At 44.6% G+C, this 141183-nt stretch overlaps 10 protein-coding genes across 18 annotated transcripts in view; 4 read left to right on the top strand and 6 right to left on the bottom strand.

Annotated features, from left to right (window-relative positions):
- The window catches only part of LOC307083896 (bactericidal permeability-increasing protein-like), a 7557-nt gene extending 6601 nt beyond the window's left edge, over positions 1 to 956 (top strand). Inside the window, exons 15-16 of the mRNA XM_079747924.1 lie at positions 270 to 346; positions 627 to 956. Coding sequence (XP_079604050.1) covers positions 270 to 346; positions 627 to 668 — 119 coding nt within the window. The 3' untranslated portion in view covers positions 669 to 956. The remainder of the gene's footprint in view (positions 1 to 269; positions 347 to 626) is intronic.
- Positions 957 to 35546: 34590 nt separating this feature from the next.
- LOC307083898 (bactericidal permeability-increasing protein-like) lies at positions 35547 to 43976 on the top strand. Its single transcript, XM_079747927.1, has 16 exons — positions 35547 to 35605; positions 36920 to 37030; positions 37129 to 37243; positions 37551 to 37682; positions 39049 to 39204; positions 40115 to 40178; positions 40577 to 40637; positions 40725 to 40816; positions 41104 to 41280; positions 41424 to 41483; positions 41829 to 41996; positions 42614 to 42681; positions 42778 to 42820; positions 43190 to 43253; positions 43498 to 43574; positions 43856 to 43976. Exons 2-16 carry the CDS (start codon positions 36928 to 36930, stop codon positions 43895 to 43897), a joined length of 1422 nt encoding a protein of 473 aa, XP_079604053.1. The 5' UTR covers positions 35547 to 35605; positions 36920 to 36927; the 3' UTR covers positions 43898 to 43976.
- A 139-nt stretch (positions 43977 to 44115) lies between these two features.
- cdk5rap1 (CDK5 regulatory subunit associated protein 1) lies at positions 44116 to 49499 on the bottom strand. Its single transcript, XM_079747923.1, has 13 exons — positions 49011 to 49499; positions 48826 to 48929; positions 48701 to 48735; positions 48423 to 48523; positions 48108 to 48318; positions 47086 to 47206; positions 46624 to 46854; positions 45887 to 45984; positions 45739 to 45794; positions 45508 to 45638; positions 44905 to 45054; positions 44539 to 44676; positions 44116 to 44347 (listed from the first exon to the last, which is right to left on the bottom strand). The coding sequence occupies exons 1-13, from the start codon at positions 49291 to 49293 to the stop codon at positions 44219 to 44221; spliced, it is 1788 nt and encodes a 595-aa protein (XP_079604049.1). The 5' UTR covers positions 49294 to 49499; the 3' UTR covers positions 44116 to 44218.
- Positions 49500 to 52972: 3473 nt separating this feature from the next.
- rpn2 (ribophorin II) lies at positions 52973 to 63010 on the bottom strand. The gene is made up of 17 exons (XM_079748451.1): positions 62938 to 63010; positions 62446 to 62633; positions 62148 to 62243; positions 61681 to 61856; positions 61113 to 61188; positions 60801 to 60935; positions 60526 to 60702; positions 59659 to 59777; positions 59336 to 59441; positions 58731 to 58822; positions 57100 to 57214; positions 56755 to 56949; positions 56460 to 56546; positions 56246 to 56341; positions 55693 to 55768; positions 54760 to 54889; positions 52973 to 53615 (listed from the first exon to the last, which is right to left on the bottom strand). Exons 1-17 carry the CDS (start codon positions 62948 to 62950, stop codon positions 53600 to 53602), a joined length of 1893 nt encoding a protein of 630 aa, XP_079604577.1. The 5' UTR covers positions 62951 to 63010; the 3' UTR covers positions 52973 to 53599.
- Positions 63011 to 63532: 522 nt separating this feature from the next.
- On the bottom strand, positions 63533 to 76657 carry mybl2b (v-myb avian myeloblastosis viral oncogene homolog-like 2b). 2 transcript variants are annotated; one of them, XM_079748337.1, is made up of 15 exons: positions 75418 to 76657; positions 74880 to 74976; positions 74721 to 74792; positions 74438 to 74530; positions 74038 to 74258; positions 73444 to 73576; positions 73279 to 73332; positions 67223 to 67432; positions 66655 to 66927; positions 66290 to 66432; positions 65926 to 66025; positions 65725 to 65832; positions 64846 to 64962; positions 64613 to 64750; positions 63533 to 64338 (listed from the first exon to the last, which is right to left on the bottom strand). In XM_079748337.1, the coding sequence occupies exons 1-15, from the start codon at positions 75435 to 75437 to the stop codon at positions 64210 to 64212; spliced, it is 1908 nt and encodes a 635-aa protein (XP_079604463.1). In that variant the 5' UTR covers positions 75438 to 76657; the 3' UTR covers positions 63533 to 64209. The 2 variants fall into 2 exon arrangements, with proteins under 2 accessions (XP_079604463.1, XP_079604464.1); XM_079748338.1 differs by having other exon boundaries at positions 76139 to 76657.
- A 319-nt stretch (positions 76658 to 76976) lies between these two features.
- Positions 76977 to 80720, bottom strand: ift52 (intraflagellar transport 52 homolog (Chlamydomonas)). 3 transcript variants are annotated; one of them, XM_079748588.1, is made up of 14 exons: positions 80675 to 80720; positions 80360 to 80487; positions 80153 to 80240; positions 79788 to 79917; positions 79616 to 79691; positions 79413 to 79484; positions 78949 to 79075; positions 78756 to 78839; positions 78571 to 78639; positions 78346 to 78500; positions 78170 to 78257; positions 77634 to 77742; positions 77397 to 77545; positions 76977 to 77309 (listed from the first exon to the last, which is right to left on the bottom strand). In XM_079748588.1, the coding sequence occupies exons 1-14, from the start codon at positions 80684 to 80686 to the stop codon at positions 77271 to 77273; spliced, it is 1326 nt and encodes a 441-aa protein (XP_079604714.1). In that variant the 5' UTR covers positions 80687 to 80720; the 3' UTR covers positions 76977 to 77270. The 3 variants fall into 3 exon arrangements, with proteins under 3 accessions (XP_079604714.1, XP_079604715.1, XP_079604716.1); XM_079748589.1 differs by having other exon boundaries at positions 78756 to 78836; XM_079748590.1 differs by having other exon boundaries at positions 80360 to 80696.
- Positions 80721 to 80985: 265 nt separating this feature from the next.
- srsf6b (serine and arginine rich splicing factor 6b) lies at positions 80986 to 87218 on the bottom strand. 2 transcript variants are annotated; one of them, XM_079747907.1, is made up of 7 exons: positions 86975 to 87218; positions 86309 to 86496; positions 84396 to 84443; positions 83484 to 83614; positions 83009 to 83211; positions 82684 to 82761; positions 80986 to 82112 (listed from the first exon to the last, which is right to left on the bottom strand). In XM_079747907.1, the coding sequence occupies exons 1-7, from the start codon at positions 87079 to 87081 to the stop codon at positions 81575 to 81577; spliced, it is 1293 nt and encodes a 430-aa protein (XP_079604033.1). In that variant the 5' UTR covers positions 87082 to 87218; the 3' UTR covers positions 80986 to 81574. The 2 variants fall into 2 exon arrangements, with proteins under 2 accessions (XP_079604033.1, XP_079604034.1); XM_079747908.1 differs by lacking the exon at positions 84396 to 84443.
- A 316-nt stretch (positions 87219 to 87534) lies between these two features.
- Positions 87535 to 90535, bottom strand: acot8 (acyl-CoA thioesterase 8). Of its 2 annotated transcripts, none has more exons than XM_079748406.1 (6): positions 90347 to 90535; positions 90027 to 90163; positions 89439 to 89664; positions 88792 to 88949; positions 88254 to 88445; positions 87535 to 88077 (listed from the first exon to the last, which is right to left on the bottom strand). In XM_079748406.1, exons 1-6 carry the CDS (start codon positions 90481 to 90483, stop codon positions 87959 to 87961), a joined length of 969 nt encoding a protein of 322 aa, XP_079604532.1. In that variant the 5' UTR covers positions 90484 to 90535; the 3' UTR covers positions 87535 to 87958. The 2 variants fall into 2 exon arrangements, with proteins under 2 accessions (XP_079604532.1, XP_079604533.1); XM_079748407.1 differs by having other exon boundaries at positions 88254 to 88397.
- A 1998-nt stretch (positions 90536 to 92533) lies between these two features.
- Positions 92534 to 105349, top strand: eif4ba (eukaryotic translation initiation factor 4Ba). Of its 4 annotated transcripts, none has more exons than XM_079748560.1 (15): positions 92534 to 92553; positions 94234 to 94407; positions 94673 to 94875; positions 96124 to 96240; positions 97579 to 97633; positions 97928 to 98071; positions 98477 to 98614; positions 100458 to 100637; positions 100916 to 101201; positions 101465 to 101553; positions 101976 to 102237; positions 103143 to 103180; positions 103596 to 103725; positions 104343 to 104415; positions 104794 to 105349. In XM_079748560.1, the coding sequence occupies exons 1-15, from the start codon at positions 92541 to 92543 to the stop codon at positions 104863 to 104865; spliced, it is 1974 nt and encodes a 657-aa protein (XP_079604686.1). In that variant the 5' UTR covers positions 92534 to 92540; the 3' UTR covers positions 104866 to 105349. The 4 variants fall into 4 exon arrangements, with proteins under 4 accessions (XP_079604686.1, XP_079604685.1, XP_079604687.1 ...); XM_079748559.1 differs by having other exon boundaries at positions 101952 to 102237; XM_079748561.1 differs by lacking the exon at positions 103596 to 103725 and having other exon boundaries at positions 101952 to 102237.
- Positions 105350 to 108346: 2997 nt separating this feature from the next.
- LOC307083960 (tensin-2-like) lies at positions 108347 to 140418 on the top strand. The gene is made up of 24 exons (XM_079748040.1): positions 108347 to 108581; positions 124883 to 124929; positions 125041 to 125224; positions 126719 to 126769; positions 127349 to 127471; positions 127733 to 127797; positions 128248 to 128331; positions 128959 to 129071; positions 129556 to 129616; positions 130065 to 130140; positions 131445 to 131574; positions 132482 to 132547; positions 132869 to 132985; positions 133499 to 134863; positions 135002 to 135134; positions 135532 to 136508; positions 136676 to 136807; positions 137142 to 137234; positions 137382 to 137459; positions 137715 to 137792; positions 138002 to 138170; positions 138607 to 138675; positions 139081 to 139110; positions 139318 to 140418. The coding sequence occupies exons 1-24, from the start codon at positions 108468 to 108470 to the stop codon at positions 139460 to 139462; spliced, it is 4500 nt and encodes a 1499-aa protein (XP_079604166.1). The 5' UTR covers positions 108347 to 108467; the 3' UTR covers positions 139463 to 140418.
- Positions 140419 to 141183: the final 765 nt, after the last annotated feature.

Raw genomic sequence — 141183 nt, 5'->3', positions numbered from 1 at the left:
TCTACATCATTCATGATCATCTTTATATTTGTATGCATCATATATAGTTAAAGAACACACATTTAATTAATTTAATCAATGTCAAGGAAAAGGGTGTTAAGAATTTTAGAAAACAATAAATACAATTAGAAAATAAAAATATTTCTAGGCTTTATAAATTGATATATAAATTGCACTACATCATACGTGTGAGAGACTATTTTGATGAACAACCTAAAACCCCCAAAAAACAAACTTATTACTGAATGACTGATATTTTTCCTCCACAGAGAGACTTGAGGAGGGATTCCCTCTGCCTAGCCTGGGGAAAATCAACCTGACAAACACCCAGCTGCAAGTCCTGAAGGTCAGACAACCTCCAGCCGATCCTTCACACCACCCCTCATGATCCCACACAACATGGGCTTAATCACCTAGCGTCCATCCTGCTATTAAATGCTGGCTGGGAGGGGGAACTAACTTCCAAATTTCTTCCACATTCGGTTCCCCACCCAGCTACTATTAGAACCGAGATTGGACTAAGCTGGCCACTGTGCCAAGTGCTGGATGTGACGTCATGATCCCGGTGAACACCTGGCTGCTGCGTCACTCTTTGATAACTCTTGCTTTTGTGTGTTTGGGTCCAGGGCTACATACTGATCGGGACAGACCTCCAGATTTCAGGATGAAAGTTCCTGAAAACCAACAGATCACCCCAGACATCTGTCTGAGAACAAGGCAGAAATTAAATTTTTAATTCCGATTTTGTTCTGGGACCAATAGGCATACCATTTTAGGTTTGTAATCACTTCCTTTGATATGGTTTGAGGGCTTGTTTAAAATATGACACAAATTTGTAGTTTTCTATGTTTTTTAATGCACACTGTAAACTCAGACATTCATGTATAAACATAAACACCAACAAAAGCATTTTTCCTTTAAATGTATGAATGCTTCAATAAATTACATTAAATACATTTGCTTTCAACAATGCATTTTTTCCTAAATGGCTGCATCTTGTGTGGATATTAGACAATGGTTCTAGAAGCTTCTGTGTCGAGCTGGCCAATCAGATTATCCCGTTGGTTGGTCACTTAGAGAACCGAGGCTCAGAGGCCGCCCCTGCACACTCAACCTACATTAACAGTCAAAAGAGATATTCAAGAGTTACGTACAGTCTCAAATAAAAAAATGTTGTCAAGTTTAACTTGACAACATGACAAGAAGACTTTTTTAGTGGTATTTCATCAAGAAATAGACATCACTGTGCCATGTGGCTGTGTTTCTATCCACCGTCTGATGTCATGGCACAATGGCGTCGCGTCCATGGACACCCTTATAGAAATGCAGAATAGTATAAAATACATTGTAGTTATAATATGATTGGAGTCACGCATGCATAGTGCTTTCAGGGATCAAGCTATCGAAAGTATATTGTTTCAGTTTCTATCCATGACACAGGAAGCCACCATGGACAACAAAAAATAAATAGGCCTACTATTAATAATAAAAAATAATAGTTGAGATTTGATTAATGGCGGAAACTCACGGTTTAAACTACATGTGAACGGCTTCAAGAACATAAATATAAACAGAACAACGGCCGAAAAACCTTCACATTTTCAAAACAGGACTTCAACGAAGTGGCACTTCAGATGCAGAGAGAGAATTGTCCCTGGCAGGTCAGAGGTCAACGGGCTGCTGGCTATCTCGCTAAGGCGCTGTCTATGCATTCTTGCCTTCTGGCTGTTTATAGCTTTCAGGGCCTCGTCCTCCGGGGCTGAGCGTACACACACTCTTCCACACTGGTCTCCAGCGTCCGCCTGGGGCCTGGAGCCACCCTGACCGACCTGTACTCCACCTCACTCTCCCTCTGCCCTCCCGAGACGTTAATGTACGGCACACAATCATGTACTGCCATGGAGGACAGCGCGATGTCTGAACAAAGAGAACATTAGAAAATGAGAGAACAGCGCGGGAAGTAACGTTTGTGTTTAACAGTTGGCCCACAGAGTTGGTACCTCGGGGTATTGAGGTTTTCTTTTTCTTTAGTGCCCAGTAGACTCCCAATGCTACTAGGAGCAGAACCACCACCGTCAGAGAAAGAGCGATTATTGAGGTGAGCCCTGTCACAAAGAAATGTATGGCACAGAGGACAAACATTTCTGAATTGTCACGTATTTTAAGCACATAAGCTGCCCCACATAGCCACAAGGAAGCAGGATCGAACACACAAGCTGCATTACCTCCACATAGCCGCAAGGAAGCAGGATCAAACATATAAACTGTAAATACTATACATAGCCACAAGGGGAGCAGGACCAACATATAAGCTGCAATAACTACTCCAGCCACAGATGGCTGCATCTTTAGACAGGTGAGGAAGCCGGAGCCAATACGTCACATAGGCCGCGCCTACTTCACATAGGCCACGCCTACTTGATACAAAAGGGGAGCGGGAGTCAGATGAGGTCAGAGACATATGGCAGACCCGTTGAGAGCTCTGCGGTATTTCTCTCCACGCGTGTTAAATACAATTCCCTTCTTTTGCTTCATAGTTACCATACCGAAATACTTTAACAAATAAAGTGAGTTAAAAGCGACCCGGATTGAACTACTTTCTTCAAGAACACGACAGAATACATATTGATATTATGTATGCATATATAAATATATAGGTATGCTTATCCGTTATATTGACAAACTCTAGTCCAGCAGTGACTGCTGCCTCAGGGCACAAGGTATGGTTTTCTCTGTGCACCCACTTGTGTTCCATTAGATGTGCAGTTTGCATATGCTACTGAATCAAAGGTCCATTCATTAATTTCCCTCGTTGTGTTTGTCACTCAGCGTCACACACAGACAAGGTGAAGCCAATCGCTGCTTCGCTCACGTCGTTGCGGGCCGAGCAGGTGAACTGTCCCGACCGGCCCAGCTCCAGAGTGACGTCACTAGCGCTGGGTCCGGAGAGGAGAAGCGGGTCGTTCAGCGGAAGGGGAGAGGAGACCGGGGCTAAGGGAAACCGACTGAGGAGGTGAGTCTCAGTTTGACTGAACAGAAACCTTTTGTTTTTCACTCATAGAAACTTAACTTCATACAATTATAATTAGAGGTGTCCACCTCTTTAACCCCCCTGCTCCTACTCCAAGACTAGCTAGTGTTTACAGTACTTGACATATGTTTTGCCGATATATATAAATTGGGCAGTAAACAGCATTTTCACCCTAAGCACTTCTGTAGCAAAGTAGAGCAACACAGCCACCTCTTTATATCAAATGTTGATGTAGCGTGGCACAGAATGCAAACCCAAAGGCTCAGTCTGGTGCTACACATTTATTATTTGGGTTCCTGCAAAATGCAAGAAAATAAACTTATAAGTGACAATGACTACACAGTACTTCAGTTGTCCTCATCTGCAGGGAATCTCATTGTCTGACGTAATCACGCGAGATTTTCACCGTTACTTTCCAGCAACTCTGCTGCTAATGTAGCGCATTTGCCATCTACTGGCGATTTATAGGTAGTACACCTTCACAATTACACTAACAAATATGAATACTGTACATTGTATTTGAACTCAAAATATTGACTCTCTATCCGTAAACACATATGAACAGGTAGAAAATTTATACACACATTGAATTAAAGAGATACTCATTTAATGAGCGTCAGACTTATTGCGCCACATTGACAGCATTAATAATGGGCAGAGGGACTGTTTAAAGAGTACATAGAAAAGGCCTTAAAAACATTCACAATGTACAGTATAGCATGTGACGTTACCGATCATGTTAACATGGAGCATGAGAGCCAGCAGTGTTTCTATAAGAGCTATGAAGTCAGAGGTTAATGTCTAAATTTTCCTAATTGATTTTAATGAATCTTTAATGATGATGAGATGGAAAGAGCAGCTAAAACCGGCTGTTTCCCTCTTATCCTGGTTACCAATAACTACTGCTACTATAATATAGATGTAGTTACTCACCTTGAATGGTTAAATAACATTTTTTATTTTCTACTTCCTTTCCAGCTGCATCTCGTAAAACCATTTAGTAAGGACCCTTGTCTGACCTGTTGATGTCCTTTATACTAAATATTCCAGTACTGACATTAGATTAATATTGAATGTTTGTTGTCTGACTGCGGTCGGATAAAATCTGGACATTGTTTTTCTTCAGTCTGTAGAAATCATCTTGTGAGGTCTTCTTTTTGGCTCGCTCTGCACGCACAAACACAAACACACACGCACACAAACTTTTTGACATCAACACAGATCAGATCAATAGCGGGTGTTAGGATAGTATATCACACTCACACAATCACTCCAACTTCTCCAACTCCAAGGCTAGACCACAAACGCTACCAAGTGCTAAAGCTCTACAGCTAACAGAACAGATGCTGTAGCTCTACTACAGGCATCTCTTACAATGGCACCACTTACCTCTCCATCTGCTCCCTGCGATGGCTGTTTTCGGCTGAGCCAGAAAGTCACTGAACTCGAGGGAAGAGTCTCTCGCCTCTACCAGATTGGAGAGGACGAGCGGCTCCTCGGCACAATGCTGGAACAAGCGCAGTGTTCCACCAGAACAGCGGCGGCTGCAGCAGGTGAGGCATAGTGGAGACCTCGATGACACGGTGCCGTGTACCAACACCGCCCAGCCCCCGACTGGAGAGCGGTGGACCCAAATGGAAGCGAAACCCAAGGCTCTCCTGTGTTCCACCCCCGGGCAGTCGGCACCATGGACGCAGGTTCATCATCGGGGAAAACACAGCAGTAAACCGGGGAGAACATCGCCCCCATATCCTCCTGCAGTTCAGGATCCATGCCTCTCCAATAAGTTCATTGTGCTGGGTGAACAGGAGTTTCCTCCACTTAATGGATCCACGCAACGGGCCCCAGAACACAGGCTGTCTGCTCTCCCGACCCTCAGCAACAAGGCCACGGCTGGCTCCATGCCAGCAGCTCGGCCCTCTACTCTCCGGAAGGCTGTGTCTGTGTCGTTCGCTTCTCGGCCAGACCCTCCTACAGCCAGTTCATCTGCTCGTCAGGCCTCGAGCACCCTGGCTTCTCCTCCCTCCAGCAGGACCTCCACCCGACCCAGCCCAGTTGCCGCCACCAACGGAGAGTCGCAGCCTGACCGGAGCCTTCAGCAGGGTCCACCTGGCGGGCAGGGTCCTCGGCAGCATCCAGCCGACAGCGGCGCCGGCACGGGTCCTCGTCCTCTGCCCACGACGCTCATCTTCGGGGACTCCATCATCAGGCATGTGAAAACACAATCCTCCACAACTGTGTTTTCCCGGTGCTACTGTAAACGATGTTGCTGATGAAGTCTGCAGCGTTTTGGAGGCACACCCCCCTGTGAACACTGTGGTGGTTCACGTGGGAACCAACGATGCCCAACGGCAACTGTCATGTGCGGAGGCATTAACCATGACTACCGTGTAGATTTCATTAATAGAACAAGTCCTTTATTTCCGGACACATGGATATGACGTCACAGGTATAACAGTACGGTGGCCCATACATTCATATATCACTACATTTCCCCCTTTTAAGTCATTGAGATATCCCATGCATTACCCAAACAGAACAGGCATAATTTCCCATAACGGGGTCACATAGAACTAGGATTTTGGGGTAGACTGCCTGCCATCCACAGCAACGTAGGGATTATTCTGCCCTCAATAGTTGCTGTCCCTATTGCTCTGAAAAAGTCCACGGGTTTCCGACTTCGGCAACAGCCATACAGTCCAAATCCATTTCGTAACTCAAAAGTGCATTTTTTTGTTTATTATTTTTTTTATAACAAATGTATGTCGGCATGAGAACAGTCAAAATCTCAACAATAACATTTCAATAACATTTCAACTTAACTCAACAATAACATTTCAATAACATTTCAACTTAACATAACCAATCCCTGCTTTAATTTGAAGTGTATCATAAGTGTATTAAAGCAGGCCTAAGAGTGAAGTGTCCCTATACCTGTAAGGAAGTCTGACCTCCCGACCTCTGGAAGTCACCTGTACCCCCCCCCGGCGGTGTATGCGGGGATGCATGCCCCACGGCTCGGTCTGGTGACATCTGGTCTGGTGGCTTGTCGCTGAGGGCGGGACTGGCTGCAGGAGAAGACCCGCTTGGCAGTGGTGTAGGTCTCTCAGCCCGCAGCTGCTGTTCTTCAGACGAATCTGCCGACCCCGGCAAGGCCTGTAGGTGTCTCCGGTTGCGACGCAGCACTGCACCGCTGTCCATCTTCACCAGGTACGACCGGGGCTTTTTGCACCGGCCAACGACTGTAGCAGGAGTTTTCCACCCCTTATCACCATCAATCTTGACTCTGACGTCCTGGCCCTGATGAAGTGGTGGAAGTGGACATGCAGAGTGGCGGCGGTCGTAGTAGAACCGGTAGGACGACTTTGTCTGTGTGTCTTTTTTCTGAACCCGTTGTCTGTCAACAGGTGCAGGCTGTAGCTTCTCTTCCAACATAGGAAGTGTAGTCCTGATGCGTCTCCCAGTCATGAGCTGAGCTGGGCTAACACCGGTTGCTGCACTAGGGGTAGCTCTGTAACACAACAGAGCGAGATGTGGATCAGGCTGCTTCAGGATGTGCTTGGCCGTCTGAACAGCCCGTTCTGCTGCACCGTTCGCCTTGGGGTAGTGAGGGCTAGTTGTAGTATGGGCAAAACCATGCTTCTCAAGTCTTTGAACTCCCCAGATGTCAACTGTGGGCCGTTGTCACTCACCAGTTCAAGTGGTATCCCCCATCTCACGAACATGGCTTTGAGCCTGTTGATGACTTGTATGGTGGACGTTGAATAGAGGTGAGCCATTTCAAGGTCCCTTGAGTAATAGTCCGTCACCACGAGGTAACTCTTCTTTTCCAGTTCGCAGAGGTCTGCTGCAATACACTGCCATGGGCCCTCTGGTAGGGCTGTGGTGAGTAGTGGCTCACGTCTCTGAGTGGGTCTGTTTTCGACGCAGAATCGGCATGCTGAGACTTTCTGTGTTATCTCACCACTGATGCGTGGCCACCACACTGACATCCTGGCTCGCGCACGGCACCTTGTCAGGCCCTGATTGCCTCCATGAATCTGCTCCAGTATGGCAGATCTCAGCGCAACAGGGATAACGATCCTATCCTGATAGAGCACCAGCCCATCTGTTTCGGAGAGATGAGCCCTAGCAGAAAAATAAGGCTGTAGAGATGGTAGCATCCGTCACTTGGGTGGCCACTCATTTCTGATAAAGGCTATGATCTGCAGCAGCTCACCGTCCTGTTGAGTAGCTGTGCGGATATCGCTGAGTCTTTGTGATGAGACTGGAGCATTGTACCTCGTGCTCCAGCTCTCCATCACTCACCTCAGACAAGGGCTGTCTGGAGAGCGTGTCGGCGACGACTAACTGTTTCCCTGGAATGTGCTCTGCCACCACATTAAAACGAAGAAGGCGCATGAGAAGCCTCTGACACCTAGGAGGAGCTTTGTCCAGGTCGTAGGTATTGATAAGCGGCACAAGAGGTTTGTGGTCTGTGTGCACGTGAAAACTGTCCATACCTTGTACGTAGTGTGCAAACCTCTCGCAGGCCCACACACACGCCAGGCACTCCTTTTCAATTTGTGAGTACCTTTTCTCGGCCTCCGACAGTGTACGAGAACAGAATGCCACTGGCTTCCACTCGCCGCCATGTTCCTGCATTAATGCAGTCCCTAAGCCGTAGCTGCTCGCGTCTGCACTGACGACAGTCTTCCTGTTAGCTTCGTAGTATGCCAGAGCAGGGGCTGACACAAGCATGGCTTTGACAGTCTCAAACGCTCTTTCCTGTGCCTCACTCCAGACCCAGTCATTTTCCTTCTTCAGCAGATCAGTGATCGGATGCAGTTTGGTGGAGAGATCAGGCAGAAATCTCCCAACATAGTTGATGAGGCCCAGGACCTGACGCAGTTCCTCAACACTTGTTGGACTGGCCATTTGGGTGACTGCCTTCACCTTGCTGGGGTCCGGCCTCAGGCCATCCGCACTGATGAGGTGTCCAAAGTACTGAATTTCTGACTTGCCAAAGTGGCATTTGGCCCTGTTCAATTTCAGTCCACTGTCTTTGACAGTCTTCAAAATTGCATTCAGACTACGGTCATGCTCCTCTGTCGTGGCTCCATACACCAGAATGTCGTCCATGACTACGACAACCCCCTCGTGGTCCTTAAGCAAAGTGGACATCTGTCTTTGAAAAATTTCTGGCGCTGACGTTATCCCAAATGGGAGTCTACGGAAACAGAACCTGCCAATGGGAGTAATGAACGTTGTCAGCTTGGGGCTATTCTCCTCCAACGGGATTTGCCAAAATCCGCATGAAGCGTCGAGAGTGGAGAATATCTTCGCTCCAGCCAGCTTTGGAGCGATGTCTTCAAGCGTTGGTAAAATGTACCTCTCACGCTTTACTGCCTTGTTCAGGCGTTTTAGGTCTACGCACACTCTTACTTCTTTGTTTTTCTTTTCGACAGGGACCATCGGGGCACACCAATCCGTGGGGTCCGTGACCTCCTCGATTATGCCCAGGGACAGCATGCGTCGTAATTCAGCTTCAACTTTTGGCAGGAGAGGAAACGGGATATGGCGCGGCGTTGTCAGGGTGTAGGGCTCTGCATCCGGCTTCAATTCAATCTTCACAGGGTCACACTTGAACAGGCCGATGTCCCCAAACACACCCTTTAGCAGATCTGATGCAACAGCATTGACTCTCATCACCAGGCCCATTCTCTTAGCGACACTGCGTCCCAGTAGATCATGTGAGTATGGCCCCCTTATAACAGTCACCCAGTACTTGTAACGCTGTCCCTTGTATGGAATTGTGGCAAGGAATCCGCCCACACATTGCACTTCACCCCCTGGGCTGGTAACGAGTGGTTTTGGCCCAGTCATGACCAATCGTGGGCTAGCCTATTGAAAGCAGTCTGTGACATTACTGTGATGTCTGCACCAGTGTCTATTTTAAATTCAACAGGACTGCCATTTACACGCAATTCCGCCAGCCACTCATTTTCGGAGTCAGGCTGCTCAATCGGAGTCAGGCTGCTCAATCACGTCAATTGTCGCCTCCATTACAGCACCAACGAAAAATGCATCTTCACTGTACTCCTCCATACAGTCAGACGTGACATTGACTTCTTTTAGTGATTTACTTTGACAGACGGCCTCGAAGTGCCCTGATTTGTTGCATTTCCTGCATCTCTTATCTTTAGCTGGGCAGGGGCGTGCGTTCCCATGCCGACCGTTGCAACGTGAACAGGCAAACCGCCTTGACTCACCCCTGTCGTCCTTTCTCTGCCACTGCGGTCTATCCTTCGCGCCATTTCTTTCATTGGATTGCCATCTTCCTTGTCTCATAGCATCCACTGCACAGTCACTGTCAAAACGCAAGCTCACGTTTTGCTGTTTTATTTGCTCACTCTGACGAGTTATTTGAATCGCTTTCTCAAGCGACAGTTCTGGCTCCAACTGTAACTTTTCTGAAACTCCCGTGCCGGAGATGCCAATCACAATCCTATCCCTGATTTGCTCGTCCTTGGTCACTCCGAACTCACAGTACTGCGCTAGCTCGTACAGGCTTCTGATAAAAGCTTCAACAGGCTCACCGGGCTTTTGAACCCGCTTATGAAAGCATGCCCGTTCGTGTATTACGTTTCTCTTCGGCACAAAATGCTCGTGAAACTTCTTTATAACAATGCCGTAATCATGCTCAGGGCATACTTCGTCATCATCGTCTTCGCTCCGGTCAAACACAAACGAATCGGATATAGCCTCCGCCTCACTTCCCATAGCATAGAGAAGCGTGTTCACCTGCACTACACCACTGTCCCGGTCTAGTTTCGTTGCCACTCGATAGCGATCAAAACGTCGGCGCCACATCGGCCACTCAGCCGGACGGGTGAAATCAAACTTTTCTGGAGGTCCCAACTTCGCTATTGTCACTTAAAAAAAATCGTAAATATCCCACTTCTGACACCATGTCATGTGCGGAGGCATTAACCGTGACTACCGTGTAGATTTCATTAATAGAACAAGTCCTTTATTTCCGGACACATGGATATGACGTCACAGGTATAGCAGTACGGTGGCCCATACATTCATATATCACTACAGCAACAGTCGGAAATTTTAAAACAGGATTTTGTCCGGCTTTTTGGCATCCTGAAGCAGGCCAGAGTGAGAGCCTTTATCTCTGGACCAGTCCCCACCCTCGGCCGCGGAATGGGGCGTTTCACCAGGCTGCTGAGCCTCCACACCTGGCTGTCCACTACCTGCCAGGAGCACGGGGCAGTTTTCATTGATAATTTTAATCTTTTTTGGGAACGCAGGACTCCTTTAGACAGGATGGCCTCCATCTCAATTTCAGGGTATCGTGACTCCTCTCACGCAACATAAACTTCTCCGTCCCACACCACATGAACAATCAACATGCCGCTGAACAGATTGGATCATCTTCATCATCATCATCATCATTCACCTCACCACGTGATTGACTGACAACACATGATTCAGGTACACTCTCCACTACACTCCACCCCTACACATCTGATGGCAATATAGCCACAATTAAGAATGTAATCTCCAATAGAGTAGCGAGGCCAAAGAGTCTTATAAGGTGACAGTTTTATAGAGTTAATGTCCGTCATCAATTGTTTGACTCTTTAGAAAGATCCAGCCATAATAAAAAAAAATAATTTAGCTCTTTTTAATATTAGGGCACTTACAAACAAGACTTTCTCTATCAACGATCTCATCTGTGAGGAAAAGCTGGACTTCATTTTCTTAACAGAAACCTGGCTTGGCCCAGATGGTGCCGCTCTTTTAGCTGAAGCTTCCCCACCAGTCTACTCTTTTATCCACACTATACGTGAAGGAAAGAGAGGAGGAGGACTGCCAGCTATTTTTTCTAATATTTTCAAATGTAAACGTCAACATCTTGGTTGTTATTCATCTTTTGAGTACCAGGCCATCTTGTTAGAAAATCTTTCTTCCCTGCTAATGATCACTATTTATCGGCCTCCAAAGCACACTACCTTATTTGTAACTGAATTTTCAGAACTACTGTCAATTTGCTGTACTAATCATGACAGAGTTCTCATATCTGGGGATTTTTGCTTTCTTTTGACTTCACTCAACATGTTACTGCACCAACCCATAACTGTGGCCACACTCTAGATTTAGTCATCTCTAGAGGCCTGACTCCTACGGTTGATAAAATTGCTGATATTGATCTTTCCGATCACTACTGTCTGTTATTTAATATGACTGTCGCTGATCCAGTTAAATCCGATGCAGAGCGTGTTTTAAAAAAACGTTTTTTTGGCCCATCTGCAGCTATTGATTTCCCCTATCACCTGCAGAGTCTACCTCTCGTGGCTAATGTCTCCTCAGTGCATGAAAAGGTAACTCAATTGAACTTCAAATTAAAATCAGCTGTTGTCATAGTGGACCCTATGAAAACTAAAAAGAAGTCACAGAGCAAAACTATACCATGGAAGAATGAGCAAATACGTTTGCTCAAGAGAAAATGCCGCAGAGCTGAGTGCATATGGAGAAAAAGCAAACTTACAGTTCACAGCGAGATTTTTAGAGATTCTATAATTGTTTATAACAAAGCCTTACGCAGTGCGAGGCAGGCCTATTTCTCTGGCATTATTAATGAAAACAGTAACAACCCGAAAGTCCTATTTTCCACAATCAACTGCCTCATTAACCCTCCCCAGTCTCATAAGCAGCTTTGCCCTTCATCCAAATCTAAGTGCAATGAGTTTGCATCATTCTTTGATGATAAAATAATTGATATCCGGGCTGGTATTGTGAACAATGTTGCAAATTTGAATAATCCAACTGTTAACATTACTCATGGAAATCTTAGTTCCTTCACCAGAACAAGTAAAATAAAACTTCGGAAAACAATCTTGCAGATGAAATCATCAACCTGCTCACTGGATGCGATCCCTACTGCCTTTTTTAAAGATGTTTTAGACAGTTTTCTGGATGATGTACTAGATATTGTTAATTGCTCTCTGGAATCAGATATTTTTCTGGAGTTGCTCAAAACAGCTTCAGTCATGCCCTTACTGAAGAAAAATAATCTTGACCCTTCTGTGCTGAACAATAACAGACCTATATCAAACCTGCCTTTTTTGGGCAAGATTTTGGAGAAAATTGTTTTAAAACAATTAGATGTATTTTTGCATGAGTATAATGTTCATGACAAATTCCAGTCCGGTTTTAGGAAAGGCCACAGCACTGAAGCAGCTTTCATTAAAGTAGTTAATGACCTCAGAGTGAATATGGATCATAAAAACATTTCCATCCTCATACTCCTTGACCTGTCAGCCGCATTTGATACGGTCGATCACAACATACTCCTAGACTGCCTTAATAACTGGATCGGCCTTTCAGCCACAGCCCTATCATGGTTTTACACTTATCTCACAGGCAGAAGTTATTTTATCGCTCTTGCTGACCAAGTCTCGGACACACATGACATATTCTCCGGTGTTCCTCAGGGTTCCATTCTTGGACCCTTATTGTTTTCTTTGCTGCCACTTGGAAAACTCATCTTTGATCACAGAGTTAACTATCTTTTCTATGCTGACGATACTCAATTGTACTTGTCTGTAGCTGCAGACGACCCCAATTCTCTCACTTCTCTCACAAATTGTGTGTCTGCAATTACACCGTGGATGAGTGAAAACTTTCTTAAATTAAACAAGGACAAAACTGATATTCTTATCATTGGTACTGAGGTGCAAAGAGATATAATGTTAAGAAGATCGGGAAGTCTGAGTGTACAAAATAAGAATACAGTAAAAAATCATTATTGACTCTGAGTTGGATTTTAAATCACAAATCAACAATACAACAAAGATTGCCTTTTTTCACCTGAGAAACATTGCCAGAGTCAGACCTTACCTATCCATGGAAGATGCAAAAAAATTGATGCATGCATTTGTATTTTCACTTTTGGATTACTGCAATGCACTAAAGAAAATGCATTAAAGTATAGTTTTGATGATTGTATAGTTTGATATTCCTAAATACTTAAGTAAGGTTTAATAGAGATCATCTGAACTGCTTTTGGAACCAAGGTTTCCTCCACTGCTTCTACACATCCCTACGATCTCTATAAAACCAGTAAATAGAATAGTCTCCAGCATATGTGCCTAAATTAGTCTTGCTTCAGATCTTCATTCATCTTGTTTAGGTGCAAGAGTTGGGTACGGTGACATTGTGACTTTGACCGATTCATAGGTACTCAAATGCTTTGTTTGGAAAGGAATCTGGCCGGGTATCAAGCATCGGCAAGGAAGATGAAGATACATTTATTGCTGATCTTGTCATTGATGTTCTCAGACCGCTAAATACAAAGGGCCTAAGTATATTGTCTGTGCTATTAAAAACAATTGACGGAGGGATGGATAGATGGACAGATGGGTGGATGGATAGATGGATGGATGGATGGAGAGATTGATGGACAGATGGATGTATGGATAGATGTATGGACAGATGTACTGGATGGAGGAACTGTCGGAGGGAGGGCTGGATGGATGGAGATGCGGATGGCTGGACAGATGTATTGGATGGATGGTTGATGGGCAGACTGTTGGATGGAGCAGAGGCCATGGATGTGGGCCCAGCTTCACAGCTGCATGATGCAGGGAGCCTACAGATAGTCCTTGTCTCTGGGCAACATAGCTCCTTTTCATGCCTCTCTTAACACTACACCATTCCTTGAGCTCCACAGTCTCCACTACACCACAACAACTCCTGTGCCTCCCCGATGGAATCGTACTCCAAACACAAAACAAAATCAAAACTTCATACAAAGTTAAATCCCCAACTTCCAAAAAATGCCTGTAAATAAACACAACATAAACTGGAAGAACCTAAACTGGTCAAACTGCAGAGCCCCTATGTTAACAGTATATAATGAGAATACTCCTCATTACGTCAGCCCCCTCATACTATAAAACATTCTCTATATCCACATACACACACACACACACACACACACACACACACACACACACACACACACACACACACACACACACACACACACACACATATATATATATATATATATATATATATATATATATATATGTGTGTGTGAGAGAGACACCTTGGTCATCACCAAGGTGATGACCAATCCATCCATCTGAAAGACCTTTCAGATCAATTGGTTTTAGGTTGCTTGCAACGCAATATGTGTAGTTCTGCAGTTACAAATACAAGGCTGACTAGGCCTTAACTGATTGAGATTTCATAAAACTAAACACAACATTGGAAATCTCAGCTTCCCAGCAACGTTTCAAATTGATTTCCCACACACACAAGAAATGAAGCAACGTGAAACCACTTCTGCCTTTCAGTGTAGAAATAGGTCTAATATTTTACCAATGCATAAACGCCTATCTTGACTCATTGTAGAACACAGACTTCTAGATAGTCTCACTTTATTTATTAGGAGCAGTTGTGTTAGCAACAAACCTAAACGTTTGTACAAATGAATTCATTACACCAGTAATAGACATAACTACTCTACCAGGCAAGTGGTATTGGACCGTTTTAGAGTGCCCATGCCTAAATCTAATGCAATGAAAAAAAAGTTACTTACAGAGCTTTGTCAACATGGAACTCTTTACCTCACACAATCAAAGAAACTAAGGATGGAATACACTTTAAAAAACAGCTTAAATCCATTTGAATAATTTACAATAGTTTATTTAGACTTGTCAATCTAAGTCACTGTGCAGATTATGAGATGTTATTTAAGTGGTGCTATGAAACATAATACTTGCTACCTCACAATTGTACCTACACAGCAAAATCGCTAGTGTTAAATCAACTCTGTGAGTGTCGATTTTAACACTTACAAAGTGTGCATATGCATCCAGTCTTTTCGGTGTTAAAGTGACACTTTTGAAAGTGTTAATGATTTTACACTCACACAGAGTTAAATCGAGTTGAAAATCAACACTGGCCAACACTGAGTAGTGTTAATAATACTCTACACTAGGCTCAGTGTTATAGAATCAACGCTGAGCAGTGTTAATATTACACTAGAAACTACACTGGACTCCAATTTATCAACACTTACAGGTGTAAAAAAATAACACTGAGGGTGTAGAATGTTGTGGACGCCCCCCCCCCAGCCAAAACCACAATACAAAAGACAATACAAGAAAAAAATAATTTCACAAAATAGTGTATTAAAGGCAGGTACAGCACAAATGCAAAACATTCTTAAAAAAGTACAGCATGGAGTCACACGAAAACAGAGTATGGGACAATAAACATTTGGTCGTCAGTGTAATTTGATAATTGCCTGTCATACGGCCTGTAGTACAGCAGATCATCTACACACATCAGTGTAAAGACATTGTTTTTCTCCTCAATTCTAAATGCATTTAAGTGCTCATCAAAATAAATTGTTGAGACAGTACAAGTTAGAAGATAAGCGCTGTCATCTCTTACAATAACACTGACAATCCTGTTGAACAACGGCATCTCATTTTCAACACCAGAACATACATACATCCCAGGCTGATACTCTGTGCCATAGCTTTTGACCCAGGTAGTTGTGGAAACACAAGACAAATTGAAAGTTTCATTCAGCGCCTCACTGCCCTCCAAACTGCTGACCAAGACTTCTGTAATGGGGCCAAATTGGAATCTTTTAAAATAAAAACCTTGAAAATGAAAAGCCAACTGATTCTGATGTCTCTTTGCCAGTGTTTTTGTGATGTTTTTAAAGTTCTTCACAGACCTTTTGAAAAAGTTGTGCTTGCCTTCGAACCTCATGCACCACATGTGTAATAGTGGCCCAATCTTTCTAATACACCTTGGGTAATGTATCATGTGGTGGTGCTTTGGAAGCAGATTTCGCTCTGGAAAGACAGATTTAAAAAGCTTGTGATGATCGAAAATCAGATGTTTCAAATAGCAAGTCATACCATGGGTAACAATTGGTGAAAAGACAATGTTGACGATTTGTATTAAGAGGAGCAGCAAGTTCCAGCAGCTATCATTCCTCTTAACTAAATCTCCAAACATCAATGGGGTATTGCGCAAGAGGCACCATGACTGAACAGCACTAAGGCCAAGATTGTTGCTATCATCGTCCAGTTTTACCCCACTTGGCCTGTTTTTTCTCTGTGTAAATCCATAGTTAAAGCTCATGATTCTTTCTGACAATGAGCTTAATGAGCTTATTGAGTTCTTTATCAAGTACTGAAACACCAGCTTTAACTCGTACTGCACCACTCCTTCCAGTAGATCGTGCATTATATCTACTGCGTAGTTGTCTGACGTATGGAACAGCTGGAGGGAATTGAGAGGACATGCTTTTTTCACACCAAATGTTGAGGCCAAAGCTGGATTTTGTTGAACGGCAGCACAGTGTTCTGAATGAAGGGCTTTAGAACGTAGTTAAACCTGGATGATCTTCACTGAAAACTGATTGCATCTCTCCCTTTTCAGTTAAACAAAAGCGACAACAGTACTTTGCACTAAACGATTCGACAAAACCAAAAAGGCCATGTAAAGCTAAGTTGTCACCTGTAACCTGAAAAACTGAACCTTTCAAAAGGTGTGGATTGAAAGGGCACCTGCATTCCATCAGCCTCTAAAATCTTTAAATCATTGAGAAGTGGCTTTAGAATGGGATCAAACCCATATTTCTTTAAATCCTCCGAGTGAAAGAGGGCAACAAGATGTATGTTCATCAACACAGAATTAAGCTTCGGGGAAAGATTTCTCAAAATAAAATAAATGCAGCCAAGTTTGTGAATTCCCTTTTTTGAGCCTAATGGATTAGCAGTTTCAAAATCATCGTAGTAGAGCTGTATCTGCAAAGCATTTTCTTGTTGTGAGAATAAAATATGGTTCCTGAAGTATGAGCCATCATTTACATCTCTGTAAAAACCCTCCTGGTGTGGTTTAGTTTTTTGGAAACTGTTAGAAAGTTCCCTGTTCCTAAACATAGATGAAAGAGACCCCATGATGGGTACATACATGAACTTGTCGTTTACAGGAACTTGCCTATATGTTCCTGTTGTTCTATCTCTGCGTGTATCAAAACGCACACCAAGAATATACTCCACTGGTTCCACTATTTTCCATTTTTCTTCTAAGTGCTTCTTTCGTTTAGATTCTGTGTTAAGAGATGAAAATGGATTTTCAAGCTGACCAAAACAACCCTGAACTTTTTTCAATGTGTCTCCGGATGCTTCAGATGACAAACATTCAACAACAGTTTCTTTTGCATGGGCATGGATGTCATCGACCAGTTCCTCCATTGAACCAACTAAACCCTGCACCATACTTTCAGAAACTCCTGAGGATTGCAGTTGAGCAATAACAGAGCTGCACATGTCTAGTATTTTCGTTTTATCCATTGGAATGTGTGTAGTGACAGTCACAGGAGGATCTACATTAACTTGTTGTGAAACAGGAGCTCCAACATTAGTTGCAGGAACAAACTCAACATCACTGACGGAATCTGAATCACCACCATCCTTATGTGCTCGAGATAAGTGCCGCTGGTAACCGAAGAATGTGCAAAAAACAAATGAACAACCAGCCTCTCCACAACGCAAACGCAAAGACCTTCCTGGGTACAAGCCATGCTGGAACTTCAAATGTTGACATAACAATGAACAATTTCTGTGCTGTACCTTGCAAATGTAACATGTAAACATTTCAATTCAGAAATGAGTTCCTCTTCAAAATGAACTGTGAAGAAGTCTTACTCGAATTTCCTTCACCCGAGGGGTCTCCTTCACACTGCCAACGTCAATGCCATACACGGTTGTCTGGATGAAGGTGTAGAAGTTGCACAGCGCCTCATCATAGGACACAGCAAAAGCAAAATGTGCCTTGAAGAGCTCGTCAAAGGCAGCAACTCCAGTCTGCGTCTTTGAGGGAATGGCCTTTTGGTCCAGGATGATGTAGAAATTCTGGATGCTGTTTTTTCGTTCTCCAACACACAGGAGAAAGGGCTGAGCAGGGCCAGTTTCCTTCAGGAAGGTCTCCATGCTTCTCCCCACCTAAGAGAGAGGGAGAGAATGAATTCCATGGAATAAAATGTCAGGATTTGTGGAATGCCAGGACTGTTTCCTAGAATAAGGATACAATCTTCAATGACTAGAGGAGCAAAATTCTTTTTCATTTCACGAGCAATTAATTTAAAATTAGGACAAAGCTGCACTTGTTAGAAACCTTATTTTTTCCGAAAGAAGAAATCTGCTGCACCCCATGTCACAAAATTACTATCAGCCCTTGAGAACCCAATACTACTAAAATACTTTAAACACAATTGTAAGAACAGACCTTAAGGAACTTCACCAGGCGGACAGTAGCATCCGTTGCGCTGATCTTTGCAGACTTCTTGCCCTTGGATGTTGGAGGCAACAGGTGAAGCAACAGGCAGATGGCGGCAACCTCACAGTCCCATACTACAGAAAAAAATGAAAAAGAAAACACCATTTCAGTTACCTGAATGACTTTACCAATGTCTTCTCAATGTTCACTTACAGAGACTATGAATTGGCTCTAGATAGCTTTGTTGATTGTTAATGTTAAATGAAAGGAAGTATATTTGTGCTGCAGTGATGTCATTTGAATATAAAAATAGTATTGCACAATAAAGACAAAAGAAAACAAAAACTGGATCACATATATTTGTTTATATGACACAAAGCCATGTTCAAAAACCTCTTAGTGTTGCCTTAAACACTTTCGCTGGAGTGAAAGCCAGCAGATTTAAAAAAAAAAATCTGGCTCTAAATTATTTTTGATGCATGGACTACAGTAAATGCCCTAGAGGCATGCGTAGTCTTAAGTCTCTCATTTACACTTACCACCATCATCATCAGATTCCTGTTGGGAAGACAAAAGGAAGTCATCCACGTGCACACTTCGAGGAAGATTTTTGCACTCCGCAATGATCTTCGGTTTGAAGAATGATGGCCATTTAGCGAGGAATTTACCAGTCACTTCATTACCAAAGAGCATACTGAAGTCGTGGTCGATCTTAAATACAAAATATGACATGAAAAAATACATTAGAGGGCAAACAAATAAAGACAGAACAAAGCTGTCAACCAGTCATTATTTCTTACCAAGCCTGGTGTGTCGAGGAATCTCGGAAAAAGGTCTAGGACAGTGGAAGCTGTGGCTGGGTCTTGAACAACCTTTTGTCTTTTCCGAAATGTTGCCTTCATTTTTTCTTGGACGAGGGTTGTGTCACTTGAGTGCCTCATCACTGATATAGCTTCATTGCATTCATCACCTGACAACTGTCTCACAGGTGACTGCATGCTGCGATGAGTCTTAGGGCCATCCTGAAAGCTGGACCTTGATTTCTTGATCTCTTGAGCAGAGTTGCGCTGCAGTTTTCAGCCTCCATGCCAGGTAACCAGAACCACTCTGGTGATCATAGAAATGCTCCTGTAGATCACATTGCAAAAAAATAATCCATTAGTCGGTATAGAACAAGGAATGATCCTGAACAGGGCTGTGTCATGCTTTTAATTCAATGCATTGAAGCACTGCAGCATGGATGTATATTTATATCAATACTTACATAACCATTCTTTGAATCCGGGTCCTTCAAATTTGGGAGCAAGGTTGTAATGCCAAGTGCGTACGAACTGCGGATATTTACTGGAGGGATCCTCCTGCAAAAAGATGAATTACTAAAGTGATGGGTGACTTCACCCATAAATCAAGTGGCTGAAGAAAGGTTTAATTGCAGGCTGTGCTAGAATTTTGTTTAAATAAAAAAGGTGACTATTCCGGTAATGGTTTATTTTGAAATATAAAAAAAACATAAAGGGAAAACAGTGTAAAACATGTAAGGGACAGTGAAACTATGGCTGCATATCTAATGGTACAGGCCACACCAAACACGTTACTCGCGTTAGGGGCGTCGAAAATCGGCATTTTTGCATAGGGAACCATTGGTTTAGGCACGTAGACGCGTTACATGCGTTGAAGCGGCGCATTAGGTGCATTACAGTGTGTAATGCACACGTTGACGCAACGCGCCCAACGCACCGACACGCGAGTTCAAAAAATTTAACTTTTAGCGGGCCTACGTTTGACCATTTTTGTTACACACAATGATCCAGCGTTAAGTTAGGCGCGTTACACGCGTTATTCAACGCGAGTAACGCGTTTGGTGTGGCCGTACCATAAGACTTGGATTATGCAGCACAAAGACTGAGAATGTGCTGTGTACATTTTGCTTTTGTTGTGCTGTTTTCAATATTAATTGTATTCATTATTATTACTGTAATCATGATAGAAAAATATATATTTGAATTGAACACAGAAATTGTAAAACATTATATTATGAACATTAGTCAAATCAATATGTGTTTATAAGTGTGCAATACTTACCCATGGCTCTCTACCATGTCAGCCACAAGTATGTTGATCATCCTTCTTCTTGTACCATCCGACAGACTCTTTGTTTTCTCGTATTCTGTGATTATTTGGTCACCGTCCGGCTTTGAATGCAGGGCTACATTGACAATCTGAAACAACAATTGCCTAGCATTCAAACATTTCAGGTAGACGACAAGAACATTTTGGAATTCAATTCATTTTATTTAAGAAGGGGGCAGTGCAAATTAATAAAACACATCATACATGGGTTAAAAATGCCAGAATTAGCCAAAAGGCTATTTTTCATCTGTAGTCCCCTGGCATGGGGTTAGACCAATACATTTCTTCTCTGGCGTGTTGCCCCTTTTGCAGAGATGTTTTTTTTCTTTTTTAAACAAATAATCATTTATTATCTGCAGCTTCAGACCTTAGTTTAAACGGTCACTTACATCACGAGCACTGCTGCTGTCAGGGGGTCCTTCAATCAGCCGTTTTCTTCGAGCTATAATTGTTGAGTCTGAGCCCTCTGAAGACTCTCCAACACTGTTGTCTACACACACACACACACACACACACACATACACACACACACACACACACACACACATTATATTTTAAAGTTTGACAATATAACTATTTTGGATATAAATTATTACATTTAAAATAGTTATGAGAAATATAAGGTTGCATTTTCTTACCATTGCAATTTTCAGTGAAGGCCTTGAAGGACACCTGAGATGACTTCAAAAGCTCATCAAAGATGTCAGAATCCACTTCAACTCCTGCAGAATCCTTGAGCATCAAAGCAGTAAAAACTGGCAAATTGAATTTTGCCAGCACTAAAACAAAAGACAATTTGGATTATAGCATAACTTCCAAGTAAGTTACACATACAACATTGTAAAACCAGAAGACATGGATAAAGCTTGACACTTTAGTTAACTCCTTGTAAAAAATCAGAGAAACTGAAGACCTCCTCCAGCTTTGGTACCCTGACCCATTTGCTCACCCCCTTATATTCGACAGGAACCAGCATGTCTCCACCTTCAAAGGAAAGAATGGCATTTATATATAAATAAATAAAACACATTCTAAAAAGCATAAAACAGCATGCACATGATTAAACAAGACAAAATAGTTGGTTTAAAAAGGGAGGACTGAAGTTAAGAATGAAGAACATGATTATTCCTCCTCTCCTCTTATCTGTCCTCCTGTGAGCCTGTCTGTGCTGCTGCTAAATGGAGGGGGCTGATAGTCAACAGCGCCATACAGCCAAACTAAGCTAAACAGAAAGGACATACAGACAGCTTTTTGTTAAGCTTGTTTGTAAGAGTTAGCCAACATGCTGTAAGCTGCTGCTGAGCTAGCGAGCTACAGAGCATATACAAAAATATCTGTGCCGTTTTATTGCAGTTACTTAGTTTCTACGAGCGTAGTTCACGGATACACGCCGTCGGGTTATCTCATACCGCACCGCGTGCAGTGCGCATTGGTGAAGGCTGGCAGTATCGTGGCCGCAGCGGGCCAACTGCACTGTGTAACTCCGGCATTGAGATAACAACTACCGGAGTTTGTTGCGGCTATGACTAAGCATAAATCTATCTACATATACTACTCCCTTAATTTCAACAAGATACTAGGTATTATTAACTTCTCCTTATGAGTGATAGCGAAAACTCACCTGTCCTCTCCTTCCTCGACTGTGCCCAGTGCCGTCCCTCTCCGGCTCTCCTCAGTTTATTCGTCAGCAAAGTGAAACTTCTATTTTCGATGTTTGCGAGTAAAAAGAAAGACAAGCACATTTAATAAAAAAAAATTGTCGCAGATATTACTGATATTATACTCTCGACAGCCGGAGGGAAAATTATCTAGGCCGGCCATCTTTACCAAGTTTATGCTAGCAATCGCCAGTTCGACAAAAATCTATTTTTAATGGGATTAGAAAGTGTTGGTTGCAAAATAACCTGCTGAGCACATCACATGTACATTATAAATATAGCTAACTCCTACCCTAGCTTAATGAGCACATCACATGGCAGTCACCTTATAATATAGTCAACTTTTAACACATAACACATACATGAGAATATAGTCAGGTCAGGGCCAGAGCCAGGGCCCCATATCTCCTCCCGGCAGATGGTAGACACTCAGACAATGCACCAGTCATCCTCAAGGACGGGAGGACCACAACGGATGATGCTCTGAAGCTCTCCCCCGTAAGGAGGAACACAAGAAGATATACATGCATACACTAGTGCCTGGGAACCAAGGTCAAGTAAAAACACACAGAACCACACACATCTCAAACGCACACACCTCATCACGAGGAGATACAGCATAAGACTGAATCACTCTGAGACTCTTCACCTTCTTCCGAAGCAGACCTTCCACGGAGGCGAAGCTCCGGACGAACCATCAGCGCTGATTAGGGACTTAGACATATTCGATTTCTCACGCTTATGACTCTGTATAACCGTTGCCACTTTACTTAATAAATCCAAGGTCCTCGTGCCGATAAGACTTTATTACCTCTCCGTCTCATTTCATCTGGTCTAGTAACTAGACAGACCGTTTTTCCCAACAATTTGGTAACCCCGACGTGATTTTTTCTGAATTGGACCGCAACTGGGAAACGAGAGACGGAGAGCGGCACGGCCTCGGGACCCCGGAGAACCGGACCGATTCCTGCAGTCTCACCTCGCGATCGCCCAACAAAAGGTAGGCAGAACCTGTTGATAAAATCCAAACTCTGCATAGTTATATAGGAACCACATTAGGAGATGAGACTGTGAGAACGGTTCGCTACGGGATATCTCGTGGGGACTAATAGGACTGCACCCCAGCATTTCCCCGTAAAACCCGATTGACCCCGAATGCGTGACACATCGAATATCGGCTCGTTGCATGGTGAAAGAATACCCTCGAGACCATAGGGCCTATAAGAATCGGTCAGTGATACAAGACTACCGATGGCCAAAATAATACATGCCTGAGCCATTGAGTGGACTCAGAGGGATGCCTGGGCCGGGTTCGGAACCCAGATGGAATTAATGCCTGAGCCATTGAGTGGACTCAGAGGGATGCCTGGGCCGGGTTCGGAACCCAGATGGAATTAATGCCTGAGCCATTGAGTGGACTCAGAGGGATGCCTGGGCCGGGTTCGGAACCCAGATGGAATTAATGCCTGAGCCATTGAGTGGACTCAGAGGGATGCCTGGGCCGGGTTCGGAACCCAGATGGAATTAATGCCTGAGCCATTGAGTGGACTCAGAGGGATGCCTGGGCCGGGTTCGGAACCCAGATGGAATAAATGCCTGAGCCATTGAGTGGACTCAGAGGGATGCCTGGGCCGGGTTCGGAACCCAGATGGAATAATCTGTGTATTAAATAATTCTATGTGGTGAGAAGTTTAGAGTCCTTTATCAGGGTTAAAGTCCCTTTGCAAAGGAAACAGCGTGTGTATGCGCGAGTGAACGAGAGGCAGTGTGTGTATGCGCGAGAATAAGAGAGAGAGAGACGGAGTGGCTGTGTGTGTGTGTGTGTGTGTGTAAGAGGCCCAGAGAGAGAGAAAGAAAGAGAGCGAGCGTATTTTTGGGCCGGCTAAAATATGGAAATATGTGTGCAACGCTTGCTTGCTTTGCTATGCTTAACGCTATTCTGCTGTGTCTGATGATTGTGGGTGCGGGACACAGAATGAGAAGTCTGTCGATATGTTTCTGGGTGCGTCTGCGAGAAAGAGGGAATCTGTGAGTGAATCAGTGGGTGTGTATGCGTGATAATCTGTGAGTGAATCAGTGGGTGTGTATGCGTGATCCGCTCTATCTTTGTCCGTTAAAACGGGTAAATGTAGGAATAGATAGATTGATAATAATGAATAAATGTCTCTCTGACGTATTGCGTTGCTCTATGGCGTAACCAGCGGAAATAGATAAATTGACAATGATAAATAACCTTTTTTACTGTGTCGCTTCAATTTACTGTTTGAACCGTTAAAACTAGACCTAGACAAGTTGACAAGGATAAATGATATCTCTTTTACTGTGTTTCTTTGAATTACTGCCGGACCTGTCGCATAGATAAACCACAATACTAAACAACATCTCTTTGCCGCGTTGGTTGACGGTTTAGTCTGATTGACGCAGATTAATCAATAAAGATAGATAACGATTATTGGCTATAAAGAATATCTGGATGTATTGAATAACGTCTATAGGCCCTGTTGTTGTTTTTTGCTTCCCTCCCCCCTATTTTTTCCTCCTTTTTCTCGTTCTCCTCCTCCAAGAGTGACAAAAGTTACCCCCTAGTCTCTCATCCGCTCTTGTGTGTTAGACAGGCCACACAGAGTTATAGCATCAGGGCCGCCATTTTTTGAGTTCTCTCGCTCAGTCCGAAGCCACACCTCCCCCTCCGCCAAAAGTTTAGCCACTCCAACCTTACCCTTCCCCAACTAGACTGCCCCCTACTGGACCACTCCAACCTTACCCTTCCCCAACTAGACTGCCCCCTACTGGACCACTCAAACCTTACCCTTCCCCAACTAGACTGCCCCCTGCTGGACCACTCCAACTTTACCCTTCCCCAACCACCGTGCCCCCCACTGGACAACTCCAACTCTACCCTTCCCCAACTAAAGCGCCCCCTGCTGGACCACTCCAACTCTTACCCTTCCCCAACCACAGCGCCCCCCACTGGACAACTCCAACCTTACCCTTCCCCAACCACAGCGCCCCCCCCACTGGACAACTCCAACCTTACCCTTCCCCAACTAGACTGCCCCCTGCCGGAACACTCCAACCTTACCCTTCCCAAGCCACAGCGCCCCCCACCGGACCACTCCAACCTTACCCTTCCCCAACTACAGCGCCCCCTGCCGGACCACTCCAACCTTACCCTTCCCCAACTAGACTGCCCCCTGCTGGACCACTCCAACTCTTACCCTTCCCCAACCACAGCGCCCCCCACTGGACAACTCCAACCTTACCCTTCCCCAACCACAGCGCCCCCCCACTGGACAACTCCAACCTTGCCCTTCCCCAACTAGACTGCCCCCTACTGGACCACTCAAACCTTACCCTTCCCCAACTAGACTGCCCCCTACTGGACCACTCCAACTTTACCCTTCTCCAACTAGACTGCCCCCTGCCGGAACACTCCAACCTTACCCTTCCCAACTACAGCGCCCCCTGCCGGACCACTCCAACCTTACCCTTCCCCAACTAGACTGCCCCCTGCTGGACCACTCCAACCTTACCCTTCCCAACTACAGCGCCCCCCACTGGACAACTCCAACCTTACCCTTCCCCAACTAGACTGCCCCCCCACTGGACAACTCCAACTCTACCCTTCCCCAACTAGACTGCCCCCTACTGGACCACCCCAACCTTACCCTTCCCCAACCACAGCTCCCCCCACTGGACAACTCCAACCTTACCCTTCCCCAACTACCGCGCCCCCTACTGGACCACTCCAACCTTACCCTTCCCCAACTACAGCGCCCCCTGCCGGACCACTCCAACCTTACCCTTCCCCAGCCACAGCGCCCCCCACTGGACAACTCCAACCTGACCCTTCCTCAACCACCGCGCCCCCCACTGGCCCCCTACTGGACCACTCCAACCTTACCCTTCCCCAACTAGACTGCCCCCTGCTGGACCACTCCAACCTTACCCTTCCCCAACTACAGCGCCCCCTGCCGGACCACTCCAACCTTACCCTTCCCCAACTACCGCGCCCCCTACTGGACCACTCCAACCTTACCCTTTCCCCAACTAGACTGCCCCCTACTGGACCACTCCAACTTTACCCTTCCCCAACCACCGTGCCCCCCACTGGACCACTCCAACTCTACCCTTCCCCAACTACAGCGCCCCCTGCTGGACCACTCCAACCTTACCCTTCCCCAACTAGACTGCCCCCTGCTGGACCACTCCAACTCTTACCCTTCCCCAACCACAGCGCCCCCCACTGGACCACTCCAACCTTACCCTTCCCCAACCACCGTGCCCCCCACTGGACAACTCCAACCTTGCCCTTCCCCAACTAGACTGCCCCCTACTGGACCACTCCAACTTTACCCTTCTCCAACTAGACTGCCCCCTGCCGGAACACTCCAACCTTACCCTTCCCAAGCCACAGCGCCCCCCCACTGGACAACTCCAACTCTACCCTTCCCCAACTACAGCGCCCCCCACTGGACAACTCCAACTCTACCCTTCCCCAACTACCGCGCCCCCTACTGGACCACTCCAACCTTACCCTTCCCCAACTAGACCGCCCCCTGCTGGACCACTCAAACCTTACCCTTCCCCAACTAGACCGCCCCCTGCTGGACCACTCAAACCTTACCCTTCCCCAACTAGACTGCCCCCTGCCGGAACACTCCAACCTTACCCTTCCCCAACCACCGCGCCCCCCTACCGGACCACTCCAACCTTACCCTTCCCCAACCACCGTGCCCCCCACTGGACAACTCCAACTCTACCCTTCCCCAACTACAGCGCCCCCTGCTGGACCACTCCAACCTTACCCTTCCCCAACTAGACTGCCCCCTGCTGGACCACTCAAACCTTACCCTTCCCCAACTAGACTGCCCCCTACTGGAACACTCCAACCTTACCCTTCCCAAGCCACAGCGCCCCCCCACTGGACAACTCCAACTCTACCCTTCCCCAACTACCGCGCCCCCTACTGGACCACTCCAACCTTACCCTTCCCAAGCCACAGCGCCCCCCACTGGACAACTCCAACTCTACCCTTCCCCAACTACAGCGCCCCCCACTGGACAACATCAATACCAATCCAACCCCGACTCTCGATCACCCCCTGCTAGAAGAATTATCCCGGTGAATAATAAAGATAAAAAGACAAACCTCCCCGCACCCGGCCTCCAGTGCAAAGGCGTCCACGACCCCGACCACCCCCACACCAGGCTGCTAAGGAACGGCGAACACACCCACCATGTCGGACGAGCAACGGACCAGAGCGCTGGGCTGGTTGTGCCTCAACGCTGAACCGGGAAAAATATTGAAAGGCCAAGACCAGAAGAAATGGGAGAACCGATGTGATGTCTACATTAAAACCTGGCAGAAAGAGGGCGTGATCCGAATGGGACCCCTCGACCACACCGGCCGGGCCGCCATACACGCGTACATTGGCAGCCAGTATGAGCGGGCAAAAGTCCGTCGCGACAATGCAGGAGCCAAGACGGGACGAAAGGATGCACTCGAAACCCAAGACCGGAAAAGACAAAAGAGAATCTTAGTATTAAAAGCATTGGCCTCTTGCCTCCCGCCCCACACCCTAAAACCAGCCCCCTCCTCCAGGAATCCCTTCCTAACGGACCAAGTAACCCCTACCCAACCGAGCCTGACAGCTTCACCTTATCCCTCCCTACCGAAGGCCGATGAGCAGGCCCGCCCACCTCCGTACAACCACTCCCTCCCCTATGCCCCGACCGACTTCCAGGTTCCCGGGTCCCCCCATTTCATGTGCCCAGTTATCGAAATAACCCACGCCACATCTCAGTCCCCGGTCACGGTGACCTGGCAAAGACCCCCCCCCCCCCGGAACCGGAACGAGCCAAAGAAGGGGTCCACTTCACAAGGACAAACCACCCACAAAGCAAGGAAAGCCCGAAGCTGACAACAGCTCCCTCCCCATGCCCGATGATACCAGGAAGGGCCGGGCCATTGGGGCAAGAACCATCCAGCACCGAGAACTGGACACCCCCCTCCTCCAGCTACAGCCAAGCCCAGGCCCCCGAAACCAGGCCACCAACACCAGGGGAAGCCCAACCGGAAGCAGAAAGGATGCGTACGCGGATCGGCGTACCTGGCGCCAACACATTGGACTTGGCCTCCTTCCTGATCAACCTATCGTCTAAAGAAGAAGAAACGGAAGTGACAGTAGCAACAACAGAAATGAGAAGACACTCCGGGATTCCCCAGGGGAGACACGGAAGACACGAGGAAAGAGACGAAAGAGGTGAAGAAGACGCAGACACCGTGGAGTGGGACCCAGTGGGAACGAGATGGAAAGAAGAAGCGCTGGAAAGAATGTCCCTCGGCATCGAGACAGAAGTCCATCTCCTGTCTCGACAGCTGCGGGAAAGGAGCGAAGGCAGAGATCAGAGGTGGGGAAGAGGCGCAATCCACAGGACAATTGGCCCGGGCAGATAACAAGCCCGAAGTACCGCAACCCCGATCGCGACCCTGGCCATCACCAGCACTCCACAAGCTGGCCCCCCGACACAACGGAGCCAAGCCCTCGACCGCCGGACGAACCGCGACCTGGATGAGGGTCCAGGACTGATGTTCCCGCTAATGGACACCCCTGCAGGACGAGCGATGTACGTTCCCTGGACCCACCGCGACCTCAAGGGAGTAGTGGAAGACCTTCCCCCGATCAAACAGGGGGCGGGCAAGTGGATCAGAAACCTCGAGCGACTGACCACAGCTGACCGGCTCACCATGGGGGACATCCGAGCGGTCCTCATGAGAGGAGAAGGACCCCGGGCAGTCAACGACGTGGAAACCGCAGCCAGAACCACCAGAGAGCCGGACGACTCCCCTTTCGACCCCTTCCGCCCCATATGGTGGGAGGCCCTGAGGGGCCTATACCCCCCTCAGAACTCAGCAGCATGCATGACCGGCCTGAAAAGAAAACCCAGTGAATCAGCGGGCGAATACCTCACGAGAGCCACTGAACGATGGAAAGACGGATTCGGAACCCGACCAGGAGCCTCCGCCGCCACCGAGGCCATGTTCCGGATCGCGGTTGAGACGGGTCTCTGCACCAAGACCCGCGAAGGCCTCAAAACAGTGATTGGACTCGGAAGAATGAACGCCATGGACTGGGAGGAGGCCATTACACACCACGTGAACCTGGAGCAAGAACGGGAGGACGAGGACGTCAAAGAAGACCGCGACCTGAAGAAACGACTCTTGCGCATGGACGTGAAGAAAGCAACCCAGGAACACAACCGGGACAAGAAGGAGTCCAACAAAGACCACGCCTCCGAGATCATGCCCCTCGAAGTGGCCACGCCTCCGGCCCCGCTGCCTGCCCCCAACCCCTTGGTACAGCCCAGCGGACCCCCTCCGACCCAGATGCAAGCCCCTCCCGCTCAAGCATGGGGGCCCCAGCCCCCGCCGTACCCGTACCCGTACCCGTACCCATCGTATCCATACCCCACACACCCACCCTCGAACCCAGCAACACAGACGGGACCCGGGATGTACCAGAACCAACAGTCCAAACAAAGAGGCGGATTCAAATGGAGAGGAAGAGGCCGGACCCCAAACACAAACCCCCGGTCCTATCCCTGCTTCATTTGTGGGCTCATGGGACACTGGGCGAAGGAGTGCCCCCAAACGGGACAGCCAGCGATGCAACACGACCAACAGAATCATCAGCAGCACCCCGGCCCGACCCGCGGTAACCCTGGAAATGGACCGACACATGCCTCAAACCCCGGGACCCCGATGTACCCTCTCTGGGAGGACCCGGGATACAACGGTCAATATTGACGGGACCCGAGAGCCTCGAGAGGGACCCAGGTGGTGAACCTGGGAACGGGAGCCCCAATGGTGGACGGACTCGTAAACCAAACACCAATTCGTTTCATGGTCGACACCGGAGCCACAGTATCCACCATCGGGGACCTGAACCATGAAATCCCGCCCCTCTCCACTCGAACCCTGACTACCATGGGGTTCTCGGGAATAGAAAAGACCAACCCCTTCACCACCCCCTTGCCGCCCACCTCCGTACAACCACTCCCTCCTATATGCCCCCAAGTGTCCCACCAACCTCATGGGTAGAGACATCCTGAGCAGAATCAACTGCCTCATCAGCTGTTCCCCCGAAGGGACTACAATGACGACAGAAGCCGACCAACCGCTCCAGATGATGCTGGTGCATGAACCCCCGCCCCGAAGCCCCCCGTCAGACGTATATTGGATCCGGAACATGACTACCCCGGACGGACTCAAGCCCCTAGAAGAAACATACCGAGAGTGGGCCCCCTGGATCCATCAACAGGGGGACTTCTACCCACCGCACGACCCCCTCCACACGACCCTCAATGTCCTTCGAGACCCAGACGAAAGCTACGACGAACAATGGAGACGCACCATGGAGGGAACCGGCCAGAAGTGCCTCTACGAAACAATGTTCATCGGACCTGAGGGGGTGGCGGCCCTCACCCTTCTCACCCCGGATCAAGAATATTGGTACCGCCTCAAACCCGAGTCCCGACCACACGTGACCCTGGCAGTAGCCAAGCACCACACGGCTATGAAGCTGGGGCCCATGGTCTGCCGAGCGACTCAAGTACGAGAGTGGGCCCCCACCGACAACCCACACATTCACCTAGCCCCTGACAAAGGCTTGATCCGGGTCTGCTTCCCCCAAACGGCCTCCTGGGGGGTGGCAGAACGAGTGGAGTGCGACCGACCGCTCGCCCCTGAGGAGGTCGACACCCCCAGCCCCCTGGAAGCCGAAGACCCCGACGTAAAAATCATGCTAGACGGACTCCCTCAGAATCTCTGGGCCACCGGCGCCTACGACATGGGGTTTACCCCCCAACACAACATCCAAATACCTCTCAAACCCGATCAAACCCCGATTCATCAGCCCCAATACAAGGTCAGACCCGAGGCAGAAGCAGGGATCACTGCCACCATACAGGGACTCAAAGAGGTAGGAGTGCTCCGGCCCTCTCAGTCCCTTTGGAACACCCCGATTCTCCCAGTGAAGAAGGCGGACGGACTCACTTGGAGGATGGCCCATGATCTCCGCCTAATAAACGACGCCACGGAAGGACCCCCCGAGAGGGTGCCAAACCCGCAGGTGGCGCTCCACGTGGTTAACCCCGACCACCTCTGGTTCTCTGCAATAGACCTGGCCAACGCCTTCTTCTGCATCCCCCTGAACAAAGACTCACAAGACATCTTCTCTTTTACCTGGAGGGGAGAAAAACTCACCTACACCCGAATGCCACAGGGGTACCGATCGACCCCCACCATATTCAACGACTGTGTGCGGAAGGACCTCAAGGACACTGTACTTCCCGACGGAGTGGTTATGGTTCAATATGTAGACGACATCCTGCTCGCCGCGCCTACCAGACAAACCTGTGTGGATGCTACCAAGACCCTGCTCGAAACCCTAGGGAAAGCAGGGTACAAGGTCAAGCGGCCCAAACTACAGGCTGTCCGGCCCAGGGTGAAATTCCTGGGGAGGCTGATCGGAGAAGATACCAGAGACATGACCCAGGATACCCGAGAAACCATCCTGAATTACCCAAAACCCGCCACGGTTCGCCAAATGTTGGCCTTCCTGGGCCTGTGCAACTACAGCCGCCAGTACCTCCCGGAATTCACAGAGCGAACGTCCGAACTCCGCCAGATGGTCACCACAGCCGGGGCCCGAAACCTACGGGCCCCGCTGGAGTGGGACTCAGGAAAAGACACCGCCTTCCATCAGCTGAAACAAGCCCTCCACTCAGCCGCCGCCCTCCAAGCCCCCGACTATACGGCCCCCTTCCATCTGGACGTCACACAGAGGAACGGAAATGTAGCGGCCACCCTCTGGCAGGCAAAGCCCGGCACCCGAAGGATCCTCCACTATCACAGCTCGGCCCTACCCACTCCGGGCCTAGGACTCCCTCACTGTGCCAGACATCTCATGGCCATCGCCATCGCCCTACGGAAGACACAGTTCCTCACCATGAACAACCCCACGGTAGTGCACACCACCCACGGAGTCAAGGCTGCAGTGGAGAGCTCACTCTTCACCCTGTCGGCTGCCATTACCCAGATCCGGTTGACCGAGGCCCTGACAGATCCCTCGGTGAGCTACTCAACAAAAGGAGTAAATATGACCGGAGAGTATCCCGCAGACACAGACGGCACCCCCCACAACTGCGCGCCTCGCATCCTGTCGGAACTCCGAGCACGACCAGACCTCCAAGGGACCCTCCCTCGCCCTGCAGCCTCTGACTTTGAGGACGAGCTCCCCTACACACTCCCAACCTACGCCTCCGAAGAGACACTCCCAGCCCCCGCCGACGACTGTGTCCCCGCCGAGCCGGACATCTACCCGTGAGTGCGAGTGGCCTCTCCAGATGCACGGCCCCGGCGTCCTGTTTCCATCACCGTCGGCTGACACCCCACCGCAACACCCCTTCCCTCTTCCCCCCCCCCCCGCCTGTGACGTGCTAGTAACCTCTCCAGGTGGGCTGCCCCATTCCCGTCCCCGCCAACGGCATCACCCCCCTCCCACCTGAAGCACCCACGACGCCCGGACCAGGGATCTGCGTTCCGGTACCAGGGGCTGCGGCCCGCTCCCTTAAGGCTTGAGGGCACCCCTGGCTGTATTCGCTTCTGTACGCTTCACTGTTTTTAGCCGCTCCCATATCTATGCCCGCGTCTACGCAACCGACGCCGGGAACGTAAATGTTGTTGTTTATATCGCTGTCCCACTAGATGGAGCTCGGGGATTCACACGGGCGAGATTCCAGGGGCCTTGATTGCCCGTTTATCAGATGAGGTCCTGAGCGCAGTTGAATAAAAGGGTCTAATGCTCAGGTGGCGCCTTGCGACCTCCTGCCCATGATGACGCTCAGGACTATTCCATGGTTTCAGTTGTTCCCGTGCCCCGGGCCTACCCTGGATGCCCCATGCGTGTGATTGCTTGTTGTAACACGACCAGTCAACTCCTCCTCACATCCTTAGTGTGTGGTCCTCTGGGGATGGGTTGAGGGGGATTGCCATTCGCTATCTGCCTCATATCTTCGCTATTATTTAGGGACACGTTTCGTGGTTACATTTCTTTCCTGTGATCGTTAGTGTATTTGTGTGATTGTTGCATTTATATTGTTATTGTTTAATAATGTTATGATGGTAGTCCCGCGCTGGAGTCCTATCCCTCGTACCCCTAATGAGTAAAAGTCGTCTTGCGACGACTTGAGGGGGATATGTTGGGGCAAAATAACCTGCTGAGCACATCACATGTACATTATAAATATAGCTAACTCCTACCCTAGCTTAATGAGCACATCACATGGCAGTCACCTTATAATATAGTCAACTTTTAACACATAACACATACATGAGAATATAGTCAGGTCAGGGCCAGAGCCAGGGCCCCATATCTCCTCCCGGCAGATGGTAGACACTCAGACAATGCACCAGTCATCCTCAAGGACGGGAGGACCACAACGGGTGATGCTCTGAAGCTCTCCCCCGTAAGGAGGAACACAAGAAGATATACATGCATACACTAGTGCCTGGGAACCAAGGTCAAGTAAAAACACACAGAACCACACACATCTCAAACGCACACACCTCATCACGAGGAGATACAGCATAAGACTGTATCACTCTGAGACTCTTCACCTTCTTCCGAAGCAGACCTTCCACGGAGGCGAAGCTCCGGACGAACCATCAGCGCTGATTAGGGACTTAGACATATTCGATTTCTCACGCTTATGACTCTGTATAACCGTTGCCACTTTACTTAATAAATCCAAGGTCCTCGTGCCGATAGACTTTATTACCTCTCCGTCTCATTTCATCTGGTCTAGTAACTAGACAGACCGTTTTTCCCAACAAAAGTAACAGACAGCATATATCCATACAAAAGCAAGCAAACTACGTTTTGTCAAATTATTTAAGCGTTTATCAACCGCACAACATTAACCCTAACCAAGTTTAACTTACCACAGCGGTTAGAAAGATGGCTACCGAAAGTTCTGGATCAGCTCTGGGATGGCGCGTCTTTGCCGGAAATGTGGGGGTGTGGTCAAATCAACACTCACGGTGTGAGAATCCCCTAACGACGAAAATCTACACCAACACTTTCATCAAAAAACTCTCCTGGTGTATATTATGATCAATTCAGTGTTAAAATAACACTGCACCCTGTTGATTAACACCAACACTGAAAAATTAACACCCGCAGTTTTGCTGTGTATGTAGGATGTTTTTCTTTTCCCTCTCAATGATTTCATAATTGTACATTGTTTTTCTTATTTTATTTTTTTATTTTTTTTTGTTATCTGTTCTCTTTTCGTCTCTATCCTGTTTTCGTGTATTGTTGATTTATTGTATGTTTTTCTTGTTAAATTTGGACCTCAGGAAGAGTAGCTGTTGCCTGGTGTAATGGCTAATGGGGATCCTAATAAACTAAACTATACTAAACTAAACTAAACCAAAACCACAAAAGGCCCAAGCTACATTATGAGGCTTTCTCAGAACAGTGATCCATCTGCTGTTTATTGAAGAGGTTTGAGTGGACTTACAACAAGCAGGTGACTTTTAGGTGACCTGCTTTGCACACCTTATGATGAGAAGATATTTTAAAAATATATGGGATTAAATAAAAAAATGATACCCTATTTGCATGATGTTGGCAAGTTCATTCAGTAAGTTGGGTACAAACTACATTTGTGAAACAATTTTGAAACAAAGAATAATGTTTTTCTTTGAAGCTGCGATTTGACAGATTGCATTTTTGACTTTGTTCCGAATCTAAGAAAGTATTTAAAAAATATAAATATGCGAAGAAGGAAGGTTAGCAGACACGATGATATGATGTGTATAGTGCTGTGAGAAATAAATTAATGAAACACCAGAATACAGGTGCTGCCAACCTCAAAAGCACAACCTCTTGCTCTTCCTGTCTCTTCAGGTGACCTCATGCATCAACCTCATCAATGTTTAAGGTGAAGCCAAACTTTGGTATTCATTGATTTTTCTCCAATCTACCAAAGGGTCTGGGAGAATGCAGTTCAATATTTGATTGATCAAATTAAGGACATGTCATAATGTATAATGCATGTCAAGAGAAGATATATTGTCCAAGGTAGAGTCCATCAATTTATCGTGACTTTGAAAAAAGGGTCAAACAATGCATAATAACAGGCTCTAGCTTGTTGGCAAATGAATGGGGAAGATCCACTGTTGGTACATTCAGTACATGATTGCACTTCACCTTCTCTTTAATGAAGCAGAAGTATGAGCAATTGTCTCTTGAACATCTGGGAAAGTCCACCATTCTGTGCCACGCCTGCATTCACTTAACTCACTTATATAAGCCTTCCGCTTCCATGACTCCATGCACACTGCCTGCCTGCAGACCAGAGTCACACATCAGGAACGGCCACTCAGAGAGGTTCTGCGTCTGGTTCAGGTAATCACTGCCTTACCGGCTCTATACTTAAACCACACTCATTTTGTTCTAGTTTGATGTTGTTTAGGGTCAGGAGTGCTGGTATGAAAATGATTTAGTAATTTGTTCTAGAAAGCAACATTGTGTTGTTTACTTGCTTGGCCTTTCAAAAATTAATGGAAAAAATGGTTCCTAACTTCAACATTTAATGCCATATAGATAATTGCAAGGGATTTATGTAGAGTATGTTTGTTAAGTATGTATATTTTCCCAATAGTAGTAAATAAAATGGCATTTAATGGTTAGGGTCAAAATATAAACAAGCTTTCATCTGTTACAAAACGTTTTCATAGTTTACACACCCAGATCACAGTTCTGGAATTTCCAAAGTTGCCTCAAGGCAACATCTATCTATAAGTACATTTTCCGAATAGTAGTATATAAAATGGCTTTTACTTTATGGTTTATGCAAAAATAGGCCGTAACTTTAATTTGTGCCTTAATGTTTTCTCCTAGTTCTCCTAGTTTACACTCATTACACTCAGGGTTAGGGTTAGGGTTAGCTCATTTCTGAGTAGCCTCACTGCATACATTAGTTCATTCTCAATCAAACCTGTTGGTCTCAAATATCTCAACAATCAACGGAATGATATGCACAGTGGCTATGCAAAGGAACTCATCCATTTACATTTTTATTCAAACATGTTTAAGTGAAATTTGAGCCAATAACAAGTATTTCATAAACCGTGATGGCTGTGTGCCCATCTGTGTGAAACCGCAAAAAAGTTAAGCAACTTTCAAACTGCCATTTTCTGCACACGAGTGGAATGGTCAAATAGAGACGGAAATACCCAAATGGCAGCGGGATAAATTAAAAAGATGACTTTTTCCAGCTAACCTTAATCTACATTTAATTTAATAAAATGCCAGTTGGTCTTCTGGCTTGTCATGGGTCATGTGACCCAATTAGTAGTCCTGAGAGACTGCTTCTATGCAGGCTTTGCATGAACATCCGCCTCATTGTTTTGGTGAAGACCTCCAAGATCCACTCAAACACTGAAACCCCCATTATTATTTTTTCATCAACCTATGAGCAAAATTGGCTGCTATACAGAATTGTTCACAAATATAAAGACATGAATAAAAACAACAATAAACAGGATTTACCATTCAATCAGTACGTAAACTTCCATTAAGCACACCTTCAGTGTCAACTTCCACAGCAGGAGCCTTCAAATCTGTCAATATGTAGATACAGAATGCAGCACTGCATAGTGCTCTCCCTGCTGTACTCTTGTTCTGTATTGATACTGTATTCTTTTCTCTGCGTGTCAGAACTCAAGATGTTCCCATGGCGATGGCTGGCTCTGCTGGCTCTCATCCCGCTTTCCCTGAGCGCCAATGCGGGGGTCAAGGTCAAACTGACACAGAAAGGACTTGATTTCGGTGGGTTCCAGTCCTCATCTTCGCTGTTTACAAACTTATTCATGTTTAACTGTACACAACATAACCTCTACACACTTTGTATTCCTTTCCATTTCCAGGCAGAGAGCTCGTCGTGGCATCTCTGCAAAAGAAACTGATGACCATTACGGTGCCAAATATCTCGGGGAAAGAGCGGGTAAAGCCCATCGGCAAGGTCGGCTACAGTGTGACCGAGTAAGACAAGGAAGCTCACACCTCTGCACCCACTACACCAACTCCACTCGGTGCCATTGCCATGTTCACTTAATTTTGTTTACGTCTTTGATTTGATTAGAATCAGCATTCATTTTTCCGTTCGTTGTTAAGAAGACCTACAATATCCGTTGTATTTTTACAGCCCTTTATCACTTTATCAATTTTAAAGCCCCACAGTTTGCCAACCCCCCTAAGCCTACTCTGTTGTTCTTTTCCACCATTATCTATATAGTTTTGTTGTGCGACATAGGCAGTTATTTTCCCCTTTTCTTCCGGTGTAATTCAGCATGCGTATTGTGAAGCTGGGTCTACCCAGCTCGGCAATAGGTCTGGTGCCAGGGACGGGCTTCACCCTGACCATCAATAACGCCTTTCTCAGCCTCCATGGGAAGTGGAGGGTGAAGTTCTTGAGATTCATGTAAGTAGGACAACTGCAGCCGTTAACAGCTACATATTGTCATTTGTCTGGTCTCTTCTATTTAAGATAAAGGTAAATATTAGATACACTCATTGATGTATCGGTTAGGGCATCATGCTTATAGGCATGCAAGTTGATGGTTCAAACAACCCAGGACCTCTTGTCAGGGGGTTTCAGGTCTTGGGATGCTATGCTAGACTTTCCTGTACCCTTATCTCATCTGCCCTAAAGAAATGCAACCCTTGTTAAAGGGGACATATTATGAAAACAACGCTTTTCCTGGGATTTGGGGCGTTGTTTTGGTTCTCTGGTGCTACCACACGCATACAAACTTTGAAAAAAAGTCTGTACATGATTTTTTGAGTGAGATATGCATTTCTGAAAGTACCCCGCCTACAGTTACCGAACAAGCGAGTCAGTTTCCGCGCCCCCTCCTACGTAGGAAGGGGGCACAGTTGAATATTACCACGCATTTCCCCACTCCCCTCCAATCACAGCATAGCTAAGATTTTGTGGACCAGCGGACCAGCAGCTCCGGCGGGGGGGAACTCGGCGGCAGCTCAGCTCCGGGAGTACAATCCCTTTCTCTGCCGGCGGCACCACCGGAGCTGCCGGACTGCCGCCGAAGCTTCGGCGGAAGTCAGGAGGAGGAGACATGGAGAAGAAAGGGATTGTACTCCCAGAGCTAAGCTGCCGGACTGCCGCCGCCGAGCTACCCCCGCCAAACTTTTCAGCTCCCGAAACTTCGGCGGCAGTCCGGCAGCTCCGGCGCGGAGAGCTCGGCGGTAGTACGGCATCTCAGCTCCCGAGAGAGTCAAGGCCAAAGATCCTTCTCCAATTCTACTCATCCATGGCCGAGATATCCCCCACTACGAGTCTTTACTTGTTGTGAAAGTGCCAGAGACGTCAGATATAATATTATTATATAATATTATTGTTATATTATATTATATAGATATAGAGCTCCAGGAGTCCGCAAACGGCAACAATCCCTCCTCCATGCTGTGGTTCAGTCTGACAGCTCATTGGTCAATGGGCAGCAGCTCATTTGCATTAAAGCTCCAGACACCAGAAACAGTGCATTCTGAAGGGACTGAATCAGAGGGGAATAGTGGTAGGCGAGAATCTTTTTCCTAAAAGCTATTTCCAGCAAACTGCTTCAAAAACATGTTTTCTGGAACGCAAATACTATGTTTACTTGTTGTGAAAACGCCATAATATGTCTCCTTTAAGGAAAAGGGTAATAAGCAGACGTTATACTTTACGATCCTCTAATCTATGAAAGCAATAACCTGCCCCTCATTTTAATATCCTCTCAATGACATGATAAATCTCTTTTGCTCTTCCCCCCACTGGTTCTGAACAGAAAGGACAGGGGCTCCTTCGACCTGGCCATCAAGGCCCTGACCATCACCACCAGTATCTCCCTCCGCAGCGACAATCTGGGCCTCCCGGCTGTGGCGATGGCCAGCTGTGACTCCACACTGGGGGGGGTGAGCATCAAGTTACATGGAGGTGCCAGGTGAGAACCCAACACTTCTCATTAAACACAACGGTGACTGGGTTGTGTTGTGATTTTTGGATTGCAGGGGCAGGATAGGGCAGTGGTTTGAGGGTGTTTGGCTCCGAGCTAAAAAGGTAGCAGGTTCCATCCCCAATGCCCGCTGCTCATTTTTAGTGTCCTTGAGCGAGATGCCATGTGTCAATTAAGGACCTGTGAATGAATTGACTTGAATTCACGGTAGGTTGCTTAGGAAACTAGCATTTGCTGAAACAAGCTGAATGGACAGGGAATAGAAATGACCTCTAGCTAGGTGTCACTGGTTTGAATCATGGAGTTGTTCTGTTCCATGATCATGCAAGTTCTCAGACCAAACACGACACACCCAAGCAGTAATGGGGTAGTCTGGCTATTGCCAGACCAAGCTCAATCTTAGATTGCATGTTGGTCTGGGGAAGCTGCCATAATTTCCTTCAGCACAAGAGGCGTGATCAACGGGCCTAGTTCAACTGACACTGTATACGATTGGCTGCTTGCCGTCGCTTCCCTGTCGTTATTGTGTTAAACCAGCCAATAGCGCCCCAAGGGGAAAAGCCAGCTTGGTGATTGGCTCCCGCAAAAACGTGTCGGAAGCAGAAAGAAATGTATTGCTCTTTTCCAGACCCTTCTGTAGGGCGAACTCAAATTGCCGGCAGAATGGGCGGGGCTACCCAGTCTAGTAATGGGGGTCATTGGGGGGCCAGCATGTTGGCCCCCCAAGGTGTTGCCAGGTGTTGCCAGTCCATCATTGTGGAGTCATCCTGTCTGACACATTGCAGGTTAAGACAACCACCTCCTAGACTTTCCAGGCAGGGAGAGAAAAGAGGATGGATTTACTTTGATTAAACCTGTGATGCTTCTGTTAATCATTCGGACAATGTGTTTTTTTAAGCTGGCTGTACAATCTTTTCACCCGCTTTATTGAAAAAGGAATGCGCAGCCAATTGCAGAAAAAGGTGAGAACATTGTTTTCTTGTGATCTCCTATACTGTTTCAGAAAAGGGAAGTGTATGGTGGTTGGTGAGGTCCCCCCTTCACTGTAAAGCGTGTTTGAGTGTCTAGAAAAGCGCTATATAAATTCAATCCACTGTTATTATTATCATTATGGGACAGTGTGTGTATTTCAAGTAAAACTCATAAAGGGGTGATGGATGGCGCCTTTTGGATCGAATGTAAACTGGATGTTATTCAATTAGAAGTCCCAAGTTTTGTTGCCCTTGGCAAAAAGACAAAGAGTTTTTGTTTCAGCTTTGTTTCTGAAAAATTAATTGTTGTCACATGTTCCGGAAGATAGTATTACACGCATTATTTCTGCTATTAAAAAAGGCCCATTTTATGCTCTTTTGCATTGCAGATATGCCCTCTGGTGGCAGAATCGGTATCTAGTATGAACCAATTCCTAAAGACCCTCAACGGTAAACTGTTATTAATGAAACCTCAACAATAATTTCCACAACATCATTTTTTGTTGTTGGATGATGTGAATGTTTCTTATCCTTCAGTGCTGGCCCCAGTGGACCGCTATGCAGAGATTGCATATCCCATGGTGTCCTCCCCGGAGATTTCAGACTCCTCCATAGGATTAAACCTGAAGGTGAGTTCATCCTGGTCGGGCTCACTGGCTTTCTAAAAAAAAGCTATTAAGTAGCTTATGTGCGGTCACATAAATGAGTCAAAGCCAATGTAATACTAATTCAGCTCCAATACTGGAATTAATTTGAGTCAAGAAATGTTTGTATACACTACAAATTCATATAAGTGGGTAAAACTATGAAGTGCCAGGGACATTACTCTGCATAATCTACATATTGCCTCTCCACTACACCACACCACTGCCTTCCCTCTTCATGAGAACCAGGTATAAACACATCTTTCCTCCAGGGTGAGTTCTACAACATCGGCCACCACATGGAGCCCCCCTTCTCCCCCACACCCTTCTTCCTCCCCAACCAGGAGCAGGGCATGCTCTACATCGGCCTGTCCGCCTTCACCGCCAACTCCGCCAGCTTTGTGTACAACAAGGCCGGCACCCTGAGCCTCAACATCACCGATGACATGGTGAGATAATGACTACTGGTTTAGGAATTCTGGGAGATTCTAAAAGTTTGGGAATCTGGAAAATACTCTGAAGGGAAATGTTCATGTTTTTCTTCCAGAGATTGACATAGCACCACCTTTGATGCCTGTCTTTGTTTCGACAGATTCCTCGAAGTTCTCCTATTCGTCTGACCACAGGAACGTTTGGAGTGTTCATTCCACAGGTGAGAGAAGAATCACACAATTCAAAGTCAAAGTCTTTACTTTGAAGATGACAGAACAGAACAGAACACTAGGCACAACTCAAAACTATGCACGTAACTTATATGAATGGAATATAACATCCCAAAAACATACATACAAAATTATGTTAGATGAAAAGGTACATTAAACATATAACAGCATTATACATACAAGCAAATAATTATTCAATCTTAACATCAATTTAGGTGGAGTAGGAAAAGTAGAAGGAAATGCATATCTACAATAAGTGTGAATTCACATTTTCCACATGTTAAGTGTTATAAGTCTATTGTGATGGCAACATGTGATCTTGGGGATTGTTCTAGATCGCCAAGCTGTTCCCAGGTCTGATGATGGAGCTCCAGTTGAAGACGTTGAAGGAGCCCCTCTTCAACATAGAGGCCAACAAAGTGACCGTGGATGCCAAGAGCTCCCTGACAGCCTACGCCATCCTCGCCAACACCTCCCTTGCCCCCCTGTTTGTGCTCAACTTGGTAGGATCCCTTAAAATTACAACGTGCAGTAACTGTCAATGGGTATGATTGAGTAAAAACGCTGTCAAGGTAACGGTAGTGTGTGTTATGTAGTGGGAGACGATGACATTACCTGGCTAAGTATGGGTCTAAAAGAAACAAATACAAAATTCAAAACTGAATATGAAGGGTTAGTAGGTGTATAAGCAAAATGAATTATCATGGAGGGGAAACTCTTTCTGCAGCAGAAACCACAATATAAACCCAACACATATCCACACATCCGGTTATGTGTTGAAATAAGAAACACATATTCCCCCCCCCCCGGCAAGACTTCTGTGTAGGGGGCCGGTATGGGCCTGAAATTCCCGGGCTGAAAAAGGGTCCCACTCCGCCCCTGGCCCAACCCATTCTTGCTGGCCTAGGCCACTTACACAAAGCGGCCTAGTCTTATTACAGAGACTCAGGATTCCATACAAGGCCACCATAAAAAATGATATCACAGATGTCCTTAAACAGAAGTCCAGTCTTGCTGGACTTCTGTTTTTATGGAATCCACAAAATTATCTTTAGAAAATATAGAAGGTAAAGAAAGCAAAGTGTTATAGGAATGTGTTGTCATGTGTTGTCTGCAATAGGATTTTAGTGTCAGCGCACGTGTCAACGTGGTCGGGAATAAACTGGCGGGAGCGGTCACCTTAAACCAGTAAGTACATACAATAATATAACCACAAGGTTTAATTAGTCAAAACCAGCCACAGATTACATTGCATCATATTATAGCCATCTCCAATGTTTACAGGTTGGACATGTCCCTTGGGAAAAGCTACGTTGGGGACTTCAAGGTAAGTGGACGGACGGATGGATAAATAAATGACATTTGGAGGCTTTTATCGGAGCCCTCTATAATGGGTGGTCCTAGTATGAATATAACTATGAATCAAGGCAGCCTGCAACCCTCCTAACCCTACAAGTTACAGATTCTAGATATGCCATTTGACAAATTGGGAAAAAAGTAATCCTTATTTGATTGGTTGGCCATTTGCTCTTTAGTAGCCTAAAGGCATACACTTACTAATTGTATTTGCTAGTACACATTCTAAAATGCTTTGGTCATGCACAAATAGATGTTATCTCTAATTAACAGTGAGTAAACCACATACTTCAGTGACCTGTGCCTTTACATCGTGATTAACCAGCTGTATACCCTATAGGTCGGATCCCTTAGCAACATCTTCCAAATAGTCCTCAAGTTCGCGGTGTTACCCACAGTTAACGGTGAGAACGTCAATCACGCTACATTACAATCTCTACATTCATGATCAGCTTTATATTTTATGCATCATATATAGTTAGAGCACAAATGTATTTAATTTAATCAGTGTCAAGGAAAAGGGGTTTTAGAAAATTAGAAAGTAAAAAATAAAATTAATTAAAAATATATATATATTTCTAGAATTTATAAATGTATATGTAAATTGCTAACTAATTAGTGACCATTACTGAATATTTTCCTTCACAGTGAGACTTAAGGAGGGCTTCCCTCTACCCAGCCTGGGGAAATTCAGCCTGAAAAACACCAAGCTGCAAGTCCTGAAGGTCAGACAACCTTCAGCCGATCCTTCACACCACCCCTCATGACCCCACACAACATGGGCTTAGTCACCTAGCGGCCATCCTGGTTTTAAATGCTGGCTGGGAGGGGGAACTAAGTGTCAAATTCCTTCCACATTCGGTTCCCCCACCCAGCTACTATTAGAACCGAGATTGGACTAAGCTGGCCACTGTGCCAAGTGCTGGATGTGATGTCATGATCCCGGTGAACACTTGCCTGCTGTGTCACTCTTTGATAACTCTTGCTCTTGTGTTTTTGGGTCCAGGGCTACATAATGATCGGGACAGACCTCCAGATTTCAGGATGAAAGTTCCTGAAAACCAACAGATCACTCCAGACATCTGTCCGAGAACAAGACAGAAATTAAACCTTGAATTCCCATTTTGTTCTGGGATCAATAAGCATTACATTATAAGTTTGTAATCACTTTCTTTGATATGGTTTGAAGGCTTGTTTCAATTATGACACAAATTTGTAGTTTTCTATGTTTTTTAATGCACACTGTAAACTCAGACATCCATGTATAAACACCAACAAAACCATTTTACCTTTAAGTGTATGAATGCTTCATAAGTTACATTAAATACATTTGCTTTCAACAATACTTTTGCTGCATCTTGTGTGGATATTAGACAAGGGTTCTAGAAGCTTCTGTGTCGAGCTGGCCAATCAGATTATCCCGCAGTACTGGTTGGTCACTTAGAGAACCGAGGCTCAGAGCCCGCCCCCGAAGACTCTGGGAGTTTGCCGACGTTATCTAGAGAGGGCAAGGCACAAAAGACAAAACACTAGCATTTACAAACAAGTGCCATCTAATTATAACCTACATTAACAGTAAAAAGGAGACATTCAATAGTTACGTACAGTCTCAAATTAAAAGAAATTGTCAAGAAGAGAATATCAAGCATGTTATAGTTCTATTGCAATGAACCCGAGAGCGAAGCATACCTTCACTAGTATGTAGTCTCCAGCTTTGGCCTCGGCCATACCAGAGTCCAGAGAACTGTCCCTCCCCTCCCGGGGGAAAATCACCTTCACGTTCCCGTCGCTCCTGCCACACAAGTCCTGGGCCGATCTCTTACTAGCCTGAACAAAGATACAAACATCGACCATAACCAGATATCGGCATGAATATGGCAGATAATAACTTGTTCTAAGGTGGCATTTCATCAAGAAATAGACATCACTGTGCCATGTGGCTGTGTTTCTATCCACCGTCTGATGTCATGGCACAATGGCGTCCCGTCCATCGACACCCTTATGACCGTTGGGCCTACATGTAATGGTTAGGCGGGCTGTGGCTGCAGTACTTACCCCCTCCACCAGGACGAGCTGTGTGGTGCCCACCAGGGCGCTGTTGACCTTTGCCGCCTCTTCCCTAAAGGCAGAGATGAGCTCCTCCAGCCGGCGCTGCTTCACCTCACCAGGGACGTCGTCCTGGAGGGCGTGGGAGGCGTGCGTTTTCTGGAGACCAACGCACATGATAAGATCCTTTAGCAGGATTTATGTATGCGGCGGGTGTTTTCCCGTTAAAGTTCCTTTAGGCATAATTTGAGAGTCGGCATAGAGCAAGAGAGCTAGATTTTGTAAGAAATGATAACTGGTAGCTGAGGGATAGCCAGGGCATTCTAACAAATTGCACTCAAATCTTCCCTACAGCCTCTATAAACAGGTAGGGGGTGGGGGCATCTTGGTCAAGGATGCCTACAGACAAACTTCAGACATTAGGGTTCTTACCCAGAACATTTTGGCTTAGATTCAAACATAACTATTATTAATTTCCCCCTGTATGAATAAAGTATACAGATTCTGAGCAGACTATCCTGACTTCAATGGGGAACTTAAAAAATATGGTAAACCATTTCCACTGCACTATCCTGTCCTCAATAATTAATAGTGAGTGTGTATGGCACCCACCTTTCTCATGCTGTAGGCGAACAGGAAGCCCACATTGTAGCACACCTCCCTGATGAGAGACAGAGTCTGCAGATGGTCTTCCTCGTTCTCCCCGCAGAAGCCCGCGATGAAGTCACTGCTGAGGCTCACACCTGCCCAGGTGAAAAGTGGATTCACATATATATACCAAGATATCGTAAATCAATCATTATTAGCAGATAAAGTTTAAAATAGAGATGAACCATGCTTTACCGGGGACTATTCTCTTGATGTTATCCACCAGGTCCAGGTAGGCCTCTCTGGTATAGCTGCACATTGAGGAAAGGAAACCAGTGTAAGCTTGGATTCAAAGACTAGGTGGGGCTCAGGCGAAGGAGTAGTGAGTGTGGCGATGTCTCACCCTCGTCTCATGGCCTTCAGCACCTGGCTGCTGCCGCTCTGTGCTGGGAGATGGATCTGCTTGCAGATGTTCCCTCGCTCCGCAATGAGCTGCAGAACCTGCGCAACACAGTGACAATGCATATTCATCGTCCCCTTGTCCCCATCAGGGGTTCCTCCGTATCTTTGGTCAACATCCCATTGTTGCACTTGATCAATATTTTTACGTGCAGGAAATAGGCAACACTGAAACAAATACACAATATTGGAGCATCCTGCTGAGTTAGCTCAGCAGGATCGACGCTTAACCACAGTTTAAGGCCATTTGACCATTATTGGTCGGCCTGTATCTCACTATATGAAAGTGAAATTTAAAGGTTGTAGTGTATTTAACCACCATTTTTCGACAGAAGCCCAGAACATAAAAAAGGCTCTAGAGCACGTTTCAAATCTTAATCGCCATCTTATTTGTAAACTGTGACCTATAGTTTTATAGACTTAATCAAACGTTTTAATCATCAGGGAACAGCATCCCTTCACATACTACTCGACTCTGTCATAGACAACGACATTTGTAAGTACCTACTGGCTACTTACAGGCCACCACAGCTTCCTCTATGTCATTGGAAAGGGGGGGAGGGGGGGGGGGGGGGTATTCAGATGGTTGCAATCATCATCAGTGACAACTCAAGCAAATCATCTCACAACCACAGCATATCTATCCAACCCCCAATGGAAGGGGAGGTGCGTGGGGCCCACCTCGTCTGGAAAGTCTTTGGGGTGCGGGGAGGTGAACCTGATCCTCATGTCAGCGTCGATGTGGGACACCTGGTCCAGCAGGTCGGCGAAGCGCAGCCCGCCCTGCTTGCTGCGGTAGAGGGTCCGGAAGCCGCGGCTCAGCTGGGTGGGGTCTGGCCCACGGTGCTGCTCCTCTGAAGTGTCCCGGTAGCTGTTGACGTTCTGGCCCAGCAGGGTCACCTCTTTAACGCCCTGGCCCCACCACACACACACCATCATACATGTAGGAACACAATGAAAGATTAGAAATCAATCAGGTCATTGAAACACAATGCACTACTTATTTGAATAACCCAAATTTTAATGTGGTATTTGGGATTTCTCAATATGGTAAATGAAGGGATCTTGGCCAGCCTGCCCCACAAAACCCCTTTGAAGTCTAGAGTTATGAAGGGCGGCTGGAGTTATGAGGTCAAAACTCGCCTGGTCAGACAGCAGGCGAACCTCGTCCAGAATGGAGCTCAAAGGCCTGCTCCTCTCTCTGCCGCGGGTGAAGGGAACGATGCAGTAGCTGCACATGTTGTCGCAGCCGCGCATGATGGACCTGCGGGTAAACCCAACTTAATGACAATTACAGATGCAAGCAATATTGGGGAGATAGTTAACTGGATCAGGACAATTCCGTGGAAACTTGTTATGTAGACTCAACAAAGCACGTCTCCAAAACGTACACGACTTTAGATAGCGGAAATAGACAATATGGCCACCAATTGTTTAAGAAAATTATATATATAATAGGTCACGCACACAATTTAGATACAATTTCAATATTGTAGATTAGGGGTGGGGATCACAGGGTACCTCACGATACGATACGATATGCTATACATGGCCCATGATACTGATAATCTCACGATACAGCGATTCTGCAATAATCAATATATAGACAAGAGAAAATCCTATAACAATACAATACTATACTGTCTAACTGTGAGTGACTAAAAATTATTGGGAAATGGTAAAGTGCTTGATTTGGTCCAAACTGAGTTTTCCAGTTACTCTTCTTGAAAAAAGAAATTAATTCAAATAAATAAAAATATCGATATTTGGCGCAATGTATTGATTCTCGTATGTATCACACGAAGAAGGGCAATGATATATATCGCCGTATCGATGTTTAGTCCCACCCGTTGTTAATATGAAGCACTGTCCTTTAGAGCATAGGTGTCGTTATTTAATTATTTGGGATATATAGATATTATTATCTAGCTTTCAACGCATCACCTCTTGGATGATTTAGATAACGCTCATAGTCTGTTCCTGGATTAGGCCATTTTATAAGGTGGTTATCTGAGTAGTAGCTATCAACCTACCCAGGCCTGCCAAGTTTCACGTCTCAAGAATAAACCAGCTCACCAGATATTGTACTAAGGTGAAGACAAAATGGCTGAAATATCAGACCCAAAGGTGACATCTCTGGAGAGCGTATGAGGAGCATGGCTTACACAAACGCACTGTATCCCTGAGGCCCGCGGTGGACGGGCATGACGTCAGCGTAGGTCTCCTCCAATGAGAGCAAGACGTTGCTGACCTGGCGGCCGCTGTCTGCCAGCGTCAGCAGGCGCGGGAGGTCCCGGTAGGCATCAGGGCCCGCCAGAACATCCACTAGCTTCTCCCGCTCCAGGAGTTCAGTCTTCAACCTCTCCGCCATGCAACCTGGTGGACACAAAGCATTCATTATTTGTTAGTATATTTTTTGTTCCGTTTTAGATCGTTTTAAGGGATAATTTCATGTACACGTCATTGGTTGAGTGCTTTACCTAAAATGCCAATTTTCATTGGTGTGCGGTTCTTTAAGCGCTTTCTCTTCATGGCTGTAAGTTGTTGCAGTCGGTTCCAGATGGTTTGTTCAGCTTTTTCTCTGAAATACGAAAGAGAAAGATCTTCTGTTGTGATATTTGGAGGAGGACTTGAAAGTGCCATTCATTATTGCAAGAGTCCATGTCATATTCTGATATGATCAGCTTCATTGTTTAAGAAACAAATGGAAGCTTTTGATTTTTGCCAATATTTTGATTTAGTACCCATGGTATCTTACCTGATAGAACATGTTACAAGAAGGACAACATCAGCCTGTTGACATACATACAAAATGTACTTTGATTAAAAATGCCAACATACAATTATTATGTAAGATCCAGTATGTAAATGTAAATTTTGTACCTCATTAGGGTCATTGGTTCGTTGGTATCCCTTCTTTTGCAATACGGACCAGGCTATCTCAGTGTCATTGACATTCATTTGACAGCCATACGTTTCAAAGCAGACTGTAATAACAACACACTCATTAGACAAAGCGTTGACTTGAGCCAAACCAAATGTGTTAAGACCCAGAAATAAAAACGGACCTTTTCTGTCATTTCCCATGTCCAAGTCCTCGGACAGATATGCATGAGGCCCATGGTCTTCCTCGGGAACAAGGAGTGTTTTGTTGACGTCAATTCCTTTGACAAAGTCTTGAAAAGTAGGTCCAGATGACAACTGGGTTTTAAATGTATCTAATGTTGCCCTCTTACTCTGTGGCCTATTGACGTTCTCTGACCTTGAACAGAGACAGTGTTGTGTGAAATGAAATGGTAAAAGCGGTCGGGGAGTGAGAAACAAAGGTCTTAATCTGTTTAAGCACTCCATTATTGACTTCTGTATGGAGAACGATTTGGTCACAAGAGTCAAACAGATGCCTCCGAATCTATGCAAACGTTTTGTTTCGCTGGTCTATATTCCTGATGGTGGATTTGGTTGACAGAGGCGTCACTCGTTCCTCGCTGGTTCATTTTTCATATCAAGTGTGCTTTTAAAATAAGATACAAATAAATAACAATTCAGCCCCAGCTTGTGTAAATACACATCCAACCTTAAGTCCGTCAGATAGACATGTCCCCCCGGTGAGCACCGTCTAGTAGACCGGGTAGTAAAGCTTCTTGGAGTCGAGTAGTTCCATAGGCAGACCGCTTTGTTTTAATAGCACAGTAAAGATTACAAATAAATATAGATACTAAAGAAATCAACGATTTCTACTTGGTTTAGTCACATATAAATAAACAAATCTATGTTTAAAATATGTTGTTGTTGTTGTTGTTTTTTATTGTAATCTTTATTTAACTTAAATTGAACAATGCAGGTAAGAAAAGCTAAAGAGAATGACAACGAGCGGGAAAGGACAACATAATAACCAGAGCCACACACAATAGTCTAGTGTATAGTTGTATTTTGTTACAAATGTAGGCAGAAGATTGGAGAAATTAAGTGGAAAGAGTGGGGGAAAAGTAAGAAACCACAGAGAGGGACATGGAGAATATAGTGGAGGGGGTGGACGAGAGAGAGAGAGATCATGTTGACACCTGTACAGAGAGAAGACCGCAATTCCCTATGATGTCACTGGCACTCAGAGGTCCAGTATAACTGACCATGCCGCCTTTCCATTCAGAGCAAAGATTTAGATACACACTGTTCCAGAGCGTCCTCTGTCCTGTCCTTGCTGAACACAGAGTTGGAGATGAGAAGAGGAGAGAGCATCACATACTGAAAGGACTGCAGGTGATTTCGGGATTCACAGAGAACTTCACAGAGGTAATTTTAACCACATCACCATGTTGCAAGTCAAAAGATAATACCATTTTAAGTAAAAACATGCAAACATATTTGAATTATTTCTCGGTTTAATGGCATTAAACCGTTTTAGTTTTAGTTTTTTGTGTGTGTTTGATTTTGGGTTTGGACTGCTTTTTAGGCCCTATTGCCAGTATGATGAAGTTAATTCCCAGTGGATGCAAACCGAATCCCAATAAAGGGATAGGCCTAGGTCTTTTGTTGACCAAGTTGGGTTTTTATTCAAGCGTTTGCGTTTTGTAATTCATTGTATTATCTTCTCTGTCCATTCATCCAGTCGTCCTCTCTTCTTCGGAAAGAGCCCTGATGATGTGGAAAAATGCCAGGCTGCTATTTTGTTATCTGTTCGTGTCCATATCGTGTTCCCCGATATATCCATCTTTCAGGTCAGTCATTTATGTTGCTTTATTTGTGAGAAAATGCGTTAATGCGTCAATGTTGATGCAACTATTAATTTGTGCCTTATTTTACCTAAATTGTATCCCTTTACAAAAACAACAATAGCAATATTATCAATATATTAATACCAATATTAATCTAAGTAATTATATATATATTTACTATTATTATTGTTGATCATATTATTAAAAAAATTAAATATATGTAGATTTCAGCAAGAACACATGCCATAATTATTAAAAAACGTTATTACTAGAAACAGTAACATTATCATGCTTTGATTAAAAAGCTCTACATGCTCTTTCACATGCCTGACAGACAATAATTCCAGTTTTAAACTGTTAATTGAAAGGAGGAAAAAACAAGTGAATTCAACCTTTTGAAATGTCAATAACAAAATAACATAATTGTATGCGCACAGATAAGGATTAACAAAGAAATATACGCTCTTCACAGTACAATGCTTTTCAATCTTGTTGTACTTAAAAGGGTTGGATCAGTCATTCCCCTCATTTTCCACAGCACTCAATAGCAAAGAAAACAAGCATTTAAGCACAAAAGAACAGACAATTGTCTATTTAGCATTTAGAATAAATGTATTTACACTTCACACATAGGTCTACGTAAAAATGTATTGTGATACAATTTTTTTTTGTTTCTTGTCAAAATAACTTGTTACTATTCTAGGTCACTAATGAAATCCAAGTGTCCTAGTGTAATATTCACCTGATTGTGTTACTGCGTGTTTGTGTTTCAGGTTTGGTCAGAGAGACACTTCCATTGTGTTGACATCCTCAATAGAGGATCCACTGAGACTGTTGGAGGAAGATGGAGCTCCTTCTACTTCAGTGGAGCTGCGGTCAGTTAAAAAAAAAAACCCTATTAGAGACGTGATGACACATAGACATGACGTTGACACACACGGGACATTGGGACACATCATTGGTATACTTCCTGGCATTTAATAACAAGGGTTAAAACATGGTTAGATTCCCAAGAATCTAACCGTCTGTACCCTACCTGACCATACTAACATAACATTCATTTAGCTGATGCTTTTATACAAAGTGACCGGTGATTATTGCAATCAAAAATGAAGATAACAAACAGTTCATGAATCATACAATTTATTAACCTGAAAGGGCTAAACTGAAACAGCACTTAAAGCAAACTGTTTTAAGTGCTGTAATATAAAAATATGCAGGATGGGGTCTAACCCCATCCTGCTCATCAATGGCATGTGTCTGAAATCACTCAAAGCCAATATCGATAAAAGTGTCTAGATAAATTATTTAAATGGTAATTGTTGATGCATATATGCATACCAATAAAGAGCGGTTTCCTTACATTGCAAAAGTCTTTCACTGCAAATGATACGATTGAGTTATACTGCCTAAATTTAAAGGTACTTTCTGAATGTGTTATTTCAGCTCAGGGCGGCATGCAGATGCGGTCTTCACCAACCGCTACAGAAAGGTTCTGGGACAGATCTCCGCAAGGAAGTTTCTTCAAACCATCATGGGAAAAAGACTACAGTAGGTCACTGTTGGTTATTAAACAACAAATTGAGCTGGGATAGTGGCTATAGGGTGTTAGACTTCCAGCTGAAATGTACTGGGTTTGATCCCCAATGTTGTGGACCAGCCTAACCTGAAGGTATAATTGAATTCCCATAACCCCTACCTGCCTATTTAATAAATAATTAATGACATGTCTTAATTCACTCACTTCAAAGAATTTTGTGTCTACTTTATCAGACTAAATCGAAAATAGTTGTAATCACATAAAGGATTTTTCTATGTCTTGAGCGATGCAAGCAACAAAGACTTTTGAACTTTATTTTTCAGAAATGAAAGTGTGGACTTTGTGAAGAGACACCAGTTGGGCATCTTTAAGAGGACCTATGAAGAGGGTCACACAACCTTCCACAGACGGGCATATAGAGCAGTACAACAGGAGGTGACCAACGCCACAAAGCCTGCCAGCCATACACACTCAAACACCTGCATCAACCTCTTGCTTTGACTTTAAGAATACTTTTGTTTTTAAACCCAAACCATGTTTCAACAAGACAGCCTATGTATCTGATCTTTGACGATTATTAATAAGTGTGTTGAGAATGTGGATAACCCAAGCTCCCCAAGTACATTCAGCCTCTTATTTTTTTTTTTAAAGGATCGCTTTGATTTATTGGAATATTTGAAATGTTCCTTACAAATTACAAAAAAAAAATTCCCCATTAAAGCCATGAAGCATAAAAAGGTTCTTTGGAACACACACTTAAGAACGATGAAGAGTCAAATTATTTTTCACAATTTTTTTAATTCCATCTTTTTCTTTACAAAAACACCTAGTTTTTTGAAATTGCTCATGAATCCACAATTCATTGACTTTCGACAGCTAGCTTTCAAATGGTTGGTTTCAATGGCTACAAATAACAAATGTGTCAGTGCTACGTTGGTACGATTACAGCTGTAGACCAAACCAAACTTTTTTTTTTTTTTTTACAAGACCAGGTGGACCAATTCAGCCATCAGAAACAGGAATGTACAACAAAAGAAATATCGAACCAACAACCACCAGAGAAATGCAACCCAATTCCCACCCAGATACCACATTGACCAAAGGTTGATTAGCAGACACTGGCATTTTGGACACTCAAGAACAAAAAAACGGGGCATGAATTGCAGGCATTGGTAGCTTTTCCAGCCCTCAGTAGAAACATCGTTTAAAAAACCGTTCCCCTCCCCTCGCCCGAATACACTCATCTCATTTTCAATAATTTTGGGGGAATAAAATTAAGAAAAAAAATAAACTGCATTTTCAAAATCATAGTTTTGATTAAAAGAAATACCAGGGCCTTTTTTGACTAATTGTATGTGTATCCTTGGGGAAAATTATCTCAGGATCTTCTAAAAATTGTGTGTCCTCATTTCTTCTCCATTCTGTAAGAGAAAAACACAAGTTCAGGCACAGTCAATTATCGTCTGTCTTAATAAGTCCATCATTTGACAAATGGGCATTCGCATGCAATTCTGTGTGCAACATAACATTTATTCCTTAATGAAAAAAATAATGCAAAAAAAAGTCTTTGCATAATGATTAGGAATACTATGGCAAACTGGAAACTGCAAATACATTTAGCAACAACCAGTAACATAGAACACACACAGCCCCGGTATGGTACACAAACACTTTGGGATACATCCATGGAGCGATTAGTAGAACTCATGTTATAACTGCAGCACGATGATATGGGGGGGGACCAGGAAAATGAGGAGGAAGGAGGGAGGGTCAAGTGCATGTAATGCGAACAATAAAGAATCATACAGTGAATGAGCAGCCATGCAATCTGCCGGCTAAGGATGGAGATGCACTGGGATTCAAATCCATAAGGATGCCCTTACTTTAGCCTTGAGGACCATCCATTTTGTTACAAAGGAGGCCATTAACGAAGGCTCCTATACTTTGCCAATCTACTACTTTGCTCAGCGGCAATCCTGAAAGAGTAAAGGAGAGATTTAGAGTAAAGTAAGCAGATGTTGAAAGAGACAGAGAGGAACAGGTTGCAATTACACGCTACTAAACAAAAGCAGGGAGGGAGAGAGTGAGAAGAGAGAAACGGTCATGTTGGCCAATCAGGGGTAATTCAAGGAGAACTAAAGTAAGGGTAGACCGTAACTCTTTTTGTGTGTCGAGCTGTGAAGTATTTGCGTCTTCAGCTACCAAAAATTGCCCCGTTAGCCTTTTGAGGGCCCCAAGCATTGGAGGCATGAAAACCACCTCTCCTTCAGAAGTAGCTTTTCTCCCGGCCCCATGGATGGGCCCCATCTCACAGGTGTAAAGAGCTGGACTTGTGTGTCAAGGGCGCGGGGGGTGGGGGGGTAACCAGTGAGGCACTGCAACTATGGTCTGGAGCCCTTCAGCTCAGAGGACCACCATTGAACTTCCAGCCCCTATTTGCCGACCAGCGAACCGTGAGGAAGGGCTGATGCGGCGGGCTTTCTTTCTATGATCAAGGGCTGCTATCTACAAGGGTTCCACTAGCCTGAGCTGGCTGAGGAAGAGAGGCGTTTCAGAATCGCCTACCTCTTTACTGCTTTCTGGGCCAGCATTCGGTTGCCTGCGAGGAAGGTGAGACTGCCGATGATGGCCAGGTACTTGAGGGTCTGGAACATGTCGAGGTGGGTCCAGTACACGTACATAAGGCCCAGCATGGCTGCAACATAAAGACAACAACCATGGAATCATCAGTATATTCCACCTTTAGATATATACAAGGGAACAGAACAAGGTCTGTATTGGTGGAAAATGAGAGCAATTTATTAGGGCTGATAGTTGGCCTGTGCCATATACACAACAACAATAGACAGTACAGTAGAACACAGCTATTTCGTAATACAGGTGCGGAGCAGTGGGATGAGGAGATCAAAGAAGTCATCTAAATGAAGTCGTGACTATACTCTGTATAGTAAGAATCTTAACCCAAAATATTTTGGATTGTATCTTTTTGAGCATGCAGTCTAGCCTTTGGGGCATGCATTTAAGAGTAATCTAGCCATTTATTGTAAACATGTATATTTAAGATTCCTACTATACTTTTCTAGCTCCATGTATGATATTGGAGAGTCGTATAGGAAATTGATGTTTGGCATTTAAGCCTTCGATACACGTAGGGAATGTGATTGGTTGCAGACCAACAGCAGCTCCCTATTCAAAAACTTTATTGTCAACCATTTGCCTTATCAAGACCTAGCACAAAATCGTTGGAAATAAATGTATCATCACGAATGAGACAGTGTAAGAGTTCAACTTCTGATAAACAGTGTAAAAATAAACACCAATACCTCCAAATAGAAATATATGGAGTGAACAATGAGTTCCATAAATACCAAACAAAGGAGCCGATTTGGTTTTTATAGCCACCAAATATCGCTGCCGATATTCATTTGTTGGCCTCAACAATAGGGGGTGAAATTGAGGTTATGCAACTGATTCAGTGGTGGAGCGTCGAGGTCTCACCTGCGTGTCCGATGTGGAAGAGCACGGCGCTGGGGGACATGCTGAAGTTGGAGATGTTGGCCCCCAGCTTCATCCACTACACAGAGACAAAACGAGAGAGACAGACAGACAGACAGACAGACAAACAGACAGACATAGGGGGTTGAGAAAGAGAGTGGGAGGCAAAAGCAGAATGTTGTTTTCAGACTGAAGCAGCGTAACAAAAGCATACAAAAAAAGAAATTGCATTGTTGTCTTGTCTTTTATTCACCACTCCACCCCCAGGCCGGGGTTAATTTTTTAAATGAAACATTGACGTCTGCTATTGTCAAATAACAGGAGTCAATGAGGACTCATTTATGGACGATGACCGTGTCTTTGCGGCTTGGTTTAAGAGCTTTTCTTTGAACAAGAGCACATTATCAAGAAAAACAAGCCAACATTTACATGTGTAACTGTACAGACAAATAATAAAAAAAATAAAGGAATCCTACAAGAATATCGTGCAAAATGAAAATGTGCAACCATTTCAAAATAAATCTGTTTACATAGCAAGTGAAAGGGAGGGGCTTACCAGAATAAGCAGCAGGAGGAAGGGGGAGAGGATGAGGGCCGTGAAGGCATTGGAGACCACAGTGGGAGGCTTCTTCTCAGGCTCCCTGAACAGGTGCTGCACAAGGAAGGGAGGGGGGGGTAGGAGATCAAACATACGCCAAGGCCTGGAATCTTCCTAGTCGTTCCAAACAACAAGTGAATCAGCTCGGAGGCACACCCTGACGGCGTGTTACCTGGATCTCTGGCTTGGGGATGTAGAGGGTCTTGGGCTGGATGACAGCCGGGGCCTCCTCATCCAGGAACTTCAGGATAACATCGGCCTGGTTGGGTGGACAGAGGGCCAGCGTTAAGTGCATGTCAAGGCTTTACAGGCTTAAACAGCTACAAGAATTGAACAAAGATGGGAGTCGCTGGTTGTGAAACATCATTGGATTCCAAGCTGGCCTGACTCTCCCAACGAACCGGAGCTCAATGGGGTTGCAGTAGCCGCCTCCAAATCAACCGAGATCCCGTGTCAAGAGTGCTCACCACATTCCACAGAATGGGGTTCTCCAGAGTGGCGTCTCCCACCATGAGGTGCAGGGAGTAGGTGCCCGACATGGAGTCAAACTCAGACTTGCGCTCAACCATGTCCAACTCAAACTTGTAGAGGTTCTTGCTGTCCGGCTCTGCCACAAACACAACCTCCTGCCCCGTCTTCTGGTTCAGCAGTCGTACGAAAGTCTGGAGAATAATAAAAGACCAAAGCGTCAGCTTCGACAAGACACAATTTACCCAATTACATTTGTACAAAGAGATGCTCTGATTTCTGCCCGTTGTTCAGGAAGAGCATAAAGCATAGACAGTCCCACATGTAGACCCAAGATAACCCACCTGATGAGGGGTAAGTTCCACCCCAGTGTTCACATCAACCAGCTGGAAGGCCATGGCGAAGTTCTGATGGCTGTCGGCCGTGAAGGAGTCCTTGGACTTAGAGGGGAATTCCACCCTGGATTATAAGAGTTCAAAAAAGGAAATATATTAAACCCAGTGTTTCCCCTATATGCACCTAGCAGCGGCATACCGCCGCTGCTAGGTGCATATAGGGGTGCGGACGCTGGATATGCGCTTCATATCCAGGTCAATTCACACACTTGTGAGTAAAGCATATAAACGGAGAGGAGAGCTCCTTCTTATCTCTTTAAAAAACTAATGTTATATTCATTTGCGCTACGGACGCTTCATATCAAGGTCAATTCACACACCTGAGTAAAGCATATAAACAGAGAGGAGAGCTCCGTCTTCTCTTTAGAAACAAATGTTATTTTGCGCTACGGACGCTTCATGTCCTGGGCAATTCACGCTATGAGCAAAGCATAAACAGAGAGGAACTTCGGTAAAGTTGGAAATAAATTGGCAGATTCTGAGTTTGCGGTTCAATAGATCATCAGTGAAACATCGTTGCGACACAATTGAGTGTAGTAACCAGCTACAACATTGTTTTCATCCAAACAAGCCGTCTTTAGCGAATGGTGAATTACATTGGCTTCTATGAGCTGTCGGCTTTCAGCCGCGAGTGTTCAGCTGTCTGCAAAGTGCAAAACTGAAAACGACCACAATGGTAAAATTTCAATAGCATCGCCATTGACTCTAGAGCCCCAAAACTTGCTCCATAGAGGTATGGCCTCTTTATGGTCCTACCACAACCTTTTAGTTTTGAAAAATATATCCCTTCTTATTGTTGAGGATTTTTTATTTAGCAACAATTTCAATAGCGTCGCCATTATTGACTCTAGAGCCCCAAAACGTTTTCCATATGCATGGCCTTTTTATGGTCTTACTGCAACCTTAAGTTTTGAAAAATATATCTCTACTTATTTTTAAGGAATTTCTTTTTAGCAAAAATGTCAATATACTTTTTTTTTTAGCAACAATTTCAGTAGCGTCGCCATTATTGACTCTAGAGCCCCAGAACTTGTTCAACAGAGGCATGGCCTCTTTGTGGTCCTATCTACAACCTTTGTGATGAGGAGAGGGGAGGGAGTGGGAAGATGCATTGGTTTAAGGCACAGACCTTTTTGATTGTTGTAGTATTTGGGTTATGTGATTTTACTGTATAGGGTAGTTGTTGATATAATATATTTGCTAAATAAATGTAAATAATGCTTTTAAAGATTATACTTGTAATATGTTCGATCTCTCCATATTTCCCCTGCTCATTACTGTGCACAAATGTACTGTATGTATGTTGCCGGCAGACACATAGAAACCTCCCGGCAGGGTGCGCTTTGCGAGCACACAAAAAAATTTGCGAAAAAAAAAAAAAGATTCACCTCACACTGCTGCAACTCCATCCTAGGGGAAACACTGAAACCAATAGGTAAATCCCTCCAAACTATTTAAGGCCTAAGACGTAATTCCTAAGCAATGTATTTCATACAACAACGTACTTGGTTAGGCAGATTGTATTTGTTCAAATTAAGCTTATTCACTTTTTCATTTCTCATACTATGACTAGTTTTTACCTGCTGGTCTTTGTGCCAATGCTCTGGTCCTTATCCACAATGGACAGGTCCATGTTTGTAATGGCCACCTCTGTAGACACCTTCACTTTAAGCTGCAGGGGAGGACAGACGTGAGAAATACAAATATAAGTTCACAAAGGTGAAGTAAAAACAAGAAATTTCATTAGCGTAGGATGGACCGGACCTAAATGGCCGGCAAAGTGAATTGGCTAGACCTAAAACCCCCCCACCACAATAGAACCACCACCCGCAAAATGAATTTAGAAGTCAACATGAATCCATAATTGCTGTGGACTAGAACATTTCAAAGCTAACCATAGTGACACCCACAATCAAATTTTAATTTGCATAACTTTAAACAACCTGCCTCAGTACCGACAACATATCGATATCCCCATGTATAAGAAAAGGTAATGGTCAAAATAGGGATTTTAACCATACATAACCAGAAAGAGTGAAGCATTGAACATAGTATAGCCTGTATATATATATTCGCCGTCTTTATGACTCTTTAGTTATTTCAAATTTTTCTTTCTCAAATGCCTACCACACACGTATCGCTACCAATCATTTTAATTTACAGACTGACACACTTCTCAGCTTACCTCAACGTGATTGGCTACCAGTCGGCTGTCTCCGGTGACAGCAACGGTGAACTGGTAGTATCCACTTGCCGGCTGGCTGGACATGAAGTTCAGCTCAAATAGACCACTAAGGGGGGAAAATAAGTGAGCAACAATGAGGTGGAAGACTTGTATGGTACAACCCTAGCACTACCCCTACAAGACCTTTAGAGTGAGATGGGAAAATAACTGGTAATGCACCGGTGGAACATGAGGCTCCTATCCAAGTTACTCTGTTCGAGAGAAGGTAGCCCCTTATATCTTAGGCACCCGGACAGCGATACCCAGGCTCCTATACAACTTACTCTCTGAGGGTGAACGGGGTCTGGCTGAGGATGATGCTCTTGGTGGCCAGAGCACTGGCGCTCTCCACCAGTACGCTGGCAGACCCCATGGGCTGGGACAGGACGTTGGTAATCAGGAGCTGTTGATGAAAAATTACACAAACAAGATCAATGTCAGGGCATGTTCTCTAGAGAACACAAACCACAGCTCTGTGAAAAGTACTTGTATGGGTTGTGCCTTGATGTGGGATCAATCTACTGATTCACAAGCTTCAGTCAGAGTGCACTTTGTGGAGATGTGCTACTGCCTCAGTTGCCACTATTATGTTGAGATGTACTGTCTGTCTCTGATGCAAATATTATGCACTACTAGTATGCCTAATCTCATACTTTGGATACCCTGTACTGTATGTATGGACATTTTTAGGTTGCATCGAAGCTCTGCCGTAACCGAGTCGAAGTCGTACTGATACGAAAACAACTGACGGAATTGGTTGTTCTGCATTGGTTTTACCAATTCAACCCTTTTGGTCTCCGCCAACTACATTACACACAGTGAAAGATACGCACTATGAATGGACTTTATTTTCCTCTTCTGATTAATCTGTTGGACGAATATTCAAAGCTTGAAATTATGTGTTTGGGCTACTAACTACCACCAATAATAACAAATTGACAATATATTTGTTGTTTTTGTTGTAACTAGTGCTCGCTGTCCACAAGTGGTTTCAGACACAAAGTTGTTCAATTTTTATTCATTCTACGCCAATTTTTGATCAAACGCTTAGGTTGTTCTCAGCCTCAGTTGTAAGTAACTCTGGAGAAAAATGCATTTGCTAAATGAGCAGATGACCTCATGTATGACAGTGGATGGATGGCAGGGCGTACCTGCAGGGTGGGCTTGCTGTGGGACACAGTGGCCGGGCCCTCGGCTCTCACAACCACCGGCACATGGAAGCGGTTGCTGGAGAGGGCGACGGCGGCCCCAGCCACGCTGAAGGCCTCCGACATAGAGTCCCAGGACTTCTTACTGAAGATGGAGTTCACCAGCTGGATGACCTGCTCCTATGTTCGGGGAGGAAGGAGGTTTGCTCAGTCAGAAGTCTGACATCGGATGACCTTACCATCTGATTTCACATGCTGCCGTGTTAGCTGGATGATACCTCTTTCAAGGGAGGCTCCACGTCCAAGTGATCGGACAAGGCATAGGCGGCCACCACAAAGTCGGCAGTTGCCTCGAGCCCCTCCTCGAACTGCAGGTAAAGGCCCCCCAGATCGTCCAAACGAGCCGTCAGATCCTTAAAAAAAGAGAACAAGAAAATGAGTTAAATGCAAAATAATGATTAGATGACTTCATCGCAATAACATGAAAACATTGTTAGTATTTTTTTTTTTACGAAACTACTAACTTTACTCGATTAATTGCTGAATGGCACGACAGCACCACTTGGGAGATTAATTGCTGTAGTACTCACTTCGATTTCTTCCACAAATCCCCCCAGCTCAGCCTGTTGGGAGAGGCGGGCAGCAGTCTGCAGAGCCAAGGTAATGCTGGGAATACAAGATTTGAGTAGAATGTTAACATACCAAGGATAATATTATAGTACCATACAGATGACTGATCCTTGAACCAGGAACCAGGAACCCAAAGGGATGAATATGTGGTCAGTATCAGAATTAAATATATGACAATAAATTCTATAAGATAAACATGAATGGAGATACCTCTACTACACAGGTCTATACATCAAATATAACAATTAACCCTACAAGAATTATAATAACCTTTAATATTATTAATTTAAGACTTGCAATCGTCAAATTAAACCTAGTGGGTAATGGATGAAATATGAAGACATGCACCTACTTGGTGACAAACTAAAGTTTAAGTATTTATTTAAGAAACATCTTGAATGTAGTTCTGTCACCATATTCGTTTGCAGATCATTTGGATTCTTAAAACCCATTCCAAATTTCCTTACAACCCTAGAAACCATTATTAAATGTCCAAATAGGGATAAAGGCAACCAAACGGGAGCTTACGCCACAACATTCTCCTCCTTGTTGATGCGCACCCGGAGGGCGGTAACAACCTCCTGCGACGCCAGTGGAAGGCCCAGAGCGGTGAGGGCTCCCACAGCATGGTGGATCTGGGCCACAGTCGAGTCCTCGCTCACGGCCGCCAGGAGAATATCTCTGGTTTCATTGGACAATGGGATCTAAAAGGGAGCAAAAGTAGCATGTTGAGCAAATCATTGACATAACAGACATGGACATCCATTCAGATTGTGAGCATACCTTCACAAATGGTTTGTCAACCATGGAGGTGCAACATCAAATTTACGTTCTACACCACTGTTTTCAAACATTACGTTACTGTGACCCAGTTACCGATTGTAGTTGCGTCACATATTTAGTTAAATAAGATACATATACACACACACACAACCCTGTTAAAAAGTTGAAATATTGAATGATCTGCAAAATAAAGTTATTTTGTGAAGCCATACCTCACATCCTGCTAGGGCTTGACTGGCCACTGCAGCATAGAAGAGGGAGTCCACACTTGTCGGATCGAGCTGGGCCTTAAGGAACTGGCATGCTTCCTGCAAACATAAAAAACATACTCGTTTGAGGTTGATGGGGTATAACGTTAGCGAGATCCATCTTTGTAGCAGTGTAATTGTAACTGCTATTGACGGAAAACTATACATTTCAGGGTTCAATGATAACCTAGCTTCCGGGATATTTCTGAATAACAGCTATACGGAGCTATGAATATGCACAAACAATCCAAAATTCGCTCACATCTTGGTCTGCAACACCCGCTCCGAGCTTGGCCAGACCGACGATAGAGTAGTATGCGGACTGGAGGTCCGTGAAGTGCTGGCCAAGGAAGGTCTGGAGCCTCGCCACATCAGAAAGGGAGAGGTAATGGGACGGTGTGAGTGCCTGTGCTCCGAGAGCCAAGCTGAAGAGGAACACCCGTAGCAAGCCTGTGGACAGAAGGCAGTAGCGATTCATTAGCAGCATGCAAGAGTGCAGGGAATGTTTACTTGAAAATTTGAATCAAAATTTCTTCCGCATCCATCGTGTAAGACCGATTCATTCATTTAGCTCCTTAGCATTTCCCCGTCCGTGGCACTCGTTGTCTAACAATGTAGCCCACATAAGGATTCTGAAACCCTCGTGCATTGTTCTGGTTAAAGCATACAATAACAAGGAGATCTTACGAAGAAACAAGGCTCAAGCAACACAAATGTACGGAAGTTGTCAAAAATAACGAAGGAATTGTCTTACTAGTTTGGGCCATGTCTTGCAATCTAATGCAGCGTCACCAAAAACCGACTAGAGCTTCCGGTACTTGAGAATCGTGTCAGTCAAACGCTATAATTCTTTCAAAATAAATGTTCACATGTAATATTGAGACAGAAATTACGACGCCGTAAGGTAAAATAATTACTCAGAAATGACCTCCAGTGTTAATGTGCATTTGACTTAAGATGTGTATTGTAAGATGAACTAGTGTCATTTTTCTCGGATTTTGACCTTTCATAAGAATGCACCAAGCGCTTCCGTCAGTTTAAACCATTACTTTGAAAACCGACCCTGAAGTTAATTATTTACTGTGCAGTCCCATTTCCCCCATTTACTTTAACATATTTTGTAGTTATTGTTCACATGTTAAGATTAATGCACATTAAAATACAATTTATTATTTTGTAAGGAATATATAAATTAGTGCGCTTCATTTTATCTCCTCGGTGAAATACTGACGTTAACTTGCATTGATGTGGAAGCGCAGCATTGGCCAGCTGCTCTGGCACCAGGTATCATAACGTCTGCGCAATGCTCTTTGCCATTAATACCAAAAAATACGAATGACAAAAAGAACTGTAAATATACATGCGTTTCCTTTTTTTATGTCTCCATACAATGCATCTACCAATCGGGACACTTCATTGCTTCTTATTCTACAATACTTTTTTTTTTTTTTTTTTTACATTGTGTAATGTACATAACCTGAGCGTACTTTCAAACGCTATTAAAACACTATGCTTCGTACTCATCAGGTGACTAATAACAAATCGCATCCCCCCTCACTTAAAATAATCCTTTGATCCAACATTTACATTCATTATTGCTTTTCCCCAAACAGATTTCAAGTGCAAAAATGTCTTGACAGAAAGGGATTTGCATATCGTTTTACAAAACCACCTACAAAAAGGGTATTTTGAACCAGAGTGACCTATTGTAAAGTCCTTCACACACACGTTGAGTATCCCAGCTAAAATATTGGGTATAATCCAGTCTATTACATTAATACACTAGTTTTACAAATGTCACTATTCACAATCATTGCCTTGTTGGATTAATCTAAAATCTGAGACAATTAGGAAGATGGTGACTGCGTTTTGGCATTTAGAGAGAGAGAGAGAGAGAGAGAGAGAGAGAGAGAGAGAGAGAGAGAGAGAGAGAGAGAGAGAGAGAGAGAGAGAGAGAGAGAGAGAGAGAGAGAGAGAGAGAGAGAGAGAGAGAGAGAGAGAGAGAGAGAGAGAGAGAGAGAGAGATTTAGGACAGGATGAGAGCGCGGTTTGGGGTTCGTGATCGGAGGGACCGCAGGTATCGTCTGGCTTTCTCTGTCATTATGATCTGGTCCTTGGTTCTTCCATATACGACCATCTCCCACTCTTTTGACATCTACAAAAGGAAATAATTTGTGTTAATAACAACCAAGTTACAATGTGAGGCTCAACAATATATATTTTCAAACGACCTGAATAATATATTTTGATGCATGAGGTTAGGGCCCTTAGCTCAGGGACACCTACAGGCAGTCTCAATGCAGGCATTGGGGTTCAAACCTGAACTAGAACCTTTGGGCCGGGAGCAAACACCCCTAATCCCTATAGTCTATCCTATCCTGTCCTGTCCCACTCCAAGCATGTTCAATTCAGGCTACAGTCTGTCTCACCGGCTTAAGGGGCAGAGAGCAGGGCTGGGGCCTGCACTCACTGGGCTCCATGAGGAAGCCTTGGTCCAACACGTTCTCGTCCCTCTTGGTGCAAAACGAAGACGACAGGTCCAGGGTCATGGAGAGCGAAGTCTCCGCCTGAGGACCAAGAAAAAAAAAAGATTAATAGAAGTTTGTTTCTTGGTTCCCATTAATAGTAACATTACATTAAATACAATGAGAGGACCCCCTACCTGTGTGGAGCGTTTTGGTTCAGGGTTATTAGGTTTGAGTTTGGTGGCTAGGGTCTTCCTACAGTCGATTACGTCTAGCGCCAAAGACTTGCGCACTTTCTTCATAGGAGGTCGATGCTGGAAAGACAAAACACATTTAGATCCAAGTGACTTCTATAATGGATTTTGAAATTATATATACGAGATGCTTTAGTTCAAAACATTTGACACAAATGAGGTTCAACACAAAGCATAAAACATTACCAACTGACTGAACATTACCAATTGACCCCCTCAGGGGTGAACCAGGTAAAAATTCTAATTAGCTGTCGCGCATTTGGTCGTTTGTCCTTTTGAATTAATGCCTCTGCAAAAGGCAATATTAAAATAGAATGGTCAATTAACCCATTTGTGCCGGCTGCTGCAGCCGGCACAAATGGGTTAACAAAATAAGGACTTGATGCATCTTTGAGGACTTTTCTTGTATTAACATAACCGTTGCAAGCGATTTGACACTAAGATATATCTCAAAAGAGTGTAAACTTTGACAAATGGTTCTAACTAGAACTGAATAACAGAGATATTTCTGACCAGTCTTCTGAGAAAGATTATCTTATGAAATAAGAAGCTGGCAAACCCAAACTAACCCCAGCAACAGACTAATAGTTAGAGTTAGGGTTAGGGTTATTTATAGTTGCTGGTATTTATACACCATATATTGCATTTACAAATTCGGGAATTGAACACATTTGTGTTATAGAGAGTGAATCGAGACACAGTAGTGACCAATCAAAATGGAATATCAATTGCTAAACACATTACAGCCAGGACAACAAATGTCGAAGTAAATAAGTCAGCATTCCTTGTGTCAATCAGTAAGCAGAGGCCATGAAGACCCACCAGGGATTTGCGGCGAGGCTCAGGAGTATTCTGGATTGTCACCAGTTCAATCCCAGCCTCCCGGAGCATGACCTCGTTCAGATCGTCTTCCAGGTTAGGAGTCTGAGGCTGAGATACAGAGAGGTGGAAGGAGACGTTTCAGACACATGGAGGTGTTGTGAAGTTAAAACCTCATTATTCTGCACTCACATAGGATCTCACCAAAGGCTGCAATGGACCATATTTCTCCATGGCATTTTTGAACGGCGTCGGGGTTCGTGGAGTAGTACATAGTTCTGACTTGTGATTTGGCGTGATAAACCTACACAGGAACATTTAATGAATAAAAAAAAAAGAAAAATTAGAATGTTTTCTTATTACGAGATGTTTTTATCCAAAGGGACTTTTAACTGAAACGGAGCAGGGAAGGGATAGACGTCTCAGGACGCCTACAAGTAGTTAGCAGACATCTCTATGGGACGGCCTTGCCACTGGACTATCCTGCCCCATACTGTAAGGACCATTAGCTTAATAACTAACATAAACAAGGAGTAGAATACATAGAGAGCTCATGGCTACCACGTACACAGAGTTCTCCTTCTGGATTTGGGGCGTCTTGTCTCGCTGTAGCGGGGTGGTGACGGTGGCCTTCTGACTGCATACCGGTGTGGATGTCAGGGACGGATTCTCCAGATCGTGGGAGTCCTGCTTTGTCCACATGTTCAGGAACTGAAAGACAATACCCCATTGTTATGGAATGCATCGAGATAGTAGTGACAAGAACGGATCAAAATGTAACGTCACTTGCTCGATAAAATATGGCAAGCAAAAACGACATAGTGAACATTAATTTGTGTATACAAAAATAATCAGCCTCTGGTTCAATTAGTTTGTTATCAGATTGATTGGATTTAACACCCGTTTCAAAACTTGATGGTAATCAGTGTTTACCTGTGAGGGAGAGAAGGACAGGATCTTGACGGGCGTGCTCTTGGGTGTCATAGAGTTGCCGTCTCCAGGGGACAGGGCGATGCGTCGGCGGCTCCGTCGGTGGAGTATGGAGGGCGGCGTGATGCCCCCTGGAGAAATGGGGATGAGCTCGCCTTTGTTGCCCTTGCTGAGCTCCTGCAGAGCGCTGCCTTCCAGGCGGAACTGGTGTCGCTCGGGGCTCTGGCTGTCCTCAGCCAGGTCGAACGCCGAAAGGTTGCACCAACCATCGATGTCCTGGTATGACAGACAAGGATGGTTCTTAAGTACCGGTTAGGGACTTAGAAAGAAGCATCCTGGTTTAGTGTTGGCGTTCGTCTCCCAGCAGAAAGCTTCTGGGATGGTTCAAACCCCAACATCCATAATATACCTATGGGCATCCTTGAGAAACTGCTTCTTAATGAGCAGCATCTCAAGTCACATTGGGAAAGAGCGTAAACTTAATGCTTTTATAGTAGTAGATGGCCCATTGATTTGAACATCTACATTATCAAAAAAAAAAAAAGACTATAGAGGGAAAAACAGGACCCACCCCATCTACCATGTCCATCACTTCTTTTAACACCGGGCCAGTGGGGGAGAGGAAGCCAGAGCTGTCCACCACCCAGCTGGTTTCTGCTGAGGCGTCAGGCTCCATCTTGGGGCTCAACGTCTCCTTTGAAGACGAAGAAGGAGGATGAGGATCCACAGAAGAAGCTGCTATTCTTTGAGCACATTTTCTGTCAGTTGGAGTCATCATTTCCTGCGAAACAGAACAGAAAAACTATAAGGAGGGGGGGGGGGTGGAACGGTGGCAACTGCTGTAGTTGTGCAAGCTTTCTTTTTTTTTAAACATATATTTATTCAGAATTTTGTTCATTTTACAGACAAACAATACAAGACAACACAACAAGGCACATATAATGCAATTTGTTCTCACATATAGCACATATAATAGATGTTCTTGTCACAGTAGACAGTGTGTTACAGTCATTGAAATTACATCTGCTAACTTACATTGTTTACAGGGGAGAACAAATGAAAACAAAACAAAACAAAAAAAATACTCAATCCGTCTTATCATCCAACCAACCATCAACATCCATGTTGTTATTTTCAAGGAAGTTGTAGAAAATGTTCCATACTTCCCAAAACTTGTCAAGTCTATTTTTTGTTGTGTAACTTATCTTTTCCAAAGCTAAGTAAGAAGTCATTCCCTTCAACCATTGTGATGTGGCACAGGGTGTATCTGATTTCCATGAGAGAGCAATACATCGTTTGGCTTCCAGAAAACAAATATTCAGAAGAGACCTAATTTTTTTAGAGGTAGTGAAGTCTTCTGGATAGATATTCAATAGGCACAATTTAGGACTAAGAGGCACTTTCCTGCCACTGATTTGGCTAGCAAGGTCCACCACCTTACTCCAAAAAGAAAGTGTCTTTTGACATTCCCACATACAATGAAATAAGGTACCTTTTTGGTCTTTACATTTGAAGCAGGTATCAGGTATGTTAGGGTTAAAGTGGTGCAATTTAGCTGGTGTTATGTACAGTCTACTTATCCATTTATATTGTAACAGTTTGGAGTTTGTATTTACGGATTGGGTCTGAGCTAGAAAACATGCCTTTGACCATTCCTCCTCAGTTACATTATCCTGCAAGTCCCTCCGCCATGCTTGAAGTGAGCGCTGTGATGATTCTTTAGACTTGCTTACAAAAAGCTCATAGAGTAATGAAACTTGTCCCCTAGAATGTAAAAACTTCAAAGTGTAATCTTCTAGAGTGGATAGGGGGGGAAGCTTCAAATCATTGCTCTGTCTGGAAAGGATGAAGCTTCTAAATTGTAAATATTTAAAAAAATGTTTTGCAGGAATCCCATATTTTGATTTAAGCTCTTCGAATGACATGAGAACCAAGTTTTCATTGTAAAGGTCAGCAACCTTAGCTATACCCTGGGCTGCCCATATTTTAAACCCTGGGTCTGCTCTACCAGGTTGGAAGTCATCATTACCAAAAATTGGAGAGAACCGAGATAGTTTAGCTGTTTCTCCTAGGTATGCAAGAGATTTGTGCCAAACCATTAATGTATTTTTGAGAAAAGGATTTTTAGTATGTTTGATTAGTTTATGTTTTTTAGCAGAGAAGATGTACAGGTTTAAAGGTATGTTTGTTAAATGTGCTTCTATTGAAACCCAAGCTGGAGGGTGGTTTCTCTCAAAATAAAACATTGCTGCTCTGATTTGAGCTGCCCAGTAATACCACTCAAGATTTGGTAGTTGTAAACCACCTCTATCATATGGTAAATACAACAGGGAAAGCCTGAGCCTGGGACGCTTGTTGTTCCATATAAAGTTAGAGAAAAGCTTTTTAAGAAAATTAAAGAGTGAGGGTGGAGGAGCAAGTGGAATAGATTGAAAGAGATAAAGAAACTTCGGTAAAATTGACATTTTCAATACATTTATACGCCCAATCATAGAAATGGGTAGATTTGTCCATCTATTTATAAGTTGGGTGACCTTATCTGTTAAGGTATTGTAGTTATTAGGAACAATTTTGTCAGTGGTAGGGGCAATCTTAACACCCAGGTATGTGAAGCCATTTAGTGAAACCGTAAAAGGAGTAGGAATTGGGGGGTGTAGTCGTTCCCTTTCATTCAAGAATAATATTACAGATTTCGAGTAATTAATTTTGTATCCCGCAAAGGTGCCAAAAAAGTTAATTTGGTCCAATAAAGCTGGTAAAGTCTGTTTCAAATTAGAGCAAAACAAAATGACATCATCAGCATACAGTGCTATGCGATGTTCCGTATCTCCTATCCTTATGCCTTTAAAACTAGTATGGTTGCGAATTGCCATGGCCAGCGGTTCAATTGCCAGGGTAAATAACAGTGGAGACAGGGGGCAGCCTTGTCTTGTGCCCCTGTACAACTTAAAGGGTGCTGAAGATAGCCCATTTGTTAAAACTACAGCCTGGGGGTCAGCATAAAGTAGTCTGATCCAACAGAGAAATTTCTTCTTTATGCCAAATCTTTGAAGAACCTCAAACAGGAAGTGCCACTCCACCTTGTCAAAGGCCTTCTCGGCATCCAATGACAAAATAGCAGTGTCCATACACCCTGAATTTTCAAACAAAATATTAAGAACTCGTCTTATATTATGAAAACCCTGTCGTCCCTGAACAAAGCCGTTTTGATCAGAGTGCACCATTTGTGGTAGAAGTGTATCTAACCGTCTGGCTAATGCTTTGCAGAGAATTTTGAGATCGTTATTAAGAAGTGATATTGGTCTATACGATCCACAAAGGTTAGATGCTTTACCTGGTTTTAACAATAGTGTGATTACCGCCATATTTAGAGAAGGGGGAAAGGACCCACTATCTAAGGACTCTTTATACATTTCAAGTAAAGGTGGCAGTAGCGTTTCCTGAAAAGCTTTATAGATTTCAATGGGAATCGAATCCTCGCCAGGCGTCTTACCCCCCTTCATACTCCCAGTGGCTGCAGATAATTCCTCAATGGTTAAGTCTAGGTCTAAATCATCCAGGAAGTTTTCTTCAAGAGGCTTGATGTTCAATGAATCCAAAAAGTATTTTTGTTTTTGCAAGGCTGAGGCTGAAGAGTCTGTGCTGTATAAGTTCTCGTAAAAACCTTTAAAAGCTTTATTAATTTCTTTAAGGTCACTAGTCTCCAACCCATCATCTAGCTGAATAGTATTTATTGTTCTTTCAGATTCTGATTGTTTAATACGCCAAGCTAAGAGTTTACTAGCCTTTTCCCCTTGCTCATAATAGGACTGTTTCAATTTCAGCAGGCTTTTAGTTGCCTTATTGACAGATAAAACATTATACTTAGCTCTAAATTCATTAAGTTCTCTAAAGGACTGTTGGGAAGGATTTTTGAAGTGTTTTGATTCAGTTTCTTTTATCTTTTTTTCTAACTGTTGCATCTCCAGCCTCCAAGATTTTTGTTTATAACTTGTATAACTTATCATATGTCCTCTCAGGAAGGCTTTAAATGCTTCCCACCGTATAGCAGCTGATGTTTGAGTTGTGTTATTTACAAAGTAATCATCAATTTGTGCCCCAATAAACTTCATAAATTCTGGATCCTTCAGCCAAAATGACTGAAGGCGCCACCCCATGGAGAAATTCAGTGACTTTGGCATGTTTAGTCTAAATGAAACTGAAGCATGGTCTGAAATTACAATGCTGTCGTACCAGCTTCTTGTGATTGTTGACATCAAGGAAGCAGAGACCAAAAAGTAGTCAAGTCTGGAGAATGTCTGGCAGGTGGCAGAATAACATGAGAAGGTTGACTGATTAGGATAGTCTCTTCTCCATATGTCAGTTAAATTAAATTCTTTTATATATTGTAATAACTCCTTTCGTGTCTGGGCATGGGAGGTATCTATCCCCGTGGATCTATCAATCTCTGGTTGGAGAGTGCAATTAAAATCTCCACCTATTATGAAACTACCAGACAAATCAGCCAGGGACAAAAACAGATTTCTGAAAAAAGACGGGTTGTCATCATTGGGTCCATATAAGTTTACCAGATTTAACCTAATTGAGAGTATTTCACATTGAATAATAATGTATCTCCCATATCGGTCTTCATCCACATTAATGAGATGAAAGGGTAGGGAGTTATGTATCAGAATGATTACCCCACGTGAGCGAGAACTAGATGAAGCAGAAAAAACTCGACCTGGCCACCTCCTCCTCACTTTTACTACATCTTCAGGTGTTAAATGTGTCTCCTGCAGAAAGACTATCTTAGCTTTTAGTTGTTTAATCCTACTCATTACTTGCTTAAGCTTGACAAGTTTGTTTAGACCTCTTACATTCCAAGAGGTGAACTGGAGTTCAAATGACATGATATAATACTACATTGTATGTGCGGGTTGGAATTGAGTATACAATACAGAGAAAACTTAATTAATACAAATGAAAATAAAAATATGTGCCTTAAGACGTAGACGTAAACACAATAGGGTGTACTTCCCCAAACGAAGTACACGCTTCCCTCCCCTAGATCACACTTCCAATAGACCCCTGAACAGAGTCTGACTATGGAACTAAGCTGGTCCACCCACATGTCGAGGAACAGCATGCTCAGCGATCATGTTGGAGCTCCATGCAAAATATTAAAAGTTAACTTATTGTGTATTGCAATCAGAAATAACCACTTTGCAGCAAAACATTAGACTTAAATTAACAGTCTTAAACAGTCCAGGAAAAGCTTATCGCGCCCGTATTGCGGCTGCATTCTTTAAACAGTCCAGGAAGAATTCAGTTACCTGTATTGTGTCAGCACTAAACACGTTAGCTTTCTCACCACCCAGCGTTGCCTAGCTTTGCGACTTTAATTCCTGCACAAAAGCCTCCGCTTCAGATGCAGTGTCGAACGTGTGCCGTCTTCCCTTGATGGTCACCAGAAGTGTAGCTGGGTGAATTATTCCGTAACGCAGGTCATGGATAGAAAGGGAGGCTAGTTCTTTCTTTGCTGAATCAAAGACTTTTCTACGTTTTAGCAGATCCGCCGACACGTCGGGAAAAAACATGACATTCTTATCGTCGACAAGTATCTTTCCCTTGCTTCTGGCCGCTTTCATCACTCGAACCTTGTCGGCGTAGTTCAGAAACTTCATCACCACCACTCTAGGGCGTGTAGCGGTTGGTTGGCTTCCATCTTTACTGTTGAGTCTACCAACTCGGTGTGCTCTTTCTATAAGCAATGGCCCAGTAAAGTTCATTTCACCAAGAGCTTTAGGAATCCACTTTTCCAAAAAGTTACGCACGTCACCTCCTTCGGTTAACTCAGGCAGACCCACCAACCGCACATTCGAGCGGCGTGCTCGGTTTTCCAAGTCATCCACCTTTAGCACAAGCTCCTCCATAGCTGCTTTCATGGTGGTGGTCTGTGTTTTCAGAGATGTTAGGTCATCTTCATTGGCGCCAATTCGGTCTTCAGCTTCGGTCAGTCGGCCAGTCAATGACTTTAATTCGCCTTGCACTCCCTGAATAGCGCCCAATAGCCCATCAAACCTCGACACAAAATCTTCTTTCATTGTCTGGATAGCGTTGAGAATTAGACCAGGGCTAATTGTGTCGTCGTCGCTAGTATTGGAACTAGTTAGCATCGTCGGGCTGGAAGAATCATCGGTTGATTTAGTAGATTTTGAAGTCTTTGGCTGCAGTTTCGGTGGCATTATGGCTGTTTGCTGTGTTTTTGGATCAGTAGTAACTGTTTGGTAATTCTTAGTGGCTTCCTGATTATTTTTCTATGAATTGTGCATGGGAGCTCTCTTTCACACGTCTGCCTAGCAGCGCGCCATAACCGGAAGTCTGTGCAAGCTTTCTTAACCAAATAACAATTTGCCTTTATGGACAGGAATGAGAGATAGTAAAGAGAGGTAGAAGAAGAAAAGGAATGATATTTCACATGGGACTGCAAGCTGGACTTAAACCTGGTTGCTACAAGGGTTAGGGACCCCCCTATATGGTAGGAACACAAACATGACAATTCGAATGGAACTTCACTCATACTTCCAATGTAGGTTTCCCTTTTATTTCCCCACCCTCTTTTGAAGCAGCCAATCTGCACCTTACCTGGGTGGATGTTTTCTGTTCTGGCTCCTTGTCCGCTTCGGATCTATGGGGCATCTGTGAAACCAGGTTAGAATTCAGCTCTGCCTTATATGAAAGTCAATTTACAAAACCAAAAAAACTCTAGGCACAAAAAGTACTGCTGCTATTTCACTGACAGTTAATCACCTGTGAGTCTTTATCAGCACGAGCCAACAGCTCCTCATACTCATTTGGCTTGAAGATCGCCCCAGCAAAGAAGCCCATCTCCAGCTTTCTTTTAATGGTGGAGTTCCAGTGATTCTTTACGGCATTGTCCGTCCTGTTTTTAAAAACAGATGCATTAATTAATGATATACATACAAACACTGAGGGCATGACATCAACGGTGTGCAATACGAGTGATGATTCTATAATATTAAAAGTCCTTTGAAAAACCTAAATGGTTTTATAGTGAATACAGGTAGGGATAGGTTACGCATCTGAAGTGCAAGATAGGAATAATGTTGAATCACAGATTACAATTTGTGGGTGTGGATCTCAAGAAACTGCAGCCAATCGGCAGGCATCCGTGGCGAAATGTCTACCCCTACCTTCTAATGCATCTGAAATCACTTTGAATAAACGCATCTGCTTAATACCTAAATGTATTGTAAATTTATTATCTCAGGATATGGATGCAGACAATGACGGCTGGGTCGTTGGACCACCTAGTCCACAAACACGCCGTTGTAATCCTCGCCCTTTAATTAAACACTTTTCATTCATCCAAAGCATAGCTACCTTCCAGGAAGCAGTTTGGCTATCTCCGCCCAGCGGTTTCCAAGCACACAATGGGCCTTGTAGATAATCAGGTCCTCCTCGGCCATCCAGGATGACTTCTTCACGTCGGGGTTCAGGTGGTTGTGCCAGCGCTCTCGACACTGCTTCCCCAGGCGGCCTTTCAGCTGTTTGGCAACCAACGCCCACTGCTTGTTCCCATACTGGTGGACCAGCTCTATGACCTAAAGTAGGGCAAAGAGAGAAAGACACACAAAGAGAGAGGTCAAATGAATATTGAGTAAAACATCAACAAAGCCAGCAGATGATTTTAACAACCACAGTAGTATATCACATTATTCATATAAAGCTATTGTGACAGTTAATTTGGCGGTCACTGCCAAGATACAAGCAAGACATTTACCTTCTCGTCCTCTTCTTTTGTCCATGGTCCTTTGACTAGATCTGGATCCAAAACCTTGAACCACCGGTGTTGACACTGCTGTTCAGTGTGATTCTGAAGAATATAAGCATACATCCATATGTGAGAAAGAGTACGGGTTGAACAAACAATAAGTGCAATATAGACAGAAGCCTCGTGAGTTTTCCATATCAGAATACAAATCTAAGTCAGTCCAACTCATGAATACATAAAATATTCACTCAGCATATTGATATGCATGTCTCAAAAGCACAGAACAACTCACCGGTATAAAGTTTGAAATACATTTCCAATCAGCAGCTCCCACTTTTTGAACCAGCGCCTTAAGGTTGTCATCCTACATTAATCAAGCATGAGTTATTTAGACATTTTGGAGGAAACAAAATAGCAAAAATTAATAAATAAGACGTGTTGAAAGGCTCACCTCTTCCTGCGTCCATTTAACCTTTACTTTTCCACAATCCTTCGCTTCTGCCACGTCGGAGTCCGTGTCCTGACACATGGCTTCTTCGCCATCTTCGCTGTGAAGGTTTAATACGTGATCAAAATAGAGGAATAGCGTGCCTACCGACCCCCACCACTGCCGGCTTGATCACCAAGTGTCTTTCAATGGCCGACTCTGACTGAGCATTTAGGCCTTAGGCTTCGAGACTACACAGCAGGCTCAGATAGGAACTTTCTCAATTTCGATCCAAGTGTGTAAAAGCTGCTTCTAGATCATGACTGTCTAAAAGTTATTAATTTCATCAATAAAATAAAGACGTTTAACAGAAAAGAAAACTGGTTGCTAACATCCTGAAACCTCATGTAGTGAAAAGGGCGGCAGAGACAATCGACCATTAAAAAAGGAAATGCATTCCAATTCACAACCCATTTAATCCAACTCGATTACCTTTAAGTGATCTAGGTGCAGAGGTGGATGCAATTAAAGAAATATTCAGCGGATATGCAATGTTTCTTACCCTCTCGACCACCAGGACATCGCCCAGACAACAGTTGTTTACAATCAGAATTAGTTATATATCCTTGCTCTTGCACGTGCAAGTGCATGTATTATCGATAATAGATCGTAATCTCCAGATTAGTTGTTGGGAGATACTTGTATCTGCACTTCGATACTAAACTGTTCGCCGTTGTGTTCAAAAAGGCGGACGAATCGATCAGCTGGAAAGCTTGTCGTCCCCGCTCAAGTATTCTTATCGCGCGCCCTTATTTTGTCCTGGATACAGGGATATGACGTACTTGCGCAACGTGTGGTGCGCAAAGTGCAGTTCCCAACTGCCTACAAAATGTCTCACAATATTCCGCTATGTCTTCCGAAAATGTTATAATTAATAAACCCTTAATAAGAGATACCTTTCGTGAAAAAGTGTGTTGTACTTACACGTTGTATGTCCATCTGAGCAAGAATCATAATCACCGGTGTTAGTTTTTGGGCTAAATTATCACGTTCATTACGAAAATGATCACGGTCGAAATCATCTAATTTCTATCGGTGGCTTTGAAGTCGGCCTAGGCTACCTTTTTTCATATATCTGAACAATTATAGTCCATATATCGAACAAGTAAGAGGGCAAACACGAAGTGTGGAGAAATGTTCCGTATCGGATGGCTCAGACGCCAGGTGACTTAATTAGAGTCGTTTGGATGGTTTAAAACACCTGGTTTTCTGATTGCACTCACCGGATGAGAGGAAACATGGAGGCTGAACGTCTACATACTGGTAAATAAAAAACAAGTTGTATTCTCTTTCTGATTGGAATTTAAAAAAAAAGTTTAATGCAGTAATGTTTTTGTTTGTTACTTTATACCTAGACACGAGAAGCTTTGATCGTTCCTCAACGTCAGAGCTAGACAGGGCATTCTTTGGGGAGAGGAATCAACTGTCTACTTTGTCCTATGACCATCTGTCTGGATCACGAATGTCAAACGACATGGCAAATGCATCCTCAGCGGGAAGGCTGTACACTCCAACATCTCCCTGTCAAGTGTATGTATCTTCTCCCTGCCACGATGAACTGAACGCCTTAACCAGGCGAGGTCCCCAATCCCAAACGCCTGGGTTTTTCGATGGAAAGGTCTCGACCCCGAACCAGAACGAGACGCACCAAAAGCCCAGGGTGGTGGTGTCTTTTGAGCAGTCCCTTATTGACGTTTCAGCATTCCAACTTCCATGGGACCTTTCGCTCATCAAGACGGACAGCGGCCCCCACCCCTACGTTGAATCCACAACATTGGAGTCCACATTGAGTCCACCGCTTCGCTCAGCAACTCTATCACTAGTAGAGATTGCCTCTCCAATATGGCCGTATGCTCCGCCCAAACGGGCATAGCACAACATAGTCGTTAGAAACGATATACTTTCGGTCCCTCCGGTAGCTGGGCAGCAATGGTCTATTTTATTTATTCAGCCCACAAGATGCATGCAGGATTAATGGTAATGAATGGAACCCCTACAATAGTTATTTTAAAAATTGACATTCCAATAAAGTTTTTTAAATCAATGTATTTATAATTTATTTACAGTACAGAATATCCATTCATCACACCATTGTTTTGTTTCCACAATACGCTGACTTGTTAGATATTTTTATGCGGGCCTTCTTTGCAAAACATCCACGTGACTTTATCCACATGTATTGTGTGCTATGCACCTGATACCAGACCATCTTTTCTTGCCTTAGACATTATCAAAGTGCATTAAGGCCACAATGCCTGTTGCTTTAATCCATCATAGTTTTATGAACTTCTGAATACATAAGCACCATAAAGTGTTAATGAAAAGCTATGAATCTATACAGTATTCTGAATCTAATCAGAATGTGGAAAAGGGTGCCTCCGTGTTCTCGTGTTCCTGTAAAGAGAACACATTGGATCAGTGTCTTGACATTGCACAATTCTTTTAAGATTAATTGTATGAGGTGTATATCGACCAGCTCACCTGATTTAATTTTTTGAAGGCAACCACCTGGAAAAAAATGTGTTCAAGAATGTGTTTGGCGTCTCTCTGGTCTTTATCCAACTTTCCCGTCACCCCTAAAATCTCCCCGCATTTGCGCACGTAGAACTCAAGATCGTCATCCGAGGTACCTGAGGCAGAACAAACAATCATTTAGGGACACCCATCTAGTGCCAACGCCTGTCCTGCAAATAACAAGGAATATCCCTAAAAACTCACACTTATTGGAAAGCTGTGCCAGGCGCACCATCTCTGAGGAGAAAGCCTCATCCAGGTCAAACAGGTCCAGCATGGGTGGGGGCAAATCCCTGAACGCAGGCGGGAAGACCTAAAGTGGACAGCAACCAAGTTTAATTCATACACACATTATTGGACCAAGGGCAGTTATCAGTAATAGCAATAAAATGATGAATTCCAATGTCAAAAAAATGCAGATGAAACAATAAGTAATAACAGCTAATATGAAAAGAGGAATACAAATAGGGCACACAATTGAAAGTGTACTCAATCCCCCTTCCCAGAGATCTGAGAGACATTAACATTGAATTCTAACTGCATCCCCCCTACCCAGAGATCTGGGTAGGGGGGATTAGGAATTGGGAATTAGAATTGTACGTAAATGTCTCTCAGATCTACAAGAGCTGTTACTAAAACAAGAAAACGCTGTTGCACATATTGCTCATATGACCCATGGCAACGTGTTTGTTATAATGAATTGATGGAAGAAATGAGTTATGGCGGGGAGAGAAGCTCACAGCAGGTTGAAGCGGAGGTAGCGGCGTCTCAAACTGGGGCGTGATCAACTGCAGGGGCTCATGCTTCACATTGAGTTGCTGGTAAGCGCTGCAAAAAAATCGGCCTGTTATTTGATAGACAGTCAGTTTGATAGAGTCAGTGGTTGCAGATATCGCTCTTGGCATCGAGTAGGTACCTTATTACTTGAGGCAAGGTGTTTGTGGACAGTTTGAACATTGACATATCGAAGAGGGAGGTGAAGTCCCTGGGGTTCTCCTCCCCCTCCTGCAAGCACACCCGGAGGCGGTCGGACAGGCGCCCTGTGTCTGGTAGCATGGTGTAATCTGTGATCTACGCAAGGGGAGTAGCAGATCGGTGAAAATTGTCTGTAGTTATAGGGTTCAGAATCATGTCTCGTTACCTCTGGGTCATCAGCATCAATCTGATTTAGTTGGATGTTGTCGGTCATCAGCCACTGAACCACCACATCCTGATGGGTGGGAAGAATCATCGTCAGGCCACAAAACCACAGCCAGCTCTCTCCACAAACGTCCAAACCAAAATAGAAATGCTGTGTGATTTTGAATTGAACTAAAACGCACTAACCAATATTTTACTGTTCTCCTCTTTGTCAAGGTACTGGTCACTAAACATGTGGCAGGAGCCAAGAACAGCCAGCTTTCCCATCTCCTTCAATGAGAAGACACAACAGTCAAATATCGGCTGTGACATGTAGAGGTATGCAAACACCATACCTGTATTTATTAAAAGACGTGTGAAAGCTGACGCGAGCGCTCACCTTTGCCTGGTAGAAGGCTAGGATAGGTCGGTTAAGGGGGAAGCAGACAGAGCCGGTGGAAAGAACAGCTATGGCGGGCTTCATCACGCTCAGCGTAGCCCCGTATGGGTACACGAAGGTCAGAGCCCTGCTCAGCGTAAACAACACAAAGACAGCAGTGTTTCCTCAGAGGGCAGAACAGCTTCAATAAAGCACTAGATAAGAGATTAGATGAGATTAGGGTATTTTACTCATGCCCAGGGGAAATTGTGACATGACAGCAACCCACATCAGTTTAAAAAAACGTATATAATACAAATATTAATTTACTAAATAAGTATAATTCTATTTACAAATAAAAAGTTCCATATATATATATATATACATAACAAGACAGATGAAAGCCTCAACAGGTACCTGAATAAGGAACCTACATCACACAAGAGGGCAAAGGGGAAAAGAAGGGATGAGAGGGGAGGACTCACTGAGCATTATTCCTGGTGCTGTCATCCTCTGTGGTCCCCGGCACCACTTTACCTGCAGCACGACTGATTTCTCTAAAGTAGGAGAGGATGGGGGGAAGTGCAAACAGCTTGTTAAAGCCATGAGAAAAGCTATGTCATATAGAGAGTAATATTAACATCATAAGTGAGCTGAAAGGCTTAATGTAAGCACGGTTTTAACACACCTGTTTAATACGCCGTTAGAAACAAGGGCCTCCTTAGGATGAAAGTATTTGTAATAAACATTCCTCACCACTGCATCTGTCATTTTGAGGGAGGAAAATAAATCTTATCAAGACTACACGTTGCAAAGTTATGTTATTGAGTATACCACACACACACACACACACACAGTACCATTATTGACCATGATTCCGAATTCCTCCAGGAGAAAGTTGATGTTGGTGTCGTATTTGGTTTCTCCTCCCTCACCGAGCATCACCAGGATGTCCCCTCCTTCGTCTAGATACTGCTTCAGCACCTCCAGCTTTAACACAATGGCGAAACAGCTTCAAATCCCCAAGACTACACATCTGAATAATTAACACCCTTTTCAAAACCAGGTTGCCAACACATTTTGGTTGTTTATTCTTTATAGTGTGGTAGACTCCATAGAGAACAGCCTGAGTGTGCAGATACATCACAATAGCCTACTATACTTAATAGTTTATTGGTATATGATAGCACGGTGATAAGGATAAGGTTAATGTGATTGTTTTTACCTCCGATGCGGTGAATTTCTCTCTTGGCCCAGCAGTTATCCACAATTTGACGCCCTTCAGCTTTTCCGAGGACAGCTCCTCTTTAATACTTTAGGAAACAGGTTTTTTTAATGTTGAAATTAACAGCCCATTTTCAATTTGCACAAACCAAAAGTAGCATCAAAGTTGCATGCTGTTGGTCAGTGTGTTTTCTCATTAAAAAAATACCTTTGTATCTTCCATTGAGCCTTGAGTCGCTTCTGAAGAGACTTGTACCCGTTGCTCGCCGTAAACAACTCCTTCTTTGAAGCGTTCAACACCACCGTGTTGCGCTGTTCCTTGTCCATGTTTAGAGTCTGTCGGAGCAGCTAGTAGTTACGAGAGCCCTGAAGCAACGCTTACGTTCAACCGTTAGCTCGTAGCTTCTCCGCCACAACACCTCAATCTACGTGCATACCCAAGGAACAATTACTTTCTATGATTTCGCCCAAGCAAAAACGTGATTTTTGAAATATATTCCTTTAATGTTGTACGATAGCTTACCCCTCCCTCCATCAGAAGTTCATTTTTGTTCGCTAGCTTGAGCCAAGCTGGTAGCACTGATGCATTGTGGGAGGAAACGGTAACCATGGGCGCAGACCTCATAGCAACTCGCTTTTAACCGACCTGCTTCGACGTCTTCATATAAAGTGACCACACCGATAAGAAGCCTATAAATGCTAAAATAACAGCCGTAATGGGAGAAAATCAAAATCAATAAATGTCGAGGCAACCAGAATGCCGCCTAAATAGCCTTCTCCTGCTTTGCAAAAGTGAAGACTCATCAAGCTTCAGAGTAGACAAATAAAGCCATAGCCTTTTCCGTTTGTACTTTTATTTAAACAAAAACAAAAAAAACAGCTAGGACATAGGAAAAAACCTGAAATTGACTGCCGAGTGTAATTCGAGCCATTAGGATTATGACAGTTCTCAAAATGCGCTTTCAAAACAGAAACGCCAAAACATGCAACTTTGTATGTTTCAGTTTGTGTTTTATACTTCACCATTTAAACATTACACATAAAAACCTATCAAAAATGCATCATCTTCCCAGTTCAATCCTTTCATTTTTAAAATATATATTTCAAAAAGAAATTTCTTGATTGGAACATTTCAAGTGATTCCATTTCACCAAGCTCCTGAATCACCCATTTGCAAGATTATTTTACAGATGATGGACAAGAATTCCAAGAACACCATTATTGCAAAAACAAAAAAAACAAACCCCTTAAACTTAAGAAATGCGTTTCCGGAATCCATAAGCTTATCAAGACACAGAGCTGTATTCATCCAGAGTTTAGTACAAACCCATTGATGTAAGAAACTCAACCAGTGTTAAACGCTGCTAACTAACACATGGATTAGAATACGTTTTGTTGTTCAACAACGATTTACATTAAGTGGCTAATCTTGTAGCGGCGATCTGGATCTAGAACGGGACTTGGATCGAGATTTAGAACGGGACTTGGATCGAGATTTAGAGTGGGCGGGCGAGTGAGATGGAGACCGCTTGGCGGGGGACTTGGAGGCGGGCCGGTCGCCGTTGGGGGTAGGGGACTTGGAGGGTGACTTGGCGCAAATCTCATTTACAGGGGACGGGGAGCGGCTCGGGGACCTCTTGCTCACAGACTTCTCCTTGGAGGGGCTGCGCGATGCTCGCTCGGACTTCACCTTTGACACACTCTTGGAGCGTGACTTGCGGGTGTCGGAGCAGGATCGTGATTTGCGGCTCTTGGAACGGGAGCGGGACTTGCGGCTCTTGGAACGGGAGCGGGACTTGCGGCTCTTGGAACGGGAGCGGGACTTGCGGCTCTTGGAACGGGAGCGGGACTTGCGTGAGCGGGACTTGTTAGGGGAGTTGGAGCGAGACTTCCTCCTGGACCTGGAGCGAGACTTGCGCACCGACCTGGAATGGGAGCGGCGTTTGCTGCGAGATCGGGAACTGCAACAAAAAAAAATCATTAGTCTTTTTAAATGAGTTTAACCGATATGCATCAATTCATTTTACAGATGTAGTACTATATGTATTTAACAATTATTCGGCAAGGGCGAAGTGAATAATTGTTTGAGTATATACTACACGTGAACACTCCGTGTAGTATATACTACACGTGGAGTGTAGTATCCCGGCAATCTTTTTGCTGGGATTTAATTGTTTTTATTAGCGTGACAACCGTCACACTAATATCATGCAATGAAATATCCTGAGATTGAGAGCTCAGTCATGGGATATAGCGAACCAGGTTCACGTACGTGCGTGCGTCTGAATCTACAATATTGTATTTGCCATTAAAGGAACACGAAATTTCAAATAGTAAGAAAATCTTCTCTATGTAAGCTACGACCACATTAGACGTACTATACTACTAACGACTTTGTGGAAGCCTTTTCATTGAAGAATACCCCAGTCTAACTCCCTAACCCTGGCAGTGGGGCCATGGTGGCCCAGCAGTTGAGTTAGACACGACCAATACATCTGTTCTTCCATCTCTTCTAGCAGGGGGAGTTATTACCGGGAGCGGGACCTGGAGTTGCTTCTGGAACTCCTGCTTCGCCTGCTCCTGCTGCGGGAACGACGTCTGCTGCGAGACCTGGAGGAGCAACCATCACACACGAGCATCAGTAGCAGCAATGTACAATCTTGATTTGAATAACGATGAAGTACACAGGCATAGCCAAGCCAACCCAATGGACTGTACCAACTGATAATTTGGACCCATCAATCGGCCATCTTTGGGGAACACCACCAATGGTAGATTTTGAAATGGCTAATCAACTACAAAAAAAAACAGTGCTGGTACAAAAGGGGCCCTTTCAGTTCCCTTGGCCTCCTCTTACCTTGACCTGCTGCCAGAGTAGGAACGGCGGCGGCGAGGCTTGTCCTCCACAAGGCGGATCTTCCTCCCATTGATGTCCGTGTTGTCCAGCTTGTCAATGGCACGCTTCATGTCGGAGCGGGACCGGAACTCGATCACCCCCTCGTTGGTGCGTTCTTTGTGTGCGTCGGCGTAGGTGACCTCGCCGGCCTGTCGCATAAAATCCTGCAGAAACGATACGTCCCAATAGGCAGCACATTAGGGCCTTCTTGTTCATCAAATCAAGTTACCAAAAACTGTCCGAAAGCGGTGAGAGATTTACTGATGCTTCAACTTTTGATATTTTTCGCCTGGGAAGTAAGTAGTTAATGAAGTACATATTATGTTGTACCAAAATGATACACAAAGCAGTCAAAGTGCAACAGTAAAGGTTGGTGTGTGTAGTCCTAGGAGTAACGCCTGAGCCTATAAACAGACCAAAGTTCCTTGGGTCTCACCTTGAGGTCCTGCCAGCTGCAGCGGCTGGACAGGTTCTCCACGATGAGGCGGTACTCAGTGCGAACCGGAGGCCCGTACTTCTCCCTGCCAGTTCCCTGCCGGCTCCCCCTGCTGCTGCTGTAGCCGCTACCTTGAGAGGGGACAGAAGCAGGGAAATTACACCTTGCAGACGCACACTTAACAGGTGAGGATTCAAGGGGAGTAAAAGAAAATCAAATAAAGAAAGTGTGGGGTGAAAGTGTACATCTGAAATGTGTACCTGATCTAGTGTTTTGGGTGTATGATTTAAATGTGATCGTATAAGGTAGCATCTATACACAATATGGAGGAGTTAATTTTCCAACTTGGGGGTTGGGACATTTTATTGAAGTTCTAGAGAATAAAAAAACTACACTTTCAGTTGAATTATTCTAAATTTCTGTATTGCTATGCAGTCAGTTTAAAATACTTATAACTGTTGACATCAAAGGTGGGAGCATGTACTGGGGCATAAATCACCAGTATAAACAATTGTACCTGGGAAAACCATAAATTAACTCAATATAATATTATAATACAAGTTTGACCGAAATGTATGATTGCTATAGGACCATGAGTCCACATTTGTAGTATGCATCAAAGTAACAAGTCACTAATCTTTACAGTATCTAGTCTTAGAATATTATATTAAAATATTCTAGGTCTTAACAGGTATCTCTGGCAAATACCTTTTACTTAGTCAAAATTAAACAATCAAATCAAACTGGGTGCTCCACACCTCTCACCAACTAGGTGAATGACACTTTCTTAACTTTTTAAGAGCCAGCTAATGCACAATTAATGCACAGCAAATGCCTCTTAAAATACAAACATGTGTGGGCTTTAACCTCTTCGACATGTCTTGCAACAGTAAAACCAACAGGATTCCTCACCATCAACCTGGTCTATTGGGGAAAAGGATGCCGTCATCATGGCTTCCCCTTAGGTCAGCCAATGGTCAAAGGGCAAAGGTCACACACACATTGTAAGGTGAAAGCCAAGGCCAAACGGGTCAGGCAGTCATCTTAGCCCCCAGTCATCTTTAGCCTCAATGGACTCGGACCAGCCCGCAGTGGACTCTTTCAAATTGAAACATCAAGCACTTTATGTTAATGTTGATATAGCTGAATACAAGTACAATAACGTTCAAATGTCTCATTCCTTTGGTTTCAATACATTATAAACTCTAGTATAAAAGTTTTTGTAACACCACACTTAAACTCAGGGTGGCAGCAAACACTTGAAACAAACATGAAATTAGAACATACTGTACTAACCAATGTTGTTTCTTCACCAGGGTTACCGGTGGTCATTCCACCCATCCTACCCAACATTAATATCCATGCAGTAGGGGTGTGCCGATAGTTATTTTGATTGCCATTGATAATGATAATCCCCCGTGGCGTCAAGAATAACAGTCTTTAGAAGGGTTTTAATAGCAAACATATTTATTAGCTGTTACTATTAATAACAACCTGTTAGTAATTTAATAAACAGGAATACAACAGGTAGGGATGTTTTTTCCTTTTAATGGTGATCCATTCCCCTGTTACTATGACCGTAGAGTGGAGCCTCTAGCGTTCAGGCAGCAATTCTATATTGTAGAGTTGCTCTTTGTTTTATATTTAAAATAACAAATAAAACACATAAAAATGATTAGTTGATCTGTCTCTGCCGATTCAGGAAGTATTTTTGTGATGCGTGAACTAAATCACATGTAGATATTTTCAAATTTCAAATGCCCTATGGAGATAAAGCTACTAGTAGGCTTTTCCCCTAACCATGTAGAAAGTAAAACACGCCTAAAGTACTACCAAGCACTCATCACCACCTGCTTTGGAACAGTGAGTGGCGCATGTGAACAGGGCGCCTATATTAGGGAAAGGGGAAGAGTTTGACACAAAACTCCTATGGTTTAACGGCTTTGTGATGGTTATACGATTATTTTTATGAGACAGTCGATCACTGAAGAAGTTAAAAATAGTACAATCGGCACAGCCCTACCGCAGAGGTACAGCCCTTTTCCTAGGTAGAGCTTAATGTCTTCTAGCCTTGTTTTATACAGTTTTGGGGTATGACAAATCCACATTGATTAACGTAATGCTAAAACCTGTTGAGACTGCATTCTGCAACAATACTTCAAATACCAAGTCCATTACGACGACCGTTAAGAAGTGTCTCCCTTTCAGAACCAAAAACATGTTTGTACCCATTCTCTATACAAGATATGGACACATACACTACCCTAGATTTTTGCCAGAATAACTGCAGGCCACTACGTGAGCAGATTGCATATCATGGATAATGTACATAACCAGAGCCATGTGTTCTTTAGAAATGAAAGGTGTCTAGAATGTACATTTTTTGTAGATTCCTAACATGCATAGGATAGCTATAAAGTAGCTTTATCCTCCGGAAAAGGTGAAACAATATTTCATTGACATGTATGGGAGGCTTGCCCCTCTTCAAACAATTTAGTTTGACAAATATACATACAAGTAAATAGAAAAAGGCACACTAAGTCAACTTTAAATTAGTGTTTTTAAAGTCCAAGATACTTTAAAATTGACACGTTTACGTCTTAAGATATTTAGTTTACGAACGGGTTCGCTGAATATATATTACGCCAACATAGTGGGCTGGAATTATACTGGCAATATGACAGATATGCAGTCCTTTATAAATCTGTCTATGGCGGGTTAAAAGTCGATAACACGTGTACAATAATTTCATTACGGTAAATAAACACGGTCTATCATAAATGGCAAAACAAGCGTGGCGTTGGATGCATCATTATTGGACTCACTACTTCTTCCACCACCACCATCGCGGCCCCCGCCTCCTCCGCCGCCACCTCCTCCATAACCGTAGCCGTCTCTCCTCGGCCCCCGGGCGTGCTCGATGATCACCCGCTCCCCGCACAGCTCCTTGCCGTTCAGCTCGTAAACGGCATCATCTGCATCCCGGTTGTCCTCGAACTCCACAAAACCGTACCTGCAGGGACACATGACGCTTGTGTTCATGGGTGCTGGCCAACATATTATTTATATATAAATAACACACACTCCATAACTCCATTACCAAGCCCATATAAACTCAAACATGCACGATAGGTACATTTGTGGGAAAGGCCTATCCAACTCAATCTGATATTCCTCAAAAGGCGTCACGGCATTGCATGGCCACTGACTTTTTATTTGAAGACACGACTGATTATTCAACCGAAGCATCTGGACGTGCTGGTTGGGTAACGTTAAGCCATTGACCGTAAGAGAACATTTACGAATCAAACTGGACCCTGAACTGTAAGGTTAACCAAAGTATTTGGCTAGATGCTTCTTTAGCTGTCGGAGTAAACAACACGTATTGCAACCGTACAATCAACAAGTTCAAGCACACTTGTACGATTGCATGCGGATGCGTTTGCTGAAAGTCGTGTAATGTTAGCATGGCCTATTAATCGAAAGCTTACCCGTTCTTTAGGTCGACTTCCAATAATTTACCATATCCGCTGAAAAACCTCTGGAGGTCTTTCTCTCGGACATGGTAGCTGAGCTTGCCGACATACACACGCGGCATGTCTGAAGAATATGAAATTTCACCTAGTCTTTTCCCGCAGTATTAGTTAATCACGAAGTGTGCTACCAAAAAAAGATCGTAGCCTCGTGCGAGCGGGAACCGAGAAGCATACCGCAAATGGCTGTTCCTTCGTTGCTCCTTGCTTCATCTACCTCTTGTATTTATATTGTCGGTCGCTGCCTATCTTATTGGTGCGTTACTGCCACCAACTGGACTGGAGTGTAGATGATTGACTTGAGCGTAGATGACCAACAATTATCTTCTTGGCTATGTCTTGGCTTGCAGAATGGATATCCCCTCATGAGCGGAATATACTATGTGTTCTGTAGAAATGTGGGTGAGATAATGTTGATGAAACAATACAAAATGGAAAAAAAAATATTTAAATTTAAAATATTGAGGCAGACCCACTGCCAACATCATTAATCGTTGGGAATAAAGATAATACACATACATATTTTATGAGTTTATTCAATAATTGAGGGCAGTGCAATTTACAGATTAAAATAATCACTCTCAAAATCAGAAAGAGCAAGGATGCATCATCTTAGACAATAAAAGATGGCTGACGACACTAGTCACACAAGTAACATGAAATGGTACGATTCACTCATCATTCCCTACACCATATAAAGTGAACATTACACTACTTATGGAATAAGAATATTCAGGAATTCTGACTATAATTATGTGCTGAGCATCCATCAGTATAATGGTATAGGTCACATAAACAAGCAGAGATGTGTTAGATTTCACAGGTTGAGCTGTCAGGTGTAGTTTCAGTAAGGCTCGGGAACCATATTTGTACTTTGGTTACTGAGTAAAAAGTAATGCACTATACAGGGCACAAGTGGACCAATTCGAACAGAGCCCATGCCTAAAGTTTGCTCTTGTCCTTGGGGGCTGTTAAACGGATAAGCCCTTCCTGGCAACAGGAGGCAGCCAACACCCCATCTCTTCTCCACAGCCGTCCCTGGACAAGTCCTCGGCTGCCCCCTAGAGGGAATCAAGTTACATAATGTCAGTCAGTTCAGAGTGTTTTTCTTTTTGGGCAATTTGTGAAGCAGACACGAAGAACAAAAGTATTATGCATGTATTCATTAATAGGAAGGCAAAATACATACCTGAATTTTAATAGTGGAAAATGAGAATGTCACAAGCAACACACTGACCTGCCCACGGACTCTCGACCTCGTACAGCATCCATTCGTCAGCGCGGAAGGTGTTGTGGAACCACATGGCATGGTCCAAGGAAGCCATCATTTTCACCCTTTTAGCGGGATAGGACGTCAGTGTGGTGCCCAGGAAGGAGTAGTCTGAAATATAGGCGGCCACGCAGACGTGAAGCTTCATGTTTCCTTCCCCTTTTGAAAAAACGATAAAAGATATCATTATATATTATTTCAAGAAAAAACAAAGTTAACAATAATTCATCAAATAGTAATATATGTACATATACTGTACATATGAGACAAGAGTAAACAAATGGGGATGATCTGTAATGGAAGAAGAAGAAGAACCTAGAGACAAACTCATAGTGAATTCAGAAACATGTCATTGAGGAATCTTGCTCAAGTATGCCTACAGAATAGGCTTTGGACATTAGGGATTGACCCCTTTACCTTGGGAGTTGAAACACAATAGTCACTACACACTAACCTTACAGAAGTGGTTTGGAAGCAAGATAAAGGCGTTTGCTTTTTGCCATACCTATGTGTCCTCGGGCACGGACCCAGAACATTCTCTTGGGTTCTGTGGTGACCGCTCTGGAGAACTGTAAAGGGTTGACGGGCCGGACTTCAATAGGTACCTCGTTAGCCAACACCTTGTTGAATCCCTGTTTCACCTTTTGCTCCAGGTCAGGTTGTCTGCTCCATTCAAGTACAAATTATGTCACATGTTAGATTCCTGGCAAATGGAGTTTGATCTGCCATCTTTGGAAAGCAAGATATGGAATCGCAACAAAAACATGAGTTTTACTACTACTAACGACAAGCAGGGATTTATTCTTTAAAAAATCGTTACGGAGCAGGTTGGGGTTAGGGATCCTGCTCAAGGATGCCTACAGAAAACTGCACCCCAAGAAGTAAATGATTGAACATATATTAAATGATACGAGAAAGATTATGTTGTCGGTTTAGATATGGCCATATCATACCAAGCGGCCATTATCATTAGCATCTGCTATTGATGTATTAATCCCAGACAGGAAACATGGGAACTATGTATGTTTCGAGTAATAAACAGCACTAAGTTAAAATACAAAAAGAATTATGCCTCAAATAATCAAAGAATTATGATACGATTTGTACACAGTTCCATTTGAACGCATTTCCCAGCAGTGTGAAGCTCTGTACCCGAGGACAAAGCGAATGAGATCCTCCAGTGAGAGCAGGTCCTCTGGCGGTGGGACCTCGGGCATGGAGAACTGGTGCATTAGAGGGCTGGGCTGGTCCAAGTGGAATGAAGCCTGGAGGACCAGTATAGGCTCCCCACGCTGGATGGCCTTCACCGAACGCACACAGAAACTACGGCCGTCCCGGACGCGATCGACATTGTACAACACTGGGATGTCTGGGTCCCCTAGGAACAACCCCCCCCCCCCCCCCCCACACACACACACACACACACACACACACACACACACAGCTTAATTATGTTCTGGTAGGTAGATACTGTATATCCACATGGGAATCAACATTGCAGGCCAAGACATAACCCATGCAGACATAAAACAAAAGTACAGATAAGAACAGAATAAATATAAAGGCTATGTTGTCCTATATTTTAGCAGCAGAACCTATTATAGCTGTTCTATTACTTTGGTGTTTTATGTTTATACTTAATTTATTGTATGTTTGTACATCAGTGTAGTATTATTAATGATCCGAAAAGAGGGAGACAGCCTAATTAGTTGTAGTGTCTCTGAAAGCAATGTATCTTACCTGCTCGTACAAAGTAGCAGTGAAGAGAATGTGCATAGAGATGATCTCCTACAGATTTTGCGGCGGCTACAAGGGCCTGACCAATTATTTGCCCTCCGAATAAACGCCGACTAAGGGGTATCCAGTGGTTTTTTCCGCTGGATAAAAGGGGAGGTGTGTTCTGTAAAGCTGAGTCAATGTAATTTACATTGATAATGAATGCATTAAAAAACATTTCCAACATATGTAAAGGGAATCTGACTACTAGGCCTATCTTCAGTTATGGCAAACATATGGTCAAGTAAGGAGATTGAATGTGCAATGCATAACCTTGGTTCTACCTGTAAAGACCGACGTCGATCTCCTCTAACTGTAACACACTGGTGACAAGGATGCTTTTTAGGTCCCGAGAAAGCATAGGTGGACATTCAGGTAAAGGGTCTCCATCTGCTTTCTCATCATCCTCACTCATGTTCATGAGGACAATGGTTTCATGAGCAATGAACTTTGCAGAAGTTTGTTTTGACGTGTGCACAATTTCTTCTTTTCCTGTAAATTGTTTCCAAAACCAAATGTGCAGGTGCGTTGGTGCCACCTATTGACTGTGGAGTCGCATTGCCTTCTAATTTGCAACAGCGTCTAGCTGCAAACCTCCAGCTTAATAAGCGTATTATATGTGCCAGTGTCTTAAAAGTCTCCATAACTTTCACCATGTTGGCCTCTACCTCCATCAATCGGCACCCTTGCTGGGCACTCCCAGACACGGCTTCCACCATCTCCATCTGTGTGTCCATGGGTCCATGAGTGTGTACACCCACCGCCTGTTAAATCAGAACGGTGACTGGGGCCCTAGTCAGCATGCTGGGGAAGAGAGTACTGCCGCTGAAGGCAGGGAACACCCCAACCACTCAAGAGTTTTGGTTTGATAGCATCAACGAAAACTGGATGTCTTTCATCCTTTTCCCAAAACAAACAATGGGAACCGCTTTGTTTTTGTGGCTATGGAACATTTAACCAAATTGCCAGAGGTGTATGCAGTCCCTGACCAGAGCGCTGCTACCAGAGTGTGCATGTGTGAAATGTTGCTTAAGTTCAGGGTTCCTGAGGAACTATACAGTGATCAGGGACCCAACTTGGAGGCGCAGGTGTTCACTAAAGTGTACCAGCATATTGGGGTGAGGAAAATGAGGACAACGCCTCTCAACCCTCAGAGTGACAGATCTACAAACCAATTTGTGTGGGTCTACAGCCCCATTTGGAAAAGAGTGTTTCCCCAAAAATGATTCACAAACCAGTGGGCCAGCTCTGTGTGTTGGAGAATCTTTCGGATGTTGTGTACCGAGTGAAGCGGTGTGTCAGTGGGCGGCAGGGGGATCTGAATTGGGACCTCTCGGCTTAAGGATCTGCAGACCAATCCAGCTCACCGGGCAAGGTTCCTCCAACATCCACAAGTACTCTTGACGAAACGGAAAGTGGGGAACAGGGGCCTGCGACTCACTGGGTTCTTAGGTGTAAGGGACAGCTTCCCAGTCGCTGTAAGGAATTTATTGGCAGGCGTTGGATGTTTGTTTGCACTGGTGCTGCTGTCCCCAACCAAAGAAGGCCTACAGCATCTTCTGCAAAGTTTGTCTCCAACCTGGCCCATGACAGTGAAACTAAAATAATGATATTTGAAGAAAGACCCAGCCTCCACAAATACAATTTCCCCTAGACACTGTTACTCTAGAGCAAAAAAAACAACGGTGAAAGACCTGAAAGACAAGGCAAGGAGGGACTTTTCTGCCATACAAATAAGCATCAAACTAGAAATCTCACAAGCCCCTCACCAACAGAGAGTTGCATCTAGAAAATAGTCCCCTTAGAATACTGGTCCTGGGACATCAGGCTAAACCAAATTGTAAGTAAAACAAAGGGAAGGTTTTGGCATGTTTCCTTGTCCCTAAACAGTGACTACACAGTTGCAGAATACCTGATCCCCATGACTGACCAAAAGCTAAGAAAATCCTTGAACAGGTACAGACTCAGTGAACACAGCCACAACATAGCACATCTTTGTTAACATAAAATTTAAATTTTTCTGTCTGTTCACAACGATTGCACTATACCCCCAAGACCTCCATACTGTTAATACAGTGTATGTACGCTGTATCTTTACTTTATCAGGGGATATTTTAAACTTTTTATACACTCTGAGAGTCCTATTCCATATTTGACTTGTATAGTTTTTAATATTCAACTTTTGGATATGTATATATTTTGTGTTTTACTTTTGATATTTAACCTTATTCATGTTTTTATTTTGGCCTAATTTTTCACCTGCTTGCCAACGTATCGTTTTTCTCACATGCCAATAAATCTTTATGAATTAAAACCGAATCAAACTGAAAGGCCTGAGCCTGAAAGTCTGCAGCTAGAGACCCTTCTCGAACTAAAGTGGACTTGTGGAAAGACATGCTCGTGGACCTCGCTGCGCGCTCCCGATAATAAACTTGTGACGCCTTCATCCGGGACTCTGGTACCAACTCGCTCTCCAAGATGGCGGCGTCAGGTGAGGTTTATGTGGGTGAACGATCTGGGTCGTTTAGGATATTTCAGAGTGTATTATCTCGACCATACATCGAACGGAGAGCTTACATCATGCCTAACATCTGTTTTAGTAATCGGTGTTATTGTCGTACGAGAACGACCACGCGTGGCGGTTGTTGGTCCCAGTAAAGTCGCAGCGGCCGAAAGAGCGGTATGTGCGAGGGAACGACTTGCACGATTTAGCCATCTCTGCGCAGATATCGCGGGAATTCCTTTATTCACAGAATATTATAGTCGCTTCTGCGAATACCGGCTCAAATATTTTCAGAGTACTCTGTTTATGATTGATTTGGTGTCATGTTATGAAGTGTCGCCCACTGCGGAAAGAAACGCCACATTGTGTCTTCGTCGCCTCGGTTCGGGCATTTCTTGGAGGAGGGGTCGACTTGAATAATGTGCGCTTCCCACGGAATTCCCCACGTGCGCCACTTAATTCGGCTATGTCCGTGTTTAGTAGCCGATGGATAAATACCATACTAGCGGTGTCTGTCGCATTCAAAAAACCCTTGACAGTGTGTTCCAACTTTGATCCGCATGTGTGTGTCTTTAACTTGTATGCTGCTGCTTACTAGTGGCGCATTCTGGTGCTGGCGCAGCCATGAGCGCTAGGCCCTAAAACCTGACCAGCTAAGCAGGGGATACTTCCCCCGTCAGCAGTCCTATGCTGACTATGCTCGCATAAAGACAATGGCGGGCTACTTGGCTAGCAAGTCAACAGACTGATTTCTTTTTCTCATCATACGTAACGTCTGAATAACATCTTGGGAGCTAGATTAGTCACTGTAAATGCATCTACGATACGGTGTACATGTCTCAATGCAGTACCACGGGTGCGATTGAGTGATTAATTGGTTTTCATTCATCTTTGTGTTTGGGTACAGCAGTGCTCAAAGTGTAAACAGCAAGTGTGTGTAGGGTATGTGTATGGCTTTTGCGCTTTGTGAAAGAATGCCCTGACTGCCTGGATTTTTGACAATAAAGCTTACTGGGAGCTTTGTCCTTCTGACCTCCCTCCCCAGGATCAAAACAAACCGCCGTCCAACCCCCCACAAACGGCCATTGACTGAATACAGAAACTGAACAAACAAGTTTCTTTGAAAAAATGCATCCAAATTATATCTTCTAATACTCTCAATGCATGCATGTCACAAGTAAACAGGTGCGCACTTGTCCTCCATTTTCTTTTTATATTCAGTTTGCAACCAACAGGGCCATTGTTGGACATTTACTGACCACTCCCTATGTTATGAGCAGGACATACTTGAATCATTGATTAGTTAAACATTTTCTTTCAGACAAGGAATTCTCCATCAGGGTAATACATTCCTTATCTTGGTCGGCACACTGCATTTCCTATATCTCACAGGGACAGGTCGTAGTTAACTGAAGCACGGCCACTGAACTGTTAATCTGGGGACAGACAAAGCTGTCAACAAAAGCAGGGACTCCTGCTCTTATTGTGTTGTTGAATAGGGGATGTTGGTGCATTTCCCTGCCGTGTTCTCTGTTTTTACCTTAAATATGTCATGATACCTTCCTGTTTACCAGCATGGATTTATAAAGCGGTAGGAAAAGGATTTCCATCTTCAGTTTCCAAATGAAAGTGATGTTAACTCCTTTCTTTGTTTTGTGTGTCTTATAGCAGCTAAAAAGAAGGGGAATAAGAAAGGGAAGACCTTTTCCTTGACTGACTTCCTGTCTGAGGACAGTGGAGGAGGAGGAGGAGGAGGGGAAAGGGGAGGGAATGCCCCACCTCCCAACTACCCCGCCAAGTCTACCAGCTGGGCCGATGAGACTGATGACCTGGATGGAGATGGTGCGCACATGCACGCACACTGTTCACCTTCAAAATATCTTCTAAATGATGATATGATGATGCGTAAAATGTGGAGTTAGTCAGTCGTATCACAGCTTTTCATTTCACAAGCACAACAATAGCAAGTCTTGTATTCGTTAAGAACAGTAAAGCTCTTTTGTTGTCGTCATTGTGGAGTTAAAGGACCCCTTGTGGTCCACAAGCATGTACATGACCACGGGTACACGATAACATGATTGTTGTTGGCTACTATCTGTCCATGCAGTCTCCACCTCCTGGCACACAGAGGAGGATTCGTTCCGGTCGTCCATCGACCGCTCCATTCTGCCAACCGCTCCGCGCTCGGCCCGCGAGCCTGATGTGGACCGCGCCCGGCTGCCCCGCAGCCCACCCTACACCGCCTTCCTGGGCAACCTGCCCTATGACGTCAGCGAGGAATCCATCAAAGACTTCTTCCGTGGCCTGGCAGTAAGTGTCCCATGCAGATTCTCCGGTTGCACCATATTTTAATTTAATGTTCATTTGCCCGATATTGTGGTTATTCATTGTGAAAAACTGAATACGTATTAAATTACGCTTGTTTGGCGCTTACTAAAAAAAATAATAATAATGCATTTGCTGAGTTGTAGTCATTTGTTTCTGACCTTTTAACTTGGGCAAAATGAAGATTTTGACAAATAAGCAATTAATTGTGCACTCACACTCTACGGTCTGCTGTGCCTCCGCTGATCTTTGCCAGCACTTCAGGCACTGTTTTCGGCCACCCTGGTTTTCATTCAAATCGCACCCAGGACCCAAATGACATGTCCTTTATGGTGTTTTTTTAGCCCAGAAACGATTGGGCATTGTCATCTCTAGCAGCAGCAGTAGTAGTAGTAGTAGTCATTGCACTACCATGCAAGGTGAAACCAAGTGTCTAAAGGTATCTCAAGTAAGGAAAGAACTGAGTACAGTTTGGAACAATGTGTTTCCCTGAATTGTTAAGTTTGGTTGTTTTGTGATGGAGGATAGTGTTGTCCTTTAGGCAGATTACACATGGAATACAAAAAAAAACAAACAAATTGCCCGCAGTTGCCATGCAACTTGCCCGCTTCCTACGAGAAGCTTTCTACCTCCTCGGTTTTTTCCTACTCTCTTTATGGAGCTTATTGCAAACGAGGTCTATTAAATTCGCCATGACTGAACGGTGGCGTTTGCCTGGTGCATGAGGCTTCTGAGCGTTTTAGTTTTTTATTTTGTGGCCATTTTTGCCTAAATATTCTAGTCTCTCTATGATTTGATGGAACTCTTTGGGTTCTTGTCTTAATGTATTTATTTTGGTCATGCCAGTCAACCATGAATTAATTCCTTCACTGTTCGTTTTCTGCATGCATTAATCAATTTGATTACAAAATGTTAATATCATTTATATAATCTTGTGTCAATAACAAGTCTGCTTGAGTAGTAGTGGTGGTAGAGGAATGAAACAGTTAGGGTTGGGTTTCCATTCATTTATCGAGGGCTAATGAATCATTGCCGGCTAAACATTGCTGCAACAAAATAGGCAAGATAATAGCTACGGTGTTCCTTGAAATGCTCAGTCAAAGAAAGTTGATTTCCAATTGGTGACATGCAGGTGACGGAAGGCCAGTCACAGTTCACCCAGTGTCACTACTGTGTCACCTTAGCGAGTCCCTGTTATGTCATTGATCTAATGTACTTTTCCTCCATCTCCAGATCAGTGCTGTGCGTCTCCCCAGGGAGCCCAGCAACCCAGAGCGCCTGAAGGGCTTCGGCTACGCAGAGTTTGATGACGTGGATTCCCTTCTGGGGGCCCTGAATCTGAACGAGGAGGTGAGCCGTTTTGACTCTTGCTAAACCTGTACATCAAGAAGGGTTTCCCTTTGTTTATCAGAATACTAAATGATTGGCGAGCCGCTCCAGAATTTTATGAAATGTTATGAAGTCGAAATTACATAACTCTGCATAACTGTCGCTCAACTAAACACAAAATGTATGAGCAGAGCAAGTGGAACAGTGACAGGCCATCAATTACTCACAAAGTCATGAGCACACCAAATATCAGCTCATGTAGGGATGCAAGAAATGACCAAAAAACACGGATGGAAAACACTGTCCAGTGGAGTACACAAGTACCCTTGTACTCTCTTTGTGGGTGTCTTTCTTGAAGTCTGATAGTTCCCACCAATGAACAGATATGGTCAGTTTATCATTTTATGATAAACAACAAACAATTGTATGCAGGCTGTGTGCGTAACGTTCACACTGGACCTCCACTGCGTTCTTTATTACATTGTAGAGCTGGCGCGATACACTTCTAAACAGCAATTTGACTGTAATGTCCGTTTATATCCCGAGATACTTTGAAACGTAAGACAATTGACCGTTTTGACCGTTTAAAGTGTTTTAGTTTGGTAGCTTTTAAGGGGGTAATTGTAGGCCACGGAAGGTATACCGTATTAGACACACGGGACTCATACTGGTGATTGCGTCTATTTCGAAGTGTCTGATCACTGAAATTCGTAGTGTGAAGTTGAGAATCCAATAAATTTGCTTCTTAAATGAAACCACTTTGAAACATAAACTGGTATTCGAGACGTGGGATTATTTGAATAAACCACCACAGCACCGCCATGCTCCTGTACATTTCACTTTCGGTTTGGATGTTGGGGCCTTCCTGGTCATCTTGTCAAACTTTGTGACATGGGGAACTTTCTTTGATTTTAATGGCAGCTCCAAAACGTTGCTCCAATGCATATATTTGATTGCTATTCATCACCAGGCCACTTCTGGTCAACCATGAAAGAGCCTTGGCGTGAAAACAAGAAATATTGAACAGTCTCAGCCTGCAATCTCTGCCCCTGGGGCTAAAAGACTGCAGTGACCTCTGTTAGTAATGGGTCAGAGAGGCATTATGTTAAGTGTATGTCAATATGTACTCAAGTTTGTTTTGCAGGTAAGTCTCATTTTATTCAATATCCCTTAGTTATGAAACAAAGTTCTCTATCTTTGTATATGACAAGCGCAACCTATTATGCTATTGGGACATCCCATGGAAGGGTTTTCTCTTGGGGAAAAAAGCCTTTGTAAAAGCCATTGTCCACAAGGTATGATGGTGCTGACTCAGACTTATCTATTATTTTTTTATGTTCTGCCCCATGTTGCCTCCAGAACCTTGGAAACCGAAGGATCCGCGTGGATATTGCAGACCAGTCTAATGACAAGGGTAATTTATTTGTAGTATGCACATTTGGATTGCTATTGGGTCATTAAAAGACGATGCTGACCATTAACAGTTATGCCTTTCACTTTATCTTGGTGGATCTTATGAGACAGGTCACAGACTTCACTCTTGTGTGCTGCCTTCTGTCTCCGCCTGTCCGTCTCTTCCTGTCGCCTACCTCCTCCCCTCTACTGTCTGTCTCCTCCTGCCCTCTCCTGTCTCCTCCTGCCCTCTCTTGTCTCTGTCTCCTCTTCCTGTCTTAATGTCTCCTTCTTCTGTCTGTGTATCCTTTCTCAGAAAGGGACAATGGGCAGATGGGGGGTCGCGACCGAGGAGGGCGCATGTCCGACCTGGGTCCTGACAAGACTGACACGGACTGGCGAGCCCGCCCTGTCAATGAAGACGACGCGCCTCCCAAGAAAGAAGATGCGTTTGGCGAACGTGAGACCTGCCCCAGTGTTGCCTCTTGGATAACATTGCATGTTATGTTTTGAGGGGGGCAACATACTTGGAAGCTTAAAACGTGTGTGTGTGTGTGTGTGTGTGTGTGTGTGTGTGTGTGTGTGTGTGTGTGTGTGTGTGTGTGTGTGTGTGTGTCAAATGAAAGCCTTAAATTGGGCTATTTACGTCTACTATCGTAATAAGGGTGTAATGGACAGTGGTGTCAGCTGATTCTTAAAGTGCTACATGGAGAAAAGAATTACAATAGCTGGCAGGATTTCCTCAAGCTTTTGTTCTTCCGCTGAAGACACTTGATCATTCAGCAGACCGCCCAATTGAGCTCGTCTCGGCAGTGCTATGAATCATTTGGATCTATCGGCATCAAACCTTTCTATCTCGTGGCAGGCTCAAGAGACCGCTTCGAATCCGACCGCTTCAAAGACGGGCCACGCCGCGACAACGACCGCTACGAATCAGGTGGCGGACGAGACCGCTTCCGGGAACGCTACGATGCTGGGGACCGCAGAGACTACGACAGGGGAGGTAAGAGACGTCCTGGGACTCATGCCGATCTGCTGTACGTCTCTGTTATGGGCTTCTCTAGCTGATGCAGCATGGCGTCAACACTGCCGGGGGGGTTTGATACCAACTGGGGTAGGACTACAAGATGAATTGCATATTAATGTAGATCGTGCTATTGACCTCTTCAATGAACTAATCATAAAAGGTAGCAATTAAGGATAATTATAATAAACTAAATGCATCAAAGTTTGTGCGTTTGGAAAAACTCGTTGCAAACCATTACAACTCGGCAATTGTTTGAACATTATACTTTCTTATACAGCAGGCGCCACAGAATCATGATTTAACTGATAATCGGTTAATCAACCTTAATAATCACAATTATCATTTGTTATAACCATGGCGCCGCCCTTACTAAAACGTATGCGCTCACGGTGTTGTCGATAAGATGACACCACATGGTGTTCATTATTTATATTGGCCTTGCAGCCACTGTTTAACAACTGAAACATGGATTCCTGTCATACAGACCTCAATACTTCCCTGTCTCAGCCATACCTATTTTGAAGTGCCTGTGAACCTAAAATCGTTTCTGAAAATCCTACCCCAGAAGTCATACATTTTTTTCATGTTGTCTGCGATTCTCCATCCACTTTCATGTTTATCCCCCGATAGGCTTTAAGTGTGAACATATCAGAATTGCAACCTTAACAGGAATTTAAGCGCCATCCATTGGGACCCATTATATTAAAGGTCCAATGACATGACACCAGGTGTGGTGGGATTAGCCGTTACAAGCCGTTTTGGAAATCTTGCCCTTCCACCTAGATGTGTGACAGATAGATGAGCAACGTTTACTTCAGTCCACTGGGTAGGCTGGTAGACTGATCTATCCAGCACACATCTAGGTGGACACGCCCACATGTGATGTCATAAGGGGAAGATTTCCAAAACGGCTTGTAACAGCTAATCACACCACACCTGGTGGCATGTCATGGGGCCTTTAAACACTAAATAAATTCAAATGTAAAATCCTCCGACGTGTGTAGTCTATTTACTACGCAGCGCTCCATGGCTTTATATTGAACCTATGCAATAACCGTGTCAGACTCGACGAAGACTGCATATGAAACCCACTGATGTTCTCCAACCAGCACGTATGTGATATGTTGCCTAGCCTGTAGAGTAGAATGCACAGTGGCCGATTAAGTTAATCTAAAGATGACGTGGTGATTTATTTCCCCAACGATTTGTCATACAGTTGGTTGAAATTTCAGCCAACCAAGATTTTATTATGTTGACCCTACTCCCAAAGTAGTTGGCATTCTTTTTCTGAAGTGGAAAAGAATGTCACGATGACGATGCCTTTTAGTATACACTTCGATGTCATGAAACAAAGGAAGAATTACCTGCCTGGTAAGTGGATGTGTAAAACGGTCAGGGCAGCAGTTATTGTTATAGTATAACTACAGTGTGCATGTGGATTTATGGAGCAGCACTTGTTTCGATTTTCCGACTGTTGGTCATGCTCCTCGACCACTAACGTTAGCCCGTAACGTCACGGTTTTTGTGGAGCTCGGTCTGGGCAGCGATGGATTTAAATGTTCCTGTCCGAGAGAGGGATACGCTTACTTATAGTACAATGTCATTTTAAATGCAACATCCTTCACATCGATGGTACTTTTAAGTTTCATAAATGGGTCCTAACCATTGGGATGTGTCTTTCGAATTCGAACTGAAACAGTGAGTTTACCTGCATTTTAAGTCAATCAGACAAGATTATATTTCTTGTGGCCCTGTTTGAGCCAATCAGATTAGGATTTATAATTTAACAGACCCTAACACGTTATATATTCCCTGCTAGGTTTTGGCTCCCGTGGAGGTGATAGTGCCGGCGGAAGCAGCAGCCGCCGTGCTTTCGGAAGTGGCTACCGCCGCGACTATGATGACGCTCCGAGTAGAGGTGGCTATGGTGAGCGGGAGCGCTATGGCGGCGGGGAGCGCGAGGACCGGTACGAGAAGCGCGAGGAGAGGGGGGGTGAGGGTAAGAACAAATATCAATGTTACCCATGCCCGTTCTTACACGGTTTCATTATGTGTGCAGTTCATACCGTCAGAAACACCCAACATAATGTATATGCCTGAATGAGCTGTGAGCTTAAGTACTGCTGCAGTCCTTCCAGTCATTTCTTTTGTAACCCATTCAAATACTGTGTACATGAATTGGAATCAAATCTTCAACATGTATTTAGATGCAATCATTCCATGTGGTCCTATTCATGCCATGACCTCCTCTTCTGATGTGCCCCCGCCTCCCCACAGCTGCCACAAGCAGGCCCCGGCTGAACCTAAAGCCCCGTAGCGTGCCCAAAGAGGAGGAGCAGGGTGGTGCTGGTGGCGTAATCAGCGGAGGGGAAAGGCCTCCAGCGCCCCCTCCCAGCTCTGGAAGCAGGGCCTCCTCCATCTTCGGTGCGGCCAAGCCAGTGGACACGGCGGCCAAGGAGCGAGAGGTTGAGGAGAGGCTGAAGAAGGAGCAGGAGAGGCTGGTGAGGCAGCTGGAGGACGACAAGGGCAGAGGCCTCGACAGGAAGCCCCGAGATAGAGACAGGTTAGAGGCGAAAGCAGAAACCCACACCCCATCTGACCATACCACTAGTACAATCCTATATCTTCATTTGAAGTGGATGCCGGCAATGGGAGCATAGCCTTGACTCCAAATGAGGGAAAGGGGAAACGCTTTACCCAATACTACACTGATTGACGTTCAACACGCGTGACTACTTGGGTGGTTATATGTGTGTATTCACATCTTGAAAGAGGTAACTTTCTTTGAAGGCTGTTCTGATTTCCTAGCATCTTGTGTGTCTTCAGGGACCCAAGCTGGCGCACTGAGGAACCGCAGGCAGAGCGATCTCGCACAGGGAGTGAGTCATCACAGCAAGGGAGCACCTCTGGGAGAGGTAGGTTATCAGAACCTCGGGTGAACTGTTGGTGTTTGTGTGGAGCATAGCACACGTTTTAAAGGTCTTGGTTTGATGAAAAGGAATAGTGGCAGTGATTCAATGATTTGTAATTTGACAATGGGCTCAGAAATATGTCTAAAATGAGTGTTGGTTCCATGTCCTTTTTTTTTATCTGCTAAAAGACAAGGGGGGCCATTAAAAACGATCCGAGGGCATTTTATTTTAAAGAGTTACAGGCGCCATGTAGTCAATGAAACCTGTGTATTCTCTTAAGAAATGGACTGAGCATCTTTACGTTGGAATAGTGTGGTTGTGCTTCTGTCCGTTTCCTGCGAAAGCCTCCGTTCCCCGACTGTAACTCCATGTTGTTAAGCTCTCTCAAATCGTCTGAAAAGATGGCTCTCCTTGCCCCGCACCAGGCACGCGGCGCCGGGAGAGCGAGCGCTCCGTGGACGGCGAGGTGTTCAGCGGGAGGGAAGAAGAGTGCGCCTCCCCCGGGGGGACCTCCCCGCGCCCCCTCTCCACCGGCTCCGCCTCTTCCAAGGAGCCGCTGAAGGTGGTGCCCGCCCCCCCTCCGAAGGAGAACGCCTGGGCTAAGCGGAGCGCGGTCAGCACCAGCTCCAGCGACAAGGACGGCCTCTCCTCAATCTCCCCCAGCAGTACAACTCCACCTAAACTCAGGTCAGGAACCGGATGGGCGATGGCTACAGGATAGTGTAGCAGTGGCTGATGCGGTGTGGTTTGGGCCCTCAGCCGTAAAGGAGACGTATTATACCACCAGGTGTGAGTGTGATCAGCCTTACAAGCCCTTTCGAAAATCTGCCCTATATGACATCACTAGTGGGGGTGTCCACCTCGATCTGTGCTGGATAGATCAGTCTACCATCCTACCCAGTGGAATGAAGTAAACGTTGCTCATCTATCCAGCACAGAACTAGGTGGACACGCCCACTAGTGATGTCATATGGGGCGGATTTTCGAAACGGCTTGTAAGACTAATCGCACTCACACCTGGTGGTATAATATGTCTTCTTTAATGTTAGTTTGGTTCCAGCGATATGTCTCTGCAATGTCTCTATGCTCAGCAAGATGCCCAAGCCCTTCGAGCTCCTTGGTGCCTGTGTCAGTCACTATGAGCCTCTTTGGATACAAATGTCCCCTAAATAAGCATTCCTTGGTCAAAGGATCTTATGGCTACATACTTATGGATGTTAATTTCATTGCATTGTAATATTCTAGTCCTTTCTTTTCTAAGTTTATTGCGCAAAATGACAATCGATTGCTGACTGTTGCAAACACATGCTCCAAATCTGACTTGGGTCATTAGCCCAAAAACAGACACGCATGTTAAAACATTGACCTCATGTACAAACAATATTTATATCAGTAGTTATGGAAAGAAATGCTGTACACAAGGGATTATAGAGTGCAGTGGGGGGCCGGGGCACTTGGACGGTCTCCATCCCTTATGAGCTAACCGCTAATTGATCATGTCCCGACCCAGAGCTGAGTCACTCCTCTTGGTTTCCATCAGCATTCAGAAAGTTTGTGACCTTTATTTACCACCTTTTTCTTTATATCTCCAGCGCCACAAATTCAGCAGATGAAAGAGGATCTGGAAAGGGTAAGGCTCACTGATGCCCGCTACAAGCCGATGGACCTGACTGTTGTCGTTTTTTGTTTTGTTTGTCATGTCAAGCCGTGCGATGTACAGCATCCATTAAACCGCTGAGCCCCCCCCCCCCCCTTATCGCACTACTAACGTCCAGGAGTTCTGTGTGAATTGCGCTTTAAAGAGTTTGCTTTGCATTCTAACCCCCCCCCCCCCCCCCCCCCCCCCCCCCCGCGGGCGTTGAAAGAGGCTTGCGTTGCAGCTGGAAGACGCCGGAGGGCTAGCGGGTAGCCGCGTGTCGGTGGGCCGACGCGAGCGTTGCTGAATGCCTCGCTGTTGCTCTGGGTGAAGTGTGGTGTGCAGCCTGGTGTGCGTCGTAGTAGTCATGTAGTCGCTGATCCCTCACCTGTATGGCCTGTCCTTACAGACGAGCATAAGGCTGACGGTGTGCGACGGGACCGGGGTCCCCCGCGGGGGCGTGGGGGGCCCGCAGGCCCCGAAGCTGGGCGGGGTCGAGGAGAGGCTCCCAACAGAGACCGGCGGAGGGAGGCCGACAGGTCAGCCAATCGAAGCTAGCGACTCGAAGCTGGCCTTGAGAGAGCGAGAGAGAGAGAAAGAGAGCATCTGTTTATTCCTCATATACTCAGCTATACAACTGGTGTGTGTCATCTGCTCTTTCCCGTGGGGTGTTTAGAGATAAAGCATTGTACCATCCCTAGTGTACTTTGTTATTTTTATTTTATTTGATTCTCAGAACCAATGACGATGCTAAATCACTGTCTATTGTTTCACATTAATCAAAATCAGTGAGCCTTCATATTAATCCTTATATGCAATCGATCGTGTATAGTCACGCAAGTTGCGATAAATTGGCAGACTTGCACTCTTGGTTACAAGAGACCGAAGTGCAGTTAATGTTCTCCCAGCCCCTGGTGGCATTATGTGAGCTGGTTTCCATTAACAGTTGGCCAGAGAGGTCTGTTGGGCAATGATTTGGGGCTTCAAAAAGTTTGAATCATCCTTCTGTCAGCGCTCTGGTCTGAACGGTTGTTCTTTCTGAGTGAGTGTGTGCGTGAGTGTCTTTCTCCAGTGACTCCCTGGCCCCTCATCTCTGGGCTTTGGAGGACCTTCGGCTGGCCTCTAAGGTTAACCTTAGTGTTGGTTCTGATTGTAGAAAGGATAACAGAAGAGACCGAGACTCCAGACCACCTGCAGAGCCAAAGAAATACGAAGAGAGCCCAATCCCCGTGAGTCCTGAGCGGAGTGACGTTGATGTGTGACTCACCCCTAGAACTGACTCCCCCCTCCTCCCATCCCCGTGTTATCTCCCACATCTAGCACGTAGACCACCCCTTATACCATATTTTAAAAAATGGTATGCGAGTCCCACTATTTCAAGAGTGCGCTTTCACCATGGAGCCCAACGCCAGCCGATGTCCGTATAAACGCTGGCATCAGTTGCTCCTCCACGCTCCGGTTCCAAGCAGTTTTTTACTTGTTTGTGCTCTTACATTACTATCACTTTCCTACTGAGTTTTATCTGTTGCCAATAATTATTTTTCTCGAAACTGCACCATGTAGCAAGTGATCACTGGAATGAATTGTTCTTGCTGTTTGTTTTACAGAAGTTCAGCTCGGCGAGTAAATATGCTGCCCTGCTGATGGACGGAGAGCAAGGGGACAGTGCTGAAGATTGAATACAGGGAAGAAGAGACCGGAGAGAGATCAAGAAAATGGAGGGAAGATTTATGGCAAAAATAATAATCACATTAAATATGGAATCAAATATCTCCTCATGAAATGAGAGGCTTTGGGGGAAGCCCCCCCACCCCACCCCATATTCCCCTCCCGCATCCCCCCCCCCCCCATCGAACCCTCACCCCATATTCCCCTCCCATCCCCTTCTCCACAGTCAGGACTTTTCAGTTTATAATATAGTCGCATACTGGACACGTTTTTAAATGGAAAAGGGGTAGCGGATACATTCGAAGAAAAGAAGTTGGAATAAAATTGAACTAATTGTAATAAATAAATGGAAAAGTGGGGAAATGATTTTTGCATATTTTTGGGGTGCGGGTGTGGTAGTTTAATTGCAGGAGATGTAGCTTTACTCAGTTTGGTTGAATAACTTGCTTCAACTTGTGACTTGCCTTGTTCATAAAATACAACATACTTCCTGATCATTGACTACCTTTCTGTTGATAAGTAAAAAAAAAAAAAAAAAACGTAAATATGCAAATTGTAAATTACGACTTACGTAATTGAACAAATATTTGCAGATCAACACATCTTGAAGTAATGCTTTCTTTTTTTTTTAACTTGTTGAGTATATAGGCGCCGTTCAGTATTATGCCTCCTAGCCCAATGATGTCAGATGCATGCAGAGGATGAGCAATCTGCTCAGCCAGATAATCAAGTGCTGTCACCATTATTCCCAACCTTCGTGCTGATGTGAAAGCAATAATGGACCTTATGCTGGATGATGGCTTCAATTAAAGACTCTCCAGGTCTCTCCTGTTTCTCTATCACTCACTTAATATTTCTAGAATGAGTCACACTTCCTGAGGTGAGGCACTAAACCTCTGCGTGCTGACGTGATTACATCTTCCAAGTTGTGATGAGTTGGGCGCAAAGAGTACATTAATAGAGAATGTGGGCCCTCTTTATCCCCGTAAGTCTCAAACGGCGCAGCCACACCTGCGAAATATATTTCTAGAAGGTAAAACAGGTTAGTTTATACAAAAACTTCTTGGCGACATTTCTATTAAATTATTTTTCTGGTTTACTTTCTATAGGGTATTAGGCTACGTATTTATTATACTGCTTCACAATGCATGGCAATTGGTTGTCAGCCAATTACATCCAGTCAATACTTTAGTTTGGTCTCTTCAAGTTTCACTTCACCCCATAAATCACATTTTGTGACAATGAGGACTTGAAACAGTCCCGTCACCCTGGTTCTCCCGGTGTGGTCCATGCTTTTAGTGTTGCGTCAGGAACGCAGTGTCTCTTGACCCCCTGCCGAGACCCGTGCTGCATGGCAGCAGCTGATTCGGGTCCTGCTGTGCCTCTCATCTCATACTCCCAGCTCATAAAGGAAGTTTTCACAGACCTAGCATCAACAGACTTCTTCTGACCGTTTCTAGGTTGTCTCTGCCAGGATTCGGACTATAGTCTATGCCCTGGCGCCTGCCCCACCCGTCACCAGTTCTGACATCTAATGGGGAACTCCTAGTCTTAAACTTAATAAAGTGGTTTTGCCGCCAATTGTGGTATACAGACACAACACTGGCAAGATTTTTAAAAGCGGGGCACTACAATAATATATATATATACCCTTTTAACAAGCTGCGTTGTTAAGTAATTAAGAAAAGCCTATGTATGCAGTGGCTTATATCCATTGTGGTTGCTTTCTCAATCCCCCAATGGGCTCACAGTTTGTGTTGGTGCATGAATAAGAGTCTGCACACTGAACAACCAGCTGCTGTTTTCCCTAGGAGGTCCTCAAGATTTGTTTATTTTTTCAAATGTCAAACCTTCATATGTGCTGCGATAGCTACCATTGGCTCCTGTCACTAATGGCTACGACAACATTTTAATAGTGATTTTCTCGCCCTGATATTTGTTTTGTTTTTCCATTAATGGTTGATGTTTAAGTTGCAGAGTGCATGGCCTGGTCACCAAGAGACAGCTGATGTCATGGCACCAGCTTTTTACCACCAGTGAGATGCACGAATTTCCTTAGTTCTGCTTTGCCTTGAGGAAAAAGATTCTGAACCCAACTTAAAGTCTAATTCGTCACAGATCGGCTTTGTCTCCATTTATGTTCAGTGGGCTCTAGCTGGAGGCAGTAAACATGGTTTTTGAATGGGTTTATTGTGAAGCCATAGTTTGGGGGATTTGGCAGCTGTGTGTGTTTGTGTTTTCATGCAAGTTTAACTGATATAAAACAAATCCAAAAATGTAAGAACAGAGTCCCTCATTGTCTTTGCATTATTGATTCAACAAGGGAGAGGAAGGAGGAAAGCTCCAATGGTCATCAGCACTTCAAGGCTGCCTAACGCACCCATAGGGAAACATAGGGCACAGATGACATTTTGAGACACCTGTGCCCTGATCATCTCAATATATAAAACCAAAACCAATTGGACAGAGCCCACATCTTGGCGGTTCACTCGTTAATGTTTATATTGCATCACCACAATGGACCAAAGACTTGAAGTGTATCCAAGCTTCTTCTTTATTTTTCTAGACCCGCAGTGGATGTTGAAATGGGGCTAATCAAATGAGCATCCTGTTGGGCCACATTACGTGAGGCTGTCCGGGGAGTGAGCATGTTGGAGTCAGCCACCATCTAATCACTCCCCGATGATAGAGAGAGAGAGATTATGACCAAAAAGAGGGAGAGAGAGTGTATGACCGAGAGAGGGGAGCGAGAGAGAGAGGGGGGACATAGCTGAAACTAAAGAGAGGGGAAGGCTCTGACATCAACCAGGCAAAACAGCTGCCCCCCTTCGCTCCCATGGAGAGTGATAGCCGGAGAGGTAAAGAGGGAGAGATAGGGGAAAGAGCTGGATGAAGTGAAGGAATGAGGAAGAAGAGTGGAAGAGTGGTCTGTTAGCATTCTGGAGGAGGAAGAGAGATCCCAGGGCTCTGGAGAGCTGAGAACGAGGGATTGGCAAGTTGGAAGAAGGAAAGGAATGAGAGAGAGCGCGAGGGAGGGAGGGAGGGTAAACTGAAGCGAGAGTGTGTGGCTGTATACATTCACACTCTGCAGCCTGGATCGACAGTGAGCGAAGCCAAAGGAAAGTTGTGTACAGAAAGAGTTGTTGGTCTGTGTGAGGCGTGAGAGAGAGAGAGAGGCTGTAAGGGGAGACGTGAACGGGGGGCAGAAGGAGAGTCTTGTGCGGGACCTTTTTAAAAGTCAGCACGCCAGGCTGTTTAGGAGTGAAGGGCAGAGGGGTGTGAGCGGAGTCTCTGGGGAACAGGAGGTGGAGAGGTGGGGGGAGAGGGGGGCAAGGCGGCATGTGGCTCGCTCCAGGAGGACTCTGGCTGTCAGGGAAACACTAGCAGGTTGGTTCTTACTATGAGGGACTGAGCCAGGGAGTAGAACAATCAGAGGGAGGGAGGAGAAGAAAGGTGTCTGTCGATCGAGAGAGAGAGAGAGAGAGAGAGAGAGAGAGGGTCAGCGAGGGCAGAGCAGCAGAGGCCAGAGTTTCTTGAGGACAAACTCCAAGACACTTGGTGGAAGTGTTAGGGGGGGTAGAAGGCAAGGGCAAGTGCCCGGGCGGCTGGAACTATGGGGTGCATTCACAGTGCGGTGATCCGGAAGGGAGCGGACCAGGGAACTTCTATGGACCGCAACCCGCACACGGACCCCGCTGTATCTCCCGGCATACTGCAGCTGGCTGGGGTAGGTAGTCGAGAGAGACCTTTTCGTTTCACAGCTGTTGGCGTTTGGAGAATCTGCATGGGTTGGCTAGTAAAGTGAAGTTCATCTGTAACATTAGCAGGTGGTGAAAGTATGTTTTGTGCTTGTAAAAGAGGCCATCTGTTGAGTTGTAAGATAGGTCACTGCTGTATGTGGGGTGAGGGTTAGGCGTGTGTGAGCGCAGGGCTACCTGGGACTGATGCGGTGAAGACAATGCACTCATAGGATGACCAACAGAAAGGCTGGAGATTGGTTGTTGCTAGGTAGAGGAAGGGTAAATGATGGATGCGAACCAAAGGAATCCCATGCATTGACACACATGTTGTGGGGACTAAGAATGGACTGGTGCCCATTTGTTCTCCATTTCCAATACCTCTTTTCCTCCCTGCACACCGGGCACGTGTTTACGGCCCTGTGTATGTGGGGTCCCCCTGAGCTAGACCCTTAGGTGATTATGATTGTCCATAGATCCGATGACCTCTACTATATATGTGTATATAAATACTATAGGACCAATTGATGTACTCACAACCTTTGGACCCAAGCACCCTCGGCAGTAGGAAGCCTCCTAGTGGAGTGGTTGCATTCACATTATATCATGTCACATGACTATGACACAATCAGATCTCTAATACGATGACAGCGTTGACAACACTCGCGTATGATGATGGAGAGAAAGACTTACTCAATGACTATCAAAGCCTTGCTCAATGACTATTTTATGTTATTGTTTTTCTTGTTGTTTTTACCGCTTGTTCATCTCAGTTCAAATTCAGTGTTATTATTATTATGATTATTATTATCAGCCTCATTTCCTGTTGATCAAGTCCCCTGGGGGAGAGAGGGGCTTCAGGGGTGAAGAGGAAGTGGTATCAGTTACTGTCCGGTTGCAACTCTTGTCGTCTTTCTGTCTGTCCGTCTGTGGCTCTATATAGCAACATTGGCCTGTGCAGCTTCAAAAGCCGGCCAGATGTCTATGCATGCCAAGAGATTGATAGGCTTCTGCGCTTCAGAGACCCTATAATGGTGCCTTTTAAGCACCAAGGCTCCATGCAACGGTATTGGGCACGCGGGCTCATGTGTCATGCACGAGGAATAAATCAAGCGGCCGCATGTAGGAGGGAAAAATGTGAAGTGAATTTAAGACGTGTCACCGGACTTCCCATGAGAAGTCCCACTTCCGGCTGCGTTGTGTTCTCTCTTCTGCGCTTGGGGAGCTGGAAGCATCAGCTTCCTCAGGTCCTCATGATCTCAACACACGTGGGGGGAGAGTGTGTGAAGTTCTGGCAAAAACATCACTCTTCAAACACACAAGCTGTGTTAGGAGAGCAATGAGAGTCATTTTATGCCGGAAATGTGTGTGTGTGTGTGTGTGTGTGTGTGTGTGTGTGTGTGTGTGTGTGTGTGTGTGTGTGTGTGTGTGTGTGTGTGTGTGTGTGTGTGTGTGTGTGTGTGTGTTTGTGTGTGTGTGTGTGTGGGAGCTAGCAGAAACGTAGTCCCCGCTGAATGGGTGTTCTCTGTGGCGGAGGAATGAAATGTGTCATACACTCTCTCACCACACCCCTGCTCCCCCCTCCAGCCCCCTAACCCCCACTCACACACACACACAAACCCATACACACACGCACACACACACACACACACAAACACACATAACCCTCATCCCTCCCACACACACACACACACACACACACACACACATAAAGCTATTCTATTTCCCAGACGGATACAGACAGTAACTCAACCTGCAGCTCCTCTGTGTTTCCATGGAGGGTCAGAGGGTCCGGTCCCCACAGCCCACCATCATAAATACCCTGATACCCTCCTGCATAGGGAGCCCACCCTAATAAACCCACCTGCTGCCGTCCTTTTGGGATGGAATGTGTGTGTGTGTTTGTATTTGTACCAGCGTGTGTGTGTGTGTGTGTGTGTGTGTGTGTGTGTGTGTGTGTGTGTGTGTGCATGGGTGTGTTTGCGTATATGTCTGTGTGTGTGTCAGTGCATGTGTGTGTGTGTGTGTGTATGTTTGTGCACATGTGTCTGTGTGTGGGATCCTGTTGGTCCTCAAGAGCTAGCTGTCACTGGATAGACTGCAGGAAGGTATTCAATTCCAAGGGGTGTGACAATACGGTAGTGCGTGTGTATACGCGTTAACTCAAAGCAGCATACTTGCAACTGAGTTCACCTTTAAACAAACAAATCCTGTTTGTCTTCTCTACGATACTTTACAACAGCATTATAACGTTGCCTTGGAGCAACGACATGCCACTTAAGAAAGCACACTGAGGCCAATCGATCAAGCCAAACAAAGTGAAAGAGGCAGCAATAAAGTAATGAAGACCTTCACTATGTATGCTTCAGTCTGTACCTTGACCCCCCCTTAACTTCATATCAATGATGTCAAAGTTCTCTCTCTGGCCCCTGAGGCGCTCTCATATGGATGCTTGGGGGGTGACATAGGGCTTTGGCTGGGACCGACATAGAGGGGGTGGCTTCTGCCCCATGGCCCACCGCCACCTCTCTCTCTTGCACACACACACACGCGCGCACACACACACACACACACACACACACACACACACACACACACACACACACATACACACACACACACACACACACACACACACACCAATCACTTCCATAGATGGGATGATTCCAAAAGCTTCACCCATCTTTTACCACTAGACGATACCCTTGTGTTAGAGAATGGGTAGATATGTACATGTATAGTTTTTGATGCTGGTGGGAGTGGACATATAACAGGCCTACCGCGTGTCCCAACATTGGTCCTGGTAGATATAGCCTAGTTGCGGATCCCAAATTCACCGATCAGACCCCAGATCCATTTATATTTTATATTTTATTATATTTTTTGCAAACGGAAAGTGTTTCGTGGGCCGCCATCATTCCCGTCAATACGATTCCTGTCATATTTTGTTCTATCCTTGAAGGTTCAGTGGATAGAAGGACGGTTGATGCTGACCAATTAGATCTCGCTCCGTCTTTTTTTTGTTGTACTCCGTCGTCACAGACAGTGTTGCCAGATTGGGCCAAATTTCCCGCCCAATCTGGCAACACTGGCTGCAGCGCGTAAGGCACCTTGGCACTTTGAACTAGCGCGCTTTCCATCATGTTGGTATACATTGTCTCACTACCAATGTAATGTTCAAACCTTTGAATGAACTGGGAAACCAAAACATCGGAAAAGGGAAATCATCAATGAGGTAGGGTAAGACGTATTCGATATTTTGTCTCTGACGATATTCTTACTTGTTTACGAACATATTCCTCCACGTTTATCAACAAAAACATGTATTGCACACTGTGGCTCATGATAGAGGATAGGTGTAAAGACATGGTTGTATTATAGGTGTTTCCAACGGAGTCTTGCCTATGTCATGTCATTTAATGCAATGTCTGGCAAAATTGAAAAACATAATTAACTAATTTTCTGCATCTAATTGTCAAAACAAGTTCAAAGAAGTATTCAATCATGGAGTCATACCAATCTGTATGTTTTCAAGTGATTTGTTGTTTATGGACAAGGGCTCATGTGCTTGATATATTCTCAATGAAAAAACTACTTCAAATCTTTATGCAACCCTCGCTATTGGTCTCCCCAATGCGACAGGGATGTCATACAGAGACACAGGCCTATTCATACATTCCTCCAAGGCAACAGCACATTCATAGCCTACCCGCTGAGCAGATTGATGAAAGGCAGAGTTGGACGGATCGTCAATATGTTGATCACACAATTTCTACTTCTGCTCTGGTGCATTAAAGGTCGAAACAGCGAACTCCCTCAATCAAGGCATTGTTCTCTCTCTGTGTCTGTATCTCTATCTGTGTCTCTCTGTCTCTGTCTCTGTCTGTGTCTCTCTGTCTCTGTCTCTGTCTCTGTCTGTGTCTCTCTGTCGCTGTCGCTGTATTTCTCTCTCTGTCTCTGTCTCTGTCTGTGTCTCTCAGTCTCAGTCTCATTCTCTCTCGGTTTCTGTCTCGGTCTCTCGTCTGAAAATGGAGCAAAGAGAAATGGCATAAAAGGTTAATAAATAATAATAAATGTCAATTTGGTGATGAACTCTCATTGACATCTTCTCAGTGGTGTTAAAGTTCAACAAGCTGCCATGTCCCCCCAGGATGGCAGCAATGGCCTCCCTTCGTATCGGAATTATTCACCTCATGAAGCATTTAGACGGTGACCTATGATGGTCCTCCACATTGGACATGTGACATGTAGCAAAAGTACAAGAAGCACTCAGTATTTCTGAGTCAATAAATAATGTTTTTTAGAAGAGTGTGTGTTTTTGTGTGTGTGTGTGTGTTTGTGTGTGTGTGTGTGTGTGTGTGTGCGCGCGTGTGTGTGTATGTGTTTGTGTGTGTGTGTGTGTGTGCTTACACACCATGTCGTGTCCTTTTCCACTGGGAAATTCAATGCCCCTCCTGTTTAGTATAGCCAGGTGTCGGAAAAAGCAAGTTGTGGTTCCTCAACCATTGGACCATTTAGGAGGAAAATAAATGTCAGTGTTGGTTGGTAGGATGTTTGTAGCCTCCCTACACACACACACACACACACACACACACACACACACACACACACACACACACACACACACACACCTCTCACTTACTCACATACGGACCGTTCTCTCTCTCACACACAAGCTCTCTCTTTTCCACACACAACGCACACACATGCATCTATACACACCCCCACCAAATCCACATTTGGTGGGGGCGTCATTTCCTGTACCTTAATTTAAGATTTCATGTTTCACCCTCAATGTTGTTGTCTGTTTAAGCATAATGTGTGTTTAACTTGTGTTTTGGTGAAGTGTGTACTTGCCTAGTGGTTGTTTTGCTCAAATCCCTTCGCTGAGTTTCTCTTATGAATGTTGACATGTGTTTAACATTTAGCTTTTTATAATATGTTTAATACATATATAATCATTGGTGTAGTTTGCGTGAATGAATGTTGTTATATTCAATCAAATCAATCAACTATAATGGCATGATAGTTAGTTCTTATGTTGTGTGCCAAATCTGGTTCATTATTAACCATGCCCTTACTTACCTATTCCTTTCTTGTTCTTAGTCAAAATGATTAACACAATTTGCGGTTGTTTAAAAATCTGGGTAGGAAATGCATACATGATGATCTAATCATCTCTCCAACTACCAAGCCCACAGAAGTTGATGTGTCAACAGCTTTCACGTTGAGAACAGGATTGTACCACTAGCAGCGCTGAACATAAATTAATAATTGTAGGACTGGGAAGAACCTTTTATACCCAAGACCTTTTTATATTTAATAGTATCAACAACATTTAAGCGGCTGTACTTAACTGTATTTTCCTAATTTCCATTCAATATTTTTTCACTTTATTACTTTTAATCCACTGCTTATGTGTTTGAAGAGACACATTTGTATATATTTAAAACTGTGTGTGTGTGTTCTTCATTCACTTAAGCAGTGGAGTATCAAATATAAAATATATTGAATGGATATAATAAGGATAAAGATTTAAATTTGAACTTTCATACATTTAAAGCTGTGTGTGTGTGTGTGTGTGTGTGTGTGTGTGTGGATTTGTGTTTGTATGCGTACATGCATGTGCATGCTAATGCATATATATATATATATATATATATTTATATATATATATATATATATATATATATGTGGTCTCAAGGAGAGGAGAGCAAGGGACATGTTGTTTGCTCAAGTACAAATATATCTCATAATTAAGAAGTGATTTATGTTTGTTGGAACAAAGCTTGACAAGAATAGACTAGGGAGGATATGTTGTAATTGTGCCACCATCTGAAGTTGCAGAAGGAGAGATATTATTGAGAGCCCTCAGACCCTATTTAGGTCAACATTGCAAAGTAAACCTTTATTAACACAAAATTATTATTGTCAAAGGCACGACATTGCAGCCTTCTCACAAATGCCTTGACACCGTCGCACTTTCTGAAAATGATACACTCTGTCCTAGTTTTATCTGTGTTGGAATAGAGGATGTTTGTTTGCATGTTTACGTGTTGACACTCAAACCCTGCCTCTAACTCTATTGAAGCTGATGGAGTGATAAGAATAGACTCCTCTCTGGTCCTGTGGCTCAGTACAGCTGACAGGCACTCCTTCTCAGAGAAGATCATCAGAATGTGGCATCCGTTTTATCCACCTAAAAACCCTGGCTGCACTTTTTTCCGTGTCAAAATTAAATTTTGATGCCCAAATCCTGAAAGAGCTTTTTCTTCTGGCATAAAGAGTGAACGATGCGCAGCTACACGGCCGCAGCTGCGAGCGCATGAAGTCATCCTTAATGCATCCTGCGAGTGGTGCTCTGTGTGAGACTCTTGAGCACTCCCTCGCTCTTTATCCTGCTTTCCTGCAGAGTGGGTGCTCGTAGTTGACACAAAATGCTAGGCAAAGGTATACGCTCTGTAAGATCTGCCTTCCGTCGTTCATTTCCCATACAATTTCACCTCAGGTAACCGGCCCCCCCCATCCCCCTGTCTTTTGTCTGCTATGAGGGAGACCCCCATCTGAGGGTGTAACAGGAGGGAGTCCCCCCGGTGTGAATGTAGGGGTGGGGGTAGGGGTAGTGGTTAGAGCCATGTGGAGGGAAATCTGTGCACTGACCTACATGTCTGGGGAAAGAGGCCGATGTCCCCTGAACTGAACATCCAGGTTGCATTAAATACAGTTCAATTGTTATTGGTGTGGAAAAATGACTTCAAAATATGTTCCACAATCTGGGTTGGATTAATAAAAGGGCACATATCTAGAAGCATATATTTATAACAATGAACATTGAATATTGAAGCACATCAATACATTTACACATCCATAAGTATAATATATAATGAATAAATAATGCCACTACTACACTGTTGTGTAGTCTGCATTTTTTATTTAGACACATCCACGCATGTCATTTTTTTTCTTCTTCAGGCAAATGGGAACCAACCATTCACACCACAAGTATTCAAGTCTGCATTAGGACGGCAAACCCTGCTGGCTTTGATCACTGGGGGGCAGCAATGAATCATAGACATTGTCCAGAAGGCGTCTGTAATGCAGCCAGGGCCTAAGTGGAAATAGACAGGCAGGGTCTGTTTGTTAGACGTCTTGGTGCTCTGGGACGGGATCAACCCTGAAGTAGAGGGAGGTGAAGTCTCTTATTTAGTTGTTGTTTAGTGCATAAGTTGTCATGTTAAGTGTCTACGTTTTTTGGTGTCAAATTGTTAATTTGTGTGCACAAATTGTTGCTCAGGGACAAATTGCTGTTTGTGTGCAGAAGTTGTTGTTTAACATGCGCAAGTTGTTGGTTCTTGACAAATTGCTATATTTTGTGCACAAGGTTTTTTAAGTTATTGCTTACTGACTAATTGCTGTTTAGTGTGCACAAGTTGTTGCTTAGTGACAAATTGGTAAATAGTGTGCACGAGTTGTTATTAAATGTGCACAAGTTGTTGCACCAAGTGATGCCAGGATGCATTCCCAAATGCCTTCAATCCCACACACGGCTCCACACACTCCGCCTCTCCCCCCTCTCTCAATGGGTCTGACCAGGCACCACCAGCTGTTGCACCATCATGGAGTTGCATTGCATGAGGATTATTATTTTGGTACACATCCTTCCCCGGTCACCGTGGCGATATCCAGAATCAACCTCTGATTGTCGGTCAAATGGCAGGTGCCATGGATCAGTGTGGAACATCTTTACACTGAATGATCAGTCTGGATCGGAGGACATTAGAGAGTAAATATAGAAGATGAACAAAGTGCCACAGATGCCTGCGATCATCACAGAGGACACAAATAAGTACGAACCAACTGGGCACGTGTTTGTGTGTGTGCGTGTGCGTATGTGTGTGTAGTACGCGTGCGGTTGTCTGCATATAAACAAGTATGTGGATTCTTTCCAGTTTGGAACTTGAATAGTTGCCCAGGGAGATGCATGGGTTGAAAATGTGTCAGGCTGGGGACTCTGTTATGCTATCCTTCTATTGTGATGCTATTGTGATGTACTGTATATCTCGGTCTTGTCCTCATGTTTGCACTATAGCTTTTCCACTATGGGCAGCTTTTCAACTTTAGACCTTTGTGTCTTTATAATGCATGTTTTGACCCTTCAAACACCTTTTGATGCTTTCAATATGTTTTTCATCTTTGGGTATTATCTGTAGTTGTATACCTCTGAAGAAAAATAACTGTTGGGTAGGCCTTCAACATTCAAGCTCCACTGTGTATTTCCAGGTTATTCCCGGGGAAACAATGTCACCAGAAATATCAGCACTAGTTTCCACTAGCGTCACAACTGGTTCTCAAGCACCAATCCAATTTTTTTTTTTTAAATAAATTATGTTAAATATTCCCACAATTTATTGTATATAAATAATAATACATTTATTATTTATTATTGGTTATCTCTTTTTGGCAAAAGGAATGATATGATTATTTTTGCCAACAGATACAAAAATGCCCAAAAGCTACATAAGTTTCTCTGCTTATGTCTTCTCTCTCTCTCTCTCTCTCTCTCTCTCTCTCTCTCTCTCTCTCTCTCTCTCTCTCCATCTTCTCTATCGGTTCTCTAGTTAATATTCCTCTCTCTCTCCATCATAGTTTAGCCCCAGGCAAGGGAAGAAGGAGATCAGAGTCCTTTAGCTTTACAAGGCTGCTAAGTATTCACCATTAGTGTTTAACTTGATGCATGTGCGCCAACGCGCATGTGTGTGTGTGTGTGTTTGCTTGCGTGCAAACACATACAACCACCCCACACGTGTTTACATACTCCAGCGAATGTGTACTGTACTTATGTTTGTATTAATGCATGCTCGAGAGAGAGAGAGAGAGAGAGAGAGAGAGAGGAGTGGTGGAGAGAGTCTGTGTTGCAAACAGAGGGGGAGAGAGAGAGAATGAGAGGGAATGAGAGGGGCAGAGACAGAATGAGAGCAGCAGAGCGAGAAAGAGGGAAAGAGAGACAGCTAGAATGGGGAGAAAGGATAATGGAGAGAGAGTGAGAGAGAGGGGGAGAGAGGCAGAGAGGCAGAGAGAGAGAGCAACCGAGAAAGAGAGAGGGACCGCTAGAGAGTGTACGTGTTATGGGAAGAGACACAGGAAAGCAGAGAGGCAGCATGAGTTGTTAAGGGAGCGAGTGAGTTGGTGAGCGATAGAGAGAGAGAGAGAGAGAGAGAGAGAGAGAGAGAGAGACACACAGCTAGAGACAGAGGTACAGTATCAGTCCCAATCATACGAGGTTGGCCAGAGAGAGGGACCTGGAGAAGCTTCTTGAAAGGTAAAAAAGAAACCGTCTTCTGTATTTTAAAAGCTTTCATACTCTTATCTGGATGACCACGTGCAGCGTGCACACATGTTTCTTCATTCAGCAGTGATTGTATTTGTAAAGCATGTTGTGCTTTTAAACACCTGAAAGTTATCCAGTATGATATATGTAATAGTTAGCATTATTATATTCAAGTCATTTAGCCATCATGTTCTGCCCAAGTAAGAAAAAAAAAAAAAAAAAAACATTCAATGAGAAGCATTTCTGTGACCTACAAAGAGGACGTTGATTACATTTTTCATACAAGGGAGTGAATTCATCGGCTTTCATTTTTAATGAGGCAGTTGTAACCATGGGCAGGGCAGGGCAGGGCAGGGAAAGAGAGTGACTTCTGGAACTTCTGAGTGCACCCAATATAACCAAGTACTCAATGCTTCATGCAGACTTTTTCCAAAATGTATTTAACTGTCTTGTACGTGGACGTGTGCTGTTGTTTCTGTTTACATTCCAGAGGAAAGGAACGATAGACGTATATGCTGTGTTTGTCTAGTGTAATGTGTCTGTGTGTGTGTGTGTGTGTGTGTGACTGTTACCTATGTTTACGTTGGCATGTCCTCTCCTTCCCCTGTCTCTAAGTGTTAGACTGACGGATGTTGGGAGTGTGTACGTGTGCGAGTCAGTGTGTGTGTTTTCAGAACCTATAGTCAGCTGTCCCGACATCAACTGATGCTCACTAATTATGACACACTGAAACACAGATTGCCGCCGCTGAAATTGAGCCCCAGCAGCTGCTGCTGCTAATGCGCGGTGCTGATTTATGAATTATTATCTAGACATGCGATTTCATCCTTTAAATTGAAAAATGTACAATCATCCAAAGAATCTTATAGATCATAGAATATAAATTGTATTGTAAATGTTGTTCAGTCTGCCTTAATATAGTATAAGGGTTAGGGTTAGGGACACTAATGACTCCCTTTGGCCTTTATGCATTCCATCATGTGTTTTCCATTGTAGGCTTTCCATTGATGTTTTGTGTTCATTTGTGTTTGCTAAATTAACACATGTTAGCAGTGTTGCTGAGTGTTATTTCCACTGTACTCCACTGGCCATGCTTTGCTCAGCCACTGCCTGTATGTATCTTTTTTTTTACTGAGATGGTCCACAAAAAAACTCTTGATGACCGTTAAGTGGTACACATAAATTCAAAGGTTGGGAACCACTGATTCAAAGGACGGGCATGCATGCTGATATAACACGGCCAGCAGTGTGTTGCAGTGCATTGACTGTGCATAGAGTCCCTCAGGTTTAAAACTACTATTTATTTTTGGGGTGGAGGAAGCAGAAAGCGCAACAAAAAACAATAGTCTTTTTGCTTACTTTTATTTGAGCCTCCCTGCTGCCGCACCTGCCAACTGGAGTACTGTGGATATGTGTTGCTCTGTCGACAGAATCAATGCTCCCCTCGCATCATCTGAATCAATGTTGCTGCCACAGTGTGGCGCTGGCATTTCTGTAGCATGCTGCCCGATGGGACGAGATCAATGTTGTGTCATTTGGTCGCACTGTGTGTGTGTGTGTGTGTGTGTGTGTGTGTGTGTGTGTGCGCATCTGTGAGGGGGAGGGGGGGATGTTTGTATGAATACAAATACAAGCATGCACGGACCCACATGCACGCTCACATACACATGAACGCACAAACTCACATGCACACCATACAAACACACACAAACAAGAACACACACACACATACACACACACACACACACACACACAAACACACACACACACACACACACACAGACAACAGACATTGTGGTTATATTTACCCATATTTTTTCATTTCCTGTGCAGCTAAGCCTGCTGCTAGTAAAAGCCCTGTCTGCGGAGTGTGTGTGCACAGTTCCAGGGATTATATGGATGCTATGTTTGTTAATGATGATAACAAAAAAGCACAGCTGATTTGATCCATCACGTTTCTTTTCTAGGGAAGGTCAAAGTATTGTGTCAAAGGTAATCTAAATAGGGTTTCGGAAATTCTCCACCAAATACAATTGTTCATATATCGTCAACAGCCATAAAGCATACGTGGGCACATACAGCATTTGCTACAGCCACGGGACAACATAGGTCCCATGCTCATCACTGTGTAATGTCTCGGTGTCTGGAAGCTAAAGGGGGCTCTGAATTTAGCCATCAGAGCAATGAGATGCATACGGAGAGACAATATACACAACCAGACCCCCAGTCTCCAGGGGCGATAGTAGTATCTGCAATAGGAAGGTCTATTGAAATAGCCCCCTCTCCCTCAGTGATCAGGAGCCATGCTCAGCTGTTGACCTCTCTCTCTCTCTCTCTCTCACTCAACCAATAATTACACTATCTCTGTATCATTCTCTGTCTACCACTCTCTCACTCTCTACCAATAATCTCTCTTACATTCTCTCTCTCTTACACCCTCCCTCTCCTGTCCTCTGCGTATTCTCTTTCTCTTTTGCACTCTTTTTCTGTGGCAGTATTTCTCCGTCTCTCTTTGCCCATCATTGATTTCACTATCTCTCACTCTGTTGTTCTCTATCTTTACTCTCCCTCACCCTTGTTTTCTGTGTGCATGCCTGCATGTGTGCCTGCGTGTGTGCCTGTGTGTGTGCTTGCGTGCGTGCCTGTGTCTAGTTTCTGCCGCCACTTTCTCTTCATCTTCCCATCTTTGTAATTTGCTCTTTCTTCTTCTGTTCCTCTCTGATCTCATGTTGACCATGGGTCCACTAAAGCTTGTTATCACCCCCTTCCCTAAACACCTCGGTACCCTTCAACTTTGCACCACCAGCCTCCCTCCGTCCCCCCTTCATTACCCTGACCCTACGTCCCTCTGACCCTCACTAAGCACCCGCTGAATCTAGGTGGGCCTTTGTCACACGATGGCAGACCATGTTTGTTCAGCAGGCGGCCATACTTATTGGCCCTGGCAGCAATGTTTGTGGTCAATATGTTTACCCTACACACACACACACACACACACACACACACACACACACACACACACACATGCACACACACATACACGCACGCATGCACGCACGTACGCACAAATGCACACACACACACACACACACACACACAAACATACACACACACACGCAAGCACACACACATGCACGTGCGCACACCCAAACACACACACACACACATACATGCACACACACTAACATACACATACACAACACACACAAACACACACACACACTTTACAGAGAAAGAATGAAGGGAGGGATGGTGGATGTGAAAGCTTAGGAGGTAAAAGTTAGGATAGAGGGAAGGAAGCCAGGAAGGGTAAAAATAGACAGACAACTGTTTTGGTAGGGATGGATAGATGAGGATTAGAGGAAGAAGAAGAGATTGATTGCTTCACTTGAATAATATAAAGCTTTATAACTTGCTGTGAGATCCTAAGTACTGGCACCCCTTAAGCTGGGCTGTGTTATGACTACTATTGACTCTGCCTCTAACAAAAACGTACTAAAAGGTATGCCCAAATGGCCGGCGGATGTCATTCTTCATTTTTCTCAGATAAAAATGCTTTATTTTGGTACGCTTTTAGAATATATTCTTTGGGTCATTTTTGGCTTTCCATTCTCAAACGGGAAAGGCTGACTCACTGAAGTCCCACTCTTTCCTGACTCCGGCAAGAGCACGTTGTCATCACACACACACACACACACACTAGCACACACACACACACACACACACACACACACACACACACACACACACACACACACACACACACACACACACACACACACACACACACACACACACACACACACACACACACACACACACACAACACACACTGACACTGACTCTGCCCCCATGGCAACCTGCTGGGTGCTGGTCTCCCACTTGGCTAACGTCGGCTGACAGCTGGCTGTTGATGGAAAGGGTAACCTAATAGGATGTCTGTTGTGGGCGCGGCCTGTTGCCGTTTTGGAGACTCGCTGGGGTCCACCAGAAGCTGTGTGCGGTGAAAGTTCCCCGCTTGGCCCCCGGCCCGCAGTAAGCTCAGCTGAGCAGCCCTTCAGCAAGCTGGTGCCAGTGGCTTGCTGAACCAGTGTTCAGCAGCAGCCACCAAACCAAGCCAAATAATTAAACCATCCCATCAAGCAGTCGGCCAGCCAGGCACCCGGTCACCCACGGTTAGATAGAGGGGTGGAATATGAGGTAAACGCTAGCTGATTGACAGGGCAGGCTGAGCCAGATGGCCCCGTTCCCTGTGGCCCCTGCACACAGGCTCCAGGCACTAATGAACCCCCCCCTCCCCTTCCCGCCAAGCTGCACATATACACGCTGTGTGTTTGTGACTGTGTTAGTGTTTTTGTTTATATTTGTGTGTGTGTTTCGACCAATTCCTGTTTCAAAGTGCTGACAATGATACTCTAGTCCTCCACATAAGGTAAACACCAGTGTTCCTGACCTTTGGGGGCTAAGGCTGTGTGTGTGTCACGCCTGCATAGCGTCCCATGACTTATCCTTTCTTCCTAAAGGCCCAAAGCTATCGACTTAAGACCTTTTATTAAGCCAATTAGCTGCTCTTTCCTCCCCTAGGGCTCCAACTGCCATGTTCACAGCTATTTCCTGTGTTTTAGTAAATTTGATGTCGCCCATGCCCTGTCTGTCTCTGTAGACAGGCCCTGGGACCTCAGACTGTGGTTGAATGGCATAACAATGAGTTCTGCTCACCCGCAGAATATAACAGTACTCAAAGCTGGTTGCTCTAGCTGCTATTAAACTGTGGGTGAGCACAACTCAATCTTTATATTTGATTGTATTCCATTGTTCTCCTCTCTGTAAAGCAAGAGACATGTCTGTTTGAGTGTTTTGCGTAAGCCTGCAGCGTGCCGATGTACTGCAACATACTGTATGTATCCTATCTGTGTGTGTGTGTGTGTGTGTGTGTGTGTGTGTGTGTGTGTGTGTGTGTGTGCGTGCGTGCGTGCGACCGCCCACATGTGTGTATGTCTGTGTGTGTGAACACGTGTGGTTGTCATGTGTGTCTGTGCGTCAGGAAATGTCTGTGTGATGCCTGTGACGCCGGTCAGATTCAATCTTCAGTATGTTTGTGTACCCTGCTCTCTGTCCCTTTCTGTCATCTTCTTTCATTACTCTTTAACCAGAAGAAGATGCTACTGGTGTGTAAGCATCCCTCATTGGCCAACGTCTGAAACATGCAAGCCATGACCACTTAGTCTTGGACAATAAAAATATCCATGCATCACATTGTAAATGTGGAATGCTTTCAAGAAGGTTGTTAAAATAAGGAAAATGGCTGAGGTATTCGTTGAGGTTGTTTGGGTGGTGATGCCGGGGCATTACGTTTGCTTCAGTGGCTTGACTCTTGAACCTTTTGACAGCCACCTGTCATCATTAGCCCTCCATCCCCCAAAACCCACCCAGAGGGCGGTGCAGCTATCTGTCAAGCCTCTGTCACTGCGTAGTAGAAGGGTCAAAGTTTGAGGAGTGACGTTAGAGAGAGAGAGAGAGTGTGGAGACGAGGGAAGCCGTGTGCCTCGGCTTCTAAACCTTATTCCAATGTCTGGGGTTTACTGAAGAGGTTTACTGGCTCACTTCTGTTGTTTGTATTTCACAGGTCTTTGCAAACCAGTGAAAGAGGCCTGAAATGGGCATGTTTGCCCATTTCAATGGGGCAATTTACCTCTGACACAAGACTGCTTGTGTTGACCCACCGGTCTGGTCTATGACCACTACACTATGACTGTTTCTATACTATTGCTACATTACTGACAATGAAAGACTTTTGCTTGAACTACCTGAGCCATACTTTTAGTGAGGTGCATAGAGTCATATTGTCTCACATCATTTGAATGTGTTGTTGGGTGAAAGCAGTGGTTGTTGGATTGACCTCCTTCCTCCAATGTGTTTTATATTTAAGAGTATGTGTATGTGTGTGTGTATGTTTGTGTGTGTGTGTGTGTTGTGTGTGTGTGTGTGTGTGTGTGTGTGTGTGTGTGTGTGTGTGTGTGTGTGTGTGCCTGTGTCTGGTTTGGCCGGTTTTCGAAGACCAACTCAGGGAGACGCTGTGAGCAACATGTTGAGTCTTCAGAAGCAACAATTCCCTCTTTTCTCTTCACAATAAAGTCCAACACCCATTTGGTCTCAATTGAGAACTGCTTTTTATCCTAAGGCTGCAAAAGAAAGGGCGAGTGGGCCGTTGGCTCCATCACCACTGTGCTACCTATTTTTGGCCATGGATAGCGACTTGAAATAGGTTGATTTAGATTGAGTCTATGGAAATATGTTGTTGTTGTGTTACTGATTGTGTGTGTCTTTGTACAAACCTTTATACCTCTGTGCGCATTTGCTTTAGTGTGCGTGCGTGTGTGTGTGTGTATCTATGTGTGTGTGCCTGCGTGTGCATGTGTGTGGGCGTTCTTACATCCGTGCGTGTCTGTGTGTGTGCGTCATGGCCGGAGCACACACACAGTCTGGCATTTGTGCACTTCATGTGGTGCATTTAAATCTCTGCTGACAGCTACCTCTGCAAACCAGCTGCCCCAGACAACACAAAGAGAGAGCAAGAGGGAGACAGAGAGAGACTTCCTGCCCTCTCCATCTGCACTCTTCCTTCCCGCACTATCCCTCCATCCCCTCATCCCTCCAGCTGGAGGGGACCCAGCAGCATCAAAACAAACACATGACTTGGCATACAATGTCCCAGTCGCTTAGTGTCTGTGGGGTTAGTGTGTCTACATGTTGGGTTACTGGTGTTCTTATAAACCAAAGCTAAATGTGCTCTCTCTCTCTTTTCCTGGTTGACCGGCAACTGTCACTCTGCGTCTGACCTGGTGAGTTTGTTTTGAAATAAATCTGTTCTTTTCTATTCGGTTGTACTTTTAGTATTTATTGTTGCCATGGTAACACTCCCTGTCCCTCTGCCCGTCTCCCCTGTGTGCTGTCTTTCAGAAGGGCTCCATTACCTCTACATTTCAAAAGAAGAGGGGCTCCTTACCCAGGTAGTGCCACACTCAACCACCACTTTAGCAGACACTAAAAGCGTCTACTAAATGAAAATTAGTAATTAGTAACCGATAATTAGGAGAAGTCACAACGTGTTGATTGTCCAGGAGCAAGAGTGTGGAGCTGGTGATGGAGCAGGTGATGGAGCGCCACTATGACTTCGACCTCACCTACATCACCGAGAGGATCATATCCGTCTTCTTCCTGCCCGACCTGGAGGAGCAGCGTTACTGTGGAAACCTGCAAGAAGTGGCGGCCATGCTGAAATCCAAACACCAGGACAAGTTTATGGTGAGCGGAGCAAACAGGACTAACGTGTCCAATGGATTGATGGACTGATGGAACAGTGTGCTCGCCATTTGACATGTTTGGAGCAATGTTGTTGTCTTTAAGGGGGCAGTGGGTTACACATTGCGTCTAGGAGTGATGCAAATGCAAAAACAGTACAGCACACAGTATTTGTATTTTAATTTAGTGTGCATGCCCCAGCCTCCTGTCTAGTTACCTATAGGCCGGACCGTTAGTATAGCTTTTTTCATGTGTAAAACCTTGTTAGCTTTCATTGCGGTTAGCAATTAGGACCGGCGGTTACTGAGCCCACCCCCTTTTGTTGACCCCCCTTCTGCAAATAGGTAAAAATACACAGGGGGGCGAGATAACACAGCACAGGTATTAAAATAAGGAAAAGTCAACACCAGATGGGTTTTCCATGACAACATTGAATTTATTTTGGGGGTAATGTGTCATATATGAGCTTCAACATATTCATCAAATGTAATTTTCAGCACTATTAATAAATGAAGACATGATGTCATTTAGATAAGTCTATGTTTTATCTGAGCGTCTCTGCCTACCAGTGTGTGAATGTTCTAGTCTGCCCCACACTCAAGTGCCTTTACTCAGGCACCTCGATGTCAAGATGGAGAGATACCGGGTTGTTTATTCAGGGAGTTAATTTACACTTTAAAAGTAGGATATGTTATTTCTGCTGCTAGGGGATCACTCAATCATGACCAAAGACATTGCTTGATGACGTTGTTAGGTAATGTGGGATCATGGATAAAACTATTTGAAATGCCCCAAGTAAAGTATTTTGGTGGGAACCACTGCATTAGTTTGGTGGCTGGCATTAGTCACTTGTCAAAGTAGCACATCGTAAGCTAAATTAATACGGAAATAACATATCATTAAATTAGGTATTACTGGATTACTGTTTTCACATGTTTAACTGAAGTTAATGGGTAAAGAGCATATGAGCAAATTACTAACATAGGTCTATTTTATTTTCATTAGGAAATACTACAAATATGGTCTTTAATATACCCTCTACAAGCTAAATATAAGGGTGCCTGTGGTCCCCTTAACATTGCTCTTTTTATAGTAGCATTCCCCCTTAAATCTCAAATGCATTTAGAAATGCAGTTCAACAGGATGTAATATAAATAAAAGTGCACAAATAGAGTTTTCCCACATCTTTTCTTTGAATTCTTGTTCATGGAGGGGTATGCACTCACCGAGCAGGGGGCATCTTCCTATCGCTCAGTAAATATGGGAATTCAAACACAACTAAATTATGCATAGGATATGTTTAAGCCATGTTTTATTCATACTTTTTATTTTTACATCGGCGTGTTTCACTGTGTTTTGAATTCCTTTTTCTGCTGTTACTGCTCCAGACCGTGAGGCCGTTATCAGGTACTAGTATCAAGCCACTGTGTTGGTGTATCTGTATTATGTACGTATAACATTCATACTTATTAATGATGGTTTCTGTCTTTATTTCAGCTCCTGAATTTGTCGGAGAAGAGACATGACATCGCCAGCCTTAACCCAAAGGTACACAAATGGTGGATCACACATGAAGCATGTGGGAGAAAATACAACAAATTGAACAAAAATGTAATATCACGATAAAAAACTCACAACTAAAGAAAGCAACAGTATTGAATTTGGATAATTCATCCATTCATCCATTGGAAACACACAGACTGCATTATAGCGATTTGACTGCCTTATCATCTCACAGGTTCATGCTTTGATTCGAGTATGGGCCTTATTCCCCTGGTGGCCATCTTGGTTCTAAAGGCTAGCTGGGTAGCGGAACTGAATTTCACGTGGCCTCACTAAGGGGTCGTCACAAAGAGCAGCTTCGCAACAAACAAGGATTCTTCAAATGCGCCATGGCAGAGCTGCTTTTTTGCAAACTGCCATTATGCAAGGCGCTTATGATTGCCTTAACTTTTAACCAAGGTTTTACACATGAAAAAAACTAAAAAAACTAAATAAATAGGAGAAAAATTGTAAAGTGGGCGTCATCTTTCTAAAAGTGAATTTGTGTGTGACGAGAGGTCAACTAAGAGGTCAACTCAGAAAGACCCTAAACTCTCACATTGCTCTCTCTCGGTCCCGTGGCAGGTCCAGGACTACGGCTGGCCTGAGCACCACGCCCCGCCCCTGGACAGGATCTGTGCTGTGTGCAAGGCCATGGACACCTGGTTGATCTCTGACCCCCAGAACGTGGTGGTCCTGCACTGCAAGGTCAGTGTTGAGTTGAACAGGGTCCCGTTTACTGGGACTGTGTGAAAAAGAAAGTGAAGTGATCGGAAGACTTCCATCTTAGAATTGACTTTAATTGTTCATTCACATGATCTATTGATATCCAGTTATTTAGTCATCCATCCATTAGTTATAACTGTTTATGCATTGTATTGTGTGTCATATTTATTGATCTCTTACATCTAAATCATGTGTGTTGGAAGTGGTCAACATCACAATGGTCTTTGGGGCTTTGTTTAACAGGGTAACAAAGGGAAGACTGGCGTCATTGTAGCCGCCTACATGCACTACAGCAAGATAACTGCAGGGTAAAGTGCTCTCTATCCCTCTACACACAGTTATACTAGGAACATAATGTAATTCTCCTGCCCCCCGATTATTTAATAATGAATAGCTTGTGGGCTGTCGTAACCCATTCAAGTTTCTTTACTGCATTTTTGTCCCGATCTCAGGATTTTATATTGCAGAGTTGCTAAACGTCAGCAAAAAATGTAGGAAAAAAAATGTTAAAATGAATGTAATTTGAAAACACTTACCATTCCTGCCTTAGGTCTGATTATTTCAAAACGGTGTGTAAGCATTTGAAAGTATGATGTTAAGCAAATAAAAATGCATATCACACAAGGAGCCCTAATGTTAGCCCTAACGGTTCACACACCTCAGCCAATGAAAGAAGGGGAACTGTGTGGTCTTTGCAAAGGTCAGCACCGACGGAGCTTCAGTATCTGGGGTCTTAACGCAGTGATAACTGTTCACAGGGCTGACCAGGCACTCACAACCCTGGCCATGAGGAAGTTCTGTGAAGATAAAGTTTCCTCCTCTCTACAGCCCTCTCAGAACAGGTGCAACCCACTTATATACCCCACTATACTTCTCCTTCTCACTCTCACTCTGCAATCTGAAAGAAAATCAATGTGATCTCTTCAGTCGAGTCACATACATTTCGTTTTCATGTTTAAGGTGCTTTATGTACGATTTGAGGGATATTATTTTAGTCTTATTTGTAAGAATTGGTTTAGCAATCCGTCCACTATTATTGAATGAAATACGCAGTGGAAATATATCTGCTTACCTGTTTGAGATGATTTAGATTTAAGACTGTTCCCAAATCATTTCAAACCAATAAGAGATTTTTCTTTTTCATGATTGGTTTCGTGGAATCTATCTTGCCTGTCAATCACAGGTGTGTAAAATGCAACAATTCTCGGTGGCAGAGAAACGGAGGGAGGGAGGGACGTCTTTCTGCTCTTTACAATTCTCAACTCCTTTAATGTTAAAGGTGTTGTTTGGTGCAACTTTGAACTAACCCTAGTTCAAAGTTCACTGCTCAAATGTAGAATAGCAATAGTAATTGTATTCATACAATGCTTTTTTAGAGGCCCATAGGCATTTTACAGAGATCTACAATACAAAATAAAAATCTATAAGAATTCACCTGACATCCTTCCCGTCCTTCCCCTCCTGGTCAGGTACATCTACTACTTTGGGGGTCTGTTGTCTGGCTCCATCAAGATGAACAGCAGTCCTCTATTCCTACAGCAGATCCTCATTCCATCGCTGCCAAACTTCCAGGCAGAGGGAGGTCAGTCTCACACCACTCCTACCAGTCAGTATAGCGTCCTCCACGGCTGCTTGTGATACGGTTATGACACGGTTATGATACGGTCACGATACATCAATTATGTATAGAGTCCAACCAAACGTTTTTGTATATGTACTTGGGCATGGATAGCACTGTTATCTAACAGCCGCTGCCCAGCATTTACGAGTTTAAATGCTCTTTTAATATTTCAGATCCACCAACTAGCCAACAGACATGATTGTTGTTTTTTCACTCAGTACCTATCTAATACTTTCCTATGTCTCCATCTTAAATATATTTGTTTTTATTTGTTGCCAACATTATGTTTGCTGCTCCTAAACATGTAGATGGCTGAGGGTTAGGGGCCATTGTATACTGTGGGTCTGTGAGGCTCTTAAGTTGGTTTAAGGAATACACAAGTAACATTGACTGGCTTCTAATATGTGTCCTTCCACTTTCTGATTCTCTTTCTGTCTCTTTGTAGGTTACTATCCCTTCCTGAAGATATATCAGTCTCTCCAGCTGGTTTACACCTCCGGCGTCTAGTAAGTCACCTTGTTCTACTAGTTGAGTTGTTTGGCTCTCTTCTATCCCTCTGGGCGTTTGACTCAGGCGTGTTCATATCTTCATCTGTCAGTGTTTGGATTAGGGCTAACCATTACTCTAATAAAAGCTTGTGTTTACCTGTAGTTTTCTAAATAGAAGCGTGTCCTGACTGGTTTAATGTCCTTCAAGTGGGCTCTCCTGTGAAACATTTTGTTTATGTGTGTGTGTGAGTGTGTGTGTGTGTTTGTGTGTGTGTGTGTGTGTGTGTGTGTGTGTGTGTGTGTGTGTGTGTGTGTGTGTGTGTTTGTGTATGCTTGAGGGTGTGTATGTGTCTGTGTGTACCTGTGTGTGTGTTTGTGTGTGTGTGTGTGTGTGTGTGTGTGTGTGTGTCTATGTGTGTATGTTTGTGTGTGTGTGTGTTTACCTTTGTTTGTGTGTGTATTTCAGTGACCCACACAACTCCAGAGCCAGGAAACTGTGTGTGACCATGGAACCAGCTTTGTTGTTGAAAGGGGACATCATGGTGAGAGACAGACCATTCTGCACTGTTTAGCACACGACGCACATCATGACACACTGCTTATTCTACACACACCGTTATGCAGCCATCCATCAGGAGGCCAATACAACGCTTCACAGTCAAGTGAAGGTACGTCACACTGAGGCTAAAGACTGGCTTGAACATTAAGTTTAATTGAATCATAGGATTTTGCCAAATATTAGTACCTATTTTTATTATTCACCTAGACTTCCCTTTGCTGCTATTGTTGATGTTAGGGATGGGTCAGAATATTAGATTATTCGTTCCCGAGGGTCAAAGCTGATTTTTAACATTTGGACCGTTAACATTTTTTTCCATTCAAATAAACAAGAATTAACGGACGGAACTAATGTTGGACACCTTGAAGAGCATTATCCCGCTTATACCATGGTCACTTGCCAAAGAAAATAAATTAAGACCATTCATTTATATTTTCATGCGTTTACAATACAAATATAAAGTTTTTCACAAGCCATAACTTTTTTTCCCTGGTAACGCCTGAGGGTTTGACTAATACCTGGAACAATCATTACCCTCCCGTAAGGTTCTTATGCAACGGAAACGTTGTTCACTCCTCCACTAAAAAGGACGGACCTTAGTGACAACTTGGCAACGGGAGGTATTCTAGTCCGCTCAGGTATGAGCCAGAGAGCTAACGTTATGCATTGTACACATAGTACAAATTCGTCCCAGCCTTTATACCACAGATACTTTAGGGTCTATAGCATATAACCGCGTTTTCTGATTACAGTTTAATGCATTTTTCACAATTTACCAGCTCTGAACAGAAGGCTGAGCAGACAATTTGACGAACTACTTAGCAGGTAGTTGTTTTTTTGCGTTTAAGATATTAAGGGATTTCTTGCCGATGATCCATGGCTGCCTTTATGAATCTTGGCACACATTGAATAATTGATTATTAGTTCATGCCACCCACTGATTATTCAACCATGAAAAATTTGAGTTGTTCACATCCCTAGTTGATGTATAATCAATTATATTGTAGGCTAATTTCATTGTGTGTTTATATATACACCACTATGGCCCTTGCCATGAGAATGAATACAGAATAACCACGTTAAACCCCAACACATTGTGACTACTATACACCAGCAACATCACATCAATTCGGCCTCCTGATTCCAAAACATGATGTAAAACACAGACGTCTATTTGAAATCCATGCAAAGGAAGCCGTTGTGTATCTGTACCTCTGACCAATGTCTTTATCTTCCAACCTCCATTCATCCCTCCATGCCTGCCGCCCACCTGCCCTGTCGTCCCAGGTCAAGTGTTACCACCGACGGCCTCGCAGCGCCCATAGAGAGGTGGTGTTCAGGGTTCAGTTCCACACCTGCACGGTCCACGGAGCCCAGCTGTGGTTCGGCAAGACTGAACTGGACTCAGCCTGCTCAGGTATACTCCCTGGTGGGCACGGGGGGCCAGAGCGTTGGGGTCAGGAGACGCCAAACAGGCGGTCTAAACAGGAAGTCCCAGATATTCCTGACTTATGGACGGAAAATGGAAATATCCTCAAGGTGTCGGAATTTAGAAGTCTCTTTATCTAGTGTGTTTTAACCTTAAATTCAAATTCATTTGTGTATTTACACTATGAACACCCATGCAAGTGTGTAAACAGTCATGATCGTATTCCAATGTTAAAATCACAATGTAGACTATTAAAGAAAATTAATAGGATCCTATGGGCAAACACAACTTGTTCCCCAGCAAAGGATGAAAGGCCACAACTCTGTGTACTGCTCTCCCGAACATAAGATTCTCGTTTCTAGTGCACTTTATGTAGCACACAAACACACACACACACACACACACACACACACACACACACACACACACAAACACACACACACACACACACACACACACATACACACACTTGAATCAGATAAGGAATGACAGTGCCTGGTGAATTGAAAAAGAAACAGCTGTGCTCAGTAGGCCATGCTCTCGTGACAATTGGACTGTGTCCTAAGTGCTGCGTGACAATGCATGTGCGTAATGCAGCAACGCTGAATCCCTAGGAAAGAAATGATAGAAAATTGAACTGCGTCCGCTGCGCTACACTGCACAAATGAATATGCATAGACACACACATACACACCCCCCCCCCCCCCCACACACACACACACACATTCACACACACAACTACTACTTATAACTAAATTAAGTACACGTTTATTACTTTTGCTGAATATATTATTATTTTTATTGTTTTTGTTGTATGAGTTGAAATGATTACTTGAGACAGAAATGGGTATTCACAGTATTTATGATGTTGTTTATTCTGCGTGTCTCTCTAAAGATGACAGATTCCCTCCCGATAACTCGGTGGAGTTCATCTTCTCCAGCAGTCCAGATAAAATAAAAGGTGACTACCTCTCGTTCTTGAACTCATTTCACAGTATTTCCTCTGTATGCGACAGAAGCCCCACAGCCCAAGGGGAAAATTAGGCAGAAAACAAAACCAAAATGTTGCATACGTTTGTCTGAACTGAAAAAAGTTAATAGTTTAACAGTTGATGTTCAGCAAACAATAAACAGCTTTAATTCTCAGTCACAAATGATGTACAATTCCTCTATTGAAGTTTGAGTGAGTGAATTCTGTGAAATGATTGCTTCAGGGAGTGTGTCTTATTGATTCATTAAACAGTATGCTTCACATCAAAATAACTGCAATGTGTTTGGCTAGGGCGTGAATATCAGAAGAATGAACCCTCCATCACAGTAGACTACAACACGTCTGACCCGGTGGTTAGATGGGACTCCTATGAGAACTTCAACCTACACCACCAAGACAGCCTGGAGAGTAAGACAACGTGTATACACACACAAACATACACAAAGAGAGAGAAATATAGAGAAAGAGAGACATAGAGGGACATAGGGATGATAGGAATGAGAGAGCCGTATAGAGACATAGTGAGAGAGGTATAGAGAGATATAGAGTCAAACAGCGATAGTGAGAGAGATCTAGAGAGATAGTGGGGGAGAAATAGAGAGATAGTGAGAGGGATCCCCACCATCATTTAAATTCCCAATCACTTTAACAAAAAGTTTAACTCACCCAGCAATGGGAATGTTATTTCTCGTAAAGACATAAAATGCTTGAAGAAAAAACGTAAATGGGGTTTTATATCCCTCAAAGATTGGCCAGTGTGTCACACAATGTGACTTCAAGAAACATATACAAACACTTACACACAAATACATGGACACACAGACCACAGGTTATGGAAGCTAATGAAAATTATATTCAATTAACGGCAAATGTGACGTGTGCTGCACATGTATATGACTGCAATATCCTCCCCCATGCCAGGGATCCCTCACACACGGGGCCCTTTGGACGGCAGTCTGTACGCCCAGGTGAGGAAGCGGCGGGGCCCGGGGTCGATCGGGGCCGTACGCCTGTCTCTGAGCCCCACGGTGGGGCCCCCGATGCAGGCCGCCGCTCCGCAGCCTCCTGCCTCCTTCAGCTCCGACCCGGGCCGCCACTCAGCCTCCCCCTCCTCTGACCGGCCGGAGGAGCCGTCCTCCACCTCCCCGACGCGCTCGCAGAGGGACGGGGGGGAGAGGAGGGCAGTGGAGGGGGAGGACAGAGCCAGGGACAGAGCAGGGAGGGGCAAAGAACGGGACAGGGAGACGGCCATCCTGGACGACGCCGAGCCCTCGGGGGGGCTGGAGGGCTTCAGGCGGGGGGGGCATCAGTGCTGCAGTCCCGGGGTGGGCAGGGCGGGGGAGGGGGGCTGGGAGAGGGCCAGAGAGCCGTGCCTTGCCGACAACGGGCACCATCCCGCTCAACGCGCCGCCGCCACCACCAAGAACAACCCCAAGAGCCGCACGCTGCCCGCCCTACCGTCCAAACCCCTCTCCCCCACCCCGCACCACTCCCCACACGTGGAGCTGTACCACCGCCACAGCGGGCACCCGCTACCAGAGCTGCCCTGGGAGTGTCCGCCCGCCCCCATGCTCTGCGTCCACCGGGCCTGCTTCCCCCACTCCACCCCGGAGCTGGCCCACCCCCACAGCTACAGCCTGCCTGCCTCCAGCCGGGAGTGCTCCCCGGAGGAGTGTCACCTGGTCCACTACCCCGGCCACGGGCCGCCCTCCCTGCCCACTAGCCCCTACAGAGAGCTGTTCTTCCAACCGCCGACGGCGCCCTCTGGCTGCGGCTGCAGGGACTGCGCCGGCCGCAGAGAGCACCAGTCGGCGTCGGTCCGGTTGTTCCATCCGCTGCACTCTGACAAATTGGGGAGCCTGCACTGGGGCCGAGAGGTGGAGATACAGCAGACGAGGGAGGGACCCCCGGTTTGGGCTGACAGCCACTGGGAGGCCAAGAGAGAGGCTGCAGAGTTCTGGCAGCACAAGACAGCCATGCAGCCGTATCGCGTGTGCCATTCTTCATTAGAGCAGCCTCAGACCCCGGACCAAGCAGGGTCTGTCCTGGTGCTCCACCAGGGGTACCGTACCCCACCGCCAGCCCATCTCTCCTGTGCCTGCATCCCTTATCAATCCTCCCCAGCAGAGAGCCATGAGAGCAGGGGCTATGCTTCAGGGTACCAGTCTGGATCCTCCTCACCGCTGGCTCCCACCAGCCCGATGCCTGGAGCCTCTCCTGGGAGGAGTCAGGCAGCGGAGAGCCCTTCCAGAGCCAGGGGCTCAAAAGAGAATACCCACCACAGAGGTGAGCTTGTTGTCCCCGTAACTGGTCAATTGTTATTGGCTGACTGGTCCTGCCTCCGCAAAGGAAATTGTGTGTGTTTTGATGAAACCAACAAACTTTCTCTAATGTTAAGTGTTTCACTACTTATTTACCCCCAAGATCAAACAGCCCAGGCTGACGCGAAGGACAACAAGTCTGTGAGTCCTTCAAGTGACCAAGACAGTGCTGCTGGAATGGATGTAGACCAGGACTATACGCTCATATGCAGCACCCCTACACAGTCTGATGTCAGGTGAGTGGCCTTACAGACAGCTGTTAAAGCTAGGGTAGGAGCATTTCATTTCACATCTGTTGACATTCTCTTTACATCCTGACAGAATAAATAAATAAATTAAATGCTCTGACAATAAATATATATTTTTTGTCTGGTATCTGTTGCCTACCTGTCTACCTACCTACCTGTCTGCCTGCCTGAACTCTGCCCGTGCACTTGCTGTGCATGACGGGATTCTTCCACAAGGCTAGGCAGACCAATGCTAAAGCTAGCAAGCTAGTCAGGAGTGGCTTTGAAAGGAGGGCGGAAGGGATAATTGAGATTTTTGGCTTCTTTCAAAATCTTTGAAAGTACTTACTCTGGCTGGTTTCTCCAAATTGCCTACCCTAGCCTTGATGTTTCCCCTTCCTTCCAGGATCACAGAGGAATGTGTTGACAGCGGGACCCCCCAGAACGCTCCCCAGGGGGTCCAGAAGCCGAGCCACGGAGCTGCGTCCTCTCCTTCTCTGGAGTCCAACACAAACACCAACAACACTGTGTCCCAACCACCCCAAGCAGCCACAAAACAACCCCCCTGCTCATCCACAGACGAGTCAGAAAACGCAAGCAAGCATTCACAGAGTCTGGGGTTAACGGCCAAGATCGGTGAAAACAACAAAGAAACAGGAAGTGCAAAGGAATCCGGCCAATCAGACACGTCCTCTCAAACCACTGTAACCATTCAGTCGGTGACTAAGATCCAAGTGCAGCTCAATGGCTCTGCCCTCCCTGGCGACGCCCAGGGGTCCGACACGGCCAGCAGAGACGCGTCTTTGTCCAGCGGAAGCTCCACGCCGACGTCTGCACAGTCTCCCAAAGGCTCCCCGGCCAGGGAGTCCTCCCCCCAGGCCGGCCCCCCGAGACCGTCCCCCGACCGGGACAGCCCGTCCGAGCCGTCCAAACCCCCGTCGCCGGTGCCCGACGGCTACAGCACCCCCACCTTCCCCCTGGCGTCGTACTACTACCCGCTGCTCAACGTGCCCCACGTGCCCTACACGGGGTACACCGCCGTCACCATCCCCGCCCCCCAGCCCCCGCTGCCCGAGAAGAAGCGCTTCTCCTCCTCCCCGCTGGCGCTCAACGGCCACAGCTCGCTGCTCAGGGCGGAGTCGGCACCTTCCTCCGCCTCCCTCGCCTCCTCCTCCACCTCCTGCTCCAACACCTCCTCGTCGTCTTCGTCCGGCGGCCAGCATCACGTCACCTTCTCCCCCTCCATGGTCGAGCCCCCCCCCCCAGGACGACGAGGGTCCGCTCAGTCCGGCAGTAGAGATGAAGCAGACACAAAGGTCAACGCAAAGTTTGTCCAAGACAGCTCCAAGTACTGGTACAAACCGGGCATCTCCAGGGATCAAGGTAGGGGGTAGATGCAGGGGCACTTTCAAGGCACGTTCACGGTCATTCTCCCTCTTTTGTGTAACAACAGTGATCCATAAGAAATGTTTATGTTGGCCTTTGAATGCCAAACACTGCCTTGAATGACTCAAATGTGCCTTGTTGTTCTTCTTCTGCTTGTCCTGCAGCTATAGCAGTGCTGAAGGACAAGGAGCCCGGGTCCTTCCTCATCAGAGACAGTAACTCCTTCCAGGGGGCCTACGGTCTGGCCCTCAAGGTCACCACTCCTCCCCTGAATGCCAACCTCAACACCAGCAAAGGTCTGTTGTGACAAACAGCCTTAACAGAGATCAAAGAATAAGGTCTGCCTTTTGGCGTAGCGCTTAAGATTAGATCAAAACAAAAGATACCTTATTAATCCGAGACAGGAAATTAAGTGATATTGTGTATATATAAGTACTACTGAGGGTTTTCTCGCTCTCATGTTTCAGTTGCATCCTGTTATATTAAACCAAGAAATAGAAAGTCAAAGTTTCAGCTTAGTAATGAAGACATTGATGTTCTGGAGGCAGCACCACACAAATCCAAACAGAACTCCTGAGTCCTTCTGCAAGAGTATAGCACCAATGTTGAAGCCTCCTCTCTGTGCGGCAGGAGATTCGCTGGAGCAGCTGGTGAGACACTTCCTGATCGAGACGGGCCCGCGCGGCGTGAAGATCAAGGGCTGTCAGAACGAGTCGTACTTTGGTTCGTAGCACTGGGGGGGGTGGAGCGCTGATGTCCTGTGATATGAGATCCGCTGATACGCCTGACGTGCTCAGCCCAGTTACACGATTGACGATGTGGGTTTCTTTTGATTAGCTCATCTGTTTTCCGTATCTCTCGTTCTTCCAGGAAGTTTGTCTGCGCTGGTATACCAGCATTCAATCACTCCCATCTCCCTGCCCTGTGCGCTGCTCGTCCCGGTCAAGGGTAAATAATCGGTGGTATTGTTGTGTCTATACATAGCGGCAGCACTGGAGATCTGTTCAATCGTTTGCGTATTGCTTACAATTGAATTATTTCTTTAGCTGAATTAATCGGTCTAATCCCTCAGCACTCGATATACTGCGTGTACAGTGGGATTGCTGGTATCTCTAATGGTTCCCTGCTGTCCAACATTGTGTGCGTGCACTAGTATATGAAGTTACACCACAGAGATGTGATCCTATAAATGTGATGTTCTAGATCTGGTGGGAGAGCTCCAGGAGATACAGAGTGTCACCAACACGAGCACGGCGGCAAATCTCCTCAAGCAAGGAGCAGGTAGCGTAACAATCCCACCACGCTTCATCAAGACAATCCCAGTGTATTGTTGTTCAAGGTCATACTCATATAAAGCATTAGCAAGAGCTGTAGTATTTGCTTGTGATCAGCGTAGACTGTCCAACTTACAACGTGGACAAATGCAGGACATTTATTAAAACAATTTATAACACCATGTATGTTGTTCCTCATCTTTCACCTCTTCCCAGCATGCAATGTGTTGTATCTGAACTCTGTGGAAACCGAATCGCTGACAGGGCCCCAGGCCATCTCCAAGGCAACCAAATGCACCCTGGCCCTAAGTCCCCGTCCCACGGCCACTGTGGTCCACTTCAAAGTGTCCATTCAGGGCATCACTCTGACGGATGGCAAGCGAAGGTAAGTCTCAGTGAGATCAGGATGGTGTGCTGGTTGGGGTGTTGAACGCTACTGGGTTCAAACCCCCATTCGGCCAAGTTATTTTACCTTGGCCCAATTACTTTACAATGATATAGTTTCACATTTAGTTCAAACAGGACAATAAGCTTGTTGAGTCATGATACTTTTTGATTAATTGGTTCTTGGGAGCAGACATTTCAACTGCATACTTCAAACGCCTAAGTCTATGTTCTCCAGTTGGCCGTTGCCACGGAGGGAGTTCTGTTTCACATCAACTTATTTACTCCACAGGGACCAACTGGTTTCTCCCTCTTTTTTTTTTCTTCTGTATGTACATACACTGAAAATATATTGTTTTACAGCTGTGCAATTGGTTTGAATTCATATTATGACCTGTTCTGAAAAGTATTTCTACTGTACTGTTTCTTCTACCAAGGCTATTTTTCAGAAGACACTACCCAATCAACAGTGTGACGTTCAGCAGCTTAGACCCAAAGGACCAGAGGTGGGTAGTGTTATTATTACAACATTTGAAATGGTGTCTTATGGCTAGACTGTGGCCAGCTCTCTTCTGCTTGAACCTTCTTATTTATTATAATTGTTTAGCTTTGTCGGCTGCTAAGCTAGTGGACATTAAACTAGAGTTGGGCAATATACAGATATTATGAAAATATTGAGATCGGTAATATAGTGATACATTTTCAATATAAAGTATACAGTTAGTAATACTAGATACAGATATCGCCCTACTCTAGCTTGAATGTTCTTTGTGTTTTTGTTTTTGTTCCCGGGAATTTGTTCATAGACTTTATTGTTGGCTGTTTAAATGGTTTGACCAAGCAATGGACTTGGTCAGAGAGATTGTCCTAAGCTTTTGTCTCCGTCTCATTTTGTGTACCCCGTGCTTCAGGTGGACTAACTCTAATAGCACATCAAGCAAGTAAGTGCTTGGGTCTATTGTGTCATTGGTTGTCTGTTCACTGTTTGTATGTTAGTCTGTGTTGCTTTTGTCAAATATGTCTGATAATTGCATGGCAAATTATCAACCTTCAACACATTTGTCAGAAAGATTTTTAATGTTGTTGTTATATTCAATAAAATAACAATAAGCCTCTTCTTATAACCAATCCCATCACCCTTCCTGTAGGATATTTGGCTTCGTGGCGCGGCGGACAGGAAGTACAACCGAGAACGTTTGTCACCTGTTTGCAGAGATCGACCCAGAGCAGCCTGCAGTCGCCATCGTCAACTTTATTAACAAAGTCATGCTGGGCCCACAGCTTCGCAGATGAGATGAGCTTAGACACAAGAAACTCATAAGAACATCCAAGGATTTCTATATATAAACAAGATTACTTCTGAATGAGGTGTGTGTGAGTGTATATATATATATTTTTTGTGTGTGTGTATGTCTGTGTGTTTGTGTGTTAGCGTATGTGTGTGTTCGCATGTGTGTTTATGTTTTGGAAATTTATACCAGCAGCTTACTTGAGCTTGAGTGAGTCATTTGGGGTTTTATTATGAATCAAATAGAAGCAGCGACAAAACTTTTCAAGCATTTATGTATTATTTTTTAATTCTGGAATGCTACTTTCTTTTTTATTCAAACTTATTTGTTATGTTCATGTACCAAAGGATGAATGTAATCTCACATTGTGGACCTTACACACACGCTCAGACCCATTTTCTTTATGTTAAATACCTTTGGAAGGTTTGTTTCTACAGTAATAGTACATCATTTCTTGTCAGAATTACAACCCAGTTACTCCGCAGGCTCAATGGGGTTGTCTGCACAACAATCTAATATCACATAGATACACATTTTCAAAAAAAGGTTGTTTGAGTCCATCAACATTTCCAAGTTATCCTTTTGCGCTTTTAGAATATTCTGACTTGTAGATTAAGAAGTGGTCTGAGGGTCACTTTTTAATCACACAGACTGGGTGTAACGACATGTTGGTACCTTAACATTCTTGTACAGGTCATGCTGATATAACAACGATCATATATTGCATATGTACAGTTTGGTCTTTTTAAGAAGAAAGGACCAAGAACCTAAAGCCAAAGACTTTTTTTGCTGGTCCTGGCATGTTTATTATCTGTGTGCATTTTTGTGTGTGTTTTATATACGAAGGCAGCACATTGTGTGGCTTCAGTTCACATAATTTTCATAACATGTTATAATAAAAGTTTAATAACAGAACTAATATATTTTAAAGCCCTCTATAAAGTGTGGAGAATAAAACAATGTTTCCAACGATTTGCTCATACTAATAAAACAAAACCGTTTTTATCAAATAAATGTGAATGGTTCCTTATTGAAAAAAACAATACATTTTTATGTAAATTTCTATAGAGCTATCAAAGAGCCATCAATATTAGATTAGGCTTTTTTTAGAAACACTTGATTTTTTTATCGCGTTTGGTACTCAATTAACAAGATGCTAAATGGCCCTAATGATCAGTATGTCAAAAGTACCTAAAAAGTAACCCTTCAGATTATTATGAAACTTTTGCAGTTAATCATATTTATTTTAATCTCTCTGAAAAGGCATCCATCTCCAATTATAGATCCCTTTTATCTTTGCTGCTGCAACACCTGAATTTCCCTCCTGGGATTTGTACAGTGTTATTAATCAAGTCTCAGATATCCACTATCCACCAGGGATGATCCCTTATCAAATTAAAAAGCTCAGCTGAAAGATGAAGAGATGCCAACCACAGTCTTGGAGGTGGGCCAACAGGTCATCTTCCCTGGCCAGCTCTGGTGGTTGGTGCCCGGTCCACCCCAGCCTGGTGAGCCTGTGTCTTGAGTGCTGTTGGAGATTGTTTAACACAGCATACTTGCGTGTTTCTATATCTAGTTTCGGCAAGTTTTCAGGTGGTTCCCAATTAGATAGTGGATTCACTGAATGCAAAGTCACAAAACGCCAAAGCATATTCCAAGTCTGTTGGCTTGCATCTCTGGATAGGCGATACCCCTTATTAGGCATAGAAAAGACTGAAACCTGTT

The sequence above is a fragment of the Pollachius pollachius genome, assembly GCF_949987615.1.
Source record: "Pollachius pollachius genome assembly, chromosome: 12".
Taxonomy (NCBI): domain Eukaryota; kingdom Metazoa; phylum Chordata; class Actinopteri; order Gadiformes; family Gadidae; genus Pollachius; species Pollachius pollachius.
Note: the sequence above shows the minus strand (reverse complement) of the source record. Positions and strands in the feature narration are given on the sequence as shown.

What these genes read in the sequence shown, in the direction of transcription:
- LOC307083898 (XM_079747927.1), top strand. Translation starts at nt 36,928, where the DNA reads ATGTTCCCATGGCGATGGCTGGCTCTGCTGGCTCTCATCCCGCTTTCC. An exon ending in ACAGAAAGGACTTGATTTCG is followed by an intron (nt 37,031 to 37,128) that starts GTGGGTTCCAGT and finishes TTCCATTTCCAG; the next exon opens with GCAGAGAGCTCGTCGTGGCA. An exon ending in TCAACATCACCGATGACATG is followed by an intron (nt 41,281 to 41,423) that starts GTGAGATAATGA and finishes TTGTTTCGACAG; the next exon opens with ATTCCTCGAAGTTCTCCTAT.
- cdk5rap1 (XM_079747923.1), bottom strand. Translation starts at nt 49,293, where the DNA reads ATGGAGTGCTTAAACAGATTAAGACCTTTGTTTCTCACTCCCCGACCG. An exon ending in CATGGGAAATGACAGAAAAG is followed by an intron (nt 48,930 to 49,010) that starts GTCCGTTTTTAT and finishes TTGTTATTACAG; the next exon opens with TCTGCTTTGAAACGTATGGC. An exon ending in CTGAAGGCCATGAGACGAGG is followed by an intron (nt 45,795 to 45,886) that starts GTGAGACATCGC and finishes CTCAATGTGCAG; the next exon opens with CTATACCAGAGAGGCCTACC.
- rpn2 (XM_079748451.1), bottom strand. An exon ending in TGGAGCCTCCCTTGAAAGAG is followed by an intron (nt 60,703 to 60,800) that starts GTATCATCCAGC and finishes CCCCGAACATAG; the next exon opens with GAGCAGGTCATCCAGCTGGT. An exon ending in ACCCCGTTCACCCTCAGAGA is followed by an intron (nt 59,442 to 59,658) that starts GTAAGTTGTATA and finishes TTCCCCCCTTAG; the next exon opens with TGGTCTATTTGAGCTGAACT.
- mybl2b (XM_079748337.1), bottom strand. Translation starts at nt 75,437, where the DNA reads ATGTCCTGGTGGTCGAGAGG. An exon ending in GCCAAACTGCTTCCTGGAAG is followed by an intron (nt 73,577 to 74,037) that starts GTAGCTATGCTT and finishes TTTTAAAAACAG; the next exon opens with GACGGACAATGCCGTAAAGA. An exon ending in TGATGGACATGGTAGATGGG is followed by an intron (nt 66,928 to 67,222) that starts GTGGGTCCTGTT and finishes CTGTCATACCAG; the next exon opens with GACATCGATGGTTGGTGCAA.
- ift52 (XM_079748588.1), bottom strand. An exon ending in GCTCAATGGAAGATACAAAG is followed by an intron (nt 80,241 to 80,359) that starts GTATTTTTTTAA and finishes TGTTTCCTAAAG; the next exon opens with TATTAAAGAGGAGCTGTCCT. An exon ending in CCTTCAAAAAATTAAATCAG is followed by an intron (nt 77,310 to 77,396) that starts GTGAGCTGGTCG and finishes TTCTCTTTACAG; the next exon opens with GAACACGAGAACACGGAGGC.
- srsf6b (XM_079747907.1), bottom strand. Translation starts at nt 87,081, where the DNA reads ATGCCGCGTGTGTATGTCGGCAAGCTCAGCTACCATGTCCGAGAGAAA. An exon ending in TACTCTGGCAGCAGGTCAAG is followed by an intron (nt 82,762 to 83,008) that starts GTAAGAGGAGGC and finishes TTGCTCCTCCAG; the next exon opens with GTCTCGCAGCAGACGTCGTT. An exon ending in AACTCCAGGTCCCGCTCCCG is followed by an intron (nt 82,113 to 82,683) that starts GTAATAACTCCC and finishes TTTTTGTTGCAG; the next exon opens with TTCCCGATCTCGCAGCAAAC.
- acot8 (XM_079748406.1), bottom strand. Translation starts at nt 90,483, where the DNA reads ATGAACATGAGTGAGGATGATGAGAAAGCAGATGGAGACCCTTTACCT. An exon ending in CTGCTACTTTGTACGAGCAG is followed by an intron (nt 89,665 to 90,026) that starts GTAAGATACATT and finishes GGTTGTTCCTAG; the next exon opens with GGGACCCAGACATCCCAGTG. An exon ending in CCGTGCCCGAGGACACATAG is followed by an intron (nt 88,446 to 88,791) that starts GTATGGCAAAAA and finishes TTTTTTCAAAAG; the next exon opens with GGGAAGGAAACATGAAGCTT.
- eif4ba (XM_079748559.1), top strand. An exon ending in ACTTCTTCCGTGGCCTGGCA is followed by an intron (nt 94,876 to 96,123) that starts GTAAGTGTCCCA and finishes CTCCATCTCCAG; the next exon opens with ATCAGTGCTGTGCGTCTCCC. An exon ending in CGGCGGAGGGAGGCCGACAG is followed by an intron (nt 103,726 to 104,342) that starts GTCAGCCAATCG and finishes TTCTGATTGTAG; the next exon opens with AAAGGATAACAGAAGAGACC.
- LOC307083960 (XM_079748040.1), top strand. Translation starts at nt 108,468, where the DNA reads ATGGGGTGCATTCACAGTGCGGTGATCCGGAAGGGAGCGGACCAGGGA. An exon ending in TCGCCAGCCTTAACCCAAAG is followed by an intron (nt 126,770 to 127,348) that starts GTACACAAATGG and finishes GTCCCGTGGCAG; the next exon opens with GTCCAGGACTACGGCTGGCC. An exon ending in CTACAGCCCTCTCAGAACAG is followed by an intron (nt 128,332 to 128,958) that starts GTGCAACCCACT and finishes CCTCCTGGTCAG; the next exon opens with GTACATCTACTACTTTGGGG.